General features: G+C 42.8%; 1 protein-coding gene across 1 annotated transcript; it reads right to left on the bottom strand.

Annotated features, from left to right (window-relative positions):
* Nucleotides 1-65,570: 65,570 nt before the first annotated feature.
* On the bottom strand, nucleotides 65,571-114,177 carry LOC138260831 (ranaspumin-like). The gene is made up of 11 exons (XM_069209256.1): nucleotides 114,028-114,177; nucleotides 111,467-111,528; nucleotides 110,658-110,723; nucleotides 94,558-94,617; nucleotides 94,208-94,261; nucleotides 92,417-92,482; nucleotides 79,374-79,424; nucleotides 71,160-71,192; nucleotides 70,855-70,884; nucleotides 69,292-69,363; nucleotides 65,571-65,765 (listed from the first exon to the last, which is right to left on the bottom strand). The coding sequence occupies exons 1-10, from the start codon at nucleotides 114,074-114,076 to the stop codon at nucleotides 69,298-69,300; spliced, it is 537 nt and encodes a 178-aa protein (XP_069065357.1). The 5' UTR covers nucleotides 114,077-114,177; the 3' UTR covers nucleotides 65,571-65,765; nucleotides 69,292-69,297.
* Between the last annotated feature and the right edge of the window lie 30,002 nt (nucleotides 114,178-144,179).

The raw sequence follows: 144,179 nt of genomic DNA, 5'->3' as shown, positions 1-144,179 counted from the left end.
TACTTTAACCCAAAATTGAAAGGTGTATGAACATTCAAAAAGCATGTGTTTAAGTCCGTAGACGGGCTCACTACAGGATCAACAAGAGGACAAAAGGTTAGAATTCATTTTATGTAAAGAAGACGGTGTAATTAATAACCTATTATATATCAAAAATAAAGTTTGAATTGTGTTAGCTGCTCTAGAGGATTTCCGTATTTTAATCCACACTTTAGTCCATAAAGAAGATGAAAGTGAAATATCCAAATCCTTCTCCCACTGTATTTCTATTGCTGATTTAGGTCTATCTGCAGGAAGAGCTGTAAAAGTTTGGTAAAGACAAGAAGCTGATGCAGACTGTAATAACAAACTCTTAATTTGAAGAGGGCAGGCCAAAGGTGTTTGCTGAACTGGAAAATATTGATATAAACCATTTATAACATGTATTAAAGCGTCATATTTTTTATGACAAGAGGAGAGAAATGAAAAAAGAGACTGTGCCTGTAGAAAAGAAAGAGGGGAAACATTTTTAAATAATTGATGCACCCATCTTAACCCCTTCAAATGCCACGATTTCCAAAAGATGGTTTTATTATTCAACCTGGTTTTATTATTCACCCTAATGAGCTTATTGTACAAAATTGACAAGTTTAGAAACTGCACCTTATTATCACTGTATGAAGCAAAAACAGGCAGCACAATTCTACAAGAGTTGCTGAAAATCGTAAGGGAGAAAAATTTGGTTTCTTTGACAGAGTCAATACCTCCGAAAATGTAAAGAGAACAATGAAAGACTTTTCAACTTCAACCCATGAGGGTAAAAAAGCTGAATCATCATCTTTGAGTAATCAAGAAGCTTGCTTAAGAGAGAAAGACATATGGTAAGAGCAGAGATTCCGAAAGTTAACCCCTCCGCTGCATTTAGGTCTCATTAACTTTTGGAGTGACATTCTGGGTTTCTTAATATTCCATAAGAATTTAATTAAAATAGAGTTCAGCTTCTTAAAATAAAAACATGTGATACCAATTGGAATATTTGATAAATAAAAAAGGATTACTGGGACTAACATCATTTTGAGACAATCCAATCTACCCCACCAGAATAAAAATAAAGGGTTCCATTTAGAAATAGGAGAATCAAGAACAGAAAATAATTGCAAAAAATACAAGAAATGGTATCTTTAAAAGAGGGTTTAAACCACAGTCCTAGATATTTAATTTTCTCATTATTCCAATGAAAATTTGAGGATTTAAAATCTTCAGGAAAGCAGAATTTATTTAATGGAAGTATTTCACACTTGTCTTTATTTAACTTGTACCCTGAAATAGAAGCAAGATTCTGTACTTCAGATAGAGAAGAAGGAATTGAAGATTTCGGATTTGACATAAAAAGTAAGATGTCATCAGCATAAGCGGAAATTTTTTCTGTCTTTCCCCATATTGGAAGCCATGTAAATTTGGATCAGCTCTAAGTTTTAATAAAAAAAGGTTCCAAGGCAAGAACAAACAAAAGCGGTGACAAAAGACATCCCTGACAAACTCCTCTATGAAGTGAGAATGAGGGAGGAATAAGACCATTTAGAAAAATAGCGGCTTTAGGAGAAGAATACAATAACAAGATTAAATTTATGAATTTAGCTCTAAAGCCAAACCAAGAAAGTGTTGAAAAAAATAAAAGACCAATTAACACGATCAAAAGCTTTTTCAGCATGTAGAGCTATTGCAGACAGAGAATCCTTATATGTCACATACTTACTTAAAATATTAAAAAATAGGCGTGTGTTGTCTGATAATAAGCATCCTTTAATAAAACCAGACTGCTCTTTACCAATTAACTTAGGCAGAATCAATTCCAAATGCATAGCAATAATTTGAGCAAAAATGTATTAATCCAAATTTACTAGAGATATAGGTCTATAATTCTTACAAAACTTTGGATCTTTGTTATCTTTTGGTATAAGAACTATTAAGGCTTCTTGAAAAGACCCTCCAGAGGATTTTGCTTCAACAAAATGGGTGAAAAGCTTAAATAATCTTGGAACTAATAATTTAGAAAAATGTAAATAGAATTCAATAGTAAAGCCATCGGGGCCTTCGGCTTTACCTTTCTTAATAAGATTTAATGCACTGAAAATGTCATCACTAGAAATATCATTGTCAAGCTCAGAAAAATCAGAAGAGTGAGGTACAGGTGGATTAATGGTAGACAAGTATTGATCAATAAGACCCTGTGCGGGAACAGAATCAGGAGTATACAATTGTGTGAAGAAGTGAACAAATTCATCCAAAATGTCTTTGTTCTTATGTAATAGAACATTGGCGGAGTTATAAATAGATTCTATCTTTGTTTTATCTTTTTTGATTTTAAGATAATTTGCTAAAAGTTTTCCTGATTTATTTTGGCCCCCATAATACTTAGCACTAGACTTAAGAAGATAAGATTTAGTAATATCAGTCAAATTTTTATTGAAGGTAAATTTAGCTTGAAGTAAGTCATTAAGACAACTTGCAGATTTGGAAGAGTAGTAAAGGTTTTCTAATTGTTTGATGTGATTTATTAAACTACATAATTTTTTATTTGCCGTTTTCTTTTTGATGGCAACATAAGATATAATAAAATCCCTAGAGGCCGCTTTGAATGTATCCCAGACAATTTGAACAGATATCTAAAGGAACTGTGTGACAAACGTCTCAAAAAGTTGAGTAAAATTAGTGTCAAAAAGTAATGAATTATTAAATCTCCACCTATTACTTGGCTGATTATGTGCAATAAGATTAAGGTCCATGCTCACAGGAGCATGATCCGAGATTAATAGGAACCAATCTCCGAACCCAAAACGTGTTGTACAAGAGGTTGTGAGACAAACACATAATCAATCCTCGATTGGGAAGAATGTACTGGGGAAAAAAAGGAAAATTCCTGTAATGTGTGGATACTCAATCTCCAAACATCCGTTAATACTCTTTGTTGAATCAAGGAGGTAAACTGTGAAAATATGGTGGATGAAACAAATATAGAATTGGATTTGCGATCAAGAAAGGGATCCATTACCATATTACAATCTCCTCCAAAAATCTAATGTTCATCTGAAAGAGTCATCAACTTAGCTAAAATTTCATTCCAAAAGGATTTATCAGGTTGGGTTGGACCACAAACATTAAATATAGTTAAAGGTACTTTATTAATATTCATTAAAACTATAACCCATCTACCCTGCTCATCAGAATCTTGAGAAAAATCAGAAATGTTCAAAGCCTTATGACACAGTATAGTAACCCCATTTGTTGTCCCCGTACCTGGAGATGCAAAAACATGACCTACCCATTGTCTTTTAAGTTTAGCTACCTCATCACCTGTTATATGAATCTCTTGCAACAGAGCAAAATCAACTTTAAATTTTCAAATATGTGTTAAAACTCTTTGATGCTTTACTGGGGACCCCAAACCTTCCATGAAAGAAATCTAATCGTCATTTAATATAGAGAATATGTAATATGGCCATGAAATTAATGCATATAAACCACATATTAATATGAAGAAATTAAACCAAAAGAAAACATTTTGATGTACGGAAAAAGAAAAATAGAACTATGAACATGGGAAAATGGAAAGAAGAGAAGAAAAGGAGGAAAGAATAGTAAAAGCAGAGGAGATGAAGATAAAGAAAACAAACATAACAGACTAGAGAAGGAAACATGAAAACTACAGAAGAAAACACAGAAAGACTAATAAAAACACACCTATAGGACAAAAACAACGTCAGGGTGGTGAAACCACAAAGGGAAGACGACTTAACCTTCACTACACGACTGCAGATACGGTAGGGAAGAGGGACCTGGCCACATAGGTTGCTACTAGAAAAGACGGGTACGTTAATGCATGAAGATCTAAAAAGAGAGGAACAGAGGAAACATTCAAAACCTTTAGATAATTGAACACCCTTAAGAATACATGAACCAAAAAAAAAATGGGCATATCCATTAAATAAGATCAAAAGAGAAAAACAAAAAATCAATACAATAGTCAAGTCTCTGATATTTTGGAAGTGTCCATTGTTTCACCTCTACAAGACTCAATAAATCGCTGAAGTAATACTGGATCTTCATATGTTGTGGTCTTATTATTATAAGTCACCTTGAACAAACATGGATGAAAGAGACCATACGGCCCATTAAGCGATTTTAATGCCGGACGCATATCCAGAAATTTATTTCGTTTGATCGTTGTCAACTTAGCATAATCCTGAGCAAAAAAGAGACTGGAACCTGACCATGTCATCCGACCTTTAGCTCTCGCTGCTCTGAGAACCTTCAGCAAGTCCACATACTCCAGAAAATAAAGTATTATTCCTCTTGGTTTCTTTGATGTCGAAGCCAAATGTGAAGGATGACCAAGTCTGTGCGCTCTTTGTATATTCAAAGCAGGAGAAGTAGGCAGGTCTAGAATCGTGGGCAAAAATGCTTGAAAGAAAGATAAAGAGTCCGAACATTCAGTTCCTTTAGGTAGACCATAAATATGTAGGTTATTCCTACAGTTCCCATTTTCAATATACTCTGCATGCTTTTTCAACATAGTAACTTCAGATTGTAAAGATTGAAGAGCTGCAACTGAATCTCAAGCACTTCCACTCTTCATTCCAAACGAGAGACTATGTTCTCCGCAAGAGACCATTTGTCATCCAATATTTGTAATTGCTTATTTGTATCTTCCATATAGGGTTTAAGCACCCTTATTTCCTCAAACGAGTAACTCCATAAAAATGGTATCAACAACTTTAATAGGAGAAGGAGGATCCTTTTTAGCTCTTTTATTCGTGGATGTTGAAACCGTTACCGGAAGCATGAACAAAACTTTATTAACAAGAATAGGAGGAGAAACAGGTGTTGAAGGTGTAGCATCCAGAGAAGTAGCTCCTGTACTCTCCATATTTGACAAAGGAGCAAAAGAGATTGACAAAGGAATATTATCAGAACTTTTATTGTTCTGTACTTTATTAGTGGTCAATTGAAGGTTCTTGGATCTGCCCATAGGAAAATATATATAATTCTGCTCAAAATGTAGTAAAACATATACTTTATGAGGCAAGAGTTCACTTCAGAAAAGACAATAGAACAAAAATAAAAACAAAATAAAGCTGGACAGAAACCTCCAAAAGGCAAGGCGCGGTGAGCAAAGAGCATTTACATACACATTTAGATCAAAAAAGTGCCAAAGGCATCCCTCAGGCAGCGAATCATGAGTAAAAAAGAAAATTGTCAATATAGAGTGTAAACCCTTTAAAGGTCTTAGGAAGGATGCATGTTAACTAATGTTTTGTCATATAGCCTTGCTTCATATAGGAAGTGTTGCTGTTTAATTTTGGGTTCTGTTGTATATTAAAATTCTAATAAAAAGTGGTGTAGTTGGGATAAGCTACAAAGATATAAACAGAGACACTTAAGCATCATATTAATGCACATTAACACATTAACTCCATCCCCAATAATGTTATTCAGACATTTATGGGTTAGGCATCAGAATGATGGATTAGTGGTGATCCTTGGATTAAACATCAAAGACTACATTCCTAAGTGTGGCACTATGCATCCCTATTGGACCCATAAAAGAAATCCAGATGGACCAGGTGACTAATGTATGATGAATAAACAACTTTTACATAATTGTTTTTTAATTCTCTTTTAGAAAAAGGGTGTGAAAAACCTTCTGGCTGCCCTACAAAACCTTTTCTGCTCATACAAAAAACTGCAAGGTAACATATATTCTGTTCTCATATTTTGATTTAGAATTACTGTTCACTATTTCCCAACAACAGCTCCTCTGGAACTGTGCTGTCTCCACTCAGAGGTTTCAGTGTCTCTGGGGACATTTATATGTAAATATATATACATATATATATATATATATATCGGCACATTTCTCCCACACTTATGAGGAAAGACAGCACTCAACGAGTACAGCAAGTTTGTTATTTTAATCGCCTACAGGGACGCGTTGCGGCGTTGCCGCCTTCTTCAACCTGTCGATCGCCATATTGGCTCAGTTTAAATACTCCCATGGTAATACTTCCAACCAACCAACATACACTTTGAAAGAACCGCGTTTGTGGCCGTTATAAAATGCATACCCTAGATAATCAAGAAAAACGTAATTAATTACCAGATCTTATCATAAAAAAATACATTGAATTTGTGATTTAACATTTTTGAACATTATTAACTATTGACGTCTTATACCTAACGATACAAATGGGTTGTCTGATACGTATCCTTTGTTCAATACACCCTGTTTTAGCTCAACGTGTGTGACACACAATTCAAAATTCATCTTCAATTTTTTATCTTCAATTTTTAAATATTGTTGAATTCATTTATTATGAAATTGCCCATTTTTAAATTTTAAAATTTTTTACCAAACCTTCTTATCTCAAACTTAGCAATTAATTGACAGTTATGTTGCCACAACACCTAAGTATGATAGTCATGCTATCAATAAAGTACCCTAATAAATCAATATAAATGAATATACATCTCCTCACTACTGTTTAACCCCTTCGGTTCTTTGGTATCAAATGTCAATATATATTTAGATTCCAATTTTCTCAACTTCTTTTCTCTGTCTCCTCCTTGAATGTCTTTCTTGATTCCATCTATAACACTGTAATATCCTCTATTCTGCCTCCATGTACTTCATGTACATGTCTGGCTACTGGGTACAAATCATCTTTATTCAGAATTGCCCTCAAATGCTGCAAAATTCTCCTGTGTACTTGCAATTTCTTACTGCCCACATACATTTTAGGACAACTGCATTTTAAGATATAGACTACAAAATCACTTTTACAATTGTATTTACCTTTGATACGATGAACAATTTTCTCATCTATTTCAACAAATTTGATATTTTCTCCATTCCTGAAAGCTTTGCATTTAAAACATCTGTAAAAGCCATCTTGTGTTTGAATCCAATTCTTATTAGACACTTCCTGTTTTATGTTACTCTTAACCAAGATATCATTCATAGAGGTTCCTTTCCTGTATGTGATTAAAGATTTTGGTGGATATTTGCTCTCCTATCACTGGGTCGCTTCTCAGCATGTGCCAGTGTTTTTTTAAACAATTTTCTCACTTCAAAATGAGCAGTATTATATGTTGTTATAAACCTCGCTGTGCCTGGAACTCTACTTGATTTTAACCTACTCTTATTATAATCTCTTCCATATTTGGAAAATAAAAGTGCATCTCTAGTACGTGATTCTACTTTTCTAATAGCTCTGTCTAATGAGGCTTTGGAATATCCTCTGATGTGCAATCTATCTATCATTTCTTCTTAAAACTTTTTTCCGTGCTACAGATTCTTTTAGCCCTTAGTAACTCCCCAAACGGAATATTACTAATCAATGGTTGGGGATGATAGCTCGTGGCATGCAAAATACTATTACCTGCCGTTGGTTTTCTGATTACAGTTGTCTCTATTTTGTTGTTAATAGTCATTACTCTCACGTCTAGAAATTCGATATCTTGGTGATCAGTTTTCCCTGTGAATCTTAGATTACAACCGTTCACATTGATCTCTTCAATGAACTTTGAAGCAGTGTCTGAGTCTCCCTTCCAAATTATAAAAATATCGTCTATGTATCTTACCCACATGGTTATGTTATCATTCCATTTATCCAGTGGGGGACTATTTAATACTAGTTCTTCCCACCACCCCATGTACAAGTTGGCGTAACTTGGTGCAAAGCAAGTTCCCATTGCGGTTCCCGTTGTGGTCCTGTTGCTGCTCAAAAATCTCCTGATTGAAAAAAAACATATTATGCTCTAGGCACCATTCTATCATTTCGATTAACATTCTGCTGTGTTGGTAAAACTTGATTGGTCTAGCACGTAAAAAATGCTCTACAGCCTTCACCCCTAACTTGTGTGGTATACTCGTAAACAAATACGTAACATCCAATGTTATCAACAAAAATTCACTTTCCCATGTGACATCAAAAATCCTTCTCAAAAAGTCAGTACTGTCCTTTAGATAAGAAGTTAAGTTCATTACGAGAGGCTGTAAGAAGGAATCAATATATTGCGATACAAACTCAAATAAACTTCCTTTAATTGATACTATAGGCCTGCCTGGTGGCTTTAAGGCATCCTTATGGATCTTAGGTATCAAATAAAATACCGGGAGCTTGGGAAAATCAACCCTTAAAAATCTGTACTCGTGATCATTGATTAATGCTCTCTCTTTCCATTGCTCAAGTTTCTAATCAAACTTAACCTTTACATCCTCCACATATTTCATGTCGATCCTTCTATAACAGGTTGTATCATTTAGCTGTTTGTATGCTTCGTAATATGGTCAATGGAAGAATACATGAAAGAAGCAAGTAAGTAATTACCATATTGGTCATAAGACTGCTATGTCCAAATAGAAGGAACCTAAATCATACAACAGAACATCTAAATTCTATGAACTTTCCCACACTACATTAAAAATATGGGATTCTGACACTATTCTTCAATCTCTCCATTTCCATTTTATGGGTTTAGGAATGACTGTACAACAAATGTATCATTCTAAAGACTTCACATTTAGGCAAAAAATTGTACTAAGTGCACAAAGCACGTGTAACTGGATCACAGAGCTTTTTCTGTGTTACCAACAGTGAAACAATAACTTGTAAGAGATCATTTCAGTGATTTGACTCTAATTTGATTTTGATTACATTTTGATTTTTAATGCATACATTTAATTTGAGGACCTTAGCCATTATTACACGACACTTTATGCTATGAACTGTACAATCCTTGGTTTGAGGATCATGACCACCATGTTGGCGAACAAAACCTAAAACAAAAACATAAAGACTTCAGTCTGCAATATGTAGCTACTGGTATTGTTCAAATACTCAAACGCAAATAGATTTGTGTAGTCAGTGACTGTAGTAAAGTACCATCTTGCCTGGCATGCTACCACCATTTTTCACATGTATGTAAGTTTGTTTTTGCCTGTCTCACTGGGATCGTGCTAGCCAGGACCTCAGTGCTCAGAGTTTGTGGCCTGAATGTATGTCCCTCTGTAGTGATTAACTGTGTCACTGAGGCTCTGCTAATCAAAACCTCAGTGCCTATGCTCTCTCTGCCTTTAAAATTGTCACTGTAGGCTAGTGACCATTTTCACCAATTCTAATTGGCACACTGGAACACCCTTATAATTCCCAAGTATATGGTACCTAGGTACCCAGGGTATTGGGGTTCCAGGAGATCCCTATGGGCTGCAGCATTTCTTTTGCCACCCATAGGGAGCTCAGACAATTCTTACACAGGACTGCCACTGCAGCCACGTTATTTCACAGCCATTTTACACTGCACTTAAGTAACTTATAAGTCACCTAAATGTCTAACCCTCACTTGTTGAAGGATAGGTGCAAAGTTACTAAGTGTGAAGCACCCTGGCATTAGCCAAGGTGCCCCCACTTAGTTCAGGGCAATTTCCCCGGACTTTGTGAATGCGGGGACACCATTACACGTGTGCACTACGTATGGGTCACTACCTATATGTAGCTTCACAATGGTAACTCTGAATATTACCATGTAACATGTCTAAGATCATGAAATTGACCCCCCCATGCCAAATCGTGTATTGGGGTTTCAATCCCATGCATCCCCGAGGCTCCACCATGGACCCTGGGTACCGCCAAACCAGCTCTCTGGGGTTTTCACTGCAGCTACTGCTGCTGCCAACCCACAGACAGGCTTCTGCCCTCCTGGGGTCTGGGTAACCAAGTCCCAGGAAGGCAAAACATAGAATGTCCTCTGAGAGAGGGTGTTACACCCTCTCCCTTTGGAAATAGGTTTTAAGGACTGGGAGAAGTAGCCTCCCCCAGCTTCTGGAAATGCTTTGAAGGGCACAGATGGTGCCCTCCTTGCATAAGCCAGCCTACACCGGTTCAGGGAGCCCCTAGTCCCTGCTCTGGCACGAAACTGGACAAAGGAAGGGGTGTGACCACTCCCCTGTCCATCACCACCCCAGGGGTGGTGCCCAGAGCTCTTCCAGTGTGTCCCAGACCTCTGAAATCCTGAATCCAGAGTTGTGCTGGCACAATGGAGGCTTCTGTGTGGGCAGTGCCGCAAGGTGACATCAGAGAGCCGTCCTGATAGGTGCTTACCTGACTAAGTGGCCATTCCCCTCTGAGGGCTATTTAGGGTCTCTCCTGTGGTCTTTTCCTCAGATAACTATGTGCAAGAATTCACCAGAGTTCCTCTGCATCTCCCTCTTTGACTTCTGCCAATGATCGGCTTCTGACTGCTCTAGGACGCCTGCAAAACTGCAACAAAGTAGCAAGAAGACTACTAGCGACATTGTAGACCCTAATCCTGCCGGCTTTCTTGACTGTTTCCTGGTGGTGCATGCTCTGGGGGCTGTCTGCCTTCACCCTGCACTGGAAGCCTAGAAGAAATATCCCATGGGTCGACGGAATCTTCCCCCTGCTAATGCAGGCACCAAACTTCAGCTACACCGGTCCTCTGGGTCCCCTCTCATCATGACAAGCGTGGTCCCTGGAACACAGGTGGTGGATCCAAGTGACCCTGATAGTCCAGTGGTCTATCTGTCCAAATTTGGAGGAGGTAAGTCCTTGCCTCCCCTCGCCAGACAGTAGTCCTGTGAACTACGGAAACTGCAGCTGCTAGGGCTTCTGTGCACTTTTGCAAGGAATCCTTCGTGCACATTCTAGCCCAGGTCCCCAGCACTCCATCCTGCATTTCTCAACTTGCTGAGTTGAGCACTGGCTTTGAGGGACCCTCTTTTGTACTGATGAGATGACCACTGTGCTCAGTTTTCATGAACCCATGCTCAAGTACTTCTGCAGGTGCTGCCTTCTTGTCTGTGGGCTCTCTGTGTTGCTGAGGGAACCCTCTGTCTTCTCGTCCAAGTGGCGACCTCCTGGTCCTTCCTGGGCCCAGACAGCACCCTTTTTCTTCAACTGTGACCTTTGCAGCTAACAAGGCTTGTTTGCAGTCTTTCTGCAAAGAAACAACTCTGTATCCTCCAGCACTCCGTGGGACATCTTCTGTGCAAAGGAGAAGTTTCTGGCATCTTCCACTGTTGCAGAATCTTCAGCTTCTTCCACCTGGAGGCAGCCATTTTGCACCTTCATCCTGGGTTTAGTGGGCTCCTGCCCCCCCCACCCAGGACACTTTCGAGACTCTTGGACTTGGTCCCCTTCCTTTACAGGTCCTCAGGTCCAGGAATCTGTCTGCAGTGCTTTGCAGTCAATTGTGGTCTTTGCAGAATCTCCAATCACGACTTTAGTGTGTTTCTGGGGAAGTAGGGTCACTTTACTCCTACTTTTCAGGGTCTTGGGATGGGGTATCTTGGACACCCTTAGTGTTTTCTTACACTTCCAGCGACCATCTACACACTACACTAGGCCTTGGGTCCCTAAGTGGTTTGCATTCCACTTTCTTAGTATATGCTTTGTGACGCCCCTAGGCCTATTGCATCCTCTTGTATTCTACAGTGTTTGCGCTACTTTTCTAACTGTTTACTTACCTGATTTTGGTTTGTGTGTATATTTTGTGTATAGTACTTACCTCCTAAGGGGGTATATTCTCTGAGATATTTTTGTCACATTGTCACTAAGATAAAGTACCTTTATTTTTAGTAACTCTGAGTATTGTGATTCTTCTTATATATTGGTATAAGTGGATAGTAGGAGCTTTGCATGTCTCCTAGTTCAGCCTAAGCTGAACTAGGAGAGCCACCTCTATCAGCCTAAGCTACTAGAACACTCCTAATCTACTAATAAGGGATAACTGGACATGGTGCAAGGTGTAAGTACCATCAGGTACCCACTATAAGCCAGGCTAGCCTCCGACATTGGTGGTGCAGCGGTGGGATACATACTTGTAACTGCTTTACCACTTTGTCATTAGTGCTTTTCATAGGAAAAACATATTGCAAATACTTAAAAATATACACAGTTAACCTTAACAGCTTAACTCTCTTTCAAAAAACTTTCAAAAAAACTTCTAAAAAGCTTTGAAAAGTTTTGAAAAGTTTGAAAGGTTTTCCTCTTTTCTGGAAAAGTTTCTAACAACGTTTTTCTCTCTATGTTAAACTCTTTCTTACAACTATGTCTGCAGTAGAGCTCACTCCCACAGTTGTTCAGGCAACCTATGGTAGTTTAAATTTTAAAAGTTTGAGGGGTCTCTGCATAGAAAGAGGTTTAAGCATTGGTAATAACCCTACCAAAGATCTTCTCCTTAGCCTTCTCCTAGAAAGTGACCAGAACCAGTCTGGCCCATCCCAGGATCTGGAGGTAGAGAAGGAGGGTACCAGCAAGATTCAGCGGAGGGCCCTGAGGACTCTGGGGAGGGGTCCTCCAAAGACCTGTCAGCTGACAAACCACCTAATAACACTGGTAGTGAGAGGGGTCACACACTAGTAGGGCACCTTTCACTCCAAAAGGCCAGTAACTAGGGTTCAGGTAGTTAGAGACAGGTCCACTTCTGCACATTCCCATATTTCCACTGTGTCTCAGAATTCCCAAGCCTCCCACCCTGAGGACAACACCCTAGAGAGGGAACACAGAAAGCTGAGGTTGGAAGAGGCCAGACTGAAGCTGAGACAGCAGCAGTTGGTCTTAGACAGGCAATCACTAGATGTAGAGAGGGAAAGGCAGAAATTGGGGTTAGTTCCCCATGGTGGCATCAGCAGTCTTCTTGATAGTGATCCTGTAAAACAACAAGATTCAAGAAATCTGCACAAAACTGTCCCCCTTACAAGGAGGGGATGACATAAACACGTGGTTTGTTGCACTTGAGAGGGCCTGTATGGTACAGTTGGTCCCTCAAAGGCAGTGAGCTGCTATCTTGTGGTTGCCTTTCACTGGTAAGGGTAGAGATAGACTCCTTGCTGTCAGAGAAAGTGATGCCAACAACTACAAAGTTTTGAAAGATGCACTCTTAGATGGATTTGGCTTAACCACTGAACAGTACAGGGTAAAGTTGAGAGATACTAGAAAAGAGTCCTCTCAAAACTGGACAGACTTTGTAGACTGTTCAGTGAAGGCCTGGGAGAGATGGTTACATGGCAGTAGGGTGACTGACTATGAAAGCCTATATAATCTTATCCTGAGAGAGCATATTTTGAATAATTGTATGTCTGACTTGTAACATCAGTACTTGGTAGACTCAGATCTGACCTCTCCCCAAGAATAGGGAAAGAAGGCAAACAAATGGACCAGAACAAGAGTGAACAGAAAAGTTCATACAGTTGGTGACATGGATGGCAAGAAGAAGGATGGTAAGTCTTCTGACAAGGGTGGGGACAAAGATAAAAATACATTGTTAGTCTTCATTAGGCCCACAAATATCCTGTGGGGGAGGTGGGTCCAAATCCTCTTCCCACAATCCAAAGAAGCCATGGTGTTATTTATGTAAGAGTAAAGGCCATTGGGCTAGTGATTCCACCTGCCCAAAGAAAAACACCAAGGCTCCCACTACCACAACCTCAACTGCGTCCTCTAGTGCCCCTAGTAATAGCAGAGGTGGTGGGAAGTCTACTACAAATAGCCAATCAAAAGGTGTAGCTGGGCTCACAATTGGTAATGTAGTTGGGGTTGGTCTTGTTAGGGAGACCACAGACGCTATTTTAGTCTCTGATGGTGGTATTGACTTTGCCACCTTGGTTGCTTGTCCCCTTAATATGGGTAAGTACAAGCAACTTCCCCTAATACATTGTGTTGAGTTTGAGGCCTGCAGGGATACAGGAGCCAGTGTCACTATGGTGATTGAGAAATGTGTTCACCCTGATCAACACCTACTTGATCAGCAGTACCAAGTGACTGATGCTCATAACAACACTCTTAGCCACCACATGGATGTTGTGAATCTCAACTGGGGTGGGGGGGTACTGGTCCAAAGGAAATTGTGGTAGCCACTGATGTACCTGTAGACTGCTTATTACTCACTGATTTTGAGACATCAGCTTGGGCTGAAGTGGAGTTGGAGCAATGCTGGGCATGCCAGGGTATATCACAAGGGCTCAGGCCCAGAAGCAAAGAGGACAGGGAGGTTTGGATTCTGGAACAATGGACCAAGTGCTCCCAAAAGCTAGGGGTAGAAAGGGTAAATCCTTCCCACTATCCCTCCCTCTCCAGAAGATTCCCCTTTTGAGGAAGAGGAATCCTCTCCCTGTGCCGAACATACACCAGATGAGCTGGCAGCAGACACTGCTGAGCTTTTGGGTGCAGGGGGGCCTGCTAGGGAAGAGCTGAGTGTGGCACAGCAGACCTGTCCCACACTGGAGGGGTTAAGACAGCAAGCTGTCACACAGCAGAATGGGGATATCACTGATAGACATAGGGTCTATTGGGAAGATAACGTCATCTACACTGAGTCAAGAGACCCTAAACCTGGAGCTGCCAGGAGATTGATCATCCCTTTGCAGTATAGGGAGTTTCTTCTGACCTTGGCACATGATATTCCTTTGGCTGGGCAGTTAGGCCAGAGTAAAACTTGGGACAGACTTGTTGCATTGTTTCACTGGCCACACATGTCAGAGGACACTAAGGAGTTTTGTCGCTCCTGTGTGACCTGCCAACCCAGTGGTAAGACTGGTGGGACACCTAAGGCCCCCTTAATTCCACTGCCAATGGTTGGGGTGACATTTGAAAGGGTAAGGGTTGACATAGTTGGCCCCCTTGACCATCCAACAGCTTCAGGCAGTAGGTCCATCCTTATGGTAGTAGACCATGTCACTAGGTATCCTGAAGCAATTCCCTTAAGGACCACTACAGCTCCTGCAGTGGCAAAAGCCCTCCTGGGAATCTTTTCCAGAGTGGGTTTTCCTAAGGAAGTGGTGTCAGACAGAGGTAGTAACTTCATGTCTGCATACCTCAAAGCTATGTGGAAGGAGTATGGTGTAACTTAAAAGTTCACTACTCCCTATCATCCACAGACAAATGCTCTGGTTGAGAGGTTTAATAAACCTCTCAAAGGTATGATTATGTGACTCCCTGAAAAACTCAGAAGGACATGGGATGTCCTATTGTCATGCCTCCTTTTTACTTGTAGGGAGGTACCCCAAAAAGGAGTGGGCTTTAGCCACTTTGAACTTCTCTTTGGGCACCCTGTAAGAGGTCCCCTTGCTCTTGTAAAGGAGGGTTGGGAACAACCTTTAAAAGCTCCAAAGCAAGACATTGTGGACTATGTACTTGGTCTAAGATCCAGAATGGCTGAGCACATGAAAAAGGCCAGTAAAAACCTTCAGGCCAGCCAAGAGCTCCAAAAGCAATGGCATTATCCTTCTAAAATCATTAAAGGTAAAGTCATAACTTCATTTGGTAGGCTTAAAACATTCTTTATAACACAAACATTATTTTGAAGACAATGAATGTAACAGCTAGCTGCTAAAAACTATTCAAAATACAAAAAGGATGCATGATTGAACAGAAGTGATACTTCTATACAGCCTGTAGTGATAACATATTCTGTAGGAGATCATTTGAATCATTTGATTGATTTGCTTCTGAACTACAATTCATATCATAATTGTTGGGAAATGGGCGCTGTGCATGCAGATCATTTGTTTTGATTCCATAAAGTACAACGACATTTTGGGAATTATTCCTGTTTATTGTCCATTACATATTACTGAATTTGTTTGAAATTGGTAACAAGGAACTCAGTTGGAAAACCCACTTTCAGTGAAATCCGGTGTAACGAGGGTTGAGAGAGTTAATAACAAGCTTGAGGGGTAAGAAGTAAGCCTAATGATAAAAGCAGCTGCTCGCCATGGATATACTATCCATTATCAGTTCTAGGACTACCATAGCATCCTTATAGTATTAGTAATAATCAATTTAATATATTGCAAGCAATAGCTTCATAGAGCACGTGGACCCTTCTTCATATAATCCCATTCAAATTTATTTGGTCAGAAATTGGTATATGTGCCTTTTTGGGGCCTCATGTTTATTGGGTTTCTATGCTAGTTAGTTATGAATCTGCCATTAGCCCTTTCAATACTCCAGACCCGCACTATATAATTTCTTCATGAACACATGCAACCCCTTAGTGGATATCGATTCACCAAAATACTAGATGTTAAGTGACATCACACACCTTCTAATTCCTGACATTGGAGTTTTGACTTCTCATCCTACCTTTTGTTCTTGATCTCCCTCTTCTTTGCTATTGGTGGCGTCAGGGCAAGGAGCTAGGCTTAACATGTCTGTACGGGCTTAGCAATGTATACTAATCCTGACTGCAACCTTCGGATAGACTTCACCATAGAACTGTTTACTTGGACTAACTCTCCCCAGGCTGTGATATACGTTTCTTGGTGCATTGCATCACCTATAAACAGAATGCTGCTGAGTACGGAATTACACTGTCTGTTCCGGTCTGGATGCTGTTATGATAATTATACCGTGCCATCATTTTCTGACAGGTTTCAAGAAACTCTGCTGCCTGTTTGAAATTTAGAAAGTAACTCCTGGAAATGGGAAGCAAACTGCAAACCTTCTCCTCCAAATACCTGCAGCACGTGGAACTCTTTCTCTCGGGCGCAACCCTCAACAGTGCACCCCCAGTGCACCAGACACTGGCAGCAAGCCTGAACTACAGGGAGCTGTACTGGTGAAAATGTAATGTTATGGGTGGTGTGAATCTCGGTATCCCCCACTTACTATGTTTGGAATTGCCATCATTCAATTTGCATGATGCCACTTCCTTGGGAGATCAAATAATCTACTCTGTTAGGAGCTGCACACGTGGGAGGTGAAAGAAGGTGCCAGTTAACACATTAACAGACAATTAAATGCAGACCATCCTTTAATTAACATTCCAAAGCACTCTGTAAAATATAAGTTAGTTACCATAGCAAGTGCTAACACCCACCAGCAGGAACACCACAGCGACCTTCATGACTGAGAGTTGGGATGGTATTGAGTATTTGGCAGCAATACTCTGTTCCAACTCTTGGTAAATCCATCAATGCAGGGCACCTACATTAATACTGGGAGCATCGCATCGGAGTCCTCCCAGGACATCACAACACAGATCAAATGACCACTTTATCAGATTCAATCTTGCCAATGCGCTCAAGTGAGGATAACTTAAAAGGTGCGTGTTTCACTCTCTTTCGTTCCCTTTTCAACTAGGAAACCTTAGGTGTGACTTTCGGGTCTATATTTGTTGTTCATTGTGGAAAGAGCACTTCTGCATAAGGAATAACAGATTATTCGTCAAAGAGGGCATTAAATCTAAAAACAAACAGACATGGTATTATTTTTCTCTTTCTAACCCACTGTGTTCTTAAGTAATCAATTGCTTAGGTATCAGGTCATGCTTGTCCACGTATTTCTAACTCTGGGTTGATGAGGGGGGTCACATCGGGTGGAATCAACAATAGTGATGCAAGTTTATTGTTTAGTGCACACATATCATGCTATTGTATGTGGGATGGTGTGTGTTTTTATACTTTCTGGGATTGTTATTTGTTAGGGATTAAGCATACATTTTCTGCAGCAAAATCATTGGAAAGTATTTGCTAGCTGCCCCAAACCCGCCACACTTAACCAGCCTTAGTGTCTAAAAGTCTCTTGCAGCAAGGACTTCTTTCTGGATAACATCTTTCAATCATTCTGTCTGAATTATGGCAGATGTGGTGACATGTGTTTTGTTGGATTTACTTTAGAAACTGCCCCTTCCTTAGGGCTCGACATCTTAGTATGTCACAAGATATGAGAGTGTTATTTCTGCAGCAGCAAACCATGGGCCCTTCAAAGATCAACTGCATTCATTAATACAAAACAGCATACCTTCTGACCATTTCCCTAATCTCATACTTAGAAATCATTGATTCTCATGTGGGATTTTATGGCAAGAACTGAAATAAGCATTATTGCATTTCTCATCGTACCAGAAAAAAAAAACATTCCTAATTGACAATAGAAAATGCACAGTTTTCACTAAACTAATTTGTCTGTGCACTTATGCTTAGATCAGGCATTTAGAGGCTCCCTTACCTTACTTTAACTAAGTTTACATGGCAGCTCCTATTTCCTTTACTTTTTAGTGAATAAATATATTTGTTTTTTAACTTTATTTTGCACTGCTACCTACTTGCACAACCTCTTTCTTACCTGTACAAGCAACACACTCCCACCCTGCCATCTTTCATGGCTTCTTTTGAGACATATCACTGGGTCTTTCCAACCTTCTCTCTTTGTTTGCTGAGTTCCACTATAACATGCAGGACAGGCTTGATTGCTGACCAGCATCAACTTGGGAGACCACATATTTTTGGTAGCACTTAGGGCCAGACATAGCAAAAATAAAAAATGCGACTTGCAAATTGCGAGTCATACCGACTCGCAAATTGCAACTCGCAAAATAGTATGCAGAAAGGTGTCTCAGACACCTTCTGCGACTCGCTATGGGGTCGCAAAGACCCACCTCATGAATATTAATGAGGTGGGTTGCAAATTGCGACCCCATAGCGAGTCCCTGCACTCACAGGGATGGTGGCCTGCATGTCTGTGACTGCTTTTTTTAATAAAGCAGTTTTTTGTTTTTGAATTGCAGCCCGTTTTCCTTAAAGGAACATTAGTTGCAATTCAAAAGAATAATGAAACCATTTGGTTTAATTTTTTCAGAGTGGCAGTGGTCCATTGGACCACTGCCTGCTCTGAAAAAATATTTTCTGCGACATTCACAAAGGGGAAGGAGTCCCATGGGGACCCCTTCCCGTTTGCGAATGCGTTACCACCCACTTCAAGTGGGTGGTAACTGCGAGTTGGTTTGCGACCGCTTTCGCGGTCACAAAGCAACTCAGCATGGCGATGCAGTCGCAAATAGGAAGGGAACACCCCTTCCTATTTGCGAGTCGGATTCACATTTTGCGAGTCGGTACCGACTCGCAAAATGTAAATCTGCATTGCGATGGCAGTTTGCGACATGCAAACCGGTTGCTACATCTGGCCCTTAGACTCTTCCTCCAGGGCCACCTCATAATCTATGTGTGAGAAACCAGGGCATTTTGCAGTGCCCCCCCCACTTTGTGCCCCCACTTTTGACTACTAGATGCTGGTTTCCTGACTCTGAGGATGCCCTGGGCTCTGCTAACCAGACCCAGTGCCTGGTCTCTGAATAAACGTATATGCAAAGTAGTCATAATTAATATTGGCATGACAACCTACCTGTACATTCCTAGTATATAGTAGGGCATGTAGGTTTAGAGGCCCAGCAGATTTAAAGCCCTGCTATCACTTTAAAAGCCAGCCCTGCTTAGCAGGCTGCTTTTAAAGTACATTTATATACAAATTTGACTTTGGAATTAAAGTACTTCCAAAGTGTCAAACTACCTTATTTCAGCATATATGTCACACCTAAGGTCTACTCTTGGTGCACCAGGGGCAGGGTGCCTTGTAACAATAAGCAGGTGCATTATAAAATATGTTTTATATGCCCTGGTGAAGGAAAAAACACCAATTTCGTTTCCCCATTGTAGTACATGAGCTCCATAGTTTAACATGGGAATACATTATTAAAGTATGATTAGTGCTAGGAAAGAGTTACAACTGTCACTATTAGACTTAAAATGATAGAATACATCTAACAACGTGTAACTGTTAGATTTCTTACAACTACCACAGAAAAGAAGCAATAGAACTTGCTTATCTGATGAGCCAACAACCAGCATTCCAGCAGCTCTTCTTTCATTGGCCATCCTCTGCCAGGCTGGGCCAAGCTGACTTAAGGTCTCATTTAGGTCTTGGTGGAGGTACTACTCTGTCACAAACATGACGGATATCCCATCCACCATATTACGATCTTCTAAGGAGATAATGGGATTGTAATACGGCAGCTGGGATATCCGTCATGTTTGTGATGGAGTATTTTTCTCTGCCAAGACCTAAACCATTCCCTTAATGAGGTGTGAAGTGGCCTGCATTGAGACAAAGATACATCTGGTGGGTAGAGATAACAGTTAGGACAAGACCCAGGCTCATCCCCCAAGTCCTGTCACCCCAGCTGGACGGGAACCTAGTAATTAGATTAGCAGAGGGGCTGGAAGGGGAATGTTAAGGAAATCAGGGCACACCAGTGGATTGGCTTAGCCAGAGGTTAACGCGAAGGCAAGACTTTCGCCAATTTCATTTTTTGAAAGAATAGTGTTTTCTGGGACAGATTTTTGCCACACTTAACAGGAAGTGGTCACCCCAGAGTATGGCAGCCTGCATCCCATTGGTCAGGGGTGCCCCTTGCTTGTCAGCACAATAACACTGAATAAATATGGGAGAGTAGCCCAGTAACTCAGATCACTGTCTGCAACTACAAAGGGAAGAAGGACTGCCCTGCTGGAACCCTGGTCTGAACCACAAAACACTGCACTCTGCTTGACTGCACCTTCTACACACTGGGGAACTACAGCTCAGGCAATGTCCTGACTTCCAGAAGTGAAGGAGTGGACTCCCTAAAAGAGCGTCATTTGCAACATCCCCACCAAGAAGGACCCAGCTGACCAGCTTCAACTTGACTTTTAAGGATTTGCCAGGTGCATTCTGGAAAATGTAGTCCTAACATCTCAAGGGCCATCTCAGAATTTCTAGACCCTTGGATTGGTGTTGTGGACCACTGTAGACCCAACTTCTAGAAGGAGACCCAGAAGTGTGGGGCAATTTTGGAAAAAAGCTGCATAAGGTGACCGACCTGTTGAGGAGAGTCAAGCCACCGACTTTCAACCCCAACCCTGCCTGAATTTCAGGTGCATGCCGCTGAAACTCCAGAGCTTTTCCCAGAAAATGAGACTTCCAGGAGTTGACCGGGAGCTCATGCTGAGCCAAGTTGATGACATTGTATAGAATCCTGGGCTGATGAGGAGCCTCACCCGAAAAGGAGAGGAAGAGCTCCAGAAAAATGAATAAGTCCCAAGGTAAAACTTTGACTGAGGCCTCCTGCTCGGTATATCCGAGTTGGGCCCCATTGTGGTCAGTCTCAAATTGTGTCTTGGTACTGGTCAAGTGTGGCCAGATATCCTCAGTTGGCGTTATTGTTTTTTAGGCAACAGAAAGCACATTGTTTGATCTATTCTTTACAAATTCATAACTCCATTTCCCTACATTGAATTTGTGTTTTTTTGATGTCCTTTTATTCATAGAAATATAAGCTATTTGTATAACCTGGTGTGGGTTTGTAATACTCAATCAATCAATCAGGGGATTTGTAAAGCGCACTACTCACCCGTGAGGGTCTCAAGGCGCTGAGGAGGTGAGGGGGGAGAAAGTGAGGGGGAGGAAGGAGCTGCTACTGCTCGAACAGCCAGGTCTTGAGAAGTTTCCTGAAGGTAAGGAGGTCTTTGGTCTGGCGCAGGTGGGTAGGAAGAGTGTTCCACGTTTTGGAAGTGAGGTGCGAGAATGACCTACCACCGTTTGTAGTTCTGCGGGTGCGTGGGACGGTTGCGAGGTCGGCGGAGCAGAGATGCAGGGTTGGGGTGTAGAAGGAGAGGCGTCTGTTGAGGTATTCTGGTCCGGTGTTGTGTAGTGATTTGTGAGCGTGGGTGAGGAGTTTGAAGGTGATTCTCTTGTTGACTGGGAGCCAGTGCAGGTTTTTCAGGTGGTCTGTGATGTGGCAGTGGCGGGGGATGTCCAGGATGAGGCGTGCAGAGGCGTTCTAGATGTGTTGGAGCCTCTTCTGGAGTTTGGCCGTGGTTCCTGTGTAGAGGGCATTGCCGTAGCCAGTTTGCTGCTTACGAGGGCTTGGGTGACTGTTCTTCTGGTTTCGGTGGGTATCCATTTGTAGACCTTTCGGAGGATGCGGAGGGTGTTGAAGCAGGAGGAGATGGCGTTGACTTGTTGGGTCATGGATAGTGAGGGGTCCAAGATGAATGCTTGCTTGCTTGCTTGCGTCTGAGCGGTTCCGAGAGTGGCAGGCCACCAGAAGTCATCCCATGTGGAGGGGGTGGAGCCGAAGATGAGGACTTCCATCTTCTCAGAATTGAGTTTAAGGCAGCTGTTCTTCATCCGTTCGGCGATGCCCTTCATTCCTTCGCGGAGGTAGGTCTTGTTGGAGTCCTTGGTGAGGGAGAGGATCAGCTGGGTGTTGTCGGAATATGAGATGAGGTTGAGGTTGTAGGATTGTGCGATGGTAGCGAATGAGGCCATGTAGACGTTGAAGAGGGTCGGGCGGAGGGACGAACCCTGGGGTATGCTGCAGATGATTTTGGTGGCCTCTGAGTGGAATGGGGGAGGCGGACTCTCTGGGTTCTGCCGGTGAGAAAGGAGGTGACACAGTCCAGGGCTCTGTCGTAGATTCCAGCATTGTTGAGGCATGAGCGTAGGTTATGGTGGCAGACGGTGTCGACGGCAGCCGAGAGGTCCAGGAGGATGAGGACCATAGTTTTGCCGCTGTCCAGTATGGATCTGATGTCAATGAGGGTGGTTTTGGTGCTGTGGTTGTGGCGGAATCCGGATTCGGAAGGGTCCAGGGTGCGGTTCTCCTCTTGGAAGCGGGTCAGTTGTCTGTTGACGGCCTTCTCGATGACTTTTGCCGGGAAGGGGAGCAGGGAGATAGGCCAGAAGTTCTTGAGGTCCTTTGGGTTCACCTTGGGTTTTTTGAGGAGGGCGTTGATATCAACGTGTTTCCAGCTCTCCGGGAAGGTGGCGGACTCAAAGGAGCTGTTGATGATCTTCCGTAGTAGGGGTGCTATGATGAAACTTGCTTTGTTGAGGATGTGGTGAGGGCAGGGGTCTGATGGAGAGCCGGGGTGGATGGTGTTCATGATTTCGGTGGTGTAGTTGTTGTTGACGGAAGTCCAGGAGAGCATGAGGTTGGTCGGAGGTGAATCTGTGGTGTTGGTGGTTGCCGGGGGGATCTGGGTGCTAAAGCTGTTGTGGATATCTGCAATCTTGCAGTGGAAGTAGGAGGCTATGGAGTTGAAGAGGTCTTGGGATGGCGGGATGTCATTGACGTTTGAACTGGGGTTGGAGAGTTCCTTCACGACTTTGAAGAGCTCTTTGTGGCTGTGTGCATTGTTGTTGATTAGCTCTTTGAAGGTGGTTCTTTTGGTGGCTCGGATTAGTTGGTGGTGTCTGCAGATGGCGTTCTTGAAGGCTGTGTGGTTGTCCAGAGTCTGATCTTGGCGCCACTTTCTTTCGAGTCTTCGGCAGCTTTGCTTAGATTCATGGAGGTCAGCGGTAAACCAGAAGGCCTTTCTGTCAGTGCGTCTATTGGAAAGATTCTTGATTGGGGTGAGAGTATTGGCACAGGTGTTGACCCATTGCCTGAAGTTGCGGGCAGCTGCATCAGTGTCGGTGGTGTCAATGGGTGGGCTCTGTGAGAGGGTCGCAATAAGTTGGTCTTCGGTGACCTTGTTCCAACTGCAGTGGGGGATCAGTTGTAGGTGGTGGCATTGTGGGTTTCTTGAAGGAGACGTGGATGCAGCGGTTTTCTGTCTAGTGGAGTTCCGTGGTGTGGCTGAAAGAGACGTGATTGCTGGCCGAGAAGACAGGGTTGAGTATATGTCCTGGGGAGTGGGTTGGTGCTGTGACGAGCTGTTTGAGGCTGAGGGTGGAGAGGTTGTCAAGCAGGATGGCAGTATTGTTGCTGTTGGTATTCTTGAGATGGAAGTTTAAGTCTCCGAGGAGTATGTAGTCGGTGGATGCGAGAGCGTGTGTGCTGATGATGTTGGTAATGGTGTCGCTGAACTGCTGGTGTTTGCCGGGGGGCCTGTAGACGGGGGTTTTTCGGAGGGTGGTGTTGAGGTCAGTGTGGATTTGGAAGTGCAGGAGTTCGGCGGTGCTGAGGGTGTCTTCGGTGTTGGTCGTGATCCTGAGGGTGTTCTTGTGAATAATGATGATGCCTCCTCCTGGTTTGTTGGAGCGGTCCCTGTGGCTGATCTTGTAGCGGTCCGGGATGGCTATGGCAATGTCAGGCACTGAGGAGGGGTTCATCCAGGTCTCGGTCAGGAAGGCAATGTCTGGGGAGGGTGAGTCGAGTAGATTGCATACCTCTACTGTGTGCTTGTGGACTGAGCTGGTGTTGAGGAGGATACATCTGGGATGGTTGCCTCCTGCCTTGGTGGGTGGGTCGTTGGTGTGGAGGCTGGGGAAGGTGTAGTTCTGGCAGGAGAAGGGTCCACAGGTGGTCTGCAGGGAGTCTTGAAGGCAGGCAGGAGCATGACCGGTGTTGAGGACGCAGAGGGTGGCGACATCGTAGTGAAGACGTGAGTGCTGTGTCACTTATTTAATCTATTGGTGTTTTTAAAGGCTTTACAGCCTGTCTCCACACAGGCAAGCTACCAATGGATGAGCAAGGATTCAGTTATAGAGATGCTGACTGGACCTTATATGTGATTGTGGGCTTATTGATAGCTGTGCGTTCCTACCTGCATTTACTAATAAACCACCTTCCAAAACTATCTTTCACTGCCAGGAATAAAATAGCAATTGCTTCTTCAGTGACCACTTTGTTTCTCTCCTCAAGGTCAGTCTTAACTTTCCTGACATTGATTGCTTAGTCCTCCCTCTATCCCCTCTGGAGATCATGCCCCATGAGCCTTAAATGCTTGTGGTTGAATAAGTATTTGACTTCATATTATTTCTCCACACTCACTCCCCTTATTATCAACGGGCTACATTGGCCAAATCATTTAAAACTGAATAGTGAAACTCTTCACTGAAACAAAGTTGAACTCTATTTGTTTAGTGGTAAGTTCTGTTCTATCCCAGAAATGTACATTCACTTACCTTTCTATTTTGCATGAAGAAGAACCCCAACAAAAGCCTGTATATATCCCTTACAATGTACAAAGACTTTCTCCTGAATATCTTATCTAGAAATGTTCTTACATGGAGGAGGAGTCATACTCAAAGAATATGTAAGTGGACATCCTCCCTAGCTGGGTCCACCAAAAGATTGGTTTCAGATGACAATGTCACTCTTTCCTTAATCAAATTTAAATCAAGCTTTTCAACCTGGACATCTCTGAGTTGAGCCCATCCGCAAAGGATCTGATAAAAAAGATTGACGCTAATCCTGCAAAGTGAAAAAAGGCCCACTGAAAACAATGGTAGCCTCATTTACACAACTAGCTTAGGCGGCTGTCGTTAAAAATGATGCTGGAAATGGTGCAGTGGAATTTCATAGATACCACTCCACCACTTTTCTGGGCCTCCTAATGCCAGAACGCCTCCCTTGCATACTTGAAGGGGGGGATGCTAATGGCCCTTGTCCAACATTTAAATAGCCCCAAGGAGGTGGTGGTCCTGGGGCTGGGGATGTGTGACAGACCCCCTTCATTGTTTAATTTCAGCCCTGTGGACGTGGAGCTCTCTGGGACTATGGGGCCACCATGAAGCCCCCATTAATTGAATACATTTTCCCAGGAAGGTGGTTGTGGAGCCAGGGATCAGTGATGAACCCCCTTCTTTATTTAATTTCAGCCCCAGGGAGGTGGCAGTCTCGGGGCTGTGGGGGCATCAAACGCCCCCCCCCCCTTCAATTGATTAAATTGCTCTGGAGAGGTGGCAGTCTCCAGGGCTGCATGGACCCCCTGCATGCTTTTAGGAGGCTGGCCTGACTTATAGTGGGTACCTAATGGTACTTACACCTTGTGCCAGGCCCAGTTATTCCTTATTAGTGGATTAGTAGTGTTCTAGCAGTTTAGGCTGATAGAGGTAGCCTGTAGCAGAGCAGCCTAGGCTGAACTAGAAGACATGCAAAGCTCCTACTATACCACTTATATCATTTAGCACTATATCATAAGAATCACAATACTCAGGGTTACTAAAAATAAAGGTACTTTAGTTTAGTGACAATCTGCCAAAAATATCTCAGAGGATATACTCCCTTAGGAGGTAAGTAAAATACACAAAATATACACACAAACCAAAATCAGGTAATTAAACAGTTAGAAAAGTAGTGCAAACATTGTAGAATACAATAGGATGCAATAGGAGACAATAGGCCTAGGGGCAACACAAACCATAATCTCAAAAAGTGGAATGAGACCCATGAATGGACCCCAGGCCTAGTGTAGTGTGTAGAGGTTCACTGGGAGTGTAAGAAAACACTATGGGTGTCCAAGATACACCACCCCAAGACCCTGAAAAGTAGGAGTAAAGTTACCCTACTACTCCAGAAAGACAGTAAAGTCGAGATAGGGTATTCTGCAAAGGCAACAACTGACTGCAAAGCACTAAAGATGGATTCCTGGACCTGAGGACCTGCAAAGGAAGGGGACCAAGTCCAAGAGTCACGCCAGTGTCCGGGGGGGGGGCAGGAGCCCACAAAACCCCAAATGAAGGTGCAAAAGGGCTGCCTCTGTGTGGAAGAAGCCAAAGATTCTGCAACAATGGAAGGTGACAGGAACTTCTCCTTTGGTCAGAGGATGTCCCACAGCGTGCTGGAGGATGCAGAGTTGTTTCCATGCAGAAAGACCGCAAACAAGCCTTGCTAGCTGCAAGAGTCATGGTTAAAGATAATGGGTGCTGCCAGGGCCCAGGAAGGACCAGGATGTCGCCCCTTGAAGAAGGAGACAGAGGGGCCATTCAGCAACAGAGAGAGCCCATGCAGAAGCAGGAAGCACCCAGAGAAGCACTTGAACAGGCATTCAAGAAATCAGAGCATGGCAGTCGTCTCAACACAACAAAAGTTAGCCCCAGGGAGGTGGTGGTCCCCTCGGCTTTGGTGGAGACTGAACAGGGCTCCCCAATTGAAATTAATATTTTTCCCCAGGGAGGTGGTCGTCCCCAGGGCTAATATAAGACATGGGAAAGGGGCCCGTGTACCCCCTCCTCTTTCAATCCCCCAATCTCTTCAAGACCTAGCCCATTCAGGGACATTTTTATTAAAAAGGGACGAGAGACTTGCCTTTTTGTGTACATATTGGGAAATTCTACAGATTTTCCTGACATAAAAAAAAATGCCTTTTAGCCTTTGCGGTGTCTGTGAGGGACCTGTAGACCAAGGCTAGGGACTCAAGGTGACCCTCCTCTGGTGCCTTTCTTTTTTTTACGTTTTGTCTGGGACTCAACTGAAGCTTAGTCCCAAGATGTATGCCGGCACTTCCTTGTTGAACCTTTGGCAGCCAATCAGATATCAGCACGGGGACAGTTGGATTCACTGAGGATCTCCATCCCTAGATCGCCATATTTTTTTGTCTTCAATATTTCTAAAACTACTTAACAGATTTACAGAAAATCACAAAAGGTATGCTCTCTGGACCAAGAGCTAGCTTTTTACCAAATTTGGTGTAATTCCGTCCAGCAGTTCAGGTTGTAGATGTGCTTAAAAAAAATTAAATCCCTTTGACATAGAATGGGGTAAAGTGTTGTTGGAACCCCATTTTCTCGGCCCTTGATTGACAGGTCACCCCCAAAGCAACTAAACCAACGAAAGTTTTGAAAATCTCACAACGATTCGTCAAGTGGCGTTGAGAGAGCGTAGATTTATATAACCTATATTAGAGTAGAAAATCTATATTAATGTGTGACAATGCTGCATAGAAAACAACAATAATAGTGACTTTTGTTTAAACGTGCATTTGAATTATGATTATAATGTGTGTGGTAACCAATGTATACGCGAACAAATAAATAGAATCATTAATGCTATGATTATTCGAGTTACATTAACAATTACGATATTGCATTTACATTAATAAAACTTCATAGGCCTTAAGTTAGTGTAAGTTGTAGGCTCAGCAGCCTATCTCTCATATTAAAGCATTTTTCTCTGTTTTTCAGTGTGCTGACTTACAAAGGGCCATGACCCTGCAAATGTTCTTTTCTTCCAACTCGGTAGATGCATGTATCTTTTATGATTCCGTTCCCATCCACATGCCTACTGCTTTAGTATAAATTTTATGTAGTAAATTGAAACAAATGTAGACTAATGAAATGTACAAGGACCTTTAACCATGGACAAAGGAACTCATGACCCGAGAAGACGTGCCAAGATGATGAAGAAATCGCCGGATGTGCCCCCTCCGAAGACGTCAATTACGAAGACCAATCAGAGTATTATGAATTATCGTGGGGTGACAATTGGGATTACTTAATGTATAATTTGATAGGTTAAAGATAGTGGGGTATAACAAATGTCCAATAGAATTCTGGGGGAAGGTATTACAAAAAAGGGATAAAAACCCATGTCATAGAAGGGTCGAGGGAACTAGGTAGGGAATGCTATTGATTTTATCCAGAAACTCTGTCACTCTGATTGGTGACTTTGAGACTTATTAAATCATCCTCACCCATAGATTGCCCTTTACACTTCTCCTCCTTATGAGGAAAGTGTCCCCTGTCCTTTTGGCAAGTTTGACTGATGGCGAGTTAACTGATGTCCTGAAGACGAAGACTGATCCTGTGTGCTGACCCAATCCTTGGAGGGTAATTATGACAATGAAATTTATAATTTGTCTGTGTGCTTTTCCTTTCTAGGTACCAACTGCTTGTTTTGTTAGAGACCATAGCTAGATGTTTTCCAAATTGGTGTTCTAAATTGTTTTGCATGAAGCCCAACATGCAGATGCTAATCTGTGGATAGGATAGGAGCTCACTTTGACGGACGCACATTGACAAATGACTGACATTGTGCCATGCTGAACTGAGACTTACGTGATATTTGTTGTATTCTAATCTATGTTCACACCGTGTTATATTCTTATGTTTGTGATTCTTGCATTGGTGAAATCTTATCATAGTTGCCATATTGTGACTATACTCTTATGCTTCTTGGTATTGAGATTAACTCTTCTGCTCGTAGATTGTAATTAATAGAGAATAAAATTCATAAAATTCTAACAAGAGGTGTGGTTATTTATGGCTGAAAGGTCATGATTGCGTCGACAATTTGATTAATGTCTTTAACCAAAGTAAAGTGCATTGCGGTGGTGAATATTGATGATATTATTGATATATTGCTTGATATATTGATCAGTTGTCTCGTCCTACGGTGTCTCACCACTGGGTCACAAGATTCATTGGCCTAAAACGAGTCCTAATGTGTATAAAATTGACATAGAAGGTTGCGTTAGCAGTTCTGGTAGCAGAGCGACGGTTTGGCCCTTGGTGGCCCTAGGACGGAGAGTCATTGTTTACTTTGTTTTTCTGTAATAATGTAAATTGAAGGTATGATGGGTTTCTAAGTTCACCATGACTTTCCCGGGATCTCGGAGCCTGCCTAAGTGAGTTGGGAATGTTCTTGGCGCCATAATGTGTGTGGGTTAGGGTTTTGCGCTTGCTTAGCTTATGCCTTTTGCAGGTGCTTGTGAAAATCTGTGTGTATCTAGGCCAATTGAATGTTAAATTAGTAGGAGTGGGCATACTCCGCAGTATGAAAGTAGAGAAGTCGGCGTACTTCACATGAGTGTGGCGCTTAGTGCTCAAAAATTATCCACGTGGTTGGTTGTTTATGTACGGACCTGTCGAGGTCTAAGACTCCGGAGTATGTTGACAAGTGTAGGAGACACTTGGATTTATGTTGTAATCTCTGCGGTTTAATAGGTCAATCGGGCGTGGTTGACAAATCAAGTTTGAATTGAAATATATGTGTAAAACCTTCGATGGAGATTTGGCAAGTTCTAAAGTGCACTAGGACGAGCCATTGACAAGTCGAGAGTAGAGTTTGCGGGTCGAATTCTGCTTGTGTATGCGGGGACTGAGAAAGAGAGAGTAGCGGCTGAGGCTTCAAGTGAAATCTCCGTAAAGTTCTAAAGCGAATGTGTTACCTTTCCTGTAGTAAACTGGCAGATTTGTGTTGTCATTTAAGGTGCTCGGAATAATTGCATTAGATTGTGTGAGTTAAGTGGGAGCGGACGAGCCGCAAGACTTTGTCAGCTGCAGTGTGTGTGTGAGTGTGACGTCAGTGGTGCCGCGCTGAGATAGGTCAGTTGTCGAGAGGGGTCACGCACGGATTGGCTGCCGTCCGTAAGAGGCAATAGGTTGAGAAAGGCGGGTGAAGAGTGTCCCGGGAACTAAGTCACTTCTGATTAAAATACAAAAATCGCAAAAATGAATTTTGTAAAAGCATTCAAAAGCGCTCTGAAGGGAGACATATACATTGTAGCGACTGAGGGGGAGCCTACACCACCTGAGGGTACTCCAGCTTATATAGTTATGGAAGAAAAGGGTGTCGTGCCTTGTTTATGGATGAAACAGTGGTGCAAATTAACAGAGAAAGAGGGATGTTTAGCATTCCCAGAACATGGGACCTTCAATACGAGGGTCCTAGAAAATTTGAGGTGGATGTTAAGTACACAGAAACCACCTCCAAGGCCAGCACAATACGAGGCTTTAGCGGTTTGGGATCTAATGGCTCTTAAACAGAGGCAAGAAAAGTTTCAGAGAAGACTGAGAAGGGCAGAAAAATCTTATGCCGAGGCTAGATGGGATAACGAGAGTAAAATGTGGAGAAGAGGAATTGTTGATGGAATAAAATTGTTTCCAGCAATAGCACAGGGAGAATAAACACAGGGAAAGAAAGCCTCCTGTAAGACAGATAAGGACTCGAACAATTCTAAAGAGAATAAGAGACCATGGGAAGAGGATGATGATTCAGACGATGAGGAATTTATGGACAGATTATTACATGATCGTCCGCCACCTTATGCGGTGAGCGATAGTGCTCCAAGCACTAGCATGGATCCTGGGAACCAGACGCAAGGGGTTTGCTGATACAGTGCAGACTAGTGATACGGTTTTGATACAGAATGGTGTCAGTGTACCCACTGCACCAGACATACCGATACAATTGCAACCTCCACTGCAGATACAGAGAATCTATCCAGACGTTCCAGTACTTGAGACTACTACAAATCTAATAGTGCCGCCAGACCCGATATATACAAAATCAAAATTAGTGCGATTGAGTCAACTCCGAAGTTGGGACAAGATGGCCACAGCACACAGAATGTAATGTCAAACAGTATAGCAAGAATAGATATTCCTGATGTCGTGTTGCAGGTTAGAGGAAGGATGAAGTTGAAAAGAGTCTCAAGTCTTGTTTGCAGATGGTGTCTTTATTTGTAGGTGTTAGAGATCATTGTGTCATCATGGAGATACAGCCAACACGTGTTTCATCACACAGGTGACTTCATCAAGGCTTGGCCAGCCAGTCAATGTAGGTAGGTGGTGGTGGTGAGTAGCGAAGATGCCCTGTGATCAGTTGAGTGGGCTTGAGAAAGTTAGAAGGATGATCTTTTTTAGAGTAGTAGACCTGTAAGTAGTATGGCTGCCCAAGCAGCTGCAGGTGCGTAAGGTAAAGAGCACGTATAGTAAAACAGGTATAGGAGGTGCTGATACGCCTGTAGTCATAACCTGGAAAGAAGAGTAGCGAAGCGCTTCACGTAGTCTCGAGAGCGTGTAATGGTCTAAACTCCGAAGTTGCTGTCTCAGCCACAGCCCCAACTGATACCAGGGTACAACCCAGTAGCTCATCCGACATTAGTGCCTGTTCCGAGTACTCTGGAACAGACCTATGGAGTTGCTGCTCCACAAAGTCTGGGACTAGGTCAGACACCCGCCGATATATCCTTACCGATTACTGTGGGTCCACCAGTACCATTATATGCCCAAGGCAAAACAGGTATATGTGACCAGGGAATAATGATTCAAGATGCAATAAGAGGAGGGTCTATGGGAACTCCCCAGATAATGGCCCCAGGAGAGCAAGCGGTTGAAAAGCTGAGGTCTTTAATAGACCTTAGTCCAGTGGGAGCACCCATAGAAGCAATGCGTCAAGCAGGGCTAGGGGTTTTGCCTCCGCAGACAATAAGTACAAACACTTCACAGTCACCAATGATACATGCAAGGAACGTCGCACTGCAGGGTTTCACAGTTCAACAGCTGAACGAATGGCTCGAAAAGACATATACTCCACAAAAGGCTACAATCACTACAGTCAAACCAGAAAAGGAAAGGCAAGATGAGTACCTAAATTTTGTAAGGTTAGGTGCAGAAGCTGGTGAATTAGTGGAGGGTACGATGGGAGTAAATAGATTGGAGTTGTACACAGAAGCAGAATTAAGATTCTTGTGCCCCAAGATTACCAAGGGAGTGGGCAAGGTGCATCAGAGATTAGTGAACCTGGCAGATAAATACAATATTGATGTCGGCAACACTAAACACCTGAAAAGAAGTTACAGGTTGGATTTTGACTCTAAAGACTTTGAACACATGAGATCTGCGGGGATGAAGGCACATTTGAAAGAATTTTTGCAAAGTACGCAAATTTGGGGAGCATTTGAAAAATGGGAAGGCAGGTGGGCAAAGAAGAGAGGCAAAGAAAAGTGTGACAGCCCAGGGTCTAACCAAGCTAAGGCCTCCCCTGATGTGGATTCAGTAAAAATATTACCCATGAGAGAAACAGCTGGTGGTGTCTTAGTTCATGTACCGTGGTCCAGAGGAGACATTCTGTCTTTCACTAATGATTATCCCAGATTGAGAGAGAAACCGATCTAGTGGTATCAGCAAACAGATAGGTTTGCGAAACTAGCAAAGTGTCTTTGGGAAGACTTGAATACCTTGTTTGAGATTATTGTTCCGCCTGATTTGTGGCTTGAGTGTAAGAGGGGAGTAGACTGGCCAACGAAGGAGCCGGCAAGGGATAAGGTGACCGGGGCACCTTCTGAAGAGGTGATGAAGTACTATCATAAGGTGATTGAGTTTTTGAAACAGAAGGTGTCACCAAAGGTGACTGATTGGCAGAAGATCGACCGGACTTCTCAAGAGCTTAAGGAGTCAATACATGCTTACTATGAGAGATTGTTAAAGGCATTCAAACACTACAGTGGTACTGAGACTATTGAACCGAAAGACATAAACCACCTTGTGTTCAGATCTATCAAAGGGTTGAGACCAGAGGTTAGCCAGATGATTAATAATCATTTGATTTGTTGGCAAGCAAAACCGATTGATGAAGTGTTGCAGTATGCTAAATACTGTAGTGATGAGATTGAGCTGAAGCAGAAGAAGCTAAAAGAGGTAAGTGATGGTGATGCAGATTAGGGCTGCACAGGCAGGAATACAGGGAAATGGAGTTCAACAGATGATACAGCAACAACCGCAAATGAATGGTGCGTTTCAAACACAGCCGAGAGGTCGAGGCCAAGGGTTTGTAAATCGCGGTTCAGATTTGAATAGTGTTGTGGTTCAAAATGACGTACAAGGTGCAATAAGGATGTCACCATGTCATGTGTGCCAGGGCGTGGGGCACTGGAAACGGGAGTGCCCGAATATGGTGCAGGGTGGTGTTGTTCAGCAAGGCAATAATGTTGGTACATTGCAAAATGTAAGAGGCCCAAAAATAAGACATCACAACCCGAATTTTCAGAACAATTTGGTTCAAATGCAAGGGGTACAGCCCATGCAGCAGATGCAAATGCCTCGTTTTCAGCCAGTGCAAATGCAACCAGTGCAGAGGTTCCAAAACTAACACTTTCAGGGCGTACCATAAGGGTAGTTGGAGTAGCAAATCAATATCTGACAAATCCAATTACAGATCCGGTGCAAGTTGAGATCGGAAATTTCCAGGGGTGGTCTGTGATTCAAGTCCGGTATCCCTACTGGGAAGGGACTTATTGTGCAAGACAAAATGCTCGATTACCTGTTCCAATGAAGGAATCGAAGTGCAGACAAATAGTGATGATGAAGGAGATGAAGGTCAGTTTTTAGAAGAGGACACAGGAACAAAAAATTAGGATTACCCTTTAATTACCCTGTTTCCAATGCTTACCATGATTGATCTACCTGTCGAATTGCAGGGAACAGTAACAGAGAAAGTGTGGGACCTGACAGGAAAGGAAGTGGGACTAATAAAAGGAGTGGAACCAGTTAGGATCCAGGTAAAGCCAAATACGGTGTTTCCCCAGCTGCCTCAATATCATATGGCACAAGATGTTCTTATTGAAGTCTCACAAATAATTGCAGATTTTCTGAGGCAGGGAGTCCTGAAGGAAGTTTTGAGTAGTCCATGTAACTCCCCCATAATGGGTTTAAAGAAGCCCTTTGGAAAGGTTCGAATTGTGCAGGATTTGAGAAAAATAAACAAGATTGTGGTAAAGTGTTACCCCATAGTACCCAATCCAGCAGTAATTATGTTTCAGGTTCCCTGTGATGCCGAGTGGTTTACCGTTATAGACCTGTCACAAGCTTTCTTTTCAATACCTCTTCATGAGGACAGCCAATTTTTGTTCAGTTTCAAATTTCTGGATAAGGTGTACACTTGGTGCAGAATTCCACAAGGGTTTTCTGAATCACCGTCCATCTTTAATCAGATATTGAAAAAGGATTTGGAAGCCTTAATACTCCCTTTTAACTCGACTCTAGTGCAGTATATCGGTGATTTGCTAATTGCATCTAAAACCAGAGACAACTGTAAATACGATACCATTGCCTTACCGAATCATTTGGGAAAGAACGGACATAAGGTATCACCCAAGAAGCTGCAATACAGTCAAAAAGAGGTGAACTATCTAGGGCATTTAATCAAAAAGGGGTCCAGGAGAATATCAAAAGAGAGAGTCACAGCCATTTTGCAAATGAACCCTCCAACAACAAAAAGAGATGTCAGGATGTTTTTGGGAATGGTGGGCTACTGTTGTCAGTGGATACCCAACTTCTAAATCATCTCGAAACCCTTAATAAGGCTGACAGGAAAAGAAATCAAGGATGAGCCATATACCATACCTTTGTCCAAAGAGGAGCTTGAGTCATTCATGGAATTAAAAGAATGCATGTGCAGGGCACCAGCGTTAGGCATGCCTGATTATACGAAGCCTTTTCTACTGTTTTGTCATGAACGTGATGCCTGTTCTTTGTCTGTCTTAACACAGGTCCATGGAGATGCAAATCACCCTGTAGCATATTTTTCAGCTACTTTGGACCCTGTCGCAGAAGCCTTACCGGGTTGTTTGTGCGCAGTTGCAGCAGTTGGTCAGAGCCTTACACAATGCGAAGGCATAGTCATGGGATACCCCCTAACAGTAATGGTTCCGCATTCAGTTGAAATTCTGCTGACTCGAACTAAAACTCAGCACATGACAAATGCTCGACTAACTAAGTATGAGACAATTATACTGGGGTCACCGAATGTATCCCTTAAGCGATGTACTATATTGAACCCGGCAACTTTACTTCCTGTTGAAAACGCTGAAATTAACAATGAGGAAGAGTTTGAACATGACTGTCTTGAGGTAACCGAACTATGTACCAAACCACGTCCAGACATTCAGGACACACAGTTAAAGGAAAATGATTGTATCATGTTTGTTGATGGGTCCTGTTTAAGAGACTTGGTTGGAACACTGAGAGCTGGATATGCTGTATGTACCATAGCTGGTATCATCGAAGCTTCCAGGCTCGAGAAAGTGTTCTCTGCACAAGTGGCAGAATTAATTGCCCTTACCAAAGCATGCCACGCAGCTGTGAATCTGAGAGTCACTATTTATACTGACAGCAGATACGGATTCAGAATCGTACATGATTTTGGCAACTTTGGTCACAGAGGGGTTTTATGACCTCTTCTGGTTCTCTTGTGAAAAATAGTGACCAAATAAAGGATTTGTTACATGCAATTCAGTTACCTCTTGAAGTTGCCGTGGTGAAATGCAATGCTCATGTCAAATCACAAGACTTTGTGTCCATGGAAACGGTTTTGCCGATCAAGTCGCAAGGTTTTGTGCATTGAACAGTATATCGTTCAAGGAACAGTGGGAATTATTACCGCAAACTGAAAATGACACATGTTTGAACCTTGCATTATGGGTGGTTGACACACTAGATGAGTTAAAAACCTTACAAAGTTGTGCAAGCAAAGAGGAAAAACGTTCCTGGCAGAGAATGCAATGTGTACAAAGGGCTGATGATTTGTGGGTCTCAGAGGAAGGGAAACTAGTCCTGCCAAATAGCCTTCTATCCCAGTTCGCCAGGCTGTACCACGGACAGGCTCATCTCGGGAGAGATGCAATGATCAGGTCATTTGAAATAGACTGGTTCAACCCGAAATTCAGTCATGCTGCAGAGGTTATTTGCCACAGGTGCATCATCTGTCAGCAGATGAATGCCGGGAAAGGAACCGTAGTAACATTGAGCCACATAGGGAGAGCTGGCGGTCCATTTAGCAAAATGCAAATGGATTTCATTGAAATGCCTGTTTGTGGAGGATTGAAGTACGTGTTGGTGATTGTGTGTGTTTTCAGACACTGGATTGAAGCTTACCCCACACGTAGAAATGACAGTCTTACAGTTGCAAAGCTGCTACTTAGGGAACTGATACCGAGGTTCGGGTTTCCGGTCTCTATAGAGTCAGATAGGGGCAGACACTTCGACAATGAGGTGATTAAACTCCTGTGTGCCGCACTCGACATTGAGCAGAAGCTGCATTGTAGCTACCACCCGAAGCTTCAGGGCTGGTAGAGCAAATGAATGGTAGTCTGAAATCAAGAATGGCCAAAATGTGCGCAGCTACCAATATGAAATGGCCAGATGCATTGCCCTTAGTGCTGATGTCCATGAGAAACACCCCTGACAAGAAAACAGGATTGTCTCCCCATGAAATCCTCATGGGCAGGGCTATGACATTACCAGCTGTACCTGCAAATACTTTAGTAAATATCACAGATGATATGGTGTTGGATTACTGCAAAGGTTTAGCTGATGTGGTTCGCTCTTTCTCTCACCAGGTGGAAGCTAACACATTACCACCGATCGTAGATCCAGGTCACACCTTGCAAGCTGGTGACTGGGTGGTTGTAAAGAAGCACGTAAGGAAATCGTGTCTGGAGCCACATTGGAAAGATCCGTAACAAGTGATCCTGACAACCACTATTGCCGTGAAGTGTGCCGGGGTTCCAAACTGGATACATGCCAGTCACACAAAGAAGGTAACGTGTCCTGTTGACTAGGAACTTGAAGCTTCCGGCACAACAGCTCCAGGAAGAGAATTCTCAGAATTATAAAACAGTCAAGAAGGAACTGAGACTGCTGGAGGTCCCGCTGAGAACAGCCTCGTCCCTCAAACAGTGAATGGATTCGAGAGAGGTGACAGAGCGCCTATCTCAGTAGAGGTAGCAGGAGAACTAAATCAAGGAGAGGTTCTCCCAGAAGTAGACAGATACGGGTTAGAGCTTGAACCCGGTACAGATCCAGAAGAAGAAGGAGAAATAATAGAAAAGGATCAGAGTGTGCCAGCATCTCCTGAGCCAGCTGCAGGTACATCAAGAGAAAACACCATATCACAAGAGGAGGGTGCTGTCCAGCGTTCTGAAAAGACACATCGAGAAAAGACGCATAAAGATGATAATTGGCCAGATAAACCACTTTTCAGGATAAGAGACACACCAAATGAAACAATATTAGAGGAGAACAATACATCCCGAGTGGAAGACCTAAGTGAAGGAGAACAGCAAGGTGAACGGAGATTGAAAAGAAAACGAGTTGCAAACAGAAGATATACAGGTCCCGAATGGGCATATGCTACAACATCTGAGTGGCAACAAGAATTCCTAGCATTCTGTTTTGACTGAGAAGTACCAGGTCAATACTACGGTACTTGAACTGATCTAAAGGAAAACTTGGTCAAAATCGAAATTGAAAACTGAAAAGAGAAACTTATAAATGACTGAATGTGACATTAAACCGGATTTGACTTTGAGAAACCTGACTACGACAAGCTGCTAACCTGATTTCACAAAAGGGATCCTCGTGCGAGTGAAAACGCTATAAATACACGCAAAAAAATAAAATAAAAAAAGAGAAGTTTCAATCGTCCTCTAGTTGATTGTTATTCTGCTATCTGATTCTATATAGACATGGCTTACAATAGAAGTAGTAATAAGGGAAGTAAGGTGTGTGGTTGGTTTGGTCTTATAGTAGGTATTGTGTGTGCAATCATAATTGTGGGAGTGATTGTGGGAATGCCATGGATAGAGAAAGAGACTATTAACGCTACTTTAAAGGCTGAAACTTCAACACTAACACCGTGGGAGAGATTTGAGCAGGATGCAAGACACTTGCATGAGGAAACTAATTCTAAAGGCGAGCTTTCTACTAATGTCTTCTATCGCTTACTGAATGAGTATGTGGAGACCATGGATGCGAAAGACTGTTATGTGTGCACTAAAATTCCTTCATCTGTGCAGGAGGGAGTTACTTATCATAGCCTCCCTCTAACATATGGGATTAGTTGCAGCTTGCTACTAACAAGGTTCTATAATCAAGAGCACGTGCAATACTTTTATTCAAATCTGGATGTTGTGTTTTCTTTTGTGCCTGTGATTGAATATTTAAACAAACTGGCTAAAGAACATGATATAAAAATAGTTAGAGGATTCTTTGAGCCGACGCTCACATTTGGAACTGCTTATGCACATCGCAATAATTTGACTTGCCAGCTATCACATGTAGAGAAAAGCTTTTTAGATCACACTGATGATAGACGCAAAGCATTGAAAGAAAGACTAGAAAAAGGGCTAGAAAAACGCACATATGCAAATGATTATGCTTACACTGCAATCAAGACACAAAGCAAACTAGCTATAGACGCATTCCATGTAGGTAGACTTTGTATATAGGCCAAAATCTGAGCAGGACAATTTGTTTGTGGGAACGAGTGAATGCAGACATGTGTTTTTGTTTCAGAGTAAATGGACATTTACGTTGAATGGACAGGATCCAGCGATCCCTGGGATCTACTACATCTGTGGGCTCAATGCCTATTACCGTCTCCCTACGGGATGGCATGGGACATGTTACTTGGGAATAGTTTTCACAAAGATTTACCAGATTGATGACTTAAAACAAATACCTAAAACGTCTGAATTACAACATCCTAGACAAAAACAAGAATCAGTGGCTGCTGTCATTGGTGACATATTTGGAGCTATAATCCCTTCAGTAGGGGTTATTTTGAATTCTATGAAGATTCAAAAGTTGTCTTCTGTTGTGGATAACATGCTGACAAATGTTACAGGGGCTATACTCCTGATGGATACTGAACTTGCTGCAGAAAGAGCTATGACTCTTCAAAATCGGCTTGCTTTATACATTCTTTTAGCAAAGAGTGGAGGGGTCTGCAAGATCCTCAATGAGCGTCATTGTTGCTCGTTCATTCCAGATAATAGTAAAAAGATTAGGAGTATGCTTACTAACCTTACTAGAGATAGTACAGATTTGAAGGACTTGAAGGAACCTGGAGTTTGGGAGAAATTTGGAAAGGGAATTGCCAGCGTAGGGAGCTGGTTTACCAATATTTGGAATGGGGTACTTGCAAAAATATGAATAGGTCTTTTAACTGTTCTGGCCTGTTTATTAGGATTATGGGGAGCATCTAAAATAAATGATAAAATTAAGAAAAATTGGACTAAAAGGACCAGAAGAAACAAAGAAAGTGAAAGAGAGAAAATGTTCAATGAAATTTGGGAAGGTTCACACAAAGGACAAGATGTTGAAACGCGCATTATGCGCAAAGTGAAAAATTAAAAATGAAAGGTCAAAGAAAACGTTATGTGATGACGAGCGTCATCAGAGGAGGGATTGAGAGAACGTAGATTTATATAACCTATATTAGAGTAGAAAATCTATATTAATGTGTGACAATGCTGCATAGAAAACAACAATAATAGTGACTTTTGCTTAAACGTGCATTTGAATTATGATTATAATGTATGTGATAACCAATGTATATGCAAACAAATAAATAAAATCATTAATGCTATGATTATTCGAGTTACATTAACAATTACGATATTGCATTTACATTAATAAAACTTCATAGGCCTTAAGTTAGCGTAAGTTGTAGACTCGGCTGCCTAGCTCTCATATTAAAGGGCCATGACCCTGCAATTGTTCTTTTCTTCCAACTCGGTAGATGCATGTATCTTTTATGATTCCGTTCCCATCCGCATGCCTACTGCTTTAGTATAGATTTTATGTAGTAAATTGAAACAAATGTAGACTAATGAAATGTACAAGGACCTTTAACCATGGACAAAGGAACTCATGACCCCAGAAGACGTGCCAATATGATGAAGAAATCGCCGGATGTGCCCCCTCTGAAGACGTCAATTACGAAGACCAATCAGAGTATTATGAATTATCGTGGGGTGACAATTGGGATTACTTAATGTATAATTTGATAGGTTAAAGATAGTGGGGTATAACAAATTTCCAATAGAATTCTGGGAGAAGGTATTACAAAAAAGGGATAAAAACCCATGTCAAAGAAGGGTCGAGGGAACTAGGTAGGGAATGCTATTGATTTTATCCAGAAACTCTGTCACTCTGTTTGGTGACTTTGAGACTTAATAAATCATCCTCACCCATAGATTGCCCTTTACACTTCTCTTCCTTATGAGAAAAGTGTCCCCTGTCCTTTTGGCAAGTTTGACTGATGGCGAGTTAACTGATGTCCTGAAGACGAAGACTGATCCTGTGTGCTGACCCAATCCTTGGAGGGTAATTATGACAATGAAATTTATAATTTGTCTGTTTGCTTTTCCTTTCTAGGTACCAACTGCTTGTTTTGTTAGAGACCATAGCTAGATGTTTTCCAAATTGGTGTTCTAAATTGTTTTGCATGAAGCCCAACATGCCGATGCTAATCTGTGGATAGGATAGGAGCTCACTTTGACTGACGCACATTGACAAATGAATGACATTGTGCCGTGCTGAACTGAGACTTACATGATATTTGTTGTATTCTAATCTATGTTCACACTGTGTTATATTCTTATATTTGTGATTCTTGCATTGGTGAAATCTTATCATAGTTGCCATATTGTGACTATACTCTTATGCTTCTTGGCATTGAGATTAACTCTTCTGCTCGTAGATTGTAATTAATAGGGAATAAAATTCATAAAATTCTAACAAGAGGTGTGGTTATTTATGGCTGAAAGGTCATGATTGAGTTGACAATTTGATTAATGTCTTTAACCAAAGTAAAGTGCATTGTGGTGGTGAATATTGATGACATTATTGATATATTGCTTGATATATTGATCAGTTGTCTCATCCTACGGTGTCTCACCATTGGGTCACAAGATTCATTGGCCTAAAATGAGTCCTAATGTGTATATAATTGACATAGAAGGACGCCTTAGCAGCGACAACGTTTTTTTTTTTAAAAAAACAAACGCTCTAGCTATAGACACAAATGGTCCTAGCTCTAACTACCTACTGGCGATTCATATCTCTTCTTGTTTTTGGTAAACATTCTCACATAACTAAAATGTTCATGTCTTAATTGCCTTTCCAGTCAGTTGTGTATATGTCTACTTATTTGGTTTCAGAGCCAGAAAGATAAGGAGTCTGATTTTCTCATTGACACAGAATGGGCAAAACCCTTTGATACATTTGGGCCTTAGAAACTATACAATCTGAATTATATGAAGAAGGCAAAATAACACATAATCGTCAGAAAAAACACCAAGAAGCAGCCTCTGCATATTTCATATCAATCATGCAACATGTTAAAAGGACTTGTTTCGGTATTCGCTGCATGGGACATCTATCCTTCCTTTGATGCAAGGTGAGATAAAGATCAAAAATTACAATAAAAAGAAAGTGAAGAGTGCATATCTGTCAACATCATCTATCAACAAGGTAAAGAACAGTGGGCAGTGGGGGTGGGGTAGTGGGTGAAAAGTGAATGGAAATAGAGAGAGAAAAAAGCTGTTGCCCGAGAGTGCAGTCAATGAAAACAGGTGGGAGAGCAGGAACACTCATCAACTCTCATGGTATGCTAAATGCGTATGAAAAATGTAGTGTCCTCACTATGAGAAGTGGAACAATACAACTCATCCAGTTAGAAGGGTCTGAGACCAAAATGCTTCTGAGCGGGACAGACACAAGAAAAGGGATGAAAGTGAATCATGAGCACATCCCTGAAATAAATAACAAAGACATCGAAACGTGGGGGTATATTACTAACTTTTGAAGCAAACCATAACAGCAACCAAAGTTGCATTGAGTCAAAGGGAAGGAGAAATACAACACTGTGGGGGTTATTCTAACTTTGGAGGAGTGTTAATCCGTCCCAAAAGTGACGGTAAAGTGACGGATATACCACCAGCCGTATTACGAGTTCCATAGGATATAATGGACTCGTAATACGGCTGGTGGTAAATCCGTCACTTTTCCGTCACTTTTGGGACAGATTAACACCTCCTCCAAAGTTGAAATAACCCCCTGTATCTACTACTTTAGGTTCCCATACTGCCATGCATCATAGTGCAAAGGTGTGTGCTTTCTGTCAAGCATAGGTTTTCTACTTGCATCTGAGCCTTCCAGCACAAAAATAATATGCTTTTCCCAATTTGTGCTGTACAATTCAGCACACATGCAAAGTTTGAAAAGTAAAGAGAAATTAAAACATTGATCTCCTGTTAAACCTGTCAGAGGAGATGTATGTTTTTTATGCAAATACCTGTCTACAATTGTTAGTAGATAGATAATTGCATGAAAACCCATAGGTTGTTGCATTGAAGTATGGATGGAATGCCCCCTTTGATGCAAAGTAGTGGTATAGCTGAGCAACGCACTACTTTGCATTACTTTGTCCAACTTCCCAAATAAAATCCTGATTTGTGTTGGAAATCAATTATCACCCTAAAACATGGTGCCAGGGTTGCATTTAAAAAGTAACACTAACCTTGTGCAGTGTAAGTAAAACTGGGCCAATGTGTATATTGGAAATAAAAGGTGTGGCCTACAGACAGCAGCAACTAAAGTCTAAAAATAATCTGTTTATGCACAGGCAACTAATGAAGATGGCATAGGAGATCAAGCACATGGCCATTTATTTTTCAAATTAAACACACATATGTTTGTGGATTTATGATTGCTTATTAAGATGCTGGACTGTGTTAATATTGATCTAAATCATGCCTTCCAGGAACTCCTGGGCCAAAACCTCTTTAGTTTTTTTTAGAAACTCATAACTCCTTCCACTCCTCATTTACGCCTCTCTTGCTAGGCCCATGACACTGTGATGCTTTTTATTGAATTAACAATGCCAAATAGTTGCAGCAGTACATTGTACATTTTAGAATTCCAAAGACTGCTTCATCATAGCTGCCCTTGATTTATAAAATGAAAACAATTGGTGGTATCAGAACAAAAGATTTGAGCGTGTGGAGGAGAGGGAAAAAGGGAGAACCTTTGTCATGTTGGCTCTCATTGTACCAATGAAACTGCTGGATTGTGGGCAAGTCCAATCCCACACCGTGTGACAAGCGTCAGACTAACCCTTTCGGACAGCTGCCATTATCTCACTAGCACCTGAAAGTGGCGGTGATTGGTGGCACCTGTGCACATGACATTCTCATTTCTCAGGGAAATCATGGTGGAACAGATCGTATCCTTTTCTCTCAGTTACATTCATCTCACATAAAAGACAGACAGAAGCAGGAATTGGTTCAATGTATTTTATTGAATCAACTGCGTTCTTGATAAAAAACATGTACTTCAGTAATAGGGATAATGAAACATAAGAATAGCTGAGCAGTGACAAAGAAAGTGAAACATAAGAAAAGTCCCACAATAGTGTCAGAATGCTAAGTGTTGGAATTTCTACCTACGCCAGTAAAGTACTATAAAAGAGCACAGCAGTGTTAGGACCCCTGGGAAGACACCATCCCCCATACCTGAATATGCTAGTAGAGAAGAGGGCTTTTTGTCTACTGAGAGTCCTCTCTCATGTAGTGTGAGAAAGTAGCCTCTTTCTAGCATGGTTACCCCAATTTGTGGCCTGTTTGTGAGTGTTTGTCAGTGTGTTTTTACTGTCTCACTGGGATCCTGCTAGCCAGGACCCCAGTGCTCATAGTTCAAAACTTATTTGTCAGTGTGATTTGCCTGTCTCACTGGAATCCTGCTAGCCAGGACCCCAGTGTTCATAGTTTGTGGCCTATGTGTATGTTGTCAGTATGCTTAACTGTGCCACTGAAGTTCTGCTAATCAGAACTCCAGTGCTTCTGCTCTTTCTACTCCAAATTAGTCACTACACTTTAGTAACTCCATATTCCAATTCTCATTGGCACACTGGACCCCCCCCCCCTTATGAGTCCCTAGGATATGGTTCCTAGGTACCAAGGGCATTGGGGTTCCAGGAGATCCTTATGGGCTGCAGCATGTCTTTTGCCAGCCATAAGGAGCTGAGACAAACCTTTCTTCGGGGCTGCCACTGCAGCGTGAGTGAAATAGTGCACACACTATTTCACAGCCATGTTCACTGCACCTGAGTAACTTATAAGTCACCAGTATGTCTAACCTTCATGTAATGAAGGCTAGGTGCAATGTTGCTGTGTATGAGGGCACCCTTGCACTATCAAAGGTGCCCCCACATTGTCCAGGGCCAATTCCCCTGACTTTGTGAGTGCTCGGATACCATTATACGCGTGCACTACATATCTGTCAATACATATATGTAGCTTCAAAATGGTAACTCTGAATATGGCCATGTGAGGTGTCTAAGATAATTGAATTGACCCCTCATTCCAAATCTGGTATTAGGGGGGTAAATCCCATACACCCTTGGGGCTCCACCCTGGAACCCCAGTAGTGCCAAACCAGATTTCTGAGGTTTCCACTGCAGCCCCAGTTGCTGCCCCTCACAGACAAGTTTCTGCCCAGTAGCTCAATCCCAGGAAGGCAGAACAATGCATTTCCTTTTTCGATGAGGGTGTTACATCCTCTCTCTTTGGAAATAGGTGTTGCAGGCTTGGGTGGGTGTGGCCTACCAGAGCCTCTAGAAATGCTTTGAAGGGCACAGATGGTGCCCTCCTTGCATAAGACAGTCTACACCAGTTCAGGGATCAGCAGTCCCTGCTCTGGTGCGAAACTGGACATAGGAAGGGGGAGCGACCACTCCCCTGTCCATCACCACCTCAGGGGTGGTGCCCAGAGCTCCTCCAGAGTGTCCCTGGCATTTGGCATCTTGGATTCCAAGGTGTGGGGACCCTCTGGAGACCTCTGAGTGGCCAGTGCCAGCAAGTGACATCAGAGACCCCTCCTGATAGGTGCACACCTGGGTAGTTAGCCAATCCCCCTCTCCGGGCTACTTAGGGTCTCTCCCCTGGGTGTTTCCTCAGATTCGGTTTGCAAAATTCCTCCAGGACTCCTATGCATCCTCTGCTTCAGCTTCTGACCGTCGGATCAACCGCGGACTGCTCCAGGAACTGCTGTAACTGCAACAAAGTATCCAGGACGACTCCTGTGACCTGCAACTTCAGTTCCAGACAGCATTTGCAACAGTTTCCAAGGTGTGCACACTCTGAGGACTGCCTGTCTTCACTCTGCGACGACACAGGTTCTAGACAGACGTAACCCAGACTGTTCTAAGGTCCAAATGTCCAAATTTGGTGGAGGTAAGAGCTTGTCTCCCCGTGCTGAGACAGTACCCTTGTGTATCGCAGCTTCTCCAGTTCCTTGGACTTCTGTGCACATCTTCCAAAAATCCTTCATGCACAGTGTAGCCTAGATCCCCAGCACACCATCCTGCGATGCACAACTCGCTGAGTTGTTCTCTGGCAGCGTGGGACCTTCCTTTTTAGCGCTGTGATGACAGCACTTTGCATCGTCCTTGTCCCGTGTTCTTAGACTACCATGGGTGCTGCCTGGTCTTTTGTGGGCTCTCTGAAGTGCTGAGAGCCCCATCGGTCTCCTCAGTCTGGGTTGAGGCCCCCAGGTCCCTCCTGGGTCCATGTCGCTCCATTTTGACGCAAACCGTGTACTTGAGTGAACCAAAGCTTGTTGGCGGAATCTAGGGACGTAGCCTGCATCCAACAACTAAACTTGGGACATCACCTGCACAAAGCAGGAACCTGCAGCCATCTTCTTTGGTGCTCTTCTATACTCTTCTTCTTACCGGAGTATCCACTTTTGCACCATCTTCTAGGTTGGCAGGGGCTTCTGTCCTTCCTGGACTCTTCTTCAACTTCTGAACTTGGTCTCCTCTCTTCACAGGCCTTCAGGCCAGGAATCCATTGTTTGCTGTTTGCAGTCTTGCTTTGTTTTTGCAAAATCTCTTATCATGACTTGTAGTGTGACCTGAGGAAACTTACTTTACTTTACTCCTGCTTTCTTCAGCTCTGGGTTAGGGCACATTACTTACCTTTGGTGTTTTCTGGCACTCCCAGCCCCCCTTTACACACTACACTTGCCTAGGGGGGGATTTGTGATTCATATTCCACTATTTTAGTATATGGTTTGTGTTGCCCCTATGCTCATTGCAATCTACTGTATTTTCTACTGTGTGCACTATTCTATGACTGTTTACTTACCTGATTTTGGTTACTAGTGCATCTATTGTGTATAATACTTACCTCCAGAAGGAGTATTGCCTCTAAGAGATTTTGGGCCTTGTGTCACTAAAATAAAGTAGCTTTATGTTTGGTAACACTGAGTATTGTCTTTTCTTGTGTATAAGTGCTGTGTGGCTATAGTGATATTGCAAGAGCTTTGCATGTCTCCTAGTTCAGCCTTGGCTGCTCTGCTACAGCTACCGCTAGACAGCCTAAGCTGCTAGAGACTGCCTAAATTTCACTTAGGTGGATCACTGGACCTGGTGTAAGGTGTAAGTACCTCTGGTACCCACTACAAACCAGGACTGCAACTTACAATGATGGACAGGGGAGTGGTCACTCCACTTTTGTTTGTCCAGTTTCATGTCAGAGTGGGGATTGGGGGTCCCTGAACCTGTGTGTGCCCATCGAAGCATTTCCAGAGGCTCTGGGAGGATACCTCTCCCATGCCTGTAACACCTATTTCCAGTGGGAGAGGGTGTAACACCCCTCTCCTAAAGGAAGTGCATTGTTCTGCCTTCCTGGGATTGAGCTCCTCAATCCCCAGGAGGGCAGAAACAAGTCTGTGAAGGGGCATCATTTAGGGCTGCAGTGGAAACCTCGGAGAGCTGGTTTGACAGTACTGGGGGTCTATGGTGGAGCCCTCAGGATGTATGGGATTGGCCCCTAATACCATATTTGTACTGGGGGGTGAATTCCATGATCTTAGACACCTCGCATGGCCAAATTCAGAGTCACCATTGTGAAGCTACATATAAATATTGACATATATGTAGTACACACTTATAATGGTGTCTCCACACTCATGAAGTCCGGGGAATTAGCCCTGGATTGCGTGGGGGCACCTTTGCTAGTGAAAGGGTGACCTCACACAGTAACATTGACCTATCCTTCAGTAAATGAAGGTTAGACATGCAGGTGACTTATGAGTTACCTGGTGCAGTGAAAAATGGCTGTGAAATAGTGTGTGCACTATTTCTTTCAGGTTGCAGTGGCAGTCCTGATGAAAGGTTTGTATGAGCTCCTTATGGGTGGCAAAAGAAATGCTGCAGCCAATAAGGATCTCCTGGAACCCCAATGCCCTGGGTACCTAGCCACCATATACTAGGGACTTATAATGGGGGTCCAGTGTGCCAATCAGAATTGGATAATGGAGTTGCTAAACTGTAGTGACAAATTTGGTAAGTAGAGAGAATATAAGCACTGGAATTCTGATTAGCAGAACTTCAGTGACGCAGTCAAGCATACTGACAACACACATAGGCCACAAACTATGAGCACTGGGGTCCTGGCTAGCAGGATCTCAGTGAGACAGGCAAAACACACTGACAAATCGGTTTTAAGCTATGAGCACTAGGGTCCTGGCTAGCAAGATCCCAGTGAGACAGTAAAAACACACTATTAAACACTCACAAACAGGCCACAAATGGGGGTAACCATGCTAGAAAGAGGCTACTTTCTCACAGCATGATTTAAATATGCCATCCATCATCTATTTGTTACATTATGTTAGCATACTTACATTATTGTTAGGTGCACAGAGAATGACTGTTTTGTTATTATTTGTATTGCCATGAAGTAGTAAATATTGGTTATGTGTTTGTTTTAATAGTTGAGGCATGTGTGTGTTTTCATATGTTTTGGGGACTTTTGGTGTTTCTTTAGTGATTCTTTTTGTTCTAATTATTGGCCTTTTTAGGCTTTCTAAGTCAGGGAGTTGCTCAGCTACTTCTTCAGAAATATGAAGAATTATCTTATTTAGTATAGTTCCTGTGGGTTGTTGCGACCTTGTGCTTGCTTCTCTTAAGTCCTGTAGGACATCTTTAACTAGAATTCCAGTGACATTTTTAGGGCTGGTGATTGTTTTTTCTTTTTCCTGAGGATGGACCACATCCCTGAGGGCATACTCCCTTATAAAAAATTAGGAAGGGGCTCACGGGGCCCACAACATAAGGCTCCAAAAAGCCACAGGGGCCACCACCTCCCCGGGGTTACTTTTGATAAATATTCAGGGGTTGAGCAGCCCCCCTCCCAGGGCCCCTGGTATAACCACTTCCCCAAGACTTTATTCATAAATATGCACAGGGCCATGTGGACCCCCGGACTATGGGGACCACTACCTTTCTGGGGCTACATAAAGAAAAAGTATAGGGGTGCCCTGGGGACTACAAGTCCCTGGGGCTACATTGAATTATAAAAAGGGGGGCCATGTAGACCCCCAGACCCTGGGGACCACTACCTCTCCAGGCCCAATAAGTTAGTTAAAATGAAGGAGGGGGCCAACTCCGTGGGGCTAGCCTGTACTAAGCAAAGAATTGGGACCGCACAGCCCCCCTCCTGGAGCCATATATGGCCCTAGGCACTGCTACCCACTAGGGCTGGCTCCTGCTACCACCTGAGATGCTCAGAGAAGGCTGTTATAGTTAGAGTTATTTCAAATGACTATAACTTGTTCTCTAAGGTAACTATTTCAAGTGTTCTTTCAAGTAACTATAACTTGTGCTCTAAGGTAACTATGACTCGGGTCCCTTGCCATGCAGTGCTAGTTACCCCAGATATTGCTGCACTCATGACATCTTTTATAACATCCGTGATAATATCACTGTGACATAAGTAGTACCATTATTGATGAGAAAACGGTGCGTGGTGAGTCATAGTTACCTTAGAGCAAGAGTTATAGTTACTTGAAATAACTCTAACAGCTGAATCTCTATGGTTTTGTACATTTAAATTATGAGTCTAACTATAACACCTCTGTAACCTTCGTTTTTTAAGTGAATTTATTTGGTGTTTTGAATTCTATTTCCTAACTATAGTGTCTCTGTAAAGTTTTTTTTTCTGTGAATATATTTTAAAAAAATATATATATATATATATACATATATATATATATATATATATATATATATATATATATATATATATATATATATATGAATATAAAACGGTAATCCAGCCGTGAAGATTGCACCACTACGGTAACTATCATATGTGGGTCCGATTTGGTGCTGAAATGAAAACGACTAAATAATGGAACATTAGATTGGGCAAGAAAAGTTTTAAAAGAATCCAACATGTGACATTGTGACTGGACATTGTTTGGCACAGGGTCCCCAATGGAGGGGTATAATCCACACAACAGAACTACTGATCCCATCATGCTGTAAAATAAACTCATCTGGGAGGATCACCGGAGGGCAATAAAGGCAAATGGCAGATAAAATCAGTACTCCGCCATGGTGGTCACAATGCCTTTCAACTAGCCTGTGATCAAGGGCTTGGTAGCCCGAAACGCGTAAGGCAAGATTATTGTTTTCAATGTGTATGCGTGTTACTTCGCAGTACACCAGAGGTCTGCAAAAAATCTTTATTTATTTAGTCATTCTGCATCTACGCATTTCGGTCCCTCTGGAACATTGATCATGATAGTGGCTCCATATTGCCTCTTCCTTTTCACATTTCGTCCTCTGCATCATAGTGAACAACAACAAGAAAGGACCAAACTGGATTCTATTAACATGGTATACATTTTGGTACTTGCACGAAAGAGAGAGCCTGTGGTGACTTTCTAGCAATAATTAATTAGATGAACATACAATTTAAAATATTGCAAAGTGTTTGCATCCATCCTTATTGGTAACATGCATTTCAATAATCCCGAGTCATATTACTTCCCGATATATATATATATAAACAATACAAAAAGCTTCCACAGAAGGACGCACACTCAGGAATTCACAAAAAAGTATATAGAGTATTTATTAGCACAACGCGTTTCGGCTGTCAAGCAGCCTTGATCACGTGTATAGTTCCACCAATGTATACCTATTTAAATACCCACCAGATACAAACATAGAAATAGGACTACATATTGTATTGTCTTTCAAAAAATAAGAATAAAATGGGAATAAATCTATAGAAAAATTACCAAATACAGCTCATTCAGAATAAGTAAATAACTAAGTTGATACTTTTCCATATATTAAATATAAAAAAACACATTATTTCCATAAATGACAAGTTAAGGAATTATAAGATCATAAACACCCAATTAGACCAGCTGAAATTTCTTGACTGGCTATTAATCAATACCCATATGGATATATAAATATAAATATAAAATACATGATTATAAAATACATGGTTATAAAACTTTAATGTACCTTATACTTATTCGTTTAGATGAATTCAATATTCTTTTTAACAAGTATAAATATCTAAAAAAATGCAAAAACATTTTTTTTTCACCGTACCCAATTGTATATAAATATATAAATATTTAAATATAAGTAGTAACCAGTCTTTCAATTTTAGATTTTAAATTGTACGTTTTAAATTTCATTTCTCCCACTTGAGACATTAGAATTCACTTAGTCAATATATTTTTTCTGAAATCCATATTCAACTATCACTATATTTCTCCCTGAGATGACTAAAGACCTACTTCCCCTCCGGATCTATACAACACCAACATTTCCTACACAATTTCTAAGTATCCGGTATCCTTGACACCCCGTGAGTCAACAACAACTGTGTATTCCGGAATCCGGAATCCATCCGGACTCCTCCATTCTGAAAAAATAATAAAATGAAATAAATATATTAAAAACACACAATCTCTACAGAAACCCACTATTCAATAAGATAAGACAGTATTGTTAACTATTAATGACTAAAATCCCCTACCCCATACTGTAATCCTGAGAATAATCATCAAAATAAGTGGGTATTAAGCTCCTCACTCATATTCAATCCTTCAGGCGTATTAGTTTCTAAATCCACAATATCTTTGGATTCTTTTATACGTAAAGTCAACTCTCTATTGCCTCCTCTATGATGCGAAGGTACATGTTCGATGCCAAAATAAGATAATACAGTGGCATCAGAATTATGATAATCCTGGAAATGTCTGGCTACCGGATAGTGGGGGTCTCTTGATGTAATAGCCCGCATATGTTCAAGAATGCATTTTTTCACTGCATGTTTTGTACTTCCCACATACCACAGGTGACACGGACATTCCAGTACATAAACAGTAAAAGGAGTACTACATGTTAGAAACTGCTTAATAGGTCTATTTGTCATTGTCATTTTATTATTTTTTCAGAATGGAGGAGTCCGGATGGATTCCGGATTCCGGAATACACAGTTGTTGTTGACTCACGGGGTGTCAAGGATACCGGATACTTAGAAATTGTGTAGGACATATTGGTGTTGTATAGATCCGGAGGGGAAATAGGTCTTTAGTCATATCAGGGAGAAATATAGGGATAGTTGAATATGGATTTCAGAAAAAATATATTGACTAAGTGAATTCTAATGTCTTAAGTGGGAGAAATGAAATTTAAAACTTACAATTTAAAATCTAAAATTGAAAGACTGGTTTCTACTTATATTTAAATATTTATATATTTATATACAATTGGGTATGGTAAAAAAAATTGTTTTTGCATTTTTTTAGATATTTATACTTGTTAAAAAGAATATTGAATTCATCTAAACGAATAAGTATAAGGTGCATTAAAGTTTTATAACCATGTATTTTATAATCATGTATTTTATATTTATATTTATATATCTATATGGGTATTGATTAATAGCCAGTCAAGAAATTTCAGCATGTCTAATTGGGTGTTTATGATCTTATAATTCCTTAACTTGTCATTTATGGAAATAATGTGTTTTTTAATATTTAATATATTGAAAAGTATCAACTTAGTTATTTATTTATTCTGAATGAGCTGTATTTGGTAATTTTTCTATCGATTTATTCCCATTTTATTCTTACTTTTTGAAAGACAATACAATATGTAGTACTATTTCTATGTTTGTATCTGGTGGGTATTTAAACTAGGTGTACATTGGTGGAACTATACACGTGATCAAGGCTGCTTGACAGCCGAAACGCGTTGTGCTAATAAATAATCTATATACTTTTTTGTGAATTCCTGAGTGTGCGTCCTTCTGTGGAAGCTTTTTGTATTGTTTATATTTTTCAACCGGAGTGCTCTGCCGGTTTATGACGCACCACCCCTCTCAGGCCTTTAGGAGCCCGGTAGTGAGCACTTTGCAGTTATATATATATATATATACATTAATATATATATATATCTGTATCTAGATACATATATATATATATATATATATATATATATACATATTGTTTAGAGTAAGAAAGAAGCAGCTATTTTTTCAAAATTTGTTTTAAATGATGGGTAGCAATATTTTTGTTAATGAAATTTGTGTTTTCATTGCTTGGTCATGTCTCTTATGTTTTAGTTTATTCTTGATATTGCGTTTACTTATACTTTTGTTTCAGATTTTAGATGTTTAGATTGTTTTGGCTAAAATCTCCAGTCCTGCCACTATTTACATGTGGCATTCATTCTACATCATCTAGCCTCCTTCACCCTTATTGAAGTTTTCGCCATAGGTTTACCATTTTCTTCGGTAATTCACCAATGAGCATAAATTGTGTATGTTTATACACTCTTTTAGTATAATGTGTGATTTTGTCCTAATCAAGAGTTCTGTGTGAGTCATTCTTTGTTACTGCCTGCCTATTCTTTCCCGAGAAGCTGCATCACCAGACTTAAACATGGTACTTGACATGTTTTGTCTATTCCCTCTTTTTCCTGGGATGCAGGCTTTCCTCCATATCCTAACCAGGTGGCTGCGTGTTTCCTTGGATGATGGGAAGCTTTGCCTCAGAGTCATTGCCCATCCTTAAGAAAAAATGACAACTAAGAGGTAGGGGTGAATGCTAGGAAGCAAAATAGTCTAGAATCGTGGTCAATAGCAGGAGCAAAGGTCTAATCTATTTTTTCACTCTCTTGAGATGTGGGAAGAAGATTCACGTTCTATGACAGGGACAATTAATTTGCAAGCAGGCTTAAGGCGGAAAATATGGATTCTTTCATGTAAACAATTAAAATGGTAGGTACTGGTTTAGAGGCTTGGATATTGGAGTATATATTTGAAACAGGGATCAAGTTTTAGATATGATCATTTTAGTTGTAGAATTAAGTGGAAGGTTAGTATGGCGGGTGGGATAGAACACAATATGAGTGACAGTGTCTGGATATGGCTGTGTTGTCAGGGTAGGTTGTGGGGTATTGTTGTTGAAGTGGTGATAAAATAGATAGAGACCAGGGGATGTAGAGCGAAGTATAGGGTTACATTTTTGGCGTCTGCATTCTAAAAGTCGTCTTGATGCCTGGACGATTTTTAATTATGTCAGAGTATTGAGTAATTTGGGTGATTTTGCATTACTCTGACATGATTACATCCGTTCTTGTCATTCAGGGTAAATTGGGGCATAATTGCCTAACACAAGAGTGCAGAAATAGATCACCAGCAACCTCGGGCTGCCGCTGTTCATGTTTTGTTGCATTTAGCTCTATTTTCTTGGTGCAAAATGTATCCCTGAGTCAATTTTGGATGCAACAATGCATTTTGCACTAACAATAGCTCTAAATGCTGGGTTATGCTCCTTACATAATTCTGAGTAATCTTCCATAGTCTTTGCAGTACTTTATTCAGCAGTTATGCCACAGAAAAACGACATGAGTTATGTCCACCACTGTTCGTCATCACTTTTTTCTAGCTAGTAATACTTTCTAGAGAAACACATTGCTGTTGTTGTAATATCTCTTTCTTCTCAGCGTGCCAATTGAGAGAAGGGTGACTGGAATGTTGGTAATTATTCCTCAGATTTGTTATTGTAGAGTAGGGAGTTTAAGATGATAGGAGAAACAATGTTTGTGAAAGAAATAACCTGGAAATAGCACTAGAAGGATCAAAGAAATTACAAGAAAGTAATTTTCTGAGTGGAGAGGTCCATGGGAGTCAGTTGCCAGAGACATGTAAGCAGTACATGAACGTAGGGACATTTTCAGTGGCTTTGGATACTGGTGCTTGCTAGACCTGTGGCAAATCAAGCATGTCTTTATTTTGTTTTTGTTTTTTAGTGCCTTGATACCCTCACGGGTAGGTAGTGCGCTTTACAAATTCTCTGATTGATAGATTGAGTAGCAATCACTCTTCTGTGCTAAATGAAAATGACTTGCTGCCAATGTCATCCATAGTAAGACTGACCCCATCAAATATTGATAACAGTAGTAATCTGAAAGATTTCAGTTCTTTTGACTGAACACTTGATAATTTGACTTCAATGGCACATCTTTGTCTCTTTAACTCGTTACTTGGCATACCTTCTGGAATGTGTGATCTTTTGTTGTCTGTACTATACCTTTTGCTGTCAATATTTTTGCTGGGATCCCCAGTTGTGCCACAATATTAAGGTATTCCTCTGATAATCAAGAATGTAAGGTTTTCAGATGCAAGGAGTATCAGAGTATGCAATCAGCATGAATATGTCCCATCACAATTTGTAAAAACAATTGAAACCATACTCTTACAGTAATATTTCCTTCCTTTTATTGGTGGCGGCATTTCGGCTTTGGAGAGATTGTAAATCACTAGTAGAGCTTGATTGTAAAGTATAATTGTGAAAAACCTACTGCATGGAAGCAGGCGATGGGGTTAGAGTAGGCTCTCTCTCCCTTCATTAAGCTCCGGATAACAAATGGAATTTTCAGATGACCAAAAACAATCAAGGTAGGAGTTTGTGGGAGAGATGCAATAAAGGTATGTTGACGTACGGAATCAGCCAACCCGAGGCAAAACACCCCCATGAAGACAATAGCAAGACCGGGCCAAGAAGACTCCATGCGGAATAATAGAAATAGCTACAAATGATCAGGAGGGCATTTGGGTTGTTACACCTCCCTAATAAATGTATTTTCTGAATAGTTGGGTACAAGTGCTTTCAGTTGGGTATAGTGAGATGTTTGTCGAAGTTCACCACAAATTTGTACATACACACAGACAAAAACGCACACATGCCTTCCTCTCTGTTTTGAAAGTCCTCGAACACATTGGTTATTTAACAAAATATTGTGTTTTTCAGTTAGAACTCAATCCGCATTCCTCTTCTTTTACACTGCCCCTAGGCCCCTCTCATGCTCCCTGCTTCTCGTATAATGTATGCCCCTGAAAATGGTATAATCTAACCTGTGTATGTTTGTGTGTGTGTGGGGGGGAGGTGTAGGAACCTCGTCCAGTTTGTAGTGGGTACCTTGGGTACTTACAACTTATACCAGGTCCAGTTATCCCCTATTATTGAAGTAGTAGGGTTCTAGCAGTTTAGGCTGATAGAGGTAGCTGTAGCAGAGCAGCTTAGGCTGAACTAGGAGACATGCAAAGCTCATGCAATACTATTATAGTTACACAGTACTGATACACAAGTGAAGACAATACTCAGTGTTACCAGAAATAAAGGTAGTTTATTTGGGTGACACAGTACCACAAATACCTTAGAGGCAATACTCCTTCTGGCGGTAAGTATTATACACAATATATACACTAGATACCAAAAATAAGGTAAGTAATTAGACATAAGATAGTGCAAAGAATAGGAAATGCTATAGAATGCAAAGGGAGAAAATATGTCTAGGGGCAACACAACCCATATACTAATAAAATGGAATGCGAACCACGAATTCCCCCCTAGAAAAGTGTAGTGTGTGCAGACTCACTGGGAGAGTAAGAAGACAGTAAAGGTAATTAAATTACCCCACCCCAGAGCCCAAAAAGCAGGAGTAAAATACTGCAAGTTTCCTTAGGACACACTATCCCTCGTGATTGGAATTATTGCAATAACCAACCAAGTCTGCAAACAACAACTGCTGGATTCCTGGACCTGAAGACCTGCAAAAGAAGGGGACCAAGTCCAGAAGTCGAAAGAAGTTCCAGGAAGGGCAGGAGCCCCTTTGAACCCAGAAGAGGGTACAAAAGAAGAGTCCCCGGTTCGATAAAGACTGCAGAAATGCACCCTAGGAAGATACCACCGGGTTCCTGCGTCAAAATGGCGCTTGCTGGACCCAGGAGGGACCTTGGAGGCCTCAACTCTGTGAGGAGGAAGAGGAGGCTCTCAGCACATTAGAGAGCCCTTAGGACACCAGACAGCGGAGACCACAGGAGTCCCAGGACACGGGGACAAAGGAGGTACAAAACGCAGGTGGTGCAGCACTGCAAAGAAGGGTCCCATGCCGCCTGAGGTCAACTCAGCAAGTTGAGTGTCACAGGATAGAGTGCTGGGGACCTGGACCAGGCTGTGCATGAAGGAAGTTTGCAAATAGTGCACAGAGGCCTCAGGAGGAGAAGAAGACACAGTGCATGGGGTACTGTCGTTCACAGGGAAGGCAAGGTCTTACCGCCTCCAAATTACGTCAGCAGGACCTCAGGACAGTCTGTGGCGATGGGGTCTACCCACTGTGTTCCAAGGAGAATGCTCGTCACTGTGAGAGGAGTCCAAGAGAACCAGTCGTCGACTTAGAAGGTGCCTGTGGAAGTAGGGGAGTGACTCCGTCACCCCACCGGAGATTTCTTCGGTCCTTCTGGTGCAGGGTTAAGACAGGGAATCCTCAGAGCATGCACACCATGGAAACTGTTGCAGTTGCTGCCTGGAGCTGAAGTTGAAGAAGAAAAGTATCCCTTGTGGATACTTTATTGCTGTTACAGCGGTTCCTGGAGCAGTCTGCAGTCAATCCGAGGTTGAAGTAGTAGTTGCAGAGGATTCCTGCTGGAAAGTAGAATCTTTGGAGAACCCACAGGAGAGACCCTAAATAGCCCTGAGAGGGGGATTGGCTACTGACCACTCAGAGCCCACTAGAGTGCCCCCACACCTTGCAAAGCAAGATGATTGAAGTCTGGGACACACTGGAGGAGCTCTGGGCACCACACCTAGGGTGGTGATGGACAGGGGAGTTGTCCCTCCCCTTTCCTTTGTCCAGCTTCACACCAGAGCAGGGGACAAGGGGTCCCTGAACCAGTGTAGACAGGCTTATGCAAGGAGGGTACCATCTGTGCCCTTCAAAGCATTTCCAGAGGCTGGGGGAGGCTACCCCTCCCCAGCCTGTAACACCTATTTCCAAAGGGAGAGGGTGTAACACCCTGCTCCCAAAGGAAATGCTTTGTTCTGCCTTCCAGGGACTGAGCTGCTCAGACCCTAGGAGGGCAGAACCCTGTCTGTGAGGTGGCAGCAGCTGTAGCTGCAGTGCAAGCCTCAGCTGGAATGGCAGTACTGGGGGTCCATAGTGGAACTCCCAGGATGCATGGAATTGGCTCCCCGATACCGGATTTGGAATTGTGGGACAATTCCATGATCTTAGACACCTTACATGCCCATACTCGGCGTTACCATTGTGAAGCTACATATAGGTATTGACCTATATGTAGTGCACGCGTGTAATGGCTTCCCGCACTCACAAAGTCCCGGGAAATGGCCCTGAACTATGTGGGAGTACCTTTGCTAGTGCAAGGGTGCCCTCACACTTAATAACTTTGCACCTAACCTTCATCAAGTGACGGTTAGACATATAGGTGACTTATAAGTTACATTAGTGCAGTGAAAATGGTTGTGAAATAACGTGTGTGTTATTTCACACAGGATGCAGTGGCAGTCCTGTGAAAGGGTTTGACTGAGCTCCTTATGGGTGGCAAAAGAAATGCTGCAGCCCATGAGGATCTCCTGGAACCCCAATGCCCTGGGTATAAAGGTACCATATGCTAGGGACTTATAAGGGGGTCCAGTGTGCCAATTGAAATTGGTAGATGAAGTCACTAGCCTACACTGACACATTTAAAAGCAGAGAGAGCATAAGCACTGAGTTTCGGATTAGCAGAGCCTTAGTGATACAGTTACGCACTATACAGACACACGCATTAGGCCATAAACTATGCACATTGGGATCCTGACTAGCAGGATCCCAGTGAGACAGGCAAAAAATATACTGAAATACAGGTACAAATGGGGGTAACATGCCAAGAAAGATGGTACTTCCCTACAGGAGGGAGTGCGGAGGGGTGCAAAAGTACCAAGGGAAAACCCATGCATTTATAACTGACTTTATCAAAAGAATGGTGGTGCCAGCAGTAGACCATTGCGCATGATTAATGTCCCTAAGCTAGCAAAAGGAATGTTGGTCACTGTCACTCGGAGGTGTGGTTTAATATTTTGAAAAGAAATCAACATATTTTACAAGGTGAGTACCATTACATTGATTTGTTGTCAACAGATGAGAAACAATTGATGATCTGGTGTCCTAGACCTTTCACGCTCCCTGTAATGGACACCGCCCGCCAATTTAAGTAAAGTTATCCACCCTTGGAGCAGTATGTGCTCCCCTTGACAAACGTCTGTGGCTCTACAGAAAAATATTCATTAAGTTAGGACTCTGTTTTTAAGGATGTCGATTGACTTGCTGGAGAAGCCATGGAAAATGTAGGACATCAATTGAAAATGACAGATAAAGTGGTGCCTAGAAGCACAAGTAAAGTTTCTACAATTAGCTGTAGTGCTGAAGATAATATCTATTTGATTGTTGATCTAGGTCCAGAATGTAATAAGTTAGGTTCTAGTTATGTAGCTGAACTGCTTGATTTTTTTTCTAGTGAATTACACCAAGGGTAGATATTATCTTGGAATTTAGCAGGATTACAATTGGATCTGTCTAACGCTGAATGATCTCATTTTATTGACAAATTTGATTTATGCATTTTCCTGGTATCTCAAAGTGATTTTTCGCTCTGCATTTAGGAACTATAGCAGAAACACCCTTTTTAAGGGATGCGTCTTATTGGGACCAAAATATATTAGCTAGCGTTGCATTGCTAGAATTAATCAGATCTTCAGACTTTGATTCATATGACATCCTGGGCATCAGTACCAATACATGTGATGTCCAAATATACTACATTTCTAGTTTATATAGTCGCTCGGCTAGGGGTAACAAAAGCTTTGTAACAATCAGTCAGCAAGAAACACGCGCTGATAATATTAACGCTAGGACTTACTGATTGTAGCCGGAGATTTCAATAAAGCTTATAATCCACTGGAAACTGGAGACTTCTCAAACACTGCAGAGGAGGATTCCCGAACTACAAATCCCTTTTAATAAACAATGGTCACCACCTGCCATTCAGCTAAATGCCCTAACACTTTTGTAGGGACTTAGGCCTTTCAATAGTCAAAGCTGCTCTGACACTGTTGGAAAACATACTTATAATAGATCTAGCCATACTAGTGAGTTAGACTACCTTTTGCTGGCCATAATGATATGGCTATTATCGAGCCACATGATAGCGACCAGAATGTCCTTAGTCTGACTATTAAAGGCACTCTTCTGCACAGGAAAATCTCAGACACTATAATGCTAGAAAGGGCACTCTGTATCTCAAATAACAGATTAGAAATCAATTGGGGGGCCTTTATCCAGAAACAATATCTAGGATGTACAAAAGGAGGGCCTAGACAAATTGTGGCAAAAACAGTCTGGTCATGATATGGTTATTAAGGTTCATGAAGAAATCTTCTTCTCCTTACGGAACTTTTCTTATACAGTAGTGAGATGAAGTAGAATACTACCTTTTCTAAAATAATCTCTTAGAAAGGTAAGGAATGCAGATCTGGATATGATGATATATAAGACGGCTGCAATTTGGATAACAAATGGTGACTGTTTCATAAATGCAAGTTATCTAAATGAAAACACTTTGATGACAGCAAAAAGGGAATTGGATCATAATAATAGGGTAAATGCAGCCAAGGACACAAAAACAAGCTATCTTTGCACTAAGTAGCACATAGTGACTGAAAGAGCCTTGACCATTTTACTAGTCTATATCTTTCAAATGATCACCCAGGTAGTGACAAATGACTCAAGTTGATCTTATGTCTCTAAACAAAGAAAACCTTTGGAAATAACCCTAGCAGATACCCTACAAGCAATCAAAGGCATTGGCACCTGGTCTTGATAAGATACCAGGATATTTCTTTCCTTCAGACATATAAATATGAAGCACTTAGGTGAACACATTGTCTAATAGAACATTAAATAGTACTAAACTTCCTACCACATGGTCTAGGTGCAGAGATTATTCTAATTATGAAAAGGGACAGAGGAACAGTCCAGGCAAATATTGACTTCCCAGGTTTATAAATAGTCTCCAAAGTCTTTTTGTAGACAAATACTAGATAAACTATGAGACTGGACAGACGAGTATGGCATCCTGTCAGACCTACGAACTGGTTTTAGAAAAAAACATGTTTGATCAAATGTTTAGATTTATGCTGTTATACTGTAAAACTGTGGTACATGGCAAAGGACGCCTTAGGTTTGCTTTTGACCTGATACAGCAAGAAACATTTTGGCTAGTTTTAAAGGAGATAGGTTTCTCTGACAAAATTGTACCCTTCATAATACTCGTGCATTCCTATTTGCAGATGATACACTATTGATCTCCAAGTATTGGTTTTACAGGTCTTTTTACATTGATATAAAGACTTCTGCAGGCATTGAGGGTTTGAAGTGAACACAGCTAAGACCAAATTCATGGTCTTCCACACACAGAAGAAAATCTTGGGACACCCTCAAACTTAAACATGAAGGGGTATAGTTCGAAAGAGTTAGTGATACAATGTCTTGGATTAGCGAGATCATGCCTATATTGCAACAACATAGATGGCGGACTGTAAGACCTCCTAAAATTACCCTAGCAAAATCAGTCTCAGTTCTACTACAGCTATAGGATGTACAAGCATTGGGGGTAGACCTTATATGATGTAGAGCTCAGGGGGCACTCTAAGGTGCATAATCTGGTAAAAATAGAAAAAACATTTCTCAGGTCTATGGTTGATTTGACCAGAGTACCTCATACCTCTTCAGATGGATATGGGAGACCTCAGCTCTACTGGAGGTGAATCTGGTACACAGAATTATTTTTTCTTATGGAATGGCATTAGAGGAGGTCATTGCTGTGAATTCCACTTACAAAGTTCCTGGGTAGAAATTTGTCAAAGCACGGATAAGCATTTTAGGTCTGCCAGCCTTATATACAACCCCAATGGAAGCTACACAGATAGCAAATGATCTCATAAAATATAAATATTGGCTTCATGTTTTGGGGACCGGTTTGTGCTGTGTTTCTCCTAGTCAGGAAGTTTTACTTTTACATTCTCAGAGTTTAAATCCACAATACCTGGACTTTGTACCACCACCCACCCTTGGCTAAATAGCTATATGCTAAATTTAGGGATGGAATTCTTTCCTTAAATGGATTTCATAGCAAAGAGCCTACAGAAGACTCTATCATCGATTAAAATCTAGTGTGAAGAAATATAATTGGGGCTGTAGAACATGTATTGTTTTTCTGTACAGTTTAAAATCTAGAGCAGAAAATCAGTTGTCCCTCTATGAAGTCAGATTGAGGTGCTACAATATGCACCTGCTTTAGAATTTTGAGATTCTAGTGAAACCATTGTTGTTGGCTTGCCCAAATTTCTTATGTCTATGTCACAGCATAACCGTTTTATCAATTACATTCTATTTGTTTAGTAGTATTTATTAGTTCATAATGGATTTCATTATTCTAGCATATGCTAGAAAGATAAAAAAATTCGATATAATTTCTCAACCTGAATGCAGAGATGTGCGTCTGTGGAAGCATCACCAGTTGTCTGCCTCTGATTGTTTAAACAAAGCAGCAGTTAATAGGGAATTGTGTAACATCAATAGTACTTTAATTTTATATAAAAATGTACAAATTATGTATTATGTGATTGTTTAATGGGGATGACCACGAATAAACATTTTAACTGACCGGATACAACATCACTTTCCTTACTCACTCCTCACTGGGCATGCGTTGAAAAACGTTGGTAACTAAACCCACTGCACTGACATTTTCTATGAGTTCTGTGCAAAGATGAGAGTCAAATTTTAATACATAGCCTGCGAGAAGACCATCTCAGGTCTTCTGATGCCAGTTAACATTTGCATGACCTGTTGAATGCTATGTCTTGTTTAGGGTGTGAACAGAGTTCATGTGGTGAGAAAAATAGCTTGCCATACCCAGAAATGATCTGAGGTCTAACTCATCTACTGATGAAGAGGTATTTCCACGTGTCTCATGGCTCCACCTGTATTCCTTGCTAGGAAAGGAAATGGCAAACAAACCTAAGCTCATGCTTGTCAAATTCACATTTCTCAGTGTTCTGCATCACTTACAGCATCAGAGGATTTCAACAAGAAACCTTGTGCCATGTTGATTCAGAAGAATGTGGTATATCATCAATGGAAGGTGAGCTCTACGTGTTCATATTCTTCATACAAAACCAGTTTTGAGTAATATCCAGATCATATTCAATGATAGCTGACCAATGTGGGGTGCCAAATCCCTTTCTACTTCGATGGCCAATTTCAGCAGACAAACATTACGACAAATGAAGATTATTCATATGCCTTTCTAGTGTGTGGCCATTATAAGCAATGTCCTCTTTACCCACAATTTGGACTTAGTAGTTAATTGCAATCTCTCCCTACAATAGTAAATTAATATATTTCTACTTTAATTAGCTAGGCTTACTTAGATGAGGAGTCAGTTATTAAGTTGTGATATAAATATTCAAATTAATTACTCATATATCATTAACATATGGGGGTCATTACGAGTTTGACGGACAGAAAAGCCAGTCCACCAAACTCCCAACGGAGTGGCTGCCACCTACGCGGTGACCTCTCCGTCGTAGTCATTAAGAGATTCCTGCTAGGTCGGAGGGCAGAAACCTACGTATCCACCCACTGGCCTAGTGGGGCACAGACAACAGCATTGTCACTGGCTCATGATCAAGCCAGCGGCAATACTGTACCAAGCCAGGTGCAGCAGTACCCTCACTATGTTAACTGTCTATACAGCAGACAGTGAACACTGCAATGGTGCTTGGCAGGGGGGCCCCTGTACCTGCTCCCCATCAGCCTTTTCATGGCGGTGTTACTGCCATGGAAAGGCTGGCAGAGAACGAGGTCATAATCCCCAGGGCAGCGCTGCCCTAGAGGTTTTGGATCTCTGCCACCTCCAGACTGCCGGGATCCAAGATCCTTGTGGTGCTGGCAGTTCCCTGGCGGTCTGACCACCACATTTGTAATGACCCCTATAATGTCTAAATACATAAATAAATGTGGGCAGTGCTATGATTAAGTAAGAAAGTGAGTGATACCTACTTGGTGGAGCCTACAGCTATTACAAAAGTATATTGCTCTGAAATGGTACTAGGTTTGTCCCCCACTTGTGGCTGCAGACTAGTCAAAACCTGAGATAAATATGTGCAGGAATTGACTTGATAGATTGATGTAAAGTATGATCTAAGTATCTTAGTGACAATGCTCTAATAAGTGTCTCAATTGTTTGTCATTGTATTACTGGTGATTAGGTTTTAGTTCATCACCATGAGTCACATTAGCTGTGCTACACCTCTGTTGAGGAAAGTAGGGCCAGGGCCTACACCCCTCAGTACATATAGGTCATCTTAATGGCTACAACCTCATATTTCATAGCTTTATCTAACTATCCCAACAAAACATTTGAACAGTGGATGCTGACAGTTGTTTAGACATGTACGATGATAGTTGCTGCTTCAAAGCCATTTTCTCCTACTCAGACGTACAGTTGTTGTTTTGTGCTCTACTGTTATCCGGATTGAATTTTGTCATGAGTGGCCCCACATCTAGATCTAATGAATCTGGTCCTTTGATGTCAAATTGCCACAACATATTCACTCTCTATGATATAGAGAACATATTTGTGAGGTTTAGAAGAGCACATGTGAGAGAAAGAGAGAAAGAAAGAGAGAGTGCAAGAAAGACAAAGAGAGAAAGAAATAGGTAAAGGAAATTAAAGTACAACACAGGGATGTGTTTTAATGTCAGAAGGCATCAATCATTCCTTCCTTTAAAGTGTGACAGTTCATGGAACTATATGTAAGGTTCTTGTGTATTGTTATTGCAATTTAAGCTCTTCTGAAGATTCCATTTGTGCCTTATCTAATATTTTCCCAGGGTAGTGTCAAAGGTATTTTATTTCAACTTTAAATGCCTTCCTAGTTTTCTTACAGTCTGTGTGAGAAACAAAATAGTTCGCTAAGTTACTAATACGCATTGTTTTGTTTCCTATCTTTAGGGTTTTAAAATTTCTCTTATCTCCGTTTTCATAGAAAAAGGATCCAGCTACTCAGTGGATGGCACCCATTTCCTAGGTACATGTTGTCTGTTGGTTTAGTATAATTGAGGCAGTCCTCAAAACCCATCAGTCCATTTATGCTTTTTTAAGGTGGGTCCTCCCAAGTATTTCTGAATGACTTGTTTAACATTGGACCTAATATTCGATTTTGCTTCGCTGTCAAAAGAAATCACTGCCAGAGATGCTTCTTTGTTTGTCCCTACGTGCCTAATGTGCTAATCCCTATTTGCGAACCAGGATGTCCAAATTGTAAGCCAGCTGGTTTGTGAACTGCAAAGCAATTTGACAAGTGACCAATGAACAAAGAAGTCACATTGCAAACACCATATTAACCAGGAAGATCACAATTTCAGCCACCTGTAAAGCCATGTGAATGTAGGGATGGTGGCCTGCAAGAGACTTCTTTAACATATGAAACATTTTTAATGTGACATTTGTCTACTAAAATGACATGTATTGATTTAAAAAAAACTGTTTCCCATTTGGGAACACTTTAGGGGGAGCAGGCTGTAGTCATCCCAACCACTACCTACTTCCCCTACTGTTGCTTCCTCCCTGTTAGAAACTATTGATACATTTCACTGGGATTCCAAAGGAGGATTGGTATTCTTTTGTATCCCCACCTCTTTATAATTCAAAATGAGAAGCAAAACTGAATGAACGAGCTCTAAGATACCTTCCATACTTTTGTTTTCTGCTCACAGAGCCTATGAGTTTGTGGGTTCCATGTCTTCAGACAGCAAAAGAGTATCGGACATCAGGCCTTATGTGTGATGTACTTGCAAAAATACACACACAATTAACAGATTTGGCATTTACCTACTGAAATTAAAAGTGTCATACTTGCCAAGAAGGATCTCCAATCCTATGATAAAGATGTCATCTTACGGCCAAAGCAACTCATTAAGGGAAGGTTTGAAGTGAGTCAGAATATTACAGCCTACAGCTATCAGCAATAAAAATAATAATGTAATAAAAATTGTTTTTCCTGTAGATCTTCATACCACACATTCATTTTATATGTGCTGTAAATAGAAGTGTTACCAATGCACTCCAAAACTCTTTTCTACTTAAGACAGTATTCTTCTGACCTAATTAATGAACATTGTAACCTTTGTAGAGGGGGCACAGTAACTTGGATGAGACAGTATTTAGTATGCTTTTGCTACTTTATTGAAGTATTGGCACAAAACACAGCAGGATAATACAAAATTCAAAGTGAACAATATGCATGATGTGCACTTGAATAGAAGGCAATCTCTTGAATAGAAATGTAGAAGAGAGAAGGATCAGGCAGCCATCATCAGAATCCTTCTGCTGGTGCACAGACCAGAGACTGTGCTCCCTGGAAAGAGAAAACAACCATAAATACTGAGCAGTTCACTGAGGATAGTGAAGATAGTTCAGTTACTGAGTGAAAATGAAGTTGAACTGAGGCTGATGATGAGAGTTCACAAACCTTCACTCATGTATTAAAGTAACTGCTTTATAGTTTGTATAATTGTACAAACTGCATGCATGTGGTTGTGTTGCTAAATGAGTTGGAGTTTTGGAATTTAACCAGGTTACAATAAATGAAGGATCTATGTTTATGATAAAGAATTGAGTAGTTAATCAAGGAATCATCTGAGTTAGTATGATGCTGAGTTAAATAGTTCATCCTTAGGCCATTCTTATGAACAATCCTATTAGGCTCTCACTTTACTAGAGAATTGCTTACCATTTCCAGTCATCGAAATGACAGGTAGTGAAGGTCTAAACAGCCATCAGATATAGGTGCTTGTAGTAAAGTTAAGTAGTTGACAGTTTTTTAGTATAATCTATTTGCTTGAACCTGTCTGATATACCTTGTACATTACCTAGTACCTAGGAATGATTTTTTATTGTTATTGGTTTCTGTTGTTATGAATACAATAATGATCAAGTAAGTATTCAATATAAGGTCAGGCATATACCAATAAGTTACATTAAGTCCTATCAATGTAGGCAATCAGAGAACAGCATACAGTATCAAATGCAACAGTGATAAAGCATCTCTCACATTAATTCCAATTACAGCGGTGAGAGTTCACCCAAACATCAGTAACACCTCTATATGCTAATCAATTGTATTTGTTCCGTAGCAGCCATGTTTTATCAAAACATTTTAATTCAATTCTAGTTGTTATCTTGACAATGCCTCAATATGCAACCAACGGTCCTATCACACAACAGTTGAATATATTTTTGTGGGGTTTGATTGGAAGGTGTTTTTTTCACTTTACCACAAAACACCTTACTCCTATAGTACTACCAAATTTTGACAAAAAAATGCTCACCTAACCTTAGAGCATAGATCATCATTTGTCTTCCCAAACATATCTGTGTGAGTGTGCAGTAAATCCCTATGAACAATTTTCTGTTGCACCTGTCTGAGTCCACGTTCGATTGCTACATCACTTGGGTAAAATTGTGCCACTCCCCTTTGCATATTTAAATTGGTCAGGCCTTTCTGTCACTGAGTCCTCAGGAGACTTATTTTGTGGGGTGAGTTATGAACTAGCAGTTTGTATATCTAGGACATTTCCTTTGTTGTCAGCCAACACCATATTTGCGTTAAGAACGTATTTGGGATGTTGCTATTTCAATGAGTACACTTTCTCAAAGCATGTCCTAGCTGCAGTTACCTAATTGCTGGGGACTTGAGTAGCACTAATAAATTGCATAGTTGATTAAATAAAATCATAGATGACTAGCACAAACATCTTTGAGTTTGGAGATCCTATACATGTCCCACTTCCCACATGCTTCCATGTCTTTAAGGTTGAATAGGCTGAACTAGTTACTAGTTGGAATATTGTTCATTCTAATTTGACCATTTCCATTTCCCAATCCAAACCACTGGTGTGTGGGCAGTGATTATGGACCACCATCTTTTTACCATATATGGCATTTAATTATCCGTTGTCACCTAATGAGTGTCAGTTGAACAAGAGAGAGGGTTCATGTTGTGTTGAGAATGACTATTGTTCACTACCATCAACTTGGATGCACACTACTAAGCGTGCCTAACTGGTAAGGCCCTGCCGTAATCTTACGTTCTTCTACTCAGCATCACAAAGGAGATCCTATATGGACCTCTACCCCACAGAGTACAGAGAATTGTGGTTGGGCTCAAGTAAACATCCCAGACAATGTATTCTGAAGTATATATAGAAAATGTAAAAACAATATTATTTTATGTAATTCTGTTTGTCAAGTGTTGAAAAAGAGGAGCTTTTCAAAATGTGTTTATAATCACCCTTAAATTGTACAAATGCCCATGCCCAATTATTTTCAAAGAAGCACTGGTTATCTGTCCATATCTTGATTGACAAATATGTAAAGCTTTTCTAGAAATCTGGAAGCAACTGGAGTAGAGTAGGGGAGTCTAGTCTGTGAAATAAATAACCATTTTGACAGGTTAGGAAAACCTGATATCAAATATTAAACAAATTACTCCTGAGCAAACCTTGCTGCTCACAAGGTAGGGTGCATAATAGTTAATGGCGAAAATTCTGACACAGTAGAAATGGCATGTTCTACCACTGACTAGGCCTAAAACTGACATTAAACATATTTAGAGACCCAACCCAGAAGGGTAAATTTCCATAGAAAAAAAGTTTTTTTGTTAGAAAAAACCTGACCCACCAGAGTTACCCTTGGTGGCATGCTTCATCATTGGGTTTCCTCCCATTCTGCTGCAGAACGAGGCATGCTGCGAGCGACAGAATACGTGGGAGCACTGTTGGTATGAACGATGTGAAATGCTAGAAAAAGATAGGAGTGGTGGGTCCTTGGTAAGTCAAAAATACTACCCTCTGGATGATACCATTAATTTAATATGTCTCACAGGGGCGGTATGATTAAAAACGGGTGTTAAGAGAGTGGGTATATTATGTACCTGTCCTCCTTAGTGGTCTACATGTTTCAGAGTTTACCCCTAAACTCCTCATCAGGACCAAAGTGATCTCCCTAGTATCACTCCTTGTGAGCCTACCACTAATGGAAGTACTATTACTATTCACTTTGGTAAGGTGATATATACAATTAAATTACCAGGCTGACCTCCCAGAAATCGGCGCATTATCTCGCTGCGTGAATAGAAATGACGCATCACCTTCACAGTGCCGGAAGAACCAACGCATCTATTAACTTTCCGACACATCTCCTCCTCTGTAGCCCTCCGCGTCATAGTTTTAGATGCATTCCAGGTACTTTGTGTTAAAAGGATACACCCACTGATTCTTAAGAACTGAGGCTCATCTAAACCTTCAGAAAGTGATATCTTGACTTATGCATATTGAATTATTGTCGTTCTGGTCTTATTTTATTTAGATAAATATTATCTATTGTTTGGAGTACTTTTTGAGGTGTTTTCACTGTGTTACTGAATGAGTTATTCCACAAATACTTCACACAATGCCTTCTAAGTTAAGCATGCCTGCTCTGTTCCAAGCTATCGGAGGGTAAGCACAGGATAATTTAGGTTGTGTTGTGACTTACCCAGACTAGGATTGTGTTCCCTACGCAGACAGGGTGCATACCTCTGCCAACTAGAGACCCTCTTTTTAAAACCCTTGTATTTGTTTTTAGTCTCTGAGTCTCCTTATTTGAAGGTGGTGATGTGAAGACATTCCTATTATTGTCTTTGGAATTACTGAAGAAAAGTACAGTATTTCCTGAAGATTTGCATTTATATTAGGTCCATGGCTTAAGCTGATGCCTTTTTTTGTACCACCTGTTCATCACACAAAGGAGTTGAACTGTGACAGCCCCTGTGGTAAGAGGTGCGTTGCAGGGTTGACATCATCATGAAGGATGAATGTATAGAAACCAGAGGTTGGCGTTACCTTGATTCATTTGCCAAGAAGGCCACCGCCACTGAGAATGCCACCACTACCGAGAAGGCCACCAGTGATGCCCTTGTATTGAAAAGAAAATGCCTTATTATTAAAGAGAAGTATTTTTCAGCAAAATGCAATACATGAAAACAAAACATTATCAACCAGCTGAGGGTGAAATCATCCTGGTTCTCATTCATAATAATTCACAATGTGAAAGCTGAGATCCAGCTGTGTGTTTTAGTTGAATACTATGGTGTAGTGTGTGTGACTGACTACTCAAATAGAGGTGAAATTCAGTATAATAATGATGATAAAGACACCTCCATTGTGAAATGTCTTAATGTGTTTGAATATTAGATTTGGTAAGTATCCAGCTCAATAGTAATGAGCTTGAAAAAATGAAAGAATGATTCAGTGCTGCTGGGGTTTGAATTGTTTTTGTATTGAGTGTTACTAATCCTGGCTATGTTAGTGTGAGAATCTGACTAATTATTTACAGAGCGAGTACCTCATTGTAGAGATGATAGAATTGATGGTGGATAGTGTTGTACTCCTCATCAAATACAACACTTGTCCACTGCCTTCAAACAACACTTACAATCTGTATGGAGAAGAGTTAGAGATCTGTCATCGGAGAAGTTGGTCATTAATCAAGTATTGTTGTATATACACTCATCATTAGAGTGTTCTACTACCTGAGGCACTTCCTCACCATTAAAGTGTAAATATAACCTTAGCAACACAGTCAGATTCAGATCCCATGAAGACCTCTTTAGAATATCACGTTTTAGAAGAAGGAACAAGGGTTTATAAAGTTTTTTATAAGCTTAAAAGAGTTATAGGACTTTCTGCAGCAAGGAAATATGTCTTGCTTAAGAATGTTTCACAATAGTCTCTAAAATACTGGGTCCATCGTGTTGACAAGGAGAAAGTCAATCATTAAATATGAAGTCAGAAAATATGAATAATTATAGCATCATCCTCATCTTCATTATGATAATCAATGTTATTATTTAAGGAAAATATGTACAAATCCTATAGATTTTAGTTTAACATCAAAAAGGTGACCTACTATTTAGATTGATAGCACAAAAGGTAAACATGGGTAATATAATTTTATATTTGAGGCTAGTTACTTCATAAAAATAAGACATTCAGTTACTTAAATATCACTTCTACCTTGTAAAGATATTTGAGAATTGAAATAAAGGCCAGATAAAGTTTGTCTAGCTGGGAAGATGAGACTGTAGAGAACGAGCACACTGAGTGAGAAAGTATTAAACACTAGAGGAAGGGGAGGTTCATGGGGGAGAGATATAGAAACTGTGATGGAGGGAAGATGAGACTGGAGAATGCAAGATGACAGAGGGAGAGAGGCAATGAGATGTCTTTAGCACTGTCTCAAGTCAGAGGACCCACTGTGTGTGTCACCCCTATCTTTCCAGACTGTTGTCAGTCTGGAAAGCTCATTATAAGTAAATGAGCTGATATTTTGATTACAATGAAAGCCTGTATTTTATTTTTATTTGAGGTAACCATGCAACATGAGAAACAAGTTAAATGACTTACCCCGAGATTTAGCTCGTCAGTGAGGTTGGTCTAAAAAAAACAATTACATTGTGACTGTACTGAAAAGAAGAAAAATGTTCTGTAGCATCCAATGATCACATGTATTGTTTATGTAATGCAACTGTATTTGTACAATTATGTCTTACAGAATCATATGACGTCTTGCTTTGGAAAAAAAAAGCAACTCTGATATTTTTGTTGTACATTGTATTCAGGAGGTAACTTTGCAAATTCTTCACTTGTACAGAATACATATTATCCAAGATATTGTGCATGTACCAAAATTACAGTTCACTTGGCCTTACCAGAAGCTCTCCAACCTTTAACAAAAGATCACCCTGGAGAGGAAAATGCAGTTACAATATAGTTAGAAATGCAAATTGTCATGATTAAGGTAACCACACAGCATTCGAATTCTGATGAACACATCAAATATGAATAATTCTAAACTCCCCCCTATATATGGCTCAACTAGACATCACTAAGATGGAAAAACATCTATAGCAGAAATACATTATGTAGGCTTTCTATGAGTAATGGAATGTTTTAAAACTTTGGTTTTGAGCTTTGCTGTGGAAATGTTAAAACCACTGTATAAATAACATCATTAATGGAAAGACACTCATATAATTGTGAGAGAAAGTCCAGGAGACCATTCACTTAAATGGAAAGTGATTGATTAAAACAGCTATACATGTTTGTTACATGCTAGATGGACTTACTGCAGCGTACTACAGAGTATGTTCAAGATGCTTTGAATATGTCACATTAACATTAACATTAATTTCACGCAGGCCACTTTTTATTGTTAAGCATCATGGAGAAGTCCTGTTCAGATACTTGTTCCATGTCATTACTTTATTATTACTTTATTGTTTGAAGATGTCCGATGCATTGGAAGCACGGCATTGGCCATCGTGGAATCGTATAAAATGTTTGTTGCATCTGCTCTTAGGGGAACACTTCTTGGAATGGTTTTTACTGTACTATATGGAAAAAAACATTCAAAGATTTCTGACTTTAATTTTTAAATACTTTACTTTCAAGAAATAGCGGAAAGGTATGTGCTTTGATGCTCACATCCAGAAGTAGTAAATGGGTGTGTGCACTGAAAGAGGCAGTGAGAGCCTGTTAGGAATGTCTGTGGAGCTTCCAGGTCATCAAAAAAATAAATAAAAGAAGTAAATATTTTAAAAGAAAAAATATTTTAGAAAGGAAAGTACACATTTTCCAACTGGCCCTAGAACTGAAAGGTGCTATTTGTATGGCAGATATGCCCATGGTTCACAAGTAAATTGTCATCGCTTGCATAAAGTAAAGCCAGTTACTCAATTGGGCTGATCTCTTACCCCAAGCGTTAGTCTGTGGTGGACAGAAGCAATATTTGAATGACAATTTTATGGCAAGACCCGGAGGCTAACATTATGCATATTTCTCTATTGCCACCACTCACAGCAGCTCCTTCAGAGAATATAGAACTTAGAATTCCAATATAACAAAGCCAGAGAACCCCCCAATCCTCAGTTTTCTTTTTTGCTGCTGCTCCTGCAGTTAAGTACTATGAGTGGGGTGTGAATGGTAAATGGATTGAGTGATTACTTAATTAATATTTTCTATCTATATGTTATGTTTTATTAGTATTATGTTCAAGGTGCAGTCATTTCATCACAGAATTCATTTAATCCTTTTAAATGGTTCATTGTATGTTTTATAAATGTTTCTCGATTTATATAGGCATGGACATTTAGGATGTTTTATTTGTTTCTATGTTTCTAAAGTGCTGACGTTTTCTGATATTTACTGTGTTTCATGTTTTATCCGTTGGGACGGTTCATTGTGGAGTGACCTCACGCAGACCAGTGTTATGCTAAATAGGTGCTGACTGTGCTGTCTTTGCCATGTTGAGAGCTTGCGGAGGGGACTCTTGACTTATGACAATGTCTCTTGAATTCTGTCCTCCTGCAAGCCACGTAGGTTTCTGTGGCTCTTGAATCTCGCCGCAAATATTTATATGCACTATTCCTCATGGTTGGTTATGACTGGGAAGAAAGTGCAGTTGGCATTTTCCTTCTCTTGCCGCTTGGATGTTGAGTGAGAGTTTTGCCGCTAGGATGTTAGTGAGTAGATTTCAAAAGCCATTATGAGTTGCATCCCACACTTTTTCTTTAATGCACTCAAACTAAATGTTTAGATTCTGAAAGTGAAATCTATTAGAGTAGATTCCATTTCATTGGCTGAAGATCATTTAGGGCAGCCATATTTAAAGATTAGGAAACTCTGGATGTCTTTCTGGAAAAACATGGAGTTTTAAGATGACATTTATAAATGGCAGTTACTACTAATGGAATGAGATCTGTTGCATCTAGTAGAACTGCCAGTGGGTGTTCAGGATTTGAAGTCAATAGATTTGAGAAAAGCTGGTATTATGCTTGCAGAGATATTTAGATATTAGATTAAAGTTATTATTAGAATAATTTGAATTTGGCATTATGAGTGAGGACAGGTTTTAGGCAGATGAGGAGACAATGCCGAAAGACAAGTTAAAGATCTCCTTAGACATAAGTTCAGAAATGAAGAAAAAAATTGAGGCTATGATGTCATGTTATAAAGTCACCCCTCAAGTGGAAAAATGTTGGTCTGCGGGTAAGACCACCCACAGTATTAAGCAAGGAAAGGTGTCAAGAAAGAGAAAGCACCTGTTTGAAGAGTTTTCATAATCTTAAAAAAGGAAAACTATGTTGGCAGAACATGGAAGTTGTGCTTACATGAGCCAAGAGAGTGTTGAGGACACACACAGGAGGCAATATAAAGGCCCAAGCAGAGAAACTAAAAATAAGAAGAAAGGTCATAAACATAAGATGGTACATTGTGACAAATCTTCGGGTAGTGCCGAAGTTGAAATAAGCTGCTCTTCTAATTTTGAATCAGTTGAGTCAGAGAGTGATATGTAGTTACAATTAAGGAGACAAATGAAAACGGGGAAAGATGCTTCTAGTGACGGTTTATTCAATCTCATGTTTGATTCAATCTTTGTTCCTTTCCTTATAAGGCATCCTCCTTCACCAGAGTGGTCCTCTCTGGAACATGTTGGAAACTATCTGCATGCTTGAATGAGAAAAAAAATTCCTAATGAGGTCAGGTTAAGTTTGGAACGTCCTAGACCTTGTTTAGAGGATAAAGTTTTGGTGACTCCTACATTGGATCCCAAAATCTTGGCTTTTTTTGGCAAAGAGGGGCGTAACCTGCATTTGGGGTTAAGATAAAGGACTGAAAATGTGCCAGCACTGCCTTTCAGATGTTGTTGGACCACTGACAAAGATTTTTGATATTGTTGAAGAGGCACATATTAAAAATCCAATGGTGGACATTGAGGATCTTCCTCAATCGGTCTTAGGGGGTGGTATGTGTTTTAGGAAACGAAAATACTGCCCTCTCTATGGAATGTAGGAAAGGCATACTGCTTATAGAACCCAAATTGGTAGGTTTGGTGAATAATGAGGCAGGTCGTTCAGCAAAGGGGCTTTTATTTGGAGAGAAATTCATTAAAGCTATGTCTAAGTTTGTAGGAGCCTATTCCTCTATCCAAAAGTCACAGAGGGCTGTTAAGAAAGTATTTCAGGATCATGTTTTTTAGTGGGGCTGGAAGAACAAGGGGTTGTTTTTGAACTGAGGATTGCGAAATATGAGAGCATCATTTACCTCTGGATATGGACCCATAAATTGTTCTTGGAAATCAACCTTCTACCCACAATGTCAGCATCCAAGAGGATGTGGAGGGGATAGCTATCATCGGAACAGAGGATCAGGTAAGGTTAGCCCTTACTGTTATCTCTGTAAAATTGGTCAGCAGACGTGCCCAGTTTTATCACAACTGATTTTGAGTGACCAAAGACCCAAGGGTGTTACTTATGGTGCAAGGTTATTGCATGGATTTTCAGAGGAACCAGTTCAAAGTTGGGTTCCCAAGGAAGTTCAGTTCAGTCCAGAACAGGTAGGGTTGAGCTGAGCCAGAAACAAGGAGGTTTTGTAAGCAATATTTTCTTAGTGGAAAAGAAAGACAAGGGAATGAGACTGGTGATAAACTTGAGCAGTCCCAACGACTGAGTGGTGAAATCACCAATCGAAGGGATGCATATGTTAAGGGACATTCTACAAGCAGATTGGATGACACGACTGGATCTGAAATATGCTTATTGGATGGTTCTGATTTGGGAACTTCACCAGAAGTACCTTATGTTCAGGTGGAAAGACTTGGAAATTAGTTTGCCTTTGTTTGGTCTATTGTCTGCCCAGTGGTGTTTCATAATGATGTTATGTCTTGAAGCATCTTATCTGAGAGAGGGATTTGATTGATTATGTATCTAAAAGATATTTTGATCATGGATCAGAGCAATGTGAAGGAACATACTCAGATGGCTGCGCAGATGGCTGTCAGTTTCTAGAATCATTAGATTTTGTGGTCAACAGGAAAAAATCTTGTTTAGTACCATGACAGGAGACTCAGGGAGTCATTCCGGGTCTGGCGGACCTGAGACCATGGCGGTCCGGTCTGCCCTATTCTGACCGAGGCTGAGCTGCCGCTGTTCAACTGCCGACACCAACAGATTGCAGTCAGTCTGGCGTTTCCGAAGGTTGTAATCCCCCAGGGCAGCACTGCTCTGAATTTCGAGTCCCCAGCCACCAGCCTTTCCATGGCGGTTTACATTGCAGTGGAAAAGCTGGTGGAATGGGAGTGCCTGGGGCCCCTACGGGTCCCTGCACTGCCCATGCACTTGGCATGGGAAGTGCAGGGCCCTGCATGCACAACCCCATTGTGCATTTCAATACCCGAATTACTGGCAGTGAAATGCGCGACGGGTGCTGCTGCACCCCCTGCACTGCCACATTAGTGCCACCCCACTTCACCGCAGGGGCGGTGGCCGTAAACACTGTTTTCACGTCTGCCGTCCCTGTGGTGAACTTGGAATAGGGCAGGCGGTGTCCCGGCAGCACTAGCAGTCAGGTGGTGGGTTGAGTTTGGCGGGCTGCCTCCACCACCCACAAAATTCAAAATGACCACCTCAGTTTCCAGAATTTCCAGTGAATGTTGTGGAAATGGTTTTGAAGTTACTAAAAGAAAAGCTAAAAAAGGATAAGGAAAGAAATTCAGAACGTTTTAAAACATGATTAGATTTTTTTGAGGATGTAGGCTTGTGAGGATGACCTTTTGTTATCTACAATTCAGGCTATTTAACCTGCTCCTTTGAATTACTGCGCTCTTAAGAAATTATAAGTGGTACATTTAAGAAAGGGAATGAAATCAGAGGTGAGGGATGTGCTCAGATGGTAGTTGAAAAATATGGAGGCATGGAACGGTAGAGCAATTTTCAGAGTGGTCGCAGAGCTGGTAATGGCCTTTACAGAGATAACTCCTCATGGCAAAAAATGTACCTTTTCATTCCCTGCCCAATGTTTATTCTCCAACAAGGCAAGTTCAACCCTTAACGTTCTTAAGTTGATAGTTAAATTGTCCAGGACTGGGCTTCACTCACCAGAGGGGAAATGGTCTGAAAAACAATACAGGGTCTCTTTGTGCACCCACTAATATAGCTGACGATCTAACATACCTCAATACGGCCCACTGCAATCCATGGAGAAACACCCAAAGTTGAGTTCTCCAGGGATAGAGGATGCCTCTACAGATATGGTCCAGGAAAAATAGCTTGAATCATGGAAGACAACCGACCTACCATTCTCACTAACATTTCTCATGAAATCATATCCAAACTGAACACTTTTGGAATCTCTTTTCTTATTTTTTTTAATTTTTCCTTGGGTAGATTCAACTGACCCTCGACTGTACCCACCAAAAATCATAAAAACAGTGATTCCTGGTTCATGGTCAGACACGCCTTCTGTTTGTTCACTGCAAACCTAGATCCTCCAACAACTGCACAGCCATCCTCACTTGACTTCCACGTTTAACCTGTCATGATCCATTATTAAAATGTTGTCCAAATAAATCAGCAGATGCACACTTCATTCTCTTAAGTACGTCACCAGGGAGCAAAGCACCTTTGTAAAAGACCATGGAGTAGAAGATAGCCCAAAAGGAAGATTGACAAACTTTCAAATCTTTCCATTCCACTTGAACGGTAGTCATTTTTTATGTGGTTCCAAATTGGGACTGTCAGATAAGCATCCTTCAGACCCAGACGAGTCAGCCAATCTCCTGTCTGTAAAACATCTCTCAGCATATGCATCCCTTCCATCTTGAAATGATGGTACTCTACCCAATCATTCAGATATCTCAGATTTATAACTGGTATCATGCTTTGCCTTTCTTTTCTACTAGAAGAATATTGCTTACATAACTCCACTCTGGAGAGCTCAGGTATGGTACCCTATTCTGCTGGAGGTGTCAGTGGATGTTCTAAATATGTTACTGTGCTTTCCAGCCCTCCTAAAGGGTCCTGCAGGAGGGTTTTGTGAGCTGGTAATCTCACATCAGTTGAGGTTAATGTCATGGAGAATTTCCGGAGAGTATGGGTGGTGCCATGTCTTTCAGACCAGGTTTCATCACTTACTAAGGAATCATGGGCTCCTGGTACAAGAATGATATATAGATTGGCATACCAAAATAGGTTTGCTGGAGCATGGAGAGAGACTGTGATCCCAATTAAGTGTCTTCAGTGGAGGTGCTAAACTGTTTGGCTGAGAAGCTTGAGGATGGCTTGTCTCATAGAACAGTGAATGTGTTTAGATCATCAATTGCTGCAGGGCATCAGTTGGTTAATGGATCTTCTGTAGGACAAGATATAGTAGTACGTAAGTTGATGAGAAGTATAAGACTAGCAAAGCCTCCAGTTTATCAGTATAACTCAGTATGAGATGTGTCTAAAATTTTTGAATTTCTGATTGGTTGTGAGTCAAATGAGTTGTTGCCCCTAAAAGATGTATCCACGTAATTGACAATTTTGTTGTGCTTGGTTTCATTTAAAAGGCTTACTGATGTGAAAGTGCTTGATATAACAAGTAGAATTTATTCACCGGAGGGTATGTGTTACTATCTAACTAAAAGAATAAAAATAAATTAATATTCAATATCACATCCTTTTTTTGAAGACGAAGAGACTTTATATGTGATTAAGTGTGTAAAGAAGTATGAAAGAGAAGGGTGCAGATGAGACCGCATGGAGTGTATGAGTTACTTAAAGCAGTTTCTTCTCCAATGCTTGCAAAATCGGTGAAACAGATAATGAGTAGAGCAAGTCGTGGCCATTAGTGTGTTTGATGCACACTCAGTGAGAGAAGAGGCTGTTTCTATGGCTTTCATGATGGGAGTTTCATTGCAAGATATTCTGCATGGTGTTAATTGGTCAAATTATGTGACTTTTAGGACATTTTACTTAAAACCAGTTGTGACTGTAGCAAGTTGTTTATTAGAAAAGCATTAAACTTGCATAATGTTAGCTTCTGGGTCTTGCCATAAAATGTTGATTAATAATGTAATTGCCAACTAAAATGATGTATGCTGTATTGTAGGTACAGAATGCCCACTCAAAAAAAACTATATTCCACTATGTGTCCAAAATCCAGCAAAGACCTCCACATGTCTAAAGCATGCAAGGGTGATTAATGATGGGAGAAAATGTGTTGCAGAAAATGTTCTAAAGGAGAGGAATGCATACAATACAACAAATTATCCCAGGTCATAGATCAAAAAGACAACATGATGGCTACAGCTTCCAAGTTGGATGTTTTGTCAATAAGGGTCATTGTCTACAAGAAGATCAGAACTAGTGAGCTGTTCATTGTCTTGGAACATTGGCACAAATATTCACCCAATATTTCTGCAGTCATGACTCCAAGAAACCTCCTTTTGATAACGTATCCGTAGCTTGACAACAAAATAATCATTTATCATGAAGACAATTAATTGTCTGATGCATCAGATCTCTCACCTAGACCTTAACACATGCCTTCTTTATTGGCTAGAAGATGTAAGCCTTCTTCACATGATATAGTGTGATTAGTCCTGTAGCGGCCGAAATTTACTGTTGTTCATATAATACATAACACATATAGTGGAATTACTCTGTTTTGACTTCGGATAGAGCTCCTTGTGATGAAGGGCATGCCTTACTAGCCCTTGGTTTTTCTTCCGTGCTGAGTGCAATGAGACTTGGTGCTATCATAAGATAATGCATTATTTACTAAAGTACAATCATAGTTAAGTACTACTGTCTTTAGTGTGTGTCAGAGGACATTCCATCATTCACTTGTAATACAAAGCCAGACAAGTAGGTGAGTGGTTTAACTGTAATTTATTTTAAGGTGGCTTCCCAGCACAGAAACACAAACTTTAGCTGCTGCAGAACGTTTTGAACCAGAAGGACTACAATAAATAGGCCAGAGGAGTTCAGAACCCTTATCGCTGATGAAACAGACATCCTAGGTATCTGATATAAAGTAAGTGACAGGCCAATGTTCTTTCCTTTTAGGAAACCATCAGATAAACCAAAAGAGGAGCGACTTACCAGTAGTTCACACAGCAGATCAAAAACTGGTTCCTCAATTTTAAGGTTTTTCTGAAAAGTAGAAAGGCAATCACAGTGAGATGTGTTTTTGACAGAATACCAAAATGCATTGCTTTCCAACCATTTATTGTTTTAATCTGTTTTATTTGGTTTTTGCCTTGTTACAACAGTAAAAACTTAAACACCATGACTTGTACAATCATCACACATTGGATAAAAGTACAGAAGCAATCCTGCTTTGAAGTAATATATAGCCTCAATAGACAGTGACAAAAGGATATGGTCTAGCCGACGACAGGCCCTCCTCTCCTGCTCCATCCACAGCAATCTTCAAGTCATTGTCCGAGAGGCACCGAGGGGTCTTCCTCCCATAGGGGGATATCGCTCCCCATCAGGGTATTTCGATATGTTTTGGAATACTAGTCTAGATAAAAATAGCTCTCCAGGGTCCCCACACCGTTTTATTCTGGAAGCTTGATGCACTATAGACTGCTGTCTCCATCTCTATATAGTGTGTTGTATATTGTCTCATGCCCATTGCTCACTAAGTCAGTGAAAGAGATGTCCTACCCCATCTTCTGGCTATGTCTCATTTTGCCAGGGCAAAAACCTAGTGTGCTGAAAAGATGCTGTATCCTGGGTAGGTCCACAGCATTGGGTATACATAATATAAGGAAGTGGGAGGTGTGAGGGACCTGTATCCCCACAACGCAGGTCAACATTGAGGTTAATGTCTTCCAGTATGATTTATTACGGCAGCATTCCCCAACGGTAAGATAAAATTACCCCTTCCATTCTTACATTATAAATAATTTGGAGCCTGTGCCCTCCCCATCTTACACAACCAGTGTTTGTGATAATAGACTCTGTGCAGAACCTCAGTAGCCTAAGTCTCACGATATTTTCTATTATCACTTCCTGATGACGCATTAGGACTGCTTCCCGGTCTTTGTCTTTCATCGGTCCCAGTTCAGCCCCCATCTTGAACCTGAGGGGGTAGAGATTGTCAGGTCAATTATTTCTGAATGTGCAGTAAGTATACAGCACAGTCTTAGAGGCCATCCCTTCAAAGAGTACCCTGTTTTCTACGGGGTTGCAGTCTTTAAGTTCTCACCTGGAATTAATTTTTTTAATAAAAAATGATCATATAATGTTTCATTTTGTAAATGGGAGAAATGATTTTTAACAAAAAATTGGAAAACCTTTCATTTGATTCAAAGTTCTCAAGAAATTATTTCAAAATAATGCATCTTGCTTTTTGTCAGTATTCCAAAGCAGTTTAAGTTTGAACTATTAGAAAATGGCAAGATGATATTAAGATGGAAGCAATATCAAATATCAGACGGTCGAACGCAAAAAAAACATATAAGCTATAAATTGCAGAGCTGTAAACATGACGTGCCACTGCTGGCATAGACAGGATACCGCTCTATATGCCACATGATCTATGCAGGTGGAGGTAGAAGGGAGACAGAAGGACAAGAGTAGAAAATGTGGTGCCCAAAAAATGCACTGGGCAGCATACAATTCAAAGTTTCATCAGTAGTTGGGAGTTTTCCATAGTTCCATAGCAGCGTGTTTGAGTGGTAGAACTGGTTTAGCCTGAAAATAGTCTAGTTTGTGAAATATTCAATGTGAGTAATGGGAAATATCCCAAATCTCAAGTTGGAACACATTAAGAATCCTACATAACTTTATATACTGAATCAGAGCTAGTGGGGAGGAGGGGTGTAAGAGGCTGGCCTGGTTTGCAGTGAGTACCAAGGGGTACTTACACTCTGCACCAGGTCCAGGTATCCCTTATTAGTGTAGAAGAGGTGTCTAGCAGCTTTGGCTGATAGAAAAGGGTGGCTTAGCAGAGCAGCTTAGGCTGAACTAGGAGACATGCAAAGCTCCCACTATACCACTGGTGTCATATGCACAATATCATAAGAAAACACAATACGCAGATATACTAAAAATAAAGGTACTTTATTTTTATGACAATATGCCAAAAGTATCTCAGTGAGTACCCTCAGTATGAGGATAGCAAATATACACAAGATATATGTACACAATGCCAAAAATATGCAGTAATAGCAATAGAAAGCAATGTACAGTCACAATAGATTGCAATGAGAGCACATAGCTTTAGGGGCAACACAAACCATATACTCTAGAAGTGGAATGCGAACCACAAATGGACCCCAAACCTATGTGAGCTTGTAGAGGGTCGCTGGGACTGTAAGAAAACAGTGAGGGTTAGAAAAATAGCCCACCCCAAAACCCTGAAAAGTAGGTGTAAAGTGCACCTAAGTTCCCCAGAGAGCATAGAAGTCGTGATAGGGGAATTCTGCAAGGAAGACCAACACCAGCAATGCAACAAGGATGGATTTCCGGACGAGAGTACCTGTGGAACAAGGGGACCAAGTCCAAGAGTCACGATCAAGTCGGGAGTGGGCAGATGCCCAGGAAATGCCAGCTGAGGTTGCAAAGAAGCTGCCACCGGATGGTAGAAGCTGTGGTTTCTGCAAGAACAAAGAGGACTAGGAACTTCCCCTTTGGAGGATTGATGTCCCATATCGTGAAGAAGCTTGCAGAGGTGTTCCCATGCAGAAACACCGCAAACAAGCCTTGCTAGCTGCAAGGGTCGCGATTAGGGTTTTTGGGTGCTGCTGTGGCCAAGGAGGGACCAGGATGTCGCCAATTGTGTGAGGAGACAGAGGGGGTGCCCAGCAAGACAAGGAGCCCTCTCAGAAGCAGGCAGCACCTGCAGAAGTGCCGGAACAGGCACTACGGAGAGGAGTGAACCGGAGCTCACCCGAAATCACAAAAGAAGATCCCATGACGCCTGAGGACAACTCAGGAGGTCGTGCACTGCAGTTTGAGTGTCGGGGACCCAGGCATGGCTGTGCACAAAGGAAATCCTGGAAGAGTACACAGGAGCCGGAGCAGCTGCAAATCACGCTGTACCCAGCAATGCAGTCTAGCATGGGGAGGCAAGGACTTACCTCCACCAAACTTGGACTGAAGAGTCACTGGACTGTGGGAGTCACTTGGACAGAGTTGCTGAGTTCCAGGGACCACGCTCGTCATGCTGAGAGGGGACCCAGGGGACCGGTGATGCAGTCTTTTGGTGCCTGCGGTTGCAGGGGGAAGATTTCTTCGGAGCTTCTAGTGCAGAGAGGAGGCAGACTACCCCCACAGCATGCACCACCAGGAAAACAGTCGAGAAGGTGGCCGGATCAGCGATACAAGGTTGCAGTAGTCGTCTTTGCTACTTTGTTGCAGTTTTGCAGGCGTCCAGAGCAGTCAGCGGTCGATTCCTTGGCAGAAGGTGAAGAGAGAGATGCAGAGGAACTCTGATGAGCTCTTGCATTCGTTATCTAAAGAATTCCCCAAAGCAGAGACCCTAACTAGCCAGAAAAGGAGGTTTGGCTACCTAGGAAGGAGGATCGGCTAGCAACACAGGTAAGAGCCTATCAGAAGGAGCCTCTGACGTCACCTGCTGGCACTGGCCACTCAGAGCAGTCCAGTGTGCCAGCAGCACCTCTGTTTCCAAGATGGCAGAGGTCTGGAGCACACTGGAGGAGCTCTGGGCACCTCCAAGGGGCGGTGCAGGTCAGGGGAGTGGTCACTCCCCTTTCCTTTGTCCAGTTTCGCGCCAGAGCAGGGCTGGGGGATCCCTGTACCGGTGTAGACTGGCTTATGCAGAGATGGGCACCATCTGTGCCTATTAAAGCATTTCTAGAGGCTGGGGGAGGCTACTCCCTTTTCCAAAGGGAGAGGGTGTAACACCCTCTCTCTGAGGAAGTCTTTTGTTCTGCCTTCCTGGGCCAAGCCTGGCTGGACCCCAGGAGGGCGGAAACCTGTCTACGAAGATAGATCTCGGTCACAGGGAACGCCGTGCAATGATCTGACCACGGCTACGATGTTCCCATAAAGATACTAGCATATTTGATTAAGTTTACATATCAGGATTCCTGCAGTACTATACTGGGATGTGATAATTAACTGCGTTCATCTCACGAGATTTCTTAGACCATGATAAGAGTACCGTTGAACACAGGCAGTACCTGATTTTAAGCCCTGATGAAGTCCGTGAGAGGGATCTCTCATTGGACGAAACACGTGTTGGCTGTGGAGGCTAATTGTATATGATTTCAAGGACATTTTCCTATCATGATTGAACTACTTCAAGAAATAAATTTATCCTGAACCAGAGCCTGGCGTGATTGCCTTCCACACAGAGGATTTATTACATCACCATACTCTTATATTTACTTTTGTGAGTGCTCTGACAGCTGTTTGTTGTTACTGTCAGTTTCCTTTGAAACATTGGAGGAGTCAGGAAGATCCTCCTGTCATGAGCACCATGACAAAAAATATTCTGTGAACTTGACTGTATGGACTTACTGTGAGCGCCCGTTACCTATGTCCTTCTTCCTAGCGGCTTTCTTCTAAATTAGAGTTAGGAGGAACTCTCTGTATTGCAGGGGAATAACCAATCTCCTGGCAGCTCCAGGTTTTGGGTCCCTTGCCTCTGTATACAAGAGGTTGTCCTCCCAGTAAACTCTGTGAGAGTCACTGACATCCCCATTTTGCTGTTTGACAGCTTGCTGTCTTAGACCCTCTAGTGTGGGACAGGTCTGCTGTGCCACACTCAGCTCCTACCTGGCAGGCCCCCCTCCACCCAAAAGCTCAGCAGTGTCTGCTTCCAGCTCCTCTGGTGAAGGTTCTGCACAGGGTGGAAATTCTTCTTCCTCAGAAGTTGAATCCACTGTAGAGGGAGGGATAGTAGGTAGGGATTTACCTTTACTAACCCTAGCTTTAGGGAGCACTTGGTCCATTGTTCCAGGATCCAAGTCACCCTGTCCTTTTTGCTTTTTGGCCTGAGCCCTTGTCAAAGCAAAAATATGCCCAGGAATGCCCAGCATTGCTGCATGAGCCTCCAACTCCACTTCTGCCCAAGCTAATGTCTCTAGCTGATCATCTAGCAGAATGGCATTGGGGTGACAATTCCATGATCTTAGACATGTTACATGGCCATGTTCGGAGTTACCATTGTGACGCTATACATAGGTAGTGACCTATGTATAGTGCACGCGTGTAATGGTGTCCCCGCACTCACAAAGTTCGGGGAATTTGCCCTGAACGATGTGGGGGCACCTTGGCTAGTGCCAGGATGCCCACACACTAAGTAACTTAGCACCCAACCTTTACCAGGTAAAGGTTAGACATATAAGTGACTTATAAGTTACTTAAGTGCAGTGGTAAATGGCTGTGAAATAACGTGGACGTTATTTCACTCAGGCTGCAATGGCAGGCCTGTGTAAGAATTGTCAGAGCTTCCTATGGGTGGTAAAAGAAATGCTGCAGCCCATAGGGATCTCCTGGAACCCCAATACCCTGGGTATCTCAGTACCATATACTAGGGAATTATAAGGGTGTTCCATTATGCCAATGTGAATTGGTGAAATTGGTCACTAGCCTGTTAGTGACAATTTGGAAAGCAAAGAGAGAGCATACCCACTGAGGTTCTGGTTAGCAGAGCCTCAGTGAGACAGTTAGTCATCACACAGGGAACACCTACAGGGCACACTTATGAGCACTGGGGCCCTGGCTGGCAGGGTCCCAGTGACACATACAACTAAAACCACATATATACAGTGAAATATGGGGGTAACATGCCAGGCAAGATGGTACTTTCCTACAAGGGGTCATAAGGCCAGCTCAAAAAGACAGAGCATACACTCAAAATAGCAATGTTTTTAGACGGACAGAGGTAAACAAAAAAACTATACTGGCTTCAGGAGATACTAATGACCAAGACAAAGTGAACAAGGTAAAAGTCTGTGAAAGTCAGAGAAGCCAGTTTAAGAATATTCATTAGTCAAACATCAGGTAAGGGAAAATGTTTTTGGGTAATTTTGTTTAGTTATGATCATGGTTGTTTTTTTTTGTCTACTTCCTTTGACTGACCTGGTGACCCTGGATCTCTATGTTGCCTGGTACAGGCTTCATTGCTTCCATCCAATTTACAAAATGAGCAAGCATTGGTAAAGTCAGCAGGTCTGGTGCTACATGCCAAATGTTTGGTGTTGCTAATGTTCAGGAATGGTTTTGTAATACTGTAGAAGTGGACTACTTTTTGGGTGTGTGCACATTGTGCAAGATTGGAATGTTGTCACTCACAGAGAGGCAAATCAATGGCTATAGTTGGCTGACCTTCTGGTGGGAACCCTAAAAATGTGAAAAATGAACAGATGATGAGAGATTACTGAAACCTCCTATATGACCATCTTTTGCATCATGTTTTCCCAGATTTTTGCCTTATCTGTGTTTTCTGGCTGTAGAACTCTGTGCACTTTACCCCGTGTAAATGAGTGGTTTAGTGCCTGTGCTCCCTCATTCAACATGATTAAATTGGTATGCTCGTAATTGGCACATTTAACTTACCCGTAAGACTGTAGTATTTGGTACAAAGTGTACCAATATCTTGTAAGTTAAATGTCACTACTGGGCTACTGTAACTATTGTGCCATCTACTACAGTGATAGTACAAATAAGAGTTTTAAAACTGCAAATTTGACCTGTCAACATAACCATGTTTGTCAGGTCAAAACCTTCCTTTTAAATACTTACATGTCCCCTTTAGTAAGCCTTATAAGGCAGATGTTGTGGTATTAAAAGTATTACATGTAAAAGTTAAATATTAAACAAGGATAAAAAGGTCCCAAAAGCTATTTTCACTGTGGCAAGGCTGACTACTCCAAAGGAAAACAGTGGTTAACCTTATTACATTACATTTAAAAATGATGCTTTCAGTTAGGAAGCAGCCAGAAATCTAATTCAAGGACTCATTTTAATAGTTATGAAAAATGCAATTTAATGGTAAAATTGTTTTTGATTAATTATTAAGGTAAAGGTACTTTTAGAAAGTTACATTTTACCCTGCCTAATATCTCTGGGAGTAAGTCTGCATGAGCTCCGTCTGTCACCTAGCAGTTGAATACCCTTTTGATGATGTGGGGAAACTGTCCTCAGAGCAGAGGCAAAGGCCTTGGGTGTGGGAGATGTTGGTTCCTCAACAGAATAGCGAGTAGGCTGTGGCCAGGAATTTGATAAACTCTAAAAATACCCACTCTGTCACAGGCAACGAATAGCTGGAACCTGGGCAGGGTGCTTCTTGGCTCCCCCAGCAAGGCAGGCTCCAATCACATGGGGAGGGGAGCTGTCCTCAGAACTGGTTTAGAGTGCTAACAGAGGAGGTTTTGTTCACCAATGTGGTGGGCACACAGGCTCTGCACAAGGGGAGAAGGGTTTCACCATCTTGGATTTATGCAGAGAGGGGCACTGTGGGATTGTCTGCAGGAGGGCAGACAGGAAATGTTGCTTACCCATGTGAACGTTTGCCCTATTCATTAGGGGCGGGGCCAGGAATCACCCTACCAACAGACTGTTGCCAGGCACTGCTGGACGAAGATGTTGCCAGGCACTACTATACCTGTGGAAATATCAGAAAGGGTCTAAACCTGCTGTCTGTTACCTGAGAAGGGCAATGAAGGGCTGGACATGCTGTCTTGTGTACCCAGGACAAATATGTGGTCTTTTAGGGTTATAAAGCTGACCTCTAATCTGATTCAGCAGGACCTCGATTGGAATGTATCTGGCCTTGCGGGGCCCTCTTCGGCAACAGCCTACAGCCTTACCCTGCTGGAGGAATCCAAGTCCAAAGAAAAGAAACTAAGTCTGAACAACTGCTCAGAACTTTCCAGCCAAAAGTCAACACTTCACTGGGACCTCGTCCAACAGCAATCTGACATTGTGGAGCCCCTTTTGTCCATATCCTGCTGTCTTGCCCCACTAAAGATTTCTGACTTACATTTGAGAGACTAAGGGCCTCATTACAGCTCCGACCGCCAAAGCTGTGGGGAGGAGGCAGCCATCATACAGGCTACCTCCCCCCGGTCATATTACAATGTTCCCACCGGGCTAGGCTTAGGTTTATGTAGTGACTCCAGCAGGTCATCCTGGCAAGGATTGTGAATTTTTGTTTGAGGTGGGTAGTCACCCTCATCAATTTATACTCCAACTTTGTACAAAAGCTACATTATATATGCACATAAATTTGATAAACTTGAAAGGTTTTGGCTAATGCCAGGCCTTAAAAGATGAGGCACAAGCTTGTCAGTAGAACCATCGCTGCTGAAGTTCAATACAAGGGCTGTTCCAGCAATTTGTGCTGCCATGGGTCCATCTACACCTTCATAGAACCATGGAACAGCTCTTTGCATGCTGATGCTGGTAACTAGAGTGGGTGGTGTGTATCACTGTGGAAATGTATTGCCCGTGTCAGTGGGTGGGACCATCTATAAAGGACTGGAAAACATGAATACCATGAAATTGCAATACTTATAACCTATGCAAACACATCAACCTCGCTGCTAGCCTGTCTGTTAGCAATGACTTTGCCTCCCAGTTTCTCCCCTTCAGAATCAAAAAAGTGCACTCATATAACTAAACTGTGGTCCGGCAACACACCAGAGCTATGTATAAGAAGCCATAATGTGAAAAGATAAAATATAGTGGAGAGAACAATTAAGACACATTTGGAAGGCATGCGCTTACTCTTCCGTTAGGTTGCAGGAGCATAAGAAAGACAATAGAAATGTTGGGACAAGACAGGAGTCATTGCTAGCATTGTACTAATGCGGCAAGTATAAAGTAGTCACTTCAGCCTTTATAGTCTCCTACCCGCCACTCTAAGTCTCCAGGTGTAGCATGCCATATTGTCCCACCTCTACTGAGGTGGCCATTATTGTGGACTCCACACACCTATTCAGGCTGTTCCATCAACCAAAGGTCCAAGAGAAGTTGTGGACTCAAACTTCCTTATAGTATCAATTCAGGTTGGTCAAAACTTGTCAAGAACTTCCAAGAGGTTCTTGCTCAGGCTTCAGATGCATTGCTTTATCAAGGCATCTAGTACATCACAATTGTAGGAGGCCGGCTCTCTATATAGCATACTAAAAAGATGTGACATGTGCAGAGAGTCCTTGCAACCCCACTTTGGCATCCAGAGACAAAAAAGCAGACCACCTAATGCTCTGTTTTTGTTGTAGAATGGGTGAGCAGTTAGGATAATCCAGGAGATGTGCTAAGCATTTGTTGTACAGTATCATACTCGGAAGAATAACTTGAGGCCAATTTTAAAAAATGATATAGGTTTTTAAAAATATTTCAAGACCAAGGACACCAATATAAGGTAAGTACTTTTTTAGTTATGATTTTTCAAAGTTTAGAAAATGTTGCATTTCTGCGCTCAATTAAGCTCAATAGGAATCAATGGGAACAACTTTAAAAATGCATAGAAAATCAGGCAATGCTCTCACAAAAATCACCTTCTAGTTTTAGGTCGAGGTCATCAAAGTGTCCAAAGGGCCAGCCAGAGAACATCCGGCAGTTCCCGTTTCAAACAGAAGCAGCAGCTGGCTAATGGTCTTAGAGATGGCGCCCAAAGGAGATGGCAGCCACTGCAAAGATGGACTTAAAGATAAGTCTAGTGGGTCCCCTTGGAGGCTGGAGATCACAAGGGGTTAAGGACCCCTACAGCACAGCTGGTTTGTTGATGCAAAGGCCAGGGAAGACAGATGCAGCGCAGATAGGTCAGCAATGAGTCGTGAATCTTGGAGTCCTTGGAGTCAGGAGTAGGTCACTTGGAGGGTGGACTGCAGGTCAGCAGGGACACTTTGGGGTTGGTTCTTGGGTGTCCTGAAGTTCCTCAACTGGTGCTTGCGTCTGGGCTTTTGGGAGTTTAGAGGGGACTTTGCTTCTGGGTGTTCAATGGTGGGGGTCTGGTAACACGGATGGTGGTATGCCAAAGCCCTGGATAGTTACAGTGCCACCAAACTTGGCATAATGGCAGATCTTGCCCTCAAGGGCTGTTGCACGGAATTTGGCTTGGCTGCTGGCTCTGAGTCATTGGGCAGAAGATGGCCACTCAACCGGAATTTGTGGTTTCCTTGCCTGCTGGGTGCATGGAGTGAAACCTTCACTCAGTGCGAGGTTCTTGGTGATTTTTAGAAGGCTAGAGGTGCTCTGGGGTTTTGTAGAGTCCCTCTGCTTTCCAGGCGAAACCTCAGTGGCAATAGTCGAGTCCTTGGAGCAGCAAGCAGGGTTTGGTGTCTTTTTTTGTGCAGCAGGGCTTCAGTTCTTGTGCGTTGGATCCTCATTGTACTGGTCTTCTTTCTGTCCATCAAATATGAGGTCTTGCTCCAAGGATGCACTCTTAATAATGTATTTAGGGTGTGCTAGGGGGAGTACCTGGTAGTGGCCAATGGGCCACCTACTATAAGGTTGCTACACCCACTAAGTGACTACTTCCTGTGAGAGGGGGTCACATCCCTAACCCTTATTTGATATTTTCCTGATATCCAAAATGGAGGAAAATGAAATGGAGTCGTCACCTCACCTGCCACACCTGAGGGGTGGTGCAGGCTGAGGATGGCTACTCCTCATATTCTTGCTATGGTCCCAGCTGATTTTCCAAGCTAAAGTGGGGGTAAAACCATTGGGTGGCCACCTACTACTAGCAGCAGAGGCAGATATCAGATTTCAAATGCAGCATCGCCTTTAAAGCTGCCCGCTGCCGCAAAATGCCTGAGTGCCTGCTTGGGAGAGGAGGTGCAACACCTCCTCCCATGAAAGGCTTTGTGTTCTGGTTCCTGAGAGCAAAAACCTTTCATCCCAGGAGTCCGAAATCATGTCTGGTTGTGGCAGACTAGTTAGGGCCAGTCAGCAACCATGCCAGGGCTGTTAGGTTTTGCAGGAGGCACCTCTAAGGTGCCCTCAGGGTACATTTTATAATACATCCAACACTGACATCAGTGTGGGTTTATTATTCTGAGTTGTTTGATACCAAAAAACCCAGGGTTCAGAGATGCCATCATGTAGCTGGGGAACTTGTAATGACCAGTGTCCTGCACATGATTTTTGCTATGGCTTCCCTGTACACTTACTATGTCTAAGAATTAGCAAAGACACAGTAGGGACATATTTGCTCATGCACACATATGCCCTCACATGCTTTATAGTGCACCCTGCCTTTAGAGCTGCAAGGCCTGCCAGAGGGGTGAGTTACCTATATTGCATGCATTGTTATTGGGCATGGCACTCTTGGTGAGTGCCACGTCAAGTCTGCAACTTTGGTTACACATTGTTATACACTTGCAATTGCAGTCTGTATGAGACTGGTTTGGGGCCTCTCAGAGTGGCACAATTGGTGGTGCAGCTCTGTGGGGGGGCCCTCTTCAGGACCCATGTACTAGGTACTAGGGGTACCATTCACAAGGGACTTACAAAGGTGGCTCAAGTGTCAAGCATAGTCCAATGTTGGGAAACAAAATCTGGCCTTGGGAATCTGTTTAGCAGGTGCCCAGGGCACTCACAGTTTGAAATCAAATAATTCTCCACGCATAAAATGGGGGTCTGCCAGGTCAAAAGAGGCAATTTCTTACAACAACCATAGCTTAAAAGTGAAATCTGAGGGAGGTTGGCAAAGACTTACATCACCTTGGTGGCCACCTCCACATAAATCAGTTCAGGCAGACCTCATTTTATCTTCCATTTGTGGTTCTCCATTTACTTCTCCAATTACACTGAAATTAATATTGTCTAACTCTGAGAAATGGAAAGGATTTCTGCGCACACACAGGGTGGGTCATATTCCATCTTATAAATCTTTTTAGTTTGTGTAGCCCTATTTCAAGCAGAAAATATGAGCACTTTTTAAAAACTGAAAATGGTCGGACATTTAAATTGGAGAAACGAAAAAATAAGAAGTAGTATGTTTGATTTAAACTCAGCCACTGGTAATTATGTTGGGGCTCATTCCAGTTCACCATATTATTGTTCACTATGCCACTCTAAATACAGAGTCACCATATGTAGATCACCATAGGTTCTGATTCTTGGTCATGAATGGTATCAAGCATGTCAACGGGTTCAGAATACCCTGTATTAGTAACCATTTTTTTTGTGTGGACAAAGTTGCAAGGATCAGCCACCTCTGGGAAAATTGCATAGGCTTACTTACTCCATTTTAATTTGTTGCTGATTTGTGAGGCACAGCATATCACTAAGGCCTCAAGACAAAGTCATGCATGTGCACCATGTATCTATCAGTGTGAAAAATACAGTTTTAGAAGGTTTCACCCAAAAACAATAAATCTGAGGACTCCAAATGAAGAAAACTTGAAGGATAAGGGTTATTACCTGGCTTGATGGATGAGTGAAAGAGAGTTCAGTGGGGTTGAATTTTCATCTTGAGAGAGACTATGAGGAGCAATTGTATGGACATATGTCTGGACAAGGACATAGGGTATAGAGTTTGGCAGATGGGGTTACTCCGTAACAAACGTGAAGGATTCTGCTGTATTACGATTCCATTATATCCTATGGACATTGTAACACAGTGGACAGGATATCCCTCAGGTTTGTGGCAGAGTACTCATCCGCCAAACTCTAAATCTGGCCATGTATTTGAACTGATAGCATTCCTTAATATGGAGCTATGGATGTCTTCCATTTTACATGTGTTAATGGTATTATATTTTTGAGTGACTTCTAATGAGACTTCAAAACCCTTATGGTTTCATTTTCAAGGAACACCGTGGTATTTTAAGGGAGCCTTTCTTCGCTTACACAGTACAGTCAAGAATGCTAGCATGTTTGCACTGGTATTTAGTGGAGATATATCTTTATTAGGAAGTTAAAAGGTTAGTGATGAGGGAGGTGGTCCTGTAGACAGCCCATGCGTGCTCATTCTGGAGAAACCTTAGACATATACTATATATATTTATATTATGAGTCAACAATCTGTGCCTTTACAATGGGTTTCCAGGGACGGGCCTGCCTTCTCTTTAACTTTGTTTGTATATTGTTTGCTTAAGATGGACCTTGTATTTCAAAGAGTCCTGAAATGGTGTGTTTATGTGAGTGTGTCACACAATACATTGAAAAAGGCATATAACACAAATTCACCCCAACTGAATTAGCATTACCAGAAGATTTCTGACAGGGTCACGAAGTTGTTGCAGAGCCTTTCCAACTTTGGCTGCAATTTTCTCCTAGAAGAAAACAGACAAACTGTTAATGATTTGAGCCTGGATTGTCCTCAAATCCAAAAAGATTAAAAGTGCATTAGACTCACAAATGAAACACATAGGGATGCATCACAAAGCATTTCTGGCCTGGTCTATTACATGACCGTGAAAATATTTCTGGAAGTTCTTGGTGCAAACACCTTTTATCCCTGTCTTATAAAACACATTTCTATTGCTGGTACTGTGTGAGAAGAATATTTGTACATATCTGTTGTGCTGCATGTTCTAATGAAGATGATATGTTATTTTGTTGTTTGTGCTGCTGTGTTTTGTTCCTCTAGCATGACATTGTATTTTTGATGTGTTTTACTGTGTTGTATTCACCTTTGACTGTTGTATTGTTCTGATCCCTTTATGTGTCAGTTGTGTTGCCAATTTGGATTTGGGTTATGCCACTGTGCTATGTTTTGTTGTTTAGCTTAGCTACATCAGCACATTCTGCTACATTTCCAGCGAAAGGCGGAACACTCTTTTAAATTTCCAGTGTCAAACACCCATTTACCACTGTGTAAGTGGGAAAATACTTCTGCGGTTTAACTTTTTAACAGATCAGTTAGCTATAAACTGTGGCAGAGAACTATCTTCATTTAGCACTGCTAGGGCTCACCTTATAACCATGGCAAAAAATATGATGGACAAAATGTTGGCTTTTACTAACATGAAAAACAGGGAGACGTATCAGCCTGGCGTCTTTCATAGAGACCCTCCACTCTAAAAATCTAAATGATCCTAAGCACTGACCACAACAACATGACATACTGATCCTGCTGAACTATTTGAAAGTGTTCAGAAGATTTAAGAAAGTCTAATGACAATCAACACATTGCTATTTTCCCTGGAAACCATCTTGGTAGACAGGTGAAAAACCTCCAGGAACATCAAGCACATGTTCAGTTTCCTTGTAGTCACTTTACCCAGTACTAGGCTCAAAAGAAAAAAATCAGACAATGGTCCTGGTTTAGATTTCATAGGATGGGTTACTCCATCACAGGGGTGACGGATATCCCATCTGCCAAAAGATAAAACTCAGGGACATAAATGGGATTTATATTTCAGTTGAAGGGATATCCGTCAACGCTGTGACAGAATAACCCAACCACCAAAATCTAAAATTAGGTCAATATTTGCACAAAGTGCTTGATTGTTGTGCCATTTTCATCAGGATGTGTGAGTAAACATTTACTTTGCTTGGTATATCATACCCACTCCATTACATCAGGTTATGCCCGGAGGTGAAGCTAGAGTAATGTTGTAGCTGATCCAACCTTGGGGTTAAACTTTTTGGGGTAGGGAGATAGGCTTTTCATCTGCACATAGCTGGTACTGCCTCATTAGTGTTATCAAAGAGCTACACTGGAGTGATGATAAAATCTTCAAGAGTATCCCACCCCCCTTCAAATATGCCCACTAAGTCTTGAACTAAGGTCCTTGTTGGAGACATCACAGAGACAAACATTTAAGTATTGTTCTGAGACTCTCAGGGGAGACATAACCAGAGACAGACAACAAGAACTGTACTGATGTGAGACATCCCCAGAGATAGCCACTAAGTATTGTCATGAGGTGCTCAGGGGAGATGTTACTGAAGACAGACAATTTGGATTAGGGACATATCTCTGAATCAGGGATAAGATGTGAACGGTAATTCTGGAATCAGACAACAGCACAAGCTAAAAATTAAGAACTTACCACTGTTGGATTTCCGCCTAACAGAAGGTGATCAACCACACATCCAGTGTCTTTCTGGAAATAATAAAACAATGCAAAATATTCTTATAACCATAAACATTGAAAATAAGCCAGTATTGGAAAATTGCATATGTTATATGCTGTATGTTGTGAACAACTAAAACAATAAATACAAAGCTGTCATTACTGAGTAGATTTTAAAAGATCAAAGACTGTAAAACTTTCATTGATGTACTATTTCAATATTACAATACACTGAAATTATGTTCCTTTATTGGCAGTAGAAGATTACCCTCAAACACATCCAAAAATATAGCAGTTAATAAAATATTAATTCAGCAACACTGTACCATGGTTTCTTTGACTTCAGCTAAAAGTTGTGTCCATTCTTCCAGGCTGCATTCTTTGGTCTGGGGGAAATGTTCAGAAACTGGTTACAAATAGCATATACAGTTCATGTCTGAGTGAGACGAGAAGGCTGCAGTTAGGATATTTTACTCATAAAGGGCCACAATACTGACTGCCTGCTTGCATCTCTACCCTAAAGGTAGAGGCGTTCCAGTATCTCCAAGAGGGGCATCATTCCCTGACTCCAGCAGTGGCACACTCAATGGATAATATCAGTAGTAAAACACATATGTGACAGGAAAAGCATCAAAGAATGATCCATACATGACACATATAAAATCACATATTTACATTCAATATAAAATGACATTCAATTTGCTGAGAAAAAACATTTTCAAAATTATCAATTTAGTATCTATACATTGAGTTCAATATTTAATTATTATCATAACTGTAATACTTTGGCTCTTGTTTGCCAAGCCGCATGTAGAAAATTTGAGATGGAATAAAGCCGCACACAGACTTGATCACACATACATGTTCTTATAGCATCTTGGTAGTTCCTAAATCCCAGCACCAGGCAAAGTGGCTTAACCCATCTAGATCTTGGTCTTGTATAGTCCATGCAAAAAAACCTTAAAACATGTCCCTCTGTTTTCTGAAATTGGTGAAAAACAAGACACAGGGTACACTGAAATTCAGAGGGCATCAACATACACATAAAGGATACTATGAGAAGGATGCCAAATCTAAACTTTATGTACCAAGTTCTGGATGAGGAAGAATTTATATAATCCAAAAATGCTTTGAATATATAGTCACATTTCTGAGATAGAAAACAATTAGTCTATCTGCCTAGGGGTAGGGAGGTCTGTTGTTTCTCAGAGACCAAGTACCAGAACCTCTCTTTCACAATGTTGTAGGCTCTGGATGTAATAGATGAAGTCGAAGACTCACTCAACCCAAGATTTTCTAAACTATTTTTATGTGCATCAGCCAAAGTATCTTGAGCTCTTGTGGTTTTGAAATGACGTCATACAGCCGCTGCCTATATGGTTCTATCTCTTCACTCACAAGATTTGAAACCAATATAAAATGTGCCTTAACTTAGCATCTCTATCTATTGTTTTTAAGTCCCAGTCTAATCACAATGGCAATAGCGGGGAGTTAGCGGGGAGTTATGGGGAAGTTTCAACCAGTATCTCACAAAATAATTTTTGGGTTTTCCCGAGGGACTCTGCAGCACTATGCCACCATAAATATGAACGATACATGGCAGAATTAACTGCCTTTGCTCTATAATCTTGAGAGACGAAAATACAGTGAAAGTTGCTGTGTGCTTTGCAAACATGACTATTGCATATCCTCTATGTTTCAGTATCAATGTGCTTTCCTAAATTTGCGCAGGCCATGTTTGAGATTCGGAAAGTGTGATGTCAACAAAATCGAACACCATCACTTTCTCCAAAAAGATCGCTCTCAGCCTCGTTTTAGTTCTGAAATTTCTATGGGGATTAAATGTAGTCTTCGGTGTGTTAATCTGCAAGACATCATTGCTACTAAAAGTGGCAAACCTCTGTACCAAAATTTGAAGCCCTTTCTGGGATCTACATATTAATAAAGAATCATCATCAGAGAGTAAACTAATGAAGAGGATATGGGTAAAAGCTAAAATCAGCCCTTCTAACATCTATCCTTTTGGACAGTTTGTTGTTTCTTCTGGAACACGGACCCACCTATACTCACTAACGCCTGCACTGCACCTACACAGAAGACTACAAACAACCAAGCACAACTCCACTTCATCCTGCTGAAAGCCTGCTCCTTATGTAAACACACCATGTAAATTTGGGACACCATCACCACCAACGACCCGAACATCGCCTTCATCACTGAAACATGGCAATCATTCTCCTCAGACCCAGACATTGCCACTGCTACCCCTGATGGCTATAACATAGTACACCGAGATCGCACCAACAAACATGGCAGGAGCATCGCCATCATCTTCAAGGAAACCATCCAATGCACCATCACCGACGATGATCTAACTGCAGACTGATACTAACACCAGGGGGTGAGGCAGCCTCGCATACAGGCGACAGGACCACGCCCAGCCTTCTGCAACTCCATTGCCAACCTCACTGCCTACCTCACCATTGACTCCCTTCAGTGCTTCCTATTGGACGATCTCAATTTTCAGCTTAACGATCCCAGCGACACCAACTCCACTTCCCTCATGAAGAACCTCAGCAACATCGACCTCACCCAACTGGTCACCAAACCCAGGCACAAAGCCGGATACACACTGGATGCCATCTTCACTTCTAGCAACAGATAATTTTCACCCATGTGACTGAACTCACCAGGACCGACCACGTTATCATCTGCTTCACCATCTCCATTTCCCAGAACACCACCTCAAAGCACCTTAGCACCCCCACTGAAGCTGTGACAAGGTAACTAAGAGCCGATGGGCACAGGCCATAGGCACCACTAAACCCAAGCCCATGGAATACCTCCATCCCAACTAGGCTGTCAAAAACCTCTCCTCTCGACCACCAACTGTTCCAACAGAGTCGCCCCAATGAAACCAACTAAACCCAACAATACAGCCAAGCCAGTGAGATGGTACACTTCAAATCTCCACATGTGACTTCCACCAACTTGAGAAACAATGCACGTGACCAACGTCCCCTCCAACAGAGTCACCTACAAGGCAACCCTCAACAACTACCACCACCATATCAAGACAGCAAAAAGAGCACAATGGATTTTCAACCTCAGAGCCATTGCTATTAGCAAGGAACAAACCCCTATCCTCAACACCTCCATCTCCAAGTCAACCTTCCCGGACGAATGGAAGCATGCAGAAGTCAGTCCCATCCTAAAGAAACCCTCTGATGACCCCAGCAACCTCAAAAACTACAGACTGAGCTCCCTATTTCACTTCTCGGCCAATGTGCTTGAGAAAGCCATCATCCTACAGCTGACCGACTACCTCGAATGAATCCACCTTCTCGACACCTCACAATCAGGATTTAAGGCCAACCACAACACGAAGATTGCACTGATTGACACCACAGACGATATCAGGACCCTCCTTGACCAAGGAGAGCCAGAAGCTCTGATCTTTCTTGACCTCTCTGCAGTGTTCAATACACTCTCCAACAACACTCTCCTCAACAGACTCCACAACATAGGCATTCAATGGAATTCCCTTAAGTGGGTCACCTCTTTTCTCTCAGGCCTCATGCAGAGCATCCACCTTCTTTCCTTCACTTCTACACCCAAAATAAATCACCTGTGGTGTACCCCGGGATCCTCTCTCAGCCCAACCCTCTTCAACAACTACATGACCTCCTTCACAGACATAGTCAGATCCTAAGGATTCAATATAGTCTCCTTCTATGACAACACTCCAATAATCTCACTCATCCAAGACCCCCCAGAGCGCCAAATCCAACTTCCGCAATGCCATGACCAACGTAGGAACATGGATCAAAAACAGTTCACTCAAACTAAACACCAACAAAACAGAATTCCTGATCTCTGTAAAGAACACCTCCATATGGGACCACAACTGGCGGGCAGCAGAATTCCAACCAATGCGATCTTCATCAGACCCCGCCTGAAGCCTCTACATCATCCTCGACTGCCAACTATCCATGAATCGACAAGTAAACTAAGTCGCCTCCTTCTTCTTCTACATCTTCCATATGATCCGCTGAGTCTTCATATGGATCCCTACATATACCAAAAAGGCAGTCATGCATGCCCTGGTCATCAGCCACCTCAAGTATGGCAATGCTCTCTACACTCAAGTGTCCTCCCAGCTGCTTAAAACTCCAGACTCTTCGGAGCACTGCAGGCAGGCTCATCCTCAACCTCCCCAAGCACTCACGCATCACCCCACACCTCAGGAACCTCCACTGGCTCCCCATCCAGAAGAGATGCCAATTTAAAATCCTTACACTTGCATACAAAGATCTCCACAACCTATTCATCCCACATCAACCACTTCTACGTCCTAGCAAGACAACTAAGCTCCACCTTGCCAAACCTCTCACAAACCCCCTGCATCCATTGCAGCTGCAGCAGAGGCAGCTCCTTCTCCTACACAGCAGCCAAGTCCTGCAATAGCCTGCTCCCACTCCTCTGAAAAGCTCCCTCCCTGGCAGACTTCAAAAGGAGACTCAAGACGTGGATTTTTGACAGAGGCATGGCACCCTCAGCACCCTAATACCCTTAGGGGTGATATCGCTGTGCTTTACAAATGTCATGATTGATTCATTGATTGATTGATTTTGCCGGACCAGAGCATAATTGTCTGTGTAAATCCTTCTTACAAAATCCAACAAGTCTGAAGAAACTTCTGTCTCTGCAGGTACCCTCCATAGTTTGACTCTGGGGCCATGACCATGTTAAAAGCTGCCTGTAAATCGAAGAAGCAACATATAAGGTGCTCAGGCCAATGTCCACAGTCCTTCATTTAGTCCAAAATGAAGCAAAAGATCTATTCAACCATACTTGTCTTTGGTCTAAATCTGGCCTAGTATGGATTCAAAATCTCGTTTTCAATAATCCAGGTTATGAGCCTATTGAGAACAGGCTTGAAGAATATCTACTGCATATTATCAAACGAACTGATTGATTGCTAGTTGCCAGGTATATTACAACATCCTTGTATAAAAATTGGTAGTACTATTTTTGCACTCTTCCATGAGTGTGGTACCAGACCGCCTGTTCCTATGGTATTTGAGAGGGCATTTAAATAAGGTAACAACTGATAACATTTCAGAACATATCAAAGTAATAGCAATGGTAAAAGTGTTCTTTTGCTGGCCATAAAGAAATTCTATTTGAGCATTATGAATGTCCGCTTCTAAATAATCACTATAAAGAGCTTTAAGATGCACAACCCATTCTTTTCACGGGATAGGAACTTCTTATCTCATAGCATTCTTATGCCCCCCACTGCATTTATTGTGAACCAAAAGGTTTCAACATATTTTTGTATGTATGTGAACATTGCTCCTTTAAAAAAAAATTGTAAGCCTTTCCTGTTACTTCCTATTTACCTTTGCCCCATCACCTGCTTAATAGCAGTAACCAATAGGCTCTTAGTTGTCCAACAGTCACAATCAAACTACTACTGTCCCTGTTCTGATATCTTTCAAAAACGTTATTTCAGGTTATTGTGCCTACACAAGCATGGTAGAGGGACGCAATGTAAATTACAAGTTCATAGATTGATATAATGACCATTGGGGTGCCATCTATATCAACCCACTTTACATACCTTCTATTGTTAGTGATAACTTATTCATTGCCTCCAGAGTTCCCAGTGTATGATAAATCATCAATCAAAGATACAGTTAAATGGAGGACCCAGGTTTATGGCCACTTTCATGTGACCATCATGTCAACCATTTCTTGCCTTAGGCATACATCAAGAAGTAAAAAATAATATTGCAACTATATGTGCCTCTCTGAGGGGAAATGGCCGTTGTAAGCCCATAGACCATATAATATTGTGAGCTCAACAAGTAGCAGTGCTGACCTGTTAAGTTCTGTCTTCAGAGGTGCAGTTAATTCCAGGATGCCCCAATAGGAATCCTCATCCTTTGCTAAATCTGTTACCAGCACACATGGTTCAAATGACATATTGAAGTCTCCCCAAATAATTATAAGACAATACTTGCTTAAAAAGGTTAAAAATCTATCAAGCAAACGTAAAGGTATTGGATACTTATTCATGCTTCTGCAGTATATTAGTGGTGTAACACAAAATGATAGAGCCCGCTGCAGAATGTGATGAGGGGCCCCTTAGCCTTATATATCTTAGAAATATTCAGGCTTAACCGGCTTTTGTTACACCCTGGGCATGATGGATCTTGCCTCCCCCCGCAACCGCAGAGGCTGTAGGGACTAATGCTACACCACTGCAATAGATATTAATTAGGAAAAAAAGTTTAATATTATTTAAAGAAAATGTAAGTTTGATCCCAGTATATTTATTAATTTGCCAGTTTGAATTTCACAGATTCATCAGCAACATAGAATTCAATACAGATAAAAGACAGGTGGAAAATACTAGATTAAAATGAATTAAAAAAACATCCAATGCTAACATTCCCAATCTCTATCACAGTGCAAGGTCATCCTTGCTTTTCAAAAAGAAATCATCACTTCTCTTTGTGCTGCAGAATGTAGCACACATAGAAAGAAGAAACAACAACAAGAAATAAAATATATCTTCTCATTACGCCTGCCCTGGGGAGGTGGAAGATTTTGACATATTCCCAGGTTTATGTCCTTGTAAAATCAGGGAATGCGTCAAAACCCATGGAAGTTGTGTGGGAAAACACAATGCAATGCTCATTTAACGCCGCCCTGGTGCAGATTAAGGCAAGCAGTGACTTGTGCTTCCTTGCCTTACTCCAGTATCTATGAGGCCAGTCAAAGCCAAGCAAAGTGGTTTTGCATGGCTTCATAGATATGGATTACAGTCTGTGCTGCTGGAGCGTCCAAAAAGGTGACTCCATGGTTGAGCAGGGGGTTGTAAATATGTGCCTCCAAGGGCTTTATTCTTACCAACCATGCAGTATAGGAAAAGCTGAAGTCATGGATCACAATCATTGGGATTGTATTTGCTCTACAACCCTCTAGGACTCCCAGTACTGCTTAAGCCAAAATGACAACGATAAGCATTTAATACATTTTAACTGCCGATAGCTATACGCAGGTCAAAAAAAGAAAGAATGGGTTTAACATTTTCTTGACCTAAATTACAAGCAGAGCATGTACCTTTGCTAAACTTTAGGTTCAACCAATATCTTGTGAGAGAGGACAGAGGAAGTGTACCCTGCCTTAACTGGATGTGCTATTTCCTAGATAGAGGTGATAAAAACAAATCTAGGAATTCCTCAAAATAAAAATCAACCTTCATATTTATAAAAGTGTCCGTTAAACTCCCCCAAGATGGAGTGTTCACTCTTCTGTTCAGGGCATCTTCTAAAAAATTTGTTTTACAATTAGGCGTGTACTAGGGGTAATGGAGGTTAGAATCTCCCATGGCTCTCTCAAGGCTAGATTATTTATCCAATTTTGTATGTACTTTAGCCAGGGGATATTTAACACCTGGGTTCTACTGATCACATTGCGAAGTCTAGCTCTGTGGTGAGCTAGTATTTTGATAGACCACACTTAAATCCAGTACAAGTCGGGTTTCAATCTGGTGTGGTCATTTATCTCCTGAACACCTAGGTCTAAATGCAAGTGGAAGAGAGGACAGCTCTGTGGGAGCCTTAATAAGGAATGCATAAAGGAACTCTCTGGTGGTAAAAGAGCTTCAACTCCACAATGGCCCCACATTTCAGATCAATTAATCACAGCACTAACAGCCTGAGCTCTACAAACCTTTAGTATGGGGGGGTCTGGGTAATTTTTACAATCCCTAAAGAACTTGACAATGGCGGTTGCCCTACGCTTTAAACAACACCTGTTTTCTCAATTTGCTCACCCCACCTGTCCTTAACAGACAGTCCTATACCTGGTTAACCAAAGTTGTTGAATCTTCCTAAATTAGTACCCATTCGTATTATCTACTTGCGTGCATCCTTAACATTAAAAGTCATTAGTTTCATTTTTAAGGCATTTAATTCAGAGCCATTAGTCCCACAAAACTGCCTAAATCTCTCAATCAAAGTAAGGAGGCCTTTCTGTGTTTTTGAAATCAAAATTCTATCATCAACAAAAATAATGCTTGGATTTTCAGTCCATCCATCATTGTAGAGTCATTTTGAGAGGTGGATATTGTTGATGCCAAAACACAACCCTGTTGGACCCCTTGATTGATTTCTATTTTCTTTGTAAGTTCTCTATTAGGGTCACTATAGGCCCATGCGTAGTTGCCAGTGTATAACCGCCTAGTTACCATGTCTAGCAGAATCTCCATATCACTATGAACCTGCCAAAGCTTGGCCATTTGGACTGTATCAAATATCGCTTGCAAATCAACAAAGGTGATGTATAGGCTACCCTTCCCCATATTCACGGTTTTACACCTAATCAGTTGAATTAAGAAGGCCTGGTCTATCATGCTAGTTTTTGATCTAAAGCCTTGGAGGTGGCTTATCATTGAGTACACAGACATTCAGGATATAGGCTTATCCAGACCTGCTTGCAGAGTATGTTTTGCACGTTGTCTATTAAGCTGATGGGTTGATAGTTTCCTAGATCTTTGTGAGACCATGTTTTGTGGGCCATGAGGGCTGCTGCATTGTCACCTAGGGAAAAATTAAGTATTTGTTTAGTGTTAGATGGGGATTGATCAGAGGATTGCCCACAGAAGATGGAGCAAGAAAATTCTTAATATTCCTTGGAGTAAAGCGCTCTGAAGTGAGCCAACGGCTTACCAGCTAGCACAAATGCCTCTTGCTTATTATGCCCCTCTTGCCTCCATGGGTGTCCAGATGCAAGAACTGCTTAGAATTTTTATCCTTGGCTTCTTGCACCAATTTGTCCATGAAGTATATCCCAAATTATCTTAGCCACCCACAGAGCTTTTCTTTGTGTAATCCAACTGTCTTTATTAATTATCTTCTTCCCAGTATCTCTGAAGAGCAGTAAACGTTTCCAGATATCACAATGTAGGGAGTTTCTCAGACACATGCCCAAACCACCAGAAACCTGGCTGCACTTGAATATTCATCTGCAACTTGGAAGTTTCCATAGTCCAACCTATAAGCACTATCAGTAGCTCATAGTTCATAGAATAAACAGAAAACAAAGCTACCTGTAAAATGTCCTCAATCTTTATGTGACAGTTTTTATTGTAAGCCGACAATGTTCCATCTTATCATAGTGATGTAAAATGTCCTCAATCTTAATGTGACCGTTTTGATTTTAAGCTGACAACGTTCCAGTTTATCATAATGATGTTTCTAGGTTTTACACATTGAGAGACCACTATGGATTTTAATCTGCTCACTTTATTATCCAGCATAATATCAACAGTATCAACGTTGCCCACACTAGACTGAACAAAAGGAGTACCGTTAATGATTGAGGGGTTATGAATATATTTAATCTCAAAATATAAACTTGGACATACCACATCATCAGCATGGGGTGCAATAATCTGATGCTAAGGGTGTAGAAGAGGTACCCATTAATTTAGACACCATTTTCGAGTCACAGGATTGATTTCCTTGAAATAAATCATCAATAGTACGTACTTCCCAACTGCGGTACAACTAAGACATTAGAGATGGACATTATTAGATGTGGTAATCCCCTTCCTTATAAATCAGTGTGCTCCACCTGGGACCTGTTCTATGGTGTCAGCAGTTGGACAGGAGGGTTTCAAAGCATTCTTCGGTGAGGGAGTTTGTCACTTTTGGTGGCCATTTTAAATTGGAGGATTGGTCCTCAGGCCATGCGTGACTAATCCCTTAGCTAATCTAGGGTAGGCAAGGTTCATCTTGATATAATCCCAACCTCCACTAGGGTGTGGATAGTGTTTCACACCAATTATGTCCGATTAAATGATAGAAAACCTCATTCTTCAACTAAACTTGCTTAAGGGCTTTAATAATATAGACCTCACTCTCAGAGGCATTGCTAGCTCTAGGTGTGTGAATCCAAATGAGGGGAGATAAATAACAATTAAAACTGTTAACATTCCTCAAGCTCCTTTCATTATCAGTGCATAAAAAATGGGTCTTAGCGATCATGGGCCATTTCAATGGGTTTATAGGTGTGTAATGCAGTTGAGCCCTGAGGGGTCATAAATATCTGATACATTTCTACCATTTCCATCACCAGAGACTTTTCATTGTTAGCATCTAATTCAAGTATCATGTGTGCTATTGATGCTACCCACTATTCCTCTCTCATTTGTATAAAGCACATGTTCTGCTGTGCTAGCTTTCTCAGGCATCATTCTCTGGCTATGTAAAGCTCTATCTATACTAGGCACAGAAGTATTAAGGCATTTGCTATTACTGGTATCAATTGTAGATTGGACATTCAATATTAAGCCTGGGGTCTGACTACAAAATAAATCAATCAACATCACCATAGTTTGCTTTAAGTCAGCTCTTTTTTTTCTAAAGGCTTGTCAAGTTCTCCAACTTCTATGGAGGACTAGAGTATGTAGTTTTGGCATGGGGCTGAATCCTAAACTGTGGGTTTTTTGCACTCTTCATTCTGCAAGGGTGAAAACCTGTTAGTACAAACGATGTATGGGATTAGAGATAGGCATCCTCCACATCTGATTAAATTGTCTTTGGGCCCTCTGTAGACTGGTTGTAATCATTTGTCATTGGCTAGTTCTGTCAAGGTTTGCTTAGTTAGAGGTAGAGATGGAAGGGCTTTGGGGACTCTAATTTTCAAATATCTTTGTCAGCCATCACACAATGCTCATTCAACAACCATTCTGCCTCCTTGAGTAAATTATCTATAACCTCCGCTACAGATTGTTCTGCAGTGTGTTTATTTGTCTTTTTCCTGCTCCTGAAGATCCTGAGGGTGAAGGTTGTTTTGCTTTTTACCGTAGCTGCAGAACCAGTTACAGTCACAATCACAGAAACTGTACCAAGAACACAGTATTTAGGGGAAGAAACCTGTTATAGTAGAGGTGGGGGAATCAAACAGTACCTTATGGAGCAAATATCATCCATTGTTAAGTAGATGTAATAACACTTCCAAGGGAACTAGTAGTCATGCGCTCCCTTATCCTGGCTTTAACAGGGGCAGGCAGGCCCTTGACCCTGCCTTTTGTACAGGTGTAGCCATGGTACTGCAGGGACATCAATGTGTAGGAGGCTGGCCTGGTGTGCAGTGGGTACTTATGGTATTTACACATTATACCAGGTCCAGAAATCCCTTATTGGTGTAGTGTAGTCAGTGTCTAGAAACCAGGCTCTCTAGAGGTAGCTGTGGATGAGCAGCCAAGCCTTATATAGGAGACGTGCAAAGCTCATGCAATAGCACTGTTTTAACACTTAGTACTTACACACATGAAAGAGAACATTCAGGGGGTCATCCCAACCTTGGCGGAAACCGCCATGCGGCCGTCAATGCGGCCGGACTCACGCGGCCCCATTCTGACATTCCCGCTGGGCCGGAGGGCGCTAACTAAGTTTGCGCCCGCCGGCCCAGCGGGAATGAGGCCGCAACACAGGAGCCGGCTCCTAATGGAGACGGCGGTGTTGCGGCCGTGCGACGGGTGCAGTTGCACCTGTCGCGCTTTTCACTGTCTGCCATGCAGACAGTGAAAAGCAGGCCGGGGCCTTGTTAGGGGGCCCCTGCACTGCCCATGCCAGTGGCATGGGCAGTGCAGGGGCCCCCAGGGGCCCCAGGACACCCCTTACCGCCAACCTCTTCCTGGCGGTGCAAACCGCCAGAAACAGGCTGGCGGTAAGGGGGTCTTAATCCCCAGGGCAGCGCTGCCCTGGCGGATTATCACCACCCGGGTAAAAACAGCAGGAAACCGCCGGCCCCGGCGGTGCGACCATCAGAATGGGGTAGGAAGCACCGCCAGCCTGTTGGCGGTGCTTCCGTCATTCTTGCCCTGCCAGTGTTACAAAAATAAGGGTACTTTATTTTGGTGGCACAAATACCAAAAATACCATAGAGTCTATACTCTCCTAAGTAATACACAAATATATACACTAGTATGCAGAAATAGGCCAAAAAAACTGTTAGAAAACAAAGCAAATAGTGAAAATCACAATAGTTAGAAATGGGCCTGGGGTAGCACAAACCATATACTAAGAAAGTGGAATGCACAAGTCAGTCGCCCACCTAGGAAAGTGTAGTGTGTAGAGGGGAGCTGGGAGTACTAGGAAAGGCCAAAGGTAAGTACCACGACCCACCCCAGCGACCAGGAAAACAGGAGTAAATCACAGTTTCCCAGAACACACAGAGAATTAAAGAAGAATAGTGCAAAACCCAGAAGAAACTGCAAGCCACCAATAAGGATTCCTGGACCAAAGGACCTGTGGAAAAGGGGGACCAAGTTCAAGAACCACAGGAGAGTCCAGGAAGGGCAGGAGACTGTACCAACCTGGATGAAGTGGCAAAAGGTGAACCACTGGTGAAAAGAAGAGTCAGCACTGCACCCAAGAAGATGAAGTTGGGTTCCTGGAGGCTGCAGGTGATGTCCAACGCCTGATGGAGGATTGCCGTCAGGTTTGTGTCATCGGAGTCCGCAAACAAGCTTTAGCACACTCAAAGCTTGCTGTGAGTGGACCAGGAAGGACCAGTTGGACTCCACCCAGGAGAGGGAGTCAGAGGGGGCCCTCAACAACACAGAGAGTCCACAGAAGACCAGGCAGCACCCACAGAAGTCCCACAGGACTGTGACAAGAAAGTCACAGATGAGGCCCGTGCAGCACCACAAAAAAGGCTCTCACGCCGCCAGAGAAACACTCAGGGAGCTGTGTGTCGCAGGAAGGATTGCTGGGGCTGGAGCTTCAAGTTGTACAAAGATCTTGAAGGAAGAATACCAAGGAGCATTGGCAGCTGCAAATGACACAGTGCATGGGGGTACTGTCCTACGTGGTCAGGAAAGGGCTTACCTTCAGCCAAGTTGGACAGTTGGAATAGAGGACGGTCGGGACCAATTCAGTCTACAACCGGTGATGCAGGATCCATGCAGCTCAGCAGGGGAGGGGATCCAGGCAGCCGGTTGTCATGGCAGTTGGTGCCTGCAGAAGCAGGGGAATGACTCCTTCACTCCAAGGGAGATTCCTTCTGATGCAGGCTGAAGACGAACTGTCCTAAGAGGATGCACGACTAGGGAAATGTTGCAGTTGCTGGAAGACCCCAGAGATCCAATGTTGCAGAAGGCGTCTTGCTTCTTTGTTGCAGCTCGTAGGGTCCTGAAGAGTCCAGATGCAGTTTCTTCAGTCAGAAGTAGAGGGTGCAAAGGATGCCTGCTGGAGTCTTGCAATCCGAATCTGAAGACACCCAAAGGACAGACCCTAAAAAGCCCTGAAAGGAGGATTGGTCACCTAGCTGAGTGACCACCTATCAGGATGGGGCTCTGACGTCACCTGCTGGCACTGGCCAATCAGATGCTCCCGGAGTTCCCTGTCAATCTTGATTCCAAGATGACAAAACCCAGGGACCCTCTGGAGAAGGTCTAAGCACCATCCCCGGGATGTGATGGACAGGGGAGTGGTCACTCTCCTTTCCTTTGCCCAGTTTCGCGCCAGAGCAGGGACTCAGTGTCCCTGAACCGGTGTAGACTGGTTTATGCAAGGAGGGCACCAAGTGTGCCATTCAAAGCATTTCCAGTGGCCTGGGAGGATATTCCTCCACTGCCTGCAACACATATTTTCAAAGGGAAAGGGTGTAACACCCCTCTCCCAAAGGAAATCCTTTGTTCTTCCTTCCTGAGCTCGAGCTTCTCAAGCAACAGGAGGGGAGAAACCTGTCTGGGAGGCGGCAGTAGCTTGGGCTGCCTGGAATCCCTCAGAAGGCTGTAATGGCAATATTGGGGATCCTCTAAGGCGCTCCCAGAGTGCATGGAGTCATACAACCAAAGCTTGCAAAAGCCTTTGGGTATGATTCCAACAGTACATGTGTAAAGTGGCGTCCGGGAACTCATGAAGTCCTGGAAAATGGACCTGGAGTTCGTGGGGGCATCTCTGCTAGTGTAGGGGTACCCTCACACACAGGTACTTTGCACCCTGCCCTCTGGGCTGGAAGGCCTGCCATAGGGGTGACTTATAAGTAACCTTGTGTAGTGAAAAGTGGCAGTGAAAGGGTGTTTGCACCTTTTCACGCAGGCCGCAGGCTGCAGTGGCAGTCTTGCAGAACCCTTTGCTTGGGCTCTTTATGGGTGACAAAATATATGCAGTAGCCCAATGGGATCCCCGGAACACCAATGCCCTGGGTACCTAGGCACCATGCACTAGGGAATTCTAATGGGACACCAGTGTGCCAATTGTGGGTGAAATACAGTGATACCAGTTACCAACAACTACATTTAGGGGAGAGAGCATAACTACAGAGGTCCTGGTTAGCAGGATCCCAGTAGACACAGTCAAACACACTGACAAACAGGCCAAAAGTGGGGGTGGCCAAGGTAGAACAAGGCAACTTTCCTACACAATAGCACTATAGTCATTGGCAAAGGGTGGTGGGGCTTGGAGTCCAACTGTGCAGCTTCTCACATCATGGGTTGCAGAGATGTCAATTGTATTATATCGTGCTGGAGGGCTCACCTCCTCAGGTGCCTGGCAAAGAATGATGGGAATTGGGGTCCCTTAGTACAGCTTCTCGCATTAAAGAATGATCATTTCGTCTGTAGCAAAAGTATTGCAAATTTAATTACAAAGCAAAGCGCCTGTGGTTCTTTTGTGGCTATTCACAATAAATTCTGAACATCAATTCTTTAAAGCGATCATAGTTGTGAATATGTTTGTATTGTTTCATTTTATATAAGGCCATCAACATGTTTTACTGTTATGAATTAATAGGGAAAATCTTGTCAACCCTCCACAGAAACAATTAGAGTTTTTTAATCAGTTCTGGGTTCTGAGGAGGGTTCACAGTTGGTTATCATTCATGAGCTAAAAATAATAACATTTGCTATTGGATTCATAAATTGATTTTAACATGGTGAAGTGTCAGGCATCCATTGGTTCGCTCGGATATGCAGGGTATACTATCTGATTCACACTAACATCAGTGTTTTACAGATTTGTGAATAACTATACATATGTTAAATAATGTAGTTCACATTGTGAACAGAGTAAACAGATTAATGGATCCGTATGTTTAGTTGCAGGAAACACATTCTGGTAGAGGGGCACAGAGTTACAGCCACTGAGTTGTAGGGCCCAAACAATTATTGTTTTTGACTGCTAGGGTACATCATGTCTAAGGCACTGGTTTTTAGAGTACATAAAGTGGGAGACGCCCTACTGTGGGGAAACTGGAATTGTGTGCAATGGGGTGTAGAACACACAGAATGGCCAGAATTGAGATGCAAAGCACTAAATGTGGTTAGCGATAAGGTGTCTGGCACACCCAGCTATGCAGTGAGTTTCAGGGCACACAAAAGGAACAGAGGATGAAGAGTGGTGAAAGGAACTCCAGGTGGTAAACAGTGAGATATAGGGGACACAGCATGGAAAATAATTTGGCAGAGGTTACACAAAGTGACACACAATTCAGCGTAGGTCAGACTTGTGGACTCTAACCCCTAAAATGAAAGTCCATGGTTTTGGAGCACTTGGTGCTTTGAAAGGAGACTTTACAAGGGAGAGTTATGTGAAGACAATTATTCACCGTTGAGTAGAATTGAATAGAACTGAAGAAATCTTTTAGCATACTAGGTGGAATTTTGTTCATGTGGAAAGTGATAAGGCATAGATATCAAGATAACTCATCTGAAAGCAGTGATTTGGAATTTTGGCTGAAAGAATGCCAGAGGTAATTATACTAATCAGGGTTGTTACTAATTGGTAATCCTGCCAGTCTAGCATTTTATAGGGCTGAAATAACAATTAGTAATAGAATCCAGTGTGCTAAGGGTACTCCATTTTTTTCTCTTGGGATGACAGAAGTTTCAATGGACAAGATGTAATTCAAGCTGTTGAACTAAAATGCACACAACATTTTTTTATGAAAAGGAATCAACTCAGTGATGTAACACATCACTAATTAATGAGCTTGCGATAATGATTATTATTGTCAGAGGAATTACTTAGGCACCAAGAAACACTTGATTATTCAATATTGAAAGAATACCGGATGTGGGAAGGAGCACTCAGGAAGTGGGCACTGATGTGGTTCTTTCATTGTTAGTTAGGTATTCCAGACAGGGCTATCATAGAAGACTAACAACCATTACAGAGAAAGGTAATGACATGTAGTGTGGATTCCTCTGTGGGAAGCATTTCCTCAGGGAGACAGTGATATATCTAAATATATATATATAAATATATATAAATATATATGTAAATGTCCCCAGAGACACTGAAACCTCTGAGTGGAGACAGCACAGTTCCAGAGGAGCTGTTCATGGAAATAGTGAACAGTAACTATGAATCAAAATGTGAGAAGAGAATATCTTTACCTTGCAGTTTTTGTATGAGCAGAAAAGGTTTTGTAGGGCTGCCAGAAGGTTTTTCACATCTTTTTTCTAAAAGAGAATTTTAAAAAAATATGTAAAAGTAGTTTATTTATCATGCATTAGTCATCTGGTCTATCTGGATTTCTCTACTGGGTCCCATAGGGATGCATAGTGCCATACTATATAACGTAGTCTTTGATGTTAAATCCAAGGATCATCACTAATGCATCATTCTGATGTCTAAATTATAAATGTTTGAATAACATTATTGGGGATGGAGTTAATGTGTCAATGTGTGTTAATATGATGCTTAAGTGTCTCTGTGTGCATCTTTGTAGCATATCCCGACTACACCTTTTTTCATAAACATTTTTTATTAGAATTTCAATATACAACAGAATTCGAAATTAAACAGTGACATTTCCTATATGAAGCAAGCATATGTGACACATTAGGTAAAATACGTCCTTCCTAAAACCTTTAAAGGGTTTACACTTTATATGGAAATCTACATCAAAATCTCACTTTTGAGAATGTTGTATTAGGACACATATCCTCATTTTCAGTGAATGTTATTCATTGAAGTTACTCTTAGCAAATGTGATAGCACTTTATAGGCTTCGCTGAACACTCCCCTCTTTGCATGCAGCTACTTATAAAATGATCTCTTGAACAGTTCAGAACTCAAAATCTCTTACAAAAATTTATCCCGATAGAAGCTACAAATTAGTTAACACACAATACACTAATTTAAAATGTTCACTTTTTTCAAGTATTGCTACCAGCAACACCTTTTCAATGGTGGAACTTACCAGAATTATCTCAAGACAGTTTGTGTTGGGGACATTACCACCACTGGGTGGGCGTACATGACCTGAAACAATAATAAAAGCGTGTAAGTGCCTCTCTCAGAAATATGCTGCAGTGTCGGATAAAGCCAATTACAGTTTTTGTAAGCACGTTATATATTTTCCTTTCACCTACACTCTCTCAGATACTGCTTTGGATATACTTTAAAACAATACAGACAGTACATTGTTCAATATCAAGATCACGTTGAAGCAGTAAAGTTATAAAAGTCCCACACCTCTAAGTAATCTTTGGTCATTACCAGTAATGACCAAAGATTACTTAGTAGGACAAGTGGGTAATTGCCATATTGGCCATAAGATTGTTATGTCCAAATAGAATGAGCCTAAATTATACAACAGAGCCTCCCCATTTGCCAGACATAAAATCTATGAACTATCCCACACTACATAAAAAAAAATGGGATTCTGACACTATTCTTCAATCTCTCCATTTCCACTTTATGGGTTTAGGAATGACTGAACACCAAATGTACTATTCTAAAGACTTAACATTCAGCTGAAAACATTGTTCTAAGTGCACAAAGCACGTGTAACTGGATCACAGAGCTACTTCTGTGTTACCAACAGTGACACAATAACTTGTAAGAGATCATTTTAGTGACTTCCTTCTAATATGATTTTGATTAGATTTTTATTTTTAGTGCATGCATTTACTTTGAGGACCTCAGTCATTATTACAAGACACTTTATGCTATGAACTGTACTATCCTCGGTTTGATTAACATAATCATGACCACCATGTTGGCGAACAAAACCTAGAACAAAAATATAAACACAAGACTTCAGTCTACAATGTGTTGCTACTGGTATTGTTCAAATACTCGAACGCAAATAGATTTGTGTAGTCAACAACATATATTTTTCTTTTCACACATTCACTCACTTACTTTTAGAATTGATGTATCAATCTTTATATACACACATTGTTCCAGAATATAAACAGCATTATCCTTCTAAAAGCATTAGAGGTCAAGTCATAACATCAGTTGGTCGGCTTAAAACATTCTTTATAACACAAACATTATTTTGAAAACAATGTATGTAACAGTCAGCTGCTAAAGCTATTCTAAATGTAAAAAGGATGCATGATTGAATAGAAGTGATACTTCTATAGAGCCTGTAGTGATAACATATTCTTTAGGAGATAATTTGAGTGATTTGCTTCTGAACTGCAGTTCATATCATAATTATCGGGGAATGGACACTGTGCATGCAGATCATTCATTTTGATTCCATAAAGTACAACAACATTTTTGGAATTATTCCTGTTTATTGTCCATAAAATATTATTGAATTTGTTTGAAATTGGTAACATGGAACTCAGTTGGAAACTCCACTTTCAGTCAAATCCTGTGTAACAAGGGCTGCGAGAGTTAATAACAAGCTTGAGGGGTAAGAAGTAAGCCTAATGATAAAAGCAGCTGTTTAGCATTGGATATACTATCCATTATCAGTTCTAGGATCACTTTAGCATCCTTATAGAATTAGTAATAATCAATTCAATATATTGGAAGTTATGGCTTTATGGAGCATGTGGACCTTTCGTTATATAATCAGATTCAAATTTATTGGCTCAGAAATTGGTATATGTGCCTTTTTGGGGCCTTATGTATATTGGGTTTCTATGCAAGTTAGTTATGAATCTGCTATTAGCCCTTTCAATACTACATACTTTCTTCATGAACACATGCAACCCTTTCGTGGATATCAATTCACCAAAATACTAGATATGAAGTGACATCACACACCTTCTAATCCCTGACATCGGACGTTTGACTTCTCATCCTACCTTTTGCCCTTGATCTCCCTCTTATTTGCTATTGGTGGCGTCAGGGCAAGGAGCTAGGCTTAAAATGTCTGTACGGGCTTAGAAATGTATACTAATCCTGACTGCCACCTTCGGACAGACTTCACCAAAGAACTGTCTACTTGGAGTAACTCTCCCAGGCTGTGATATATGTTTCTTGGTGCATTGCGTCACCTCTAAACAGAACGCTGCAGAGTACGGACTAATACAGTCTGTTCCGGTCTGGATGCAGTTATGACAATTATACCGTGCCGTCATTTTCTGACAGGTTTCAAGAAAATCTGCTGCCTGTTTGAAATTTAGAAAGTAACTCCTGGAAATGGGAAATAAACTGCAAACCTTCTCCTCCAAATACCTGCAGCATGTGGAACCCTTTCTCTCTGGGCGCAACCCTTGACAGTTCACCCCCAGTGCACCAGACACTGGCAGCAAGCCTGAACTACAGGGAGCTGTACTGGTGAACATGTAATGCTAGGGGTGGTGTGAATCTCAGTATCCCCCGCTTACTATGTTTCGAATTCCCATCATTCAACTTGCATGATGCCACTTCCTTGGAAGTTCAATAAATCTACTCTGTTAGGAACTGCAGGCGTGGGAGGTGAAAGAAGGTGCCAGTTAACACATTAAGACAATTAAATGCAGACCATTGTTTAATTACCATTACAAAGCACTTTGTAAAATATAAGTTAGTTACCATAGCAAGTGCTAACGCCCACCAGCAGGAACACCACAGCAATCTTCATGACTGAGAGATGAGATGATATTGAGTATTTGGCAGCAATACTCTGTTCCAACTCTTGGTGAATCCATCAATGCAGGGCACCTACATTTATACTGGAAGCATCGCCTCTGAGTCCTCCCAGAACATCACACCATAGATCAAATGACCACTTTATCAGATTCAATCTTGCCAATGCGCTCAAGTGAGGATAATTTAAAAGGTGCCTGTTTCACTCACTTTTGTTCCCTTTTCAAATAGGAAACCTCAGGTGTGACTTTCGTGTCTATATTTGTTGTTCCCTGTGGAAAAAGCACTTATGCATAAGGAATAACAGATTATTCGTCAAAGAAGGAATTAAATCTAAAAACAAACAGACATGGTATTATTTTTCTCTTTCTACCCCCTGTTTTCTTAAGTAATCAATTGCATTAGCAGCTAATGTATGTGGGATGGTGTGTGTTTTTCTACTTTCCGGGATTGTTATTTGTTAGGGATTAAGCATACATTTTCTGCAGCAAAATCATTGTAAAGGATTCACTAGCTGCCCCAAACCCACCACACTTAGCCAGCCTTAGTGTCTAAAAGTCTCTTGCAGCAAGGACTTCTCTCTGGATAAACTATTTCAATCATTCTGTCTGAATTATGCCGGATGTAGTGACATATGTTTTGTTGGATTTACTTTAGAAACTGCCCCTTCCTTAGGGCTAGATTGGAAGCCCCAATAGCTGTGATCTGCTACTCAATACATATTTAAATACATCATAGTATGTCACAAGATATGAGAGTGTTATTTCCTGCAGCAGCAAACCATGTGCCCCTCAAAGACCAACTGCATTCATTAATACAAAAGAGGATATCTTCTGACCATTTGCTTAATCCCATACTTAGAAATCATTGATTCTCATGTGGGATTTTATGGCAAGAACTGAAATAAGCATTATTGCATTTCTGATCATACCAGAAAAGAAAAACATGACTACTTGACAATATAAAATGCACAGATTTCACGAAAGTAATTTGCCTGTGCACTTATGCTTAGATTAGGCATTTAGAGACTCCCTTACCTCAATTTAACTACGTTCACATGGCAGCTCCTGTTTCCTTCACTTTTTAGTGATTAAATATATTTGTTTTTTAACTTTATTTTGCACTGCTACTTACTTGCACAACCTCTTCATCCACGTCGGGATACCTCTGCTTCATTCTCATACTTGCCATCCATTCTTACCTGTCCTAGTAACACACTCCCACCCTGTCATATTTCATGGCTTCTTTTGAGACATTTCACTGGGTCTTTCCAACCGTCTCTCTTTGTTTGCTTAATTTTACTAAATCATGCAGGACAAGCTTGATTGCTGACCAGCATCAACTTGGGAGACCACATATTTTTGGTAGCACTTAGACTCTTCTTCCAGGGCCACCTCATAATCTATGTTTGAGAAAACAGAGCTTTTTGCTGTGTCCCCCCACTTTTTGCCCCCACTTTTGACTACTATATGCTGGTTTCCTGACTCTGAGGGTTCCCTGGGCTCTGCTAACCAGACCCAGGGCCTGGTCTCTGATTAAAGGTATATGCAAAGTAGTCATAATTATAACTGGCATGACAACCTACCTGTACATTCCTAGTATATAGTAGGGTGTGTAGGTTTAGAGGCCCAGCAGATTTAATGCACTTAGTGTGCACTGCTGTGTGCCCTGCTGTCACTTTAAAAGCCAGCCTTGCTTAGCAGGCTGCTTTTAAAGTACATTTATATACAAATTCGACTTTGGAATTAAAGTACTTCCAAAGTTTCAAACTACCTTATTTCATTCAGCATATATGTCACTCCTAAGGTCTCCTCTAGGAGCAGGAACATTATGAAATGTGTTTTATATGCCTTGGTGAACGAATAAACACCAATTTAGTTTTCACCATTGTAGTACATGAGCTCCATAGTTTAAAATGGGAATACATTATTAAAGTATAATTAGTGCTAGGAAAGAGCTATAACTGTCATTATTAGACTTAAAATGATAGAATACATCCAACAACTTGTAACTGTTACATTTCTTACAACTACCACAGAAAAGAAGCAATAGAACTTGCGTTTCTGATGAACCAACATCCAGCCTTCCAGCAGTTCTTCTTTGATTGTCCAGCCTCTGCCAGGCTGGGCCAAGCTGCTGTAAGGTCTCGTTTAGGTCTTGGCAAAGGTGATACTCTGTCACAAACATAACGGATATCCCATCCACCATATTACGATCTTCAAAGGAGATAATGGGATTGTAATACCTCAGCCGGAATATCCGTCCTGTTTGTGATTGAGTATTTCTCTCTCACAAGACCTAAATCAGTCCCTTAATGAGGTGTGAAGTGGCCTGCATTGAGACAAAGATACATATGGTGGGTAGAGATCATAGTTAGGACAAGACCCAGAATCACTCTCAAGTCCTGCCACCCCAGCTGGACGGGATCCCAGTAAATAGATTAGCAGAGGGGCTGGAAGGGGAACGTTACGGAAATTAGGCCACACCAGTGGATTGGCTTAGCCATAGGTTAACGCCAAGGCACGACTTTCTCCATTTTGGATTTTGAAAGAATAGTGCTTTCGGGATTGATTTTTGCCACACTTTACAGGAAGTCGTTACCCCAGAGTGTGGCAGCCGGCACCCCATTGGCCAGGGGTGCCCCCTGCTTGTCAGCCCAGTAACACTGAATAAGTATGGGAGACTAGCCCAGTAACTCAGATCACTGTCTGCAACTACAAAGGGAAGAAGGACTGCCCTGCATGAGCCCTGGTCTGAACCACAAAACACTGCACTCTGCTTGACTGCACCTGCTACACAGTGAGGAACTACAGCTCAGACAAAGTCCTGACTTCCAGAAGTGAAGGAGTGGACTCCCTGAAAGCAATAGTTTAGAAGAGCGTCACCTGCAACTTCTGCACCAACAAGGACCCAGCTGTCCAGCTTCAAGTGGACTTTTTGCCAGGTGCATTCTGGGAAATGTAGTCCCAACATCTCAAGGGCCATCTCAGAGTTTCTAGACCCTTGGGTTGGTGTTGTGGACCACTGGAGACCCAAAGGAGAACTTCTAGAAGGAGACCCAGAATTGTGGGGCAATTTTGGAAAAAGGCTGCATAAGGTGACGGACCTGTTGAGGAGAGGCAAGCCACAACCCTGGCTGAATTTCAGGTTCACCCCGCACAAACTCCAGAGCTTTTTCCCGACAATGAGACTTCCAGGAGTTGACCGGGAGCTCACACTTAGCCAAGTCGATGACGTTGTATAGAATCCTGGGCTGATGAGGAGCCTCACCCCAAAAGGAGAGGAAGAGCTCCAGAAAAACGAATAAGTCCGAAGGTAAAACTTTGACTGAGGCCTTCTGCTCCGTATATCCGAGTCCAAATTGTGACTTGGTACGAGTCAAGTGTGGCCAGATGTCCTCAGTTGGCAGTGTTGTTTTTTAGGCACTAGAAAGCACATTGTTTGATCTATTCTTTACAAATTCATAACTCCAGTTCCCTACATTGGACTTGTTTTGGTGTCATTTTATTCATAGAAATATAAGCTATATTTAGAAACTGGTGTCGGTTTGTATTAATCAATCAATCAATCAGGGGATTTGTTAAGCGCGCTACTCACCCATGAGGGCTCAAGGTGCTGAGGAGTTGAGGGAGGAGAAGGTGAGGGGGAGGGAGGTGCTGCTACTGCTCGAACAGCCAGGTCTTGAGAAGTTTTCTGAAGGTAAGGATGTCCTTCGTCTGGCGCAGGTGGGTGGGAAGTGTGTTCCACGTTTTGGCGGCAAGGTGCTGTGCAGTGCTTTGTGAGCGTGGGTGAGGAGTTTAAAGGTGATTCTCTTGTTGACTGGGAGCCAGTGCAAGTTTTTCAGGTGGTCTGTGATGCGGCAGTGGTGGCGGATGTCTAGGATGAGGTGTGCGGAGGCATTCTGGATGCGTTGCAGCCTCTTTTGGAGTTTGGCCATGGTTCCTGCGTAGCGGGCATTGCCGTAGTCCAGTTTGCTGCTGATGAGGGCTTGGGTGACTGTTCTTCTGGTTTTGGTGGGTATCCATTTGTAGATCTTTTGGAGAATGTGGAAAGTGTTGAAGCAGGAGGAGGATATGGCGTTGACTTGCTGGGTCATGGACAGTGAGGGGTCCAAGATGAATCCTAGTTTCCGTGCATGGTCGGTGGGAATCAGAGCGGTTCAAAGAGTGGCAGGCCACCAGAAGTCATCCCATGTGGAGGGGAGGGAGCTGAAGATAAGGACTTCCATCTTGTCGGAATTGAGTTTGAGGCAGCTGCTCTTCATCCATTTGGCGATGACCTTCATTCCTTCGTGGAGGTAGGTCTTGGCGGAGTCTTTGGTGAGGGAAAGGATCAGCTGGGTATCATCAGCGTATGAGATGATGTTGAGGTTGTGGGATCGGCGATGTTAGCGAGCGGGGCCATGTAGTAGTTGAAGAGGGTCGGGCTGAGGGACAAACCCTGGGGTATGCCGCAGATGATTTCAGTGGTCTCCAAGCGGAATGGGGTGATGCGTACTCTCCGGGTTCTGCCCGCGAGAAAGGAGGTGACCCAAACCAGGGCTCTGTCGCAGATTCCAGCATTGCTGAGGTGTGAGTGTATGGTGTGGTGGCAGACGGTGTTGAACCTGGCCGAGAGGTCCAGGAGGATGAGGGCACCGGTTTAGCCGCTGTCCAGTATGGATCTGATGCCGTCGGCGGTGGCGATGAGGGCGGTTTCGGTGCTGTTGTTGCTGCGGAATCCGGATTGGGAAGGGTTCAGGGTGCGGTTCTCCTCTAGGAAGCGGGTGAGTTGTCTGTTGACGGCCTTCTCAATGACTTTTGCCTGGAAGGGGAGGAGGGAGATAGGCCGGACGTTCTTGAGGTCCTTTGGGTCCGTCTTGGGTTTTTTGAGGAAGGCGTTGATCTCAGCGTGTTTCCAGCTCTCCGGGAAAGTGGCAGACTCGAAAGAGCTGTTGATGATCTTCCGTAGTTGGGGTGCGATGAAGGAGCTTGCTTTGTTGAGGATGTGGTGAGGGCAGGGGTCAGATGGAGAGCCGGAGTGGATGGTGTTCATGATTTTGATGGTGTTGGTGTCATTGATGGGAGTCCAGTAGAGCAGGAGGTTGGTCGGAGGTGAATCTGTGGTGTTGGTGGTTGCCGGGGGGGTCTGGGTGCTGAAGCTGTCATGGATGTCTGCAGTCTTGCAGTGAAAGTAGGAGGCTAGAGAGTCACAGAGGTCTTGGGATTGTGGGATGTCATTGACATTGGAGCTGGGGTTGGGGTTGGAGAGTTCCTTCATGACTTTGAAGAGCTCCTTGTGGCTGTGTGCGTTGTTGTTGATTCGGTCTTGGAAAGCGGTTCTTTTGGCAGCTCGGATGAGTTGGTGGTGTCTGTGGATGGCGTTTTTGAAGGCTGTGCGGTTGTCCAGAGTCTGATCTTGGCGCCATTTTCTCTCGAGTTTTCAGCAGCTTTGCTTAGATTCGGGGAGGTCGGCAGTAAACCAGAAGGCCTTTCTGTTGGTGCTTCTATTGGAGGGATTCTTGATTGGGGCAAGAGTATTGGCACAGGTGTTGACCCATTGCCTGAAGTTGCGGGCAGCTGCATCAGTGTCAGTGGTGTCGATGGGTGGGTTCTGGGAGAGGGTCACGATAATTTGGTCCTTGTTCCAACTGCGGTGGGGGATCCGTTGTAGGTGGTGGTGTGTTGTGGGTTTCTTTAGGGAGAAGTGGGTGCAGTGGTGGTCTGTCCAGTGGAGTTCAGTGGTGTGGCTGAAAGAGACGTGATAGCTGGCAGAGAAAATAGGGTCGAGTGTGCGTCCTGGGGAGTGGGTTGGTGTTGACACGAGCTGTTTGAGGCGGAGGTTGAAGAGGTTGTCGAGCAGGGTGGCGGTGTTGTTGTCGTTGGTGTTCTCGAGGAGGAAGTTTCAGTCTCCGAAGAGTATGTAGTCAGTGGATGTGAGAGCGTGAGTGCTGATGATGTCGGCAATGGAGTGGCTGAACTGCTGTCGTGGCCTGTAGACGAGGATCCCTCAGACAGTGGTGTTTGGGTCAGTGTGGATTTGGAAGTGCAGGTGTTTGGTGGTGCTGAGGGTGTCTTCAGTGTTGGTCGTTGGTGTTCTTGTAGACGATGGTGATGCCTCCTCCTGGTTTGTTGGAGCGGTCCCTGTGGGTGATCTTGTAGCCATCCGGGATGGCTATGGTGATGTCAGGTGCTGAGAAGGGATTCATCCAGGTCTCGGTCAGGAAGGCAACATCTGGGGAGGCTGAGTCGAGTAGATTCCATACCTCTACTGCGTGCTTGTGGACAGAGCAGGTGTTGAGGTGGATACATCTGAGATGGTTGCGTCCTGCCTTGGTGGGTGGGTTGTTGACGTGGAGGCTGGTAAAGGTGCAGTTCCGGCAGGAGAAGGGTCCGTGGGTGGTCTGTGGGGAGGCTTGAAGGCAGTCAGGAGAGCGGCCAGTGTTGAGAGCGCGGAGGGTGGCGGCGGCATGGTGAAGACGTGCGTGGCGTATCACTTATTTAATGTATTGGTGTTTTTAAATTCTTTACAGCCTGTCTCCTCGCAGCCAAGCTACCAAGGGTTGAGCAAAGATTAATTTATAGAGACTCTGACTGGACCTTATATGTGATTGTGGCCTTATTGCTAGCTGTGCGTACCTACCTGCATTTATTAATAAATCACCTTCCAACACTTTCTTTCACTGCTAGGAATAAAATACCAATTGCAGCTTAAGTGACCATTTTGTTTCTCTCCTCAAGGTCAGTCTTAACTTTCCTGACATTGATTGCTTAGTCCTCCCTCTATCCCCTCTGGAGATCACACCCTATTATACTTAGATGCTTATTAGTTGAATAAGTATTTGACTTTATAATATTTCTTCACACTCACTCCCCTAATTGTCAATGGGCTACATTGGCCAAATCATTCAAAACTGAATAGTGAAGCTCTTCACTGAAAAAAAGTTCAATTCTATTTGGACTCTGGTTAGTGGTAAGTTATGTTATATCCTAGAAATGTACCTTGACTTACCTTGCTATTTTGCATGAAGAAGAACCCCAACAAAAGCTTGTATATGTCCCTTAAAATGTACAAAGACTGTCTTCTGAATATCTTATCTAGAAATGTTTTTACATGATAGAGGAGTCATACTCAAACAATATGTAAGTGGACATCCTCCCTAGCTGGGTCCACCAAAAGATTGGTTTTAGCTAGAAAATGTCACTCTTTCCTTAATCAAATTTAAATCAAGCTTTTCAACCTGGACATCTCTGAGTTGAGCCCATCAGCAAAGGACCTGATAAAAAACTTGACACTAATCCTGCAAAGTGAAAGGAGGCCCACTGAAAACAATGGGAGCCTCATTTAAACACTTACCTTAGGCAGTATTTAAAAATGATGCTGAAAATGGTGCAGTGGAATTTCATAGATTCCACTCCACCACTTTTCTGGGACTCCTAATGCCGGAATGCCTCTCTTGCATACTTGAAGTGGGGGCTAATGGCCCCCTTCCAACATTTAAATAGCCCCAAGGAGTTGGTGTTCCTCATCCAAGAATTTGTGACGGACCCCCTTCATTGTTTAATTTCAGACCTGGGGACGTGGCGCTCTCTGGGGGCCACCATGTCGCCCCCATTAATTGAATACATTTCCCGGGAAGGTGGTTGTGTCTGGGGCCAGGGATCAGTAATGAACCCCCTCCATTATTTCATTTCAGCCCCAGGGAGGTGGCAGTCTCTCAGGCTGTGGGGGCACCAAACACCCCCCTTCAATCAGTTAAATTGCCCTGGAGCGGTCTCCAGGGCTGCATGGACCACACTGCATGCTCTTCAGAGTTAGCCCCAGGGAGGTGGTGGTCCCCTGGGCTGTGGTGGAGGCTGCACAGGCCTCCCCAATTGAAAGTAATATTTTTCCCAGGGAGGTGGTAGTCCCCAGGGCTAATATAAGACCTGGGAGAGGGGCTCTGTGCGCCCCCTCCTCTTTCAATCCCCCAATCTCCCCAAGACCTGGCCCATTCAGGGACATTTTTAATAAAAAAGTGGAGGGAGACTCCTTTTTTTGTAAATGTTGGGAAATTCTACAGATTAAAAAAAAATGCCTTTTAGCCTTTGCGTGGTCCGTGAGGGACCCCTAGACCAAGGCTAGGGGCTCAGGGTGACCCTTCTCTGGCGCCTTTTCTTTTTTTTCTTTTTTGTCTGCGACTCAACTGAAGCGCAACTGAAGCCTTGTCCCAAGATGTATGCCGGCACTTCCTTGATGAACCTTTGACAGCCAATCAGATATCAGCACGGGGACAGTTGAATTGACTGAGGATCTGCATCCCTAGATAGCTATATTTTTTACCTTTATTATCTCTAAAAACTACTGAACGGATTTAAAGCAAATCACAACAACCATGCTCTCTGGACGAAGAGCTAGCTTTTTACCAAGTTAGGTGTAATTCTGTCCAGCAGTGCAGGGTGTAGTCGTGTTAAAAAATGTTTTAATCCATTTGACATAGAATGGGGATAAAGTGTTTTGGAACCCCATTTTCTCAGCACCTGCTTGACGGATCACCCCCAAAGCAACTGAACCAACTAAAGTATGATCTAAGGGCTGTCTGCCTTCACCCTGCACTGGAAGCCAAGAAGAAATCTCCTGTGGATCGACGGAATCTTCCCCCTGCCACCGCAGGCACCAAACTTCTGCATCACCGGTCCTCTGGGTCCCCTCTCATCCTGACGAGCGTGGTCCCTGGAACACAGGAGCTGGGTCCAAGTGTCTCCCACAGTCCAGTGGCCCTTCTGTCCAAATTTGGTGGAGGTAAGTCCTTGCCCCCCCCACGCCAGACAGTAATCCTGTGTACTGCGTGAACTGCAGCTGCTCGGGCTTCTGTGCACTTTTGCAAGACTTCTGTCATGTACAGCCTAGCCTAGGTCCCCAGCACTCTGTCCTGCATTGCCCAGCTTGCTGAGTTGGACTCCGACGTTGTGGGACCCTCTATTGGGACTCTGAGTCGACCGCTGTCCTCAGATCTTCTAAGTGCCTGTTCAAGTACTTCTGCAGGTGCTGCCTGCTTCTGTGTGGGCTCTCTGCGTTGCTGAGTGCCCCCTCTGTCTCCTCCTCCAAGGGACGACCTCCTGGTCCTTACTGGGCCTTAGCAGCACCCAAACTCCTTAACCGCAACTCTTGCGGCTAGCAAGGCTTGTTTGTGGTCTTTCTGCACGGAAACAACTCTGCATCCTCCAGCATGCCATGGGATATCTTCTGACCAAAGGAGAAGTTCCTTGCACCTTCCGTTGTTGCAGAATCTTTGGCTTCTTCCACCCAGAGGAAGCCCTTTTGCACCTTCATCCGGGGTTTAGTGGGCTCTTGCCCTCCCTGGACACTTGCGTGACTCTTGGACTTGATCCCCTTCCTTTACCGGTCATCAGGTTCAGGAATCCGTCTTCCGTGTTTTGCTGCAGTTGTTGTCCTTGCAGAATCCCCTATCTTGACTTTACTGTCTTTATGGGGTAGTAGGGTAACTTTACTCCTACTTTTCAGGGTCTTGGGGTGAGGTATATTGGACACCCTTAGTGTTTTCTTACACTCCCAGTGACCCTCTACACACTACACTAGGTCTGGGGTGGCAATCCACTTTTGGATTATATGGTTTGTGTTGCCCCTAGGCCTATTTCTCCCTATTGCAGTCTATTGTGATTCTACAGTGTTTGCACTGCTTTTCTAACTGTTACTTACCTGTTTTTGGTTTGTGTGCATATAATTTGTGTATATTACTTACGTCCTAAGGGAGTGTATCCTCTGAGATACTTTTGGCATATTGTCACTAAAATAAAGTACCTTTATTTTTAGTAACTCTGAGTATTGTGTTTTCTTATGATATAGTGCTATATGATATATGTGGTATAGTAGGAGCTGTGCATGTCTCTTAGTTCAGTCTAAGCTGCTCTGCTATAGCTACCTCTATCAGCCGAAGCTGCTAGAACACCTCTATTCTACTAATAAGGGATACCTGGACCTGGCACAAGGTGTAAGTACCACAAGGTACCCACTATAAGCCAGGCCAGCCTCCTACAGACATATACTCACAAACAGGCCAAAAGTGGGGGTTACAAGGCTAGAAAGAGGCTACCTTCCTACACCCAGGAGGGCAGAAGTCTGTCTGTGCGTTGGCAGCAACGGTATGCTGCAGTGAAAACCCCAGAGAGCTAGGTTGGCAGCACCCAGGGTCCATGCTGGAGTCCCGGGGATGCATGGGCTTGGCACCACAATACCAGATTTGGGATGGGTGGACAATTCCATGATCTTAGACATGTTACATGGCCACATTCAGAGTTACCATTGTGAAGCCACATATAGGTATTGACCTATCTGTAGTACACATGTGTAATGGTGTTCCCACACTCACAAAGTCAGGGTAAATTGCCCTAAACTATGTGGGAGCACCTTGGCTAGTGCCAGGGTGCCCTCACACTTAGTAACTTTGCACCTAACCTTCACCAGGTGAGGGTTAGACATATAGGTGACTTAGAAGTTACGTAAGCGCAGTGTAAAATGGCTGTGAAATAACATGGACGTTATTTCACTCAGGCTGCAGTGGCACTACCTATGGGCACTCGCTATGGGTGGCAAAAGAAATGCTGCACGCCATAGGGATCTCCTGGAACCCCAATACCCTGGGTACCTAGGTACTATATACTAGGGAATTATAAGGGTGTTCCAGTGTGCCAATCAGAATTGGTAAAAATGGTCACTAGCCTGCAGTGACAATTTTAAAGACAGAGAGAGCATAAGCACTGAGGTTCTGGATAGCAGAGCCTCAATGACAGAGTCAGGCACCACACAGTGAACACATTTAGGCCACAAACTATGAGCACTGGGGTCCTGGCTAGGAGGATCCCAGTGAGACAGGCAAAAACAAACTGACACACAAGTAAAAATGGAGGTAACATGCCAGGCAAGATGGTACTTTCCTACACAACCCCCCCCCCCAAACGAGGGACAATAAGGCTAACCTTGTCCAGATGAATCTTCATTGTCTAAGTGGAAATATCTGGAGAGTCCATCTGCATTGGAGTGGGTACTCCCAGGTCTATGTTCCACTGTATAGTCCATTCCCTGTAGGGAGATGGACCACCTCAACAATTTAGGGTTTTCACCTTTCATTTGTTTAAGCCATAATAGAGGTTTGTGGTCTGTCTGAACAATAAAGTGAGTACCAAACAGGTATGGTCTCAACCTTTTCAGTGCCCAGACCACAGCAAAGGCCTCCCTCTCTATGGCAGACCAATGCTTTTCTCTAGGAGTCAACCTCCTGCTGATGAAAGCAACAGGTTGATCCTGGCCCTCAGTGTTAAACTGTGATACCACTGTCCACACCCCTAAGTCAACAGTATCAGTCTGGACTATGAAGTTCTTGGAGTAACAAGGGCTTTTTAGGACAGGTGCAGAGCACATGGCCTGTTTTAGATCATCAAAAGCCTTTTGACGGCTAGCTGTCCACAATACCTTTTTAGGCATCTTCTTACTAGGGATGTCATTAAGGGAAGCTGCAATGGAGCCATGGTTCTTAATGAACCTCCTACAGTACCCTGTGAGGCCTAGAAAGGCTCTCACCTGGGTTTGAGTTGTATGGGGAGCTCATTCCATAGTGGTCTGGATCCTCCCCTGCAGTGGTTCAATCTGTTCCCCACCTACCAGGTGGCCTAGATAAACCACTTTCCCCTGCCCTATCTGGCACTTTAAAGCCTTGATAGTGAGGCCTGCCTTTTGCAGGGCCTCCAAAACTTTACATAGGTGGACCAGGTGCTCATTCCAGGTGGAGCTAAAGACAGATATATCATCTAGATATGCTGCACTAAAAGCTGCCAAACCTTGCATGACTGTTCACTAACCTCTGAAAAGTGGCAGGTGCATTATTCAAACCAAAGGGCATCACAGTGAACTGATAGTGCCCTCCAATGGTGGAAAATGCAGTTTTAGGTTTAGCATCTTCTGATAATTTAATCTGCCAATACCCTGCAGTTAAATCAAAAGTGCTTAGATACTTGACAGAAGCAAGTGTATCCATTAGCTCATCTGCCCTGGGTATAGGGTGAGCATCAGTTTTGGTTACTTGATTGAGTCCTCTGTAGTCAACACAAAACCTCATTTCTCTTTTACCATCCTTCCTGTGAGGTTGTGAGACAAGCACCACAGAGCCAGCCCATGGGCTTTCTGAAGGCTCAATCACTCCTAAGTCCAGCATTTTCTGTACCTCTTGTTTTATGCAATCCCTGACATGGTCAGGCTGCCTAAAAATCTTACTTTTGACAGGTAAACTGTCTTCAGTATTAATTGTGTGCTCACACCAGGTAATGGTACCTGGTATCAGTGAGAAGAGGTCAGAAAAGTGGCCTAGGAGATTTATACAGTTGTTCTTCTGCTCAGCAGTAAGGCAATCTGCAAGCACCACTCCCTCCACTAAGCCATCAGCTTCAGTGGTAGAGAAGAGATCAGGGAGAGGATCACTCTCTTCTTCCTGTCCCTCATCAGTTGCCATGAGCAGGGTTAAGTCAGCCCTGCCATAGTAGGGTTTTAGGCGATTGACATGGAACACCCAATGGGACTCCTGGCAGTGCCCAGGTCTACCAAGTAGGTAACCTCACCCCTCTTCTCAACAATGAAATGGGGTCTTGCCATTGCTTTTGGATCTCTTGGCTGGCCTGAAGTTTTTTACTGGCCTTTTTCATGTACTCAGCCATTCTGGATCTTAGGCCAAGTACATAGTCCACAATGTCTTGCTTTAGAGCTTTTAAAGGTTGTTCCCAACCCTCCTTCACAAGTGCAAAGGGACCTCTTACAGGGTGCCCAAAGAGGAGTTCAAAGAGGCTAAAGCACACTCCTTTTTGGGGTACCTCCCTGTAAGCAAAAAGGAGGCATGGCAACAGGACATCCCATCTCCTTCTGAGTTTTTCAGGGAGTCCCATAATCATACCTTTGAGAGGTTTATTAAACCTCTCAACCAGACCTTTTGTCTGTGGATGATAAGGACTAGTGAACTTATAAGTTACACCACACTCCTTCCACATAGCTTTGAGGTATGCAGACATGAATTTACTACCTCTGTCTGACACCACTTCCTTAGGGAAGCCCACTCTGGAAAAGATTCCCAGGAGGGCCTTTGCCACTGCAGGAGCTGTAGTGGTCCTTAAGGGAATTGCTTCAGGATATCTAGTGGCATGGTCCACTTCCACAAGGATGAATCTATTGCCTGAAGCTGTTGGAGGTTCAAGGGGGCCAACTATGTCAACACCTCCCCTTTCAAAGGACACCCCAACCACTGGGAGTGGAATTAAGAGGGCCTTAGGTGTGCCACCAGTCTTGCCACTGGCTTGGCAGGTCGCACAAGAGCAACAAAACTCTTTAGTGTCCTCTGACATGTGAGGCCAGTGAAACAATGGAACAAGTCTGTCCCAAGTTTTACTCTGGCCCAAATGCCCAGCCAAAGGAATGTCATGTGCCAAGGTCAGAAGAAACTCCCTATACTGCAAAGGAATAACCAATCTCCTGGCAGCTCCAGGTTTAGTGTCCCTTGACTCAGTATAAAGGAGGTTGTCTTCCCAATAGACCTTATGGCTATCAGTAACATCCCCATTCTGCTGTTTGACAGCTTGCTGTATCAAACCTTCTGTGTGGGACAGGTCTGCTGTGCCACCCTCAGCTCTTTCCTAGCACGCCCCCCTGCACCCTAAAGCTCAGCAGTGTCTGCTGCCAGCTCATCTGGTATAGGTTGTGCACAGGGAGAGGATTCCTCTTCCTCCTCAAAAGGGGAATCTTCTGGAGAGGGAGGGATAGTGGGCAAGGATTTACTTTTTCTACCCCTAGCTTTTAGGAGCACTTGGTCCATTGTTCCAGGATCCAAGTGTCCCTGTCCTCTCTGCTTCTTGGCCTGGCTTAAGCCCTTGTTAAAGCAAAGTATTGCCCAGGAATGCCCAGCATTGCTGCATGAGCCTCCAACTTCACTTCAGCCCAAGCTGATGTCTCCAAACCATTGCCTAGTAAGCAATCTACATGTGAATAAGTGGCTACCAAACTTTCTTTGGACCAGCCAGTAACCCCCTCCCCCCCAGTTGAGATTCACAACAGCCATGGGGTAGCTAAGAGTGTTGTTATGAGCATCAGTCACTTGGTACTGCTGACCAAGTAGGTGTTGATCAGGGTGAACCAGTTTCTCAATCACCATAGTGACACTGGCTCCTGTATTCCTGTAGGCCTCAACCTCAACACCATTTATTAGGGGAAGTTGCTTGTACCTACCCATATTAAGGGGACAAGCAACCAAGGTGGCAAAGTCAATACCACCACCAGAGACTAAAACAGCCTCTGTGGTCTCCCTAACAAGACCAACCCCACCTACACTACCAATGGTGAGCCCAGCTACACCATTTGATTGGCTATTTGTAGTAGACTTCCAACCACCACTGCTATTTCTAGGGACACTAGAGTTTGCAGTTGGGGTTGTGGTAGTGGGAGACTTGGTGTTTTTCTTTCGACATGTGGAATCACTTGCCCAATGGCCTTTACTTTTACATAAATAACACCATGGCTTCTTTTGATTGTGGGAAGAGGATTTGGACCCACCAACCCCAGAGGATTTTTGTGGGCCTGATGAAGACTCAGAATGTTTTTTATCTTTCCCCCACCCTTGTAAGAAGACTTACCATCCTTCTTCTTGCCATCCTTGTCACCCTCTGTATGAACTTTTCTGTTCACGCTTGTTCTGACTCATTTGTCTGCCTTTTTTCCTAATTCTTGGGGGGAGGTCAGATCTGAGTCTACCAAGTACTGGTGCAATGCGGGGTTTGCTTTTTCCATGACACCCTCAATACTGATGGTGAGAAGGGTAGGGTGGGTGGGTTCCATAGCGAAGATCGGTTCAGGGGACTGCATAGTTATCAACTTCAATTCTCCTGACCTTGTCCAACGGCTCTTTTTAAACGCTAATAGACCTTATCCTATAATTGAAAAAGCCTCTCTTTGCAGGTTACAAGTGTTTTATCCACCTCCCATGCCAGCTTGGAGTAGATAATTGCCAACGTTATACGGGGCTCCCCCAAGTATCCACACACAGTCTATCCCTGCACTTGGCCCTAGATGCCCTTCGTCATCTCTTTCTGAGACAGACTGACTAGGAGATGACCTTTCGGAAGTGGCTCCGAGCAATGGTGAAGCTGAGGACATTCACCCTACTGCCCTCAGCATCTCTAACTCTGTTGCCCCTTCGATCTTGGCAGATCCTGTTAATCAGGGATCATCCTCAAGCACCACGAGCCAAGCAAGCGAGGAATGTATTCCGAACCTGTCAATTGTTCCACACATTCTGGGGTCCACACGTATGGCCAACCTACCAAATTTAAATATAGCTGGGGTCACATCCAGCGAGGTTTACAAGGCACATAGCGAGAAAGCTACTGGTCCTAATATACCTGAGGGAAATAGCATGGTTCCTAGCAGTTCCTCCCCCTATAGGAAATATCCTCAGAATAAAGCAGGGTCCATAAAAACAGAGGATCTCGATAAGGTACTCAGCTGGAATATAGCAGGGTTGGAAAGCAAATTACAAAGCCCAGGGTGGGGCAATTTCATTGATGATCACCTGATCTGCCTCTTCCAAGAAACGTGGGCATTAGAACCCAAATATAGACTAGGCTTTAAAAGCTATTGGGTTCCAGCACGCAAGTCATCTTCTGGGAGACCATCGGGAGGGCTACTTGTGTGGATCAATACTTCTCTTAGGTGCAAGATAGAAGAAATAGATGCGGGTTGCCCTGATTTGCAAGTCCTATTAATAATGATTTCTGAAGAGAGACCTTTACTTTTAATTTATATCTATAACAGGAATGTGAGCTCCCACCCTGATTCTGATGTCCTGTCCATTTTGGACAGTTTTCTTAAAAATAATCCCTCCTTCTTTGTTTTGATTGGAGGGGATTTTAATGTCACTTTCGAACCTAATCCTCTAGTCCAAGGAATATGTAAGGAAGAGGATGCCCATTGGGGCATCCCTCAGCTAGTCTCCAACAAAAGACCAAGGCTGAATAAATCTCCACGCTTACTGGCCGATATCACACTAGCCCATAGCCTCCGAGCCTGCAACGGTCGCTCGCGCTCGGATGCAAATTTGCAAGCTACCTTTAGGCGCGGAGGGCACAGCAGTCGTATTCATTATATATTTCTTGACATCCGACTGTGGAGCCACAAGTTCGATATGAGGGTCCAAAAGCAAATTGAGAGCGATCATGACCCGTTGATCTTATCGACCAGAGGACTTTTTCCTTTGTTTAATGTGCCCTACTCTAAGATCCATGCCTCCCAGCTGGCCCTAACTAATAACAGACGCAACCTAAAATGGGAATCTGTTATTTCTTCCCCTAAACACCTGGCATCTATTTACAACCTGCTTGCCAACCAGATGGAGTGTATGATTCGGCTAAACGAGAATGGGGAGGGTGACAGACTCTTAGCAGCCCACACTGATTTGTTCCAATCTTTAAAGCATCTTTTTACAAAAAAGATTCTTAATAATCCTAACAAAAAGCACTGCGCTCCCTGGTTTGCCAATTGTTGCAGAGAAGCACAACTATCTCTCCTGGAAGCAATAAAAGAAGGCCATGTTGGGCTGTTAAGAACAGCCAGAAAGGTTTATAAGAAGGAATGTTCCAAGGCACGCAGAAGCTGGGAAGAGGCCAGATGGGTTATTATTCTGGAGACTGCTAAATCCAACAACACATCTAGGTTCTGGAAACTAATAACTGATGACTGTAGTGATTCCCCTGCCGCACCTGGCTCCTCAATTCTCTCAGCATCATGGGTAGAGCACTTTGGGCAACTATACGAAGGGCCATCTGAAGCATTTCTGTGGGCCCCTGATGCCTCAATAAACCAAGAGACCACCCCGATCGCATTCTCTCTAACCGAAACAAGAGCAGCAAGAGACTCATTGAAATGGGGAAAGGCCCCTGGCCCAGATAAGATTCCAGGCGATCTATACAAATCAAGACCAGATATATGGGCACCATATCTCAACCTTATCTGCAATGCAATTGCAGCAGGGGCTCCCGCTCCACCTACTTGGAAAGGGGCTGAAATAGTACCCATTTTAAAAAAAGGAAATCCGAATATCCCTGCCAATTATCGTCCGATTAGTCTCCTTGACTCCCAAAAAATCTATGCAAAGCATCTTCTGCTCCATCTTGAGGAATGGATTATGAAGTCTGAAGCTCTGTCTGACCTACAAGCAGGATTCAGACCTGCAGTGAGTACAGTTGACCAAGCCCTAAGATTCATGTCAATAAAATGGAAGAATGTTGACCTGGGGAGGGGTAATCTCTATGTGGTCTTCATAGACCTCAGAGCCGCATTTGATTTGATCCCCAGGAACCTGCTGTGGTCAACATTATCAAATATGGGAGTGCCATCTGGTCTCTTGAAACTCATTGCTCAACTGCATGAAAATACTTTCGCTCAAATTAGATGTGGCCAGGGGGGCGAGTTGACTGACCCCGTAGCTATTAAAAAAGGAGTTAGACAGGGATGTGTCCTGGCACCCACTCTTTTTTTGCTATATATCAATAATTGCATCCACTACTTAGAGAACTGTACAAATGATTCACCTAAATTGGTTGGGAAAAAAATCCTGTGTCTGCTATATGCAGATGATACAATTTTGATATCAAAATCGCCAATGGGAATCCAAAACTTGATCAATCAATTCTGTGTTTATTGTAGTGACTATGGTCTGGACGTAAACATTAAGAAAACAAAACTTATGATATATAGTACCTCCAAGAAACGATCGCGCGTTAGTATAGAAATGAACTCGATTCCATTGGAGAAAGTAGAAGAGTTCGACTATTTGGGTTTCATACTATCGACCACAGGCAAATGGAAGGCAGCCATTGACAAAGGGGCTCTCATTATAAGCCAAAGAGGCGGGGCCCTTGTCCGTAGATGGAGAAAGGCTCCGAGTCCCCCCTTGAACATACTTGCGGAGATTTACAATGTCCAAATCAGAGCAGCTGCCCTTTATGGAGCGGAACTTTGGGGGTCCCACAAAAACCTGGACACTCTGCAAACCAAGGAAAATCATTTCCTTAGACAGATTTCCCGGTTAAGTATGGGCTCACCAATGACCCCTCTAAGGCTTGACCTAGGTTTAAACAGTATTAAAACCACAGCGGCCCTAAGGCCTCTCTCCTATTGGATTCGTTTATGGAAATCTGTTGAACTCGAACCTTATAGGCTGGCTATAAGAGAGCTCATAACCGCCCCCCAGGCACTGGAGAAAATTCCATGGCTGAAGGAGATGAAATCTGCCTGGGTCAAAATAGGTTTTCCTTACTACTGGAAATATCCAGATCAAATCCCCGATAATGCAAGGAAACTTGTTACAAAAAGATATTGGGAGAAAGTTAATGAAGACTCCTTGCACCAAAAGGGGGCGGGCAGGCTAACAATGGAATTTCTCCAACTCAAGCACGAGCCCTGGGCTGAGAACTTCTTGAACCTTCCCATGCCTCCGTACGCCCGTGCTTTATATCTCCAGCTAAGATATGGTACACTGCCTATTAATGGTTTTACGGCTCACTGGTCATCTAACATCGTTTCAAATGATAGATGTATCTCTTGCCAAAACTGCAAAGAAACAATAGAGCATATACTATTTTTCTGCCCTTTGTATAAGAGCCCCAGAGGGAGGTGGATCATTCCCCTCTGCAAAAACATGTCATTACAGGATAGAGCAAACGCCACCAGAATCTGTACATATGACTCATCCTCCGTGGTAGCTATTACAGTTACCAAATATTTATCGGAGGCCTGGTACATCCGGCGTAGGTTTATTGTATCAAAGGGCATGTGAGCCATCCTGACATTAGTCCACAGAAGGAGTCTCAACTGTTATTTTCTAGTAGTATCAGTAGGAATTTTTAGCAGGAACTTGTTGCCCTCTATATGAACAATAGAGATTGGATAAGCTTATAGCCATTTTTTTAGCTGAAATCTGATAGGCTTCTTGATAAAGTATCCTATATCTAAATGGGAACTCTATTTGTTTTTTGGATTGACAAGGGCCAGGTCTTACGGGAAAATAGCTACACACATTGGTATGTTAGACAAAATTTTATATCCTAGCTTTTATCTTTTTTCTCTTACCATTTTTAGCCATGTCTTATTTATTGTAATTTTTATCTATGATCAAAAAACTTAGTCCTGTTGATTTTATTGTTATACTGTCCTGATTATTATTGTTTTTTATACTGCTATTATGTTTTTTAACAAATATTATTTATCATGTATGATTGTTATCTTTGTTACTCTAAATGGTCTAGATTTCTAGACCGAATGAACTCAAATAAATAAAAAGTACTGGTGCAACAAATCAGACACACAGTTGTTCAAAATCTGCTCTCTCGGGATTAGATTATACAGGCTTTCAGAGTCAGTCACCTTATTGCCATGTAACCATCCCTCCAAGGCCTTCACTGAACAGTCTACAAAGTCTGTCCAGTCTTGAGAGGACTCTTTTCTGGTATCTCTGAACTTTATCCTGTATTGTCAGTGGTTAAGCCAAATCCATCTAAGAGTGCATCCTTCAAAACTTTGTAATTATTAGCATCACTTTCTCTGACAGTAAGGAGCCTATCCCTACCCTTTCCAGTGAAAGATAGCCACAAGATAGCAGCCCACTGCCTTTGAGGGACCAATTGTACCATACAGGCCCTCTCAAGTGCAGCAAACCACTTATTAATGTCATCCCCCTCCTTGTAAAGGGGGACTATCTTATGCAGATTCCTGGAATCTTGTTCTCTAACAGGATTGCTATCAGAAATACTGCTGCTGCCACCATGGGGAACTAACCCCAATCTCTGTCTTTCCCTCTCTATGTCTAGGGATTCCCTGTCTAAGGCCAGCTGCTGCTGTTTAAGCTTCAGTCTAGTCTCTTCCATCCTCAGCTTTCTGAGTTCCCTCAGGGTCGGAAGCTTGGGAATGTTTGAACACAGAGGAGATGTGGGAATTGGCAGAGAGAGACCTGTCCCTAACTGTCTGGACCCTAGTAACCTGGCCTCTAGGAGTGAAGGATGCCCTACTAATGTGTGACACTCGAACACTACCAGTGTCACTAGGTGGCCTGCTAGGGGGCAGGACTTTGTAAGAACCCTCCCCAGCATCATCAGGGACTCTTCTGAGTCTGACTGGGAAGCCTCCCCTTTTTCTACCCTCTCCTGTGATGGGCCAGACTGGTTCTGGTCATCCTGTAAGAGCAGATTAAAGATGAACTCCTTTGTTGGATTCTTACCTATGCTTAAACCTCTACCCAGGAAGAGACCCCTCAGACTCTTGTAGTTTAAACTTTCATGGGATGCCTGAACAACCTTGGAAGTAGCCTTTACTTTAGACATGATAGGAAAAGGTTTAAGAGAGAGAGAGAAAAAGTTTTAGAACTTTTGAAAGTACAGAGAAAAAACATTTTTCAAACTTTTAGAAAACTTTTCAAAGTTTTCAGAACTTTTCAGAAACTTATTAGTAAGTTTTAGAATAGAAAAGTAAACTGTTTTTTGTTAAATGTACATATACTGAACTTATTTGGTATAAGGTTTTCTTATGAAAAGCACCAAATGACAAAGTGGTAAAACAGTTACAAGTACTTATTCCACCGCAGCACCACAAATGTAGGAGGCTGGCCTCCCATCAGGAGGGGTCTCTGACGTCACCTGCTGGCACTGGCCACTCAGAGCAGTTAATTGTGCCCCAACACCTCTGAATCCAAGATGGCAGAGGTCTGGAACACACTGGAGGGTCTATGGGCACCTCCCCTGGGAGGTGCATGTCAGGGGAGTGGTCACTCCCCTTTCCTTTGTACAGTTTTGCCCCAGAGCAGGGCTGGGAGATCCCTGAAACGGTGTAGACTGGCTTATGCAGAGATGGGCACCATCTGTGCCCATCAAAGCATTTCCAGAGGCTGGGGGAGCCTACTCCTCCCAGCCCTTCACACCTATTTCCAAAGGGAGAGGGTGTAACACCCTCTCTCAGAGGAAATCCTTTGTTCTTCCTTCCTGGGACTGGGCTGCCCAGACCCCAGGGGGGCAGAAACCTGTCTGAGGAGTTGGCAGCAGCAGCAGCTTCAGTGGAAACCCCGGAAATGCAGTTTGGCAGTACCTGGGTTCTGTGCAAGAGACCCAGGGGATCATGGACTTGTCACCCCAATACCAGTATGGTATTGGGGTGACAATTCCATGATCTTAGACATGTTACATGGCCATGTTCGGAGTTACCATTGTGACGCTACACATAGGTAGTGACCTAGGTGTAGTGCACATGTGTAATGGTGTCCCCGCACTCACAAAGTTCGGGGAATTTGCCCTGAACAATGTGGGGGCACCTTGGCTAGTGCAAGGGTGCCCACACACTAAGTAACTTGCCACCTAACCTTCAACAAGTGAGGGTTAGACATATGGGTTACTTATAAGTTACTTAAGTGCAGTGAAAAATGCCTGTGAAATAACGTGGACGTTATTTCACTCAGGCTGCAGTGGCAGTCCTGTGTAAGAAGTGTCTGAGCTCCCTATGGGTGGAAAAAGAAATGCTGCAGCCCATAGGGATCTCCTGGAACCCCAAACCCTGGGTACCTAAGTACCATATACAAGGGAATTATATAGGTGTTCCAGTGTGCCGATGAGAATTGGTAAAATTAGTCATTAGCCTTTAGTGACAATTTTAGAAAGCAGAGAGAGCATAAACACTGAGGGTCTGGTTAGCAGAGCCTCAGTGATACAGTTAGGCACCACCCAGGGAACACATACAGGGCATACATTATGAGCACTGGGGTCCTGCCTAGCAGGATCCCAGTGACACATGCGCAAAAACGAACATACATACAGTGAAAATGGGGGTAACATGCCAGGCAAGATGGTACTTTCCCACAGGTATCTTGGACACCCTTAGTGTTTTCTCACACTCCCAGCGACCCTCTACACACTACACTAGGCCTGGGGTCCATTTGTGGTTCGCATTCCACTTTTGAAGTATATGGTTTGTGTTGCCCCTAGGCCTATGGTATCCTATTGCATCCTATTGTATTATACAATGTTTGCACTACTTTTCTAACTGTTTACTTACCTGATTTTGGTTTGTGTATTTTACTTACCTCCTAAGGGAGTATATTCCCTGAGATACTTTTGGCATATTGTCACTAAAACAAAGTACCTTTATTTTTAGTAACTCTGAGTATTGTGTTTCTTATGATATTGTGCTATATGATATAAGTGGTATAGTGGGAGCTTTGCATGTCTCCTAGTTCAGCCTAAGCTGCTCTGCTTTTGCTACCTCTATCAGCCTAAGCTGCTAGAACACTACTAATCTACTAATAAGGGATACCTGGACCTGGCACATGGTGTAAGTACAACAAAGTACCCACTATAAGCCAGGCCAGCCTCCTACAAACATTAAAGCCAGGCAAGCAAAGTCCAGCAGCAAAGGTGGCAGGAAATCAGCAGTGTCTACTGGAGAGGTGAGAGTCCACATTCCCTGGTGCCGTGTTCTGGGCTGGGGATGATATAGATAAGTGGCTTTCAGCCTATGAGTTATCCATGAGGGCCCATATGGTTCCAGAGGAGCTCAGGGGTGTTGCTTATAGAAATAAACGCCTCCAGTGGTAAGGGACACACTCCTGCCTCTAGAGGTAGAGGACCAGCTAGGTATATCCCCATGAAGGCCATTCTTCTTTCTAAGTTTGGGTTGAGCCCTGAAAAGTATAGACAGAAGTTCAGGGGCAGCCACAAGCTTCCCAACCAGACTACGGTGGAATTTCTGCTTAATACTTGCAAGGAACTGAAGGACTGGGTGAGAGGTGGATTGTTAGAAATGGGGTCGTTGGTTGGCAGTCAGGTTCCCCCCCCGTCCAAGCAAAGACCCTCACTCTAGTCAGGGTAAGTCACACACAATCTAAATTATCCTGTGCCCACCCTCTGGTACCTTGGCACTGAGCAGTCAGGCTTAACATAGAAGGCAATGTGTAAAGTATTTGTGCAATAAATCATACAATAACACAGTAGAACACCACAAAAATACATGACACATTTTTTTTAAAAATATTGAATATTTATCTGAGTAAATGCAGGTCAAAGCGATCAAGATTTGATAAGCACAGTGAGACATCACTTTAGAAAATGATAAAAATAGTATTTAAAAAACAACAAGTGTCTCTTGCAAGCACAAAGTACCTGGTTTGTGTTCAAATTCTCCACAAGGGACCGCAGAGAAGTAGATGCATGGAAAACAGGGAGGTGTGTGTCGGTTTCTCAGGGCACACACAGACAATGCTTTGATAATTTTCCAAGCATGGAAGGCTTTGCATCGATTTCCGGCATGCTGCCTTGGATCCTCTTCGGGTTGCAGGGTATTTGGATGCCCCAGGGACAATAAGGAGAAATCCTGGGAATGCAGTACAAAGTCACAAGAGCTGCATCGATCTGGTGGGTGATGGAGGGAGATTTCTGTCGCACGGCTGGCGACGCGTTAATTCTTTTCACAGGAAGTCAGGCTGCGTCGTTCTCACTTGGCTATGTATCAATCTAGTGGGCCGTGTGTCGAAGTTCCGGTTGCAACGCTGGTGCTGCGTCGCTCTCCACTCGGGGAGCCAGGCTGCGTCATTCTTGTTTGGCATGCTGTGATTTTCTCACTGCGATGCAGGCTGTGCATCATTTCTGGCAGACTGTGTGTAGTATTTTTGCCACACACAGAGTTCTTTGCAGGAGGACGTCTTTTTGGTCCTGAGACTTCAAGGAACAGGAGGCAAGCTCTATCCAAACCCTTGGAGAGCACTTCTCAGCAGAGCCAGAGGGCAGCAAGGCAGCAGGGCCACAGCAGGACAGCAGCCCTTTATGGAAAAGCAGTCAAGTGAGTCATTTGAGCAGCCAGGCAGTTCCTCTTCGCAGGTTGCAGGTTGGTGTTCAGAGTTTCTTCACCAGTGGTATCGTGTCCAGAACTGTCTGCGTTGGTAGGATCAGAGGCCCTGTTTAAATAATCATATGTGCCTTTGAAGTGGGGCAGACCCTCAGGCCCTCTAACCTCCCAGGCCAGGAACACCCATTCAGTATGCAGATGTGTGCATGTGTGACTAAGCATCCTGTGTTTGGGGTTGTCTGAGAGAAATGCACAAGGGAACTGTCAAGTAACCTAGCCAGACATGGATTGTAAGGCACAGAAGGATTTAAATACAGAGAAATGCTCACTTTCTAAAAGTGGTATTTCTAGAACCGTAATATTAAATCCAACTTCACTAGTCAGCAGGATTTTGTATTACCATTCTGGCCATACTAAATATGACGTTGATACTCCTTTCAGATCAGAATCTAGCACTCAAACAGTATATGAGGGTAGCCCTAATGTTAGCCTATGAAAGGAGCAGGCCTCATAGCAGTTTAAAACTAATTTAGGAGTTCTACACTACCAGGATGCAGGAGGCTGGCCTGGTTTGCAGTGGGTACCAATGTTACTTGCACCTTATACCAGGTCCAGTTATCCCTTATTAGTAGAGTGTAGTAGTGTTCTAGCACTTGCGAGTCGCAATCCAGAATGTAGGATGGTGTCCCTGACACCCTCTGCGACTCGCAAGGGGGTCGCAAAGGCCCACCTCATTAATATTAATGAGGTAGGTCGCAATTTGCCACCCCCTTGCGAATGGCAGCACTCACAGGGATGGTGGCCTGCTGGAGACAGCAGACCACCATGTCTGTGACTGCTTTTAAATAAAGCAGTTTTTTTTTGTAATGCAGCCCGTTTTCCTTAAAGGAAAACGAGATGCATTACAAAACGAAAAAATGAAACATTTTCGTTCGCTCACCCGCAACCCCACCACCGCCAAAACCAACCTACACGCTGCACTCCTTGACACCTGGATGACAGCAAACCACCTCAAGCCTAACTCCAACAAAACCGAAATCGTCATCTTCAGCTCCAACAAAACCATATGGGACGACTCCTGGTGGCCAACCGCCCTAGGCCCCGCACCCACCCCCGCAAACCATGCCCGCAACCTCAGCATCATCCTGGACACCTTGCTCTCCATGACACAGCAAATCAACGCAGTAACCTCCTCCTGCTTCCACACATTCTGCACTCTGAAAAAGTCCTTCAAATGGATTCCCTCAGAAACCAGGAAGACAGTCATCCACGCACTCATCAGCAGCAGGCTAGACTACAGTAACACCCTCTACGCCGGCAAGCAAACTCCAGAGAATCTAGAACACAGCCGCACGCCTCATCCTGAACCTCCCCCGCCACGAACAAATCTCACCACACATCAAATCCCTTCACCGGCTCCCCATAGACAAGAGAATCACTTTCAAGATCCTCATCCACGCACACAAATCCGTCCACAACACCGGCCCAACCTACCTCAACGAAAGAGTGAACTTCCACACTCCCACCGGCAACCTCCAGTCTGCCGACCTCGCACTAGCCACTGTCCCCCACATATAACGCACCACTACAGGAGGCAAGGCCTTCCCATACCTCGCCCCCAAAACCTGGAACTCCCTCCCCACCAACCTCCGCAAAACCAAAGACCTCCTGCTCTTCAGAAAAAAACCTCAAGACATGGTTGTTCGAACAGTGAACCCCCCTCTTAAACCCCTCCCCCCAAAGCGCCTTGAGAACCTCACGGGTGAGTAGCGCACTCTATAAATCTCTTTGATTGATTGATTGATTTTTTCTGAGCAGGCGGTGGTCCATAGGAAAATGTTTTTCATGCCATTCACAAAGGGAAAGGGGTCCTATGGGGACCCCTTCCCTTTTGCAAATGGGTTACCACCAGTGTGACACTGGTGGTAACTGCGATTGCTTTGCGACCGCTCTCGCGGTCACAAAACAATAGAGCATCACTTCCTAATTGTGCCTCGCAGTCCCAGTTTGTGAGTCGGTAACCAGGTTATCAACTCACAAAACGGGGATTGGGCATCGCGATGTGCTTTTTGCATGTCGCAAACAGCTAAATTCGCTGTTTGCGACTTGCAAAAAGGTTTGTACATCTGGTCCCAAGTTACTAAGAAAAAAGGTACTTTATTTTAGTGACAATGTGCCAAAAATATCTCAGAGGATATACTCCCTTAGGAGGCAAGTAACATACACAAAATATACACAACTTAACAAATCAGGATGCAAGAGGCCCAGGAGCAACACAAACCATATACTAAATAAGTGGAATGCGAACTATGAATGCACCCTTAGGCAAGTGTAGTGTGTAGAGGGTCACTGGGAGTGTGAGAAAACACCAAGGGTGTAAAGGAAACCCCACCCCAGGACCCAGGAAAGCAGGAGTAAAGTACTACTAGTCCCTCCAAAACACTCTAAAGTCGTGATAAAGGATTTTGCAAGGAGCACAACAGACTGCAAAGCACTGAAGAAGGATTCCTGGACCTGAAGCCCTGTAAAGGAAGGCGACCAAGTCCAAGAGTTGCTAAAGTGTCTAGGGGGGGCAGGAGCCCACTAAACCCCAGATGAAGGTGCAAAATGACTGCCTCCGGATAGAAGAAGATGCTGGTTTTGCAACAACAAAAGGAGGTTCTTCTTTGTGCAGAAGATGTCCCACGGTGTGCTGGAGGATTTAGAGCTGTTTCCTTGACAAAATACCGCAAACAAGCCTTGCTACCTGCAAGAATCATAGTTAAAGAACAAGGGTGCTGCCCGGGCCCAGGAAGGACCACGATGTTGCCACTCAGGAGGGGAGACAGAGGGGGCCCTCAGCAACGCAGAGAACCCACTGAAAGGAGGGAAGCCACCGCAGGAGTCCTTGAACATGGGTTCAAGAAGACTGAACACGGCAGTCATCTCAACACTGCAAAGAGCGGTCCCACAACACCGGAAGTCAACTCAGGAAGCTGAGCATCACAGGACGGAGTGCTGGGGACCTAGGTTAGGCTGTGCATGCAGGATTTCTTGGAAATGTGCACAGAAGCCCTTGCAGCTGCAGATCACCCGGTGCACAGGATTACTGTCTGGGGTGGGGAGGCAAGGACTTACCTCCTCCAAATTCGGACAGATGGACCACTGGACAGTCGGGGTCACTTGGGTCCACCACCTGTGTTCCAGGGGCCACACTCATCAGGATGAGAGGGGACTCAGAGTACCAGTGAGGCTGTAGTTTGTTGCCTGCTGGAGCAGGGGGACAATTCCGTCGACCCTTTTCATGGCTTCCAGTGCAGGGTGAAGGCAGGCATCCCACAGAGCATACACCACCAGGAAACAGTTGAGAAAGCCGGCAGGATTAGGTGCTACAATGTCTCTGGTAGTCTTCTAGCTACTTTATTGCAGTTTTGGAGGTGTCATGGAGCAGTCAGTTGTCGATCCTTGGCAGATGTCGACGAGAGAAGTGCAGAGGAGTCCTGGTGGATTTTTGCAAGTCATAATCTGAGGAGAAGCCCACAGGAGAGACCCTAAATAGCCCTCAGAGGAGGATTGACTACCTAGCCAGGCATGCACCTATCAGGAGGGGCCTCTGATGTCACCTGATGGCGCTGGCCACTTAGAGGCCCCCAGAGTGTCCTCACACCTCTGAAAACAAGATGGCAGAGGTCTGAGACACACTGGAGGAGCTCTGGGCACCACCCCTGGGGTGGTGCTTGACAGAGGAGTGGTCACTCCCCTTTCCTTTGTCCAGTTTTGTGCCAGAGCTGGGACTGCGGTTCCCTGAACCGTTGTAAACTGGCTTATGCAAGGAGAGCACCTTCTTTGCCCTTCAAAGCATTTCCAGAGGCTGGGGGACGCTACCCCTCCTTAGCCGGTAACACCTATTTCCAAAGGGATAGGCTTCCCAGACCCCAGGAGGGCAGAACCCTGTCTGTTAGGTGGCAGCATATGTAGCTGCAGTGTAAGCATCAGAGAGCTGGTTTGGTAGTACTGGGGGTCCATAGTGGAGCCCCCAGGAGGCATGGAATTGGCTCCCCAATACCAGATTTGGAATGGAGGGACAATTCCATGATCTTAGACACGTTACATGGCCAACTTCGGAGTTACCATTGGGAAGCTACATATAGATATTGACCTATATGTAGTGCACACGTGTAATGGTGTCCCCGCACTCACAAAGTCCAGGGAAATGGCCCTAAACTGTATGGGGCACCTTTGCTATTGCAAGGGTGCCCTCACACTTAGTAACTTTGCACCTAACCTTCAGCAAGTGAAGGTTAAAAATATAGGTGACTTATACGTTACTTAAGTACAGTGAAAATGGCTGTGAAATAACATGTGCATTATTTCATGCAGGCTGCAATGACAGTCCTGTTAAGGGTTTGTCTGAGCTCCCTCTGGGTGGCAAAAGAAATGCTGCAGCCCATATGGATCTCCTGGAACCCCTGGGTACCTAGGTACCATATACTAGGAACTTATAAGGGGGATCCAGTATGCCAATTGGAATTGGTAAATGTAGTCAATAGCCTAAAGTGACAAATTTAAAGGCAGAGAGAGCATGATCACTGCAGTTCTGATTAGCAGAGCCTCAGTCACACAGTCAGGCACTACACAGGTATACACATTTAAGCCACAAACTATGAGCACTGGGGCCCTGGCTAACAAGATCCCAGTGAGACAGGCAAAAACATGCTGACATACACGTATAATTGGGGGGTAACATGCCAAGAAAGATGGTACTTTCCTACACAGGACATATAAACTACACAGGTAAATGTCCTGCCTTTTACCTACATAGCACCCTGCCCTACGGGTTATCTAGGGCCTACCTTAGGGGTGGCTTATATGTAGAAAAGAGGAGTTTAAGACTTGGCAAGTACTTTTAAATTCCAAGTCGAAGTGGCAGTGAAACTGCACACACAGGCCTTGTGATGGCAGGCCTGAGGCATGGTTAAGGGGCTACTTATGTGGGTGGCACAATCAGTGCTGCAGGCCCACTAGTAGCATTTAATCTACAGGCCCTGGGCACATGTAGTGCACTTTACTGGGGACTTACAAGTAGATTAAATAAGCCAATTGGGTATGAACCAATGTCACCATGTTTTAAGGGAGAGAGTATATACACTTTAGCACTGGTTAGCAGTCGTAAAACCAGCAAAAACAGTGTCAAAAAAGTGGACGGAGACAGGCAAAAAGTTAGGGGTGACCACACTAAGGCTGTCATGTCTGACATGGATGATTTCAGTGGACTGTACAACCTGATTCTGAGGAAGCACATGCTCAAACACTGTTTTACAGAGCTGTGCCATCACCTGGTAGATAGCAAGCTGGCTGACCCCAGGAAGCTTTCTGAGGAGGCTGACCTCCGGCCAGCATCAGAGAGTCCAGAAGAGTGGTCAGGTTCCCACCAGAAGAAAGCGGAGGTAGATAAAATGGAGTCCATAAAGGTCCCCAAAATAGTTCTCAAGGGAAGGGGTCCCCATCCCAATCTGTCCACCACAAGAAAGGCTGTTCAGGTAAAAATAAATCTAACCCCAGGTGCTATGAGTGTTATTAATATGGGCACTACAAGGGTGACTTAAAGTGTCCCAAGAGGGCACACCCTCCTAGTGGAGGTAAACACCCTAGGGTTAGCAAGTGTAATTCTTGGGGAGGAGATGACCGCAGTTAGTAAAGAGGAAGTAAGTGAACTTACCCTGGTGTCCCTGGGTGACAATGAAATGGTGCCCAAAGGTCACATGCTTTCCAATACTGTAAAATATAGGCAGTGGGTCACCATCAGTGGGCAGAGGGTAGAGACTCAGAGGGACACAGGAGCCAGCATAACTAAAGTAATGTGTCATCTGGTGTCCTCAGAGCAAGTCATTCCCAATACATTGCAGCAGGTTGTAGTAGCAGACAACTGGGAAAGCCACTACCCTGTGGCTCTAGTTCCCTTTGAGTGGGGGCCAGGGGTCTCATGTCTTCTGAAAGTTGCTTTGAACCCCGCCATGCCTGCAGACTGTTTACTAGAAATAACCTGGAGCACACTGCCCCAAAAGAAATGGAGCTCAGGTCCCACCCAGGAACGTGGAGTTGCCTGAGTGGGTCTGTGTGACCACCAGGTCCATTATTGCCCAGAAAGGGAGTCAAAAGGGTCTGGAGCATGGAAAAATGGCCAAGACAACTGCCAGAAGAGGGAAGGGTGGGGTGGGGGAAACCAGCCCCTGTTT

The sequence above is a fragment of the Pleurodeles waltl genome, chromosome 10 (assembly GCF_031143425.1).
Source record: "Pleurodeles waltl isolate 20211129_DDA chromosome 10, aPleWal1.hap1.20221129, whole genome shotgun sequence".
NCBI classification, from domain to species: Eukaryota; Metazoa; Chordata; class Amphibia; order Caudata; family Salamandridae; genus Pleurodeles; species Pleurodeles waltl.
The sequence above is the reverse complement of the archived record's forward strand: the minus strand, read 5'-3'. Positions and strand labels throughout refer to the sequence as shown.

What these genes read in the sequence shown, in the direction of transcription:
- LOC138260831 (XM_069209256.1), bottom strand. Translation starts at nt 114,076, where the DNA reads ATGAAGATTGCTGTGGTGTTCCTGCTGGTGGGCGTTAGCACTTGCTAT. An exon ending in GCTCATACAAAAACTGCAAG is followed by an intron (nt 94,618 to 110,657) that starts GTAAAGATATTC and finishes CATTTCCCCCAG; the next exon opens with ACCAAAGAATGCAGCCTGGA. An exon ending in CTGACGAGCTAAATCTCGGG is followed by an intron (nt 69,364 to 70,854) that starts GTAAGTCATTTA and finishes TTTCAATACAAG; the next exon opens with GGCATCACTGGTGGCCTTCT.